Source organism: Cavia porcellus, unplaced genomic scaffold (assembly GCF_034190915.1).
Source record: "Cavia porcellus strain 051 isolate PalLab524CR breed Dunkin Hartley unplaced genomic scaffold, mCavPor4.1 scaffold_21, whole genome shotgun sequence".
Classification (NCBI taxonomy): domain Eukaryota; kingdom Metazoa; phylum Chordata; class Mammalia; order Rodentia; family Caviidae; genus Cavia; species Cavia porcellus.
In genome coordinates, this window is record NW_026947504.1 from 47,324,762 (window position 1) to 47,468,066 (window position 143,305).

Here is a 143,305-nt window from a genome sequence, read left to right on the forward strand (position 1 = left end):
GTGTATGAAAACTGCAAAAATGATATGAAGGGAGAAATTTTTGATATTTCAGTGCCTCTGGACAGTGAGTTATGGGTGATTTTTATTTTCTTCTACTTCAGAGGCCTCTAGTGAAACACAGTGATAAAAAGCTATTAAAGTCATTTTTTGAGTTAAGAGCTCGGAATGGGTTGTACCTCGGGGAACTGTGGGAGTTAGAGCTGCCGGGCGTACTGCAGTGAACTGGCCCATTCTCACCACTCGTGTTTCCTTAGCGCTAGTGCTGGTCAATCATGCTAAGTGAAGCAGCTCTCAACCTGCTTGGAATCGTGGTCCTGAAACTTCCCGTTTCTGTTAGAAGAGTGGCAGATGCTGGGTTCTGCACACACCAGCTGCTGGTCTGTTCGGTGCAAGGAGTCCCGCTGTGGGTGCTTTTGAACTAAGAATTTCTTTCTTACACGCAGAGCTGTCTGCTCAGGATGCTGTAGCTGCAGCAGACAGGAGGCTGTGGGATGCCAGAGCGCCTCGAACTCTGCTGCAAGTGATGGCAGCCGCTGATGTCACCTCCACCTGCCCCACTGGCCCTGACGGTGAGCCCCTGACCAGTCAGGGCAGGCTGGCAATAAGGGAAGGCTGGGGCCCCAAAACAGCTGTGTTGCTAGGGATCCTCCTGTCATGATTTTCACCCCTACTTAGTACGACCCCTGCAGATTTTGTACCAAGCGAAGTTAAAGACATCATTTTGGTTTTCCCTTCACCTCCAGAGACTTGGTAAGCATCCTAGACAGTTGGCTACTGTGTCATGAGGAGCAACCCAGGCTGCCACTTTATTTGAAATGAGGGAGAAGGTACAAGGAAGGGTCTGGGGACTTGATGTGCCCTCTAGGGCCAGCTCAGTAACGTCTTTGCAGCTCTGAAGAAGGCCATTTTTCTCACCACTAAAATGGAATTAAAATAACAGCTAACCCTACAAGACTTGCAGATTCAACAGTACAGAGATACATGGAAAATTGCTTTGTAAGCCAAGGTGCTAGTAAAATGTTTGGAGTATTTAGGGCATAATGGTATTTCCAACCTGAATTTCTGCGTTACATTTGAAGCTCTGACATGATGTTGCCTTAGGCAGTCAGGGCAACTGTTAGTTACTTTTTTTGCTGAGACAAAATACCTCACCCTCAAAGTTGAAGGGAGAAAGGTTTATTTAGCTCACAGTTTGTAGAGGTTTCACTCCATACTCAGCTGGCTCCAAGGCAGGGTGGCACATGGCTGAGGGGCAGCCATTCATGGCATCAGAAGACAGCAAAAGCAACAAGAGGCTTAGTATCTTTCTGCCTCCTTTGTACTCTGTCTAGGCTATGGAATTAGGACGATGACAAGCCAATCAATGGACTGATTTAGTAAGCATACACCCGTAACCCCAGGACCGTACCATTAATCCGTTACACACTCTAGATCCAGCCGCCTCTGAGAAACCCCACCTGTGACCACATGAGGCTCTGGGGGATATTAAACACAAGCCACAACAGCAACTTCTGGGCATTATCTTTACAGACTGTGGAGATTTTTATTACGTATTTTGTATGTTCCTCTTGAATACATGGCAAAGGGAAGGGAAAGAGCCCAATTTTATATCTGTGATATAAGTTGAAATACGTTAGTCAGCCCTTCATTTCCTCAGGTTCAACCAACCATGGGTGGAGAATATTTGAAAGAAACCTACATCTGTGCAGCATGTGTGCAGACTTTGCTTCACTATTTACATAGCATGTATGTTGTATGAGGTATCAGAAGCCATCTTGAGATGATTTAAAGTACATGAGAGATGTGCCAGAGTATATGAAAATTCTGTCATTGTATATAAGGATTGAGCCTCCACAGATGTTAAATATCTGGAGTGTCCTGGGAACGAGCTTCCTTGAATACTAAGGGATGAGTATACAGTGATATCTTGGTTATTGAATAGCTCTTAAGTTTGAAATTTCCACAGCTTGAACTTTCCATTGCTTGAAAACCAAAATTTATAAAATATGTTCTTTGTGTTTGTAACTTTGCTTGACAGTCAGACTGAAAATCCAATTTGAAAAAACCTGCATGGGGTGAGAGAGAGACTCACACATCTTGTCTCGCTGTGAACACAAAGGGGTGACCCTTCCATCTAACCTCTGTTCTTACCTAGGTAACACACCGTGCTTGTGTTAGTGAGCTAAAACATTTGTCACTGAGCTTTTTTTTCTCACATTTGCATAAAATATTTTAGCCTTGGTTCCAAAGAAAGTGATACTAGCAGTAAAGCCAAGAGGAAAACTGAACCATGACAGAACTAAAGAAAGAAATCACTGCAAAATTTGTCTAAGTCCAAAATTCAAAAACGAATTTACAAGTCTGATTTTGGGGCCTCAGAACTAATTATTTGGTTTTCCATTATTTCTTATGGGAAAAATATGTTCAGTCCTTGAACTTTTTGGTGTTCAAACATAAATTTGAAACAATTTGAGTTCGACAACCAAGATATTACTGAAATTTGAGATTACAAAGTGTGCAAATTGACTTCCATTCAATAAGGTAAGTACACTGTGTTAGTCATTTTCTTGTCACTGTGACAAAATACTCAACATTCTCAACCTAAAGGAGAAGAGGTTGCTTTGGCTCATGGTTCAGGAGATTCGGACCCTGGTTTGTTGGTCCGAGGCAGACACGGTGTGATGGAATCAGTACCCTGTGGTGCCGTGGGGGATCTCTGCCTGGGATCTCAGCCCCATGCTGCTTGTTTTTTTTTTACAAATCCCTCTCAAGGGGCTGGGGGTTTAGCTCAGCGGCATAAGCACCTGCCTTGCAAGCAGGCGGTCGTGAGTTCGATCCCCGGTACCGATAAAAATGAAAAAGACAAAAAAAAAAAGAAAAAAAAAAAAAAAAAAAAAAACAAATCCCTCTCAAACAAACTATTCTGGTGACAAAAATGATAGAGCTTTATAAAGTTTTAAAAAATTATAAGTCATATCAAGTAGTTTACATTTCTTGGCAAAATAGGAACTATGGCAGCAGGATCAAGTTAGCAAAATCCTTAAACAGGCAATAATTATGTCTGCTGTTTTGGCTTTCTGTAGGAAGAGAAGTGGCTGTAGTGTTTACATTTGAATATATATTTTTTTTGTACCAGGACTCAAACTCAGGACCTTGCATTTGCAAGCAGGCACTGTACTACTGAGCTATATCCTTGGCCCTTGGCTTCTTATATTGCATTATTCAATAAATTTAAAAAGAAAGAAAGAAATGGTGTGGTGGAAAGGCAGAAGGAAGCTGCTCACCCCTGGCAGCTGGGAAGCAGGGAGAGAGAGCTGGGGTGAGAATACCCCTTCCAGAGCATGCTGTGTCCACTGAGGAGTCCAGTGCCCCCCCTGACCAGCGTCTCCCACAAGCCCCACCTTGAATACATGAGACTTCCATGGAACATTTTAGATCTAATCCTTAACAAATGAAGGGAAGCCCAAGTTAAGCAAATAGAATAGAAATTTCATCACCAAATAAAAGTCAGTATAAGGACAAAACACGACTCTTCTCATCTGCTGTGTGAGAGTAAGTAAACTAAACCTTTGTACTTTAGTTTCTCCATTAGTAACATTAGACGTGGAATGATCTCCAACAGATTAACACTCTGGATTTTATGAAAACTCAAACGCAGAAGCATTCTTCTTTGGTGACACAGTTTCCTCTGCAGGCCAAGTTATTGTGATGGAAGATGTTCAAGAAAGTAGGAAGCAGTGTCAGCACGAGGCGCCAGGAAATTGAGTGTTTTGATGGCAGCACATCTAACAAGTAGCTCTTTCTCTGCCAGTGAAGAAGATCTTGGTATGTAGTGGGTTTTTGTTGTTGTCGTTTTTGAGACAGGGTCTCACTATGTAGTCCAGGCTGGCCTTGACCTCATGGTGATCTTCCTGCCTCAGCCTCCTGAGCGCTGAGATTACAGGATGTGCCACCATACCTGGGTATAGTTCTGTAGTTTTATTTTTAACACACCCATAATCCTCAGTCTTCTGAGGAATTGTGTTAAAGATTTGTGATGCAGAAAAGGGGTAGCAACACCTTCAGCCTGGAGAGAGACCTGGGAAGTGTCTAAGCTTCTCAGAATCTGGTTTGCTTTGTCTCTACCTGTTCCAAATGCCACTAACAAATGACAGGAACTTCCGAAGTCAGTGGCATCATTTTCTATGATTTAATCAATTGAAAACTGCTGAGAAGCACTAATGACTTGTAGGTCATGATCTAGCCACTGAGCTACTTAGCTCTCCCTGAGAGAGTCAGACGGTCCGTTTATTTCTGAAAACGACTCAGTGGAATACACAGTATATAGTAAAATCTTGGTTTACAGCGTAATTTATTCTGGAAACATGCTTGTAACCCAAATTACTTGTGTATCCAAGCAAACTTCCCCATAATACAGAATGGAAAATCAGACAATTTGTTCTACAACAAAAATATTTGTGTAAAAACGATTACGATACTGTGATATAATACAAAGTAGTAACAAAATAAAAAATATAAAGAAAAAAATTAACCTTCACTTCCTTTGAAGACCATTATTACTGGAGTGAGGAAGACCAGAGAGAGGCGGATTCACTGTCACTAACAGAATCGCTGCTCTTGGCTCAGTGAAATCGTTTTCTTTTTGTGCAGCTTTAACAAGGAACCTATTCAGTGACACTTTTGCTGTTGCCTCCTTTTGAGGATTTGTGGAAACGTGACATTGCATTGTCACTCAGCAGATTCATCCCTCACCCTGCTACAGCCTTATTTAGATGGTGCTTTTCTTTCTTTCTTTCTTTTTTTCTACAAAATCTTGCACCATTCCCATATTTTCTCTCATTTAAAATAAGGGCCCACTCCGCCTTTTCCTCCTCCTCTGCAGTGGAGATCACCTCCATACCTCTTGCTGTTGGGAGATGATCGCCCTCAATCCCGCAGTGAGAGGACCATTGGCTCAGTTGTGATCATGTGACATTTGGCATCACAAAACACACTGCATGACATCACTGGTTTATCAAGTTAAAATTGATTGGAAGCGTTTGTCTTGTAGGACCCTCAGTAAACAGGTGACTCTTAATCCCTGGTTTTACTGTACTAAGAAAACAGGCCAGATTTCCCTTTCTGAAGTTACAGTTCCTCAAGTGACATAAGTCTCAAATAATCAGTATACCAACACACCATATTTTGGCATGGTAAAATTAGGTAAGGCTTGGACACACTAGATATAAATCCCTTATCATCCAGGAAAAGCCTTCAGGTCTTCATTCATGATTTGTATGGTTTGGGACGAAATTTTCAATAAGAACTTGAGGAGCGGCCAGGTCATCCACTCAGTGACATCACAAGTTCACGATCTCCTGTGCAGAATGTAACACCTCCCCCACCCCCACCCCGCCACCCCGCCACCCCACCAAAGAAGTGACCTGCGTGGGAGCAGGCAGACTTGAGCTTGTAGCCCCTGGCCTCCTGTCCCACTGAGCACCCAGTAAAGCCTTTTCCAGAAACCTGATGCCATAGTAGTGGTTTCTGTGTGCTTGGGGCAGTGAGTCCTGCTAGATATCAATGACACGTCCTTAATCCCTCTTAGGAGGTGCTGCGTTGCTCTAAAGAAATGAAATCTTTATTATCGTTACTCAAATCCATTTCCTAAGAGAAATATACACTTGTGTATGTGTGGTGCTAGGGATTGCACACTGAGCTCAGCCTTTCAGCTCCAGAAAAAAATACATTTTAAAGAACAAGAAAAAAAAAATATGTGTGTGTGCCTATGCAGTAGCTTTGGGTTTGCTCTGTAGACATTAATGATTGAGCCTAACTATAAACTGGACATTCAGTTTATAGACTCGGGAGAACAAGGGTGGTCTACTTTGGCAGTTCATAAGTTCTCACACATACACTTTTCTTAAATTTTCTATCCAATTAAAGCATGTACCCCACAAGTGGGGGCACAGCCTATTGCATTCAGCATGGCCCTGAATACTTGGGGGTCTCCTGTTGTCCCTGTCTTATCTGTGTCAGTGCAGATGGTTAGGCTTTTCCATCATGGTTGGCACTGACTACAGGATTCTTGGTACTTACTGGCATCAAGGGTTAGGCGGGGCTGCTTCACTCTCGCTGTCGTTTCTGTAACACTAGGAACAGCAAAGCAGTGGCTTCTTCAGGGAGAAGTGGGGAAGGTGGAAATGGCTTCTTGCATTGAAGATCAAGGAACTGCTGGAGCCAGCGTCTGACGATGACACGTGAGTAGGTCATGTGCGTGTGCTTCCATTCAACATAGGTAAAAACAGAGAAAATGCTCTGGATGAAACAGAAGATAGCCAACAGGGAGGACACCAAAGTTTGGAGACCAAAGTTTCTTTTCTCCTTTTTAAGGGACAGAGTCTCACCATGTTGCCAGGCTGGCCCGGAACTCCTGACTCAGGTGATCCTCCTGCCTCAGCCACCTGAGTAGTTGGGACCCTAATTGTGTGCCATTATACCCAGCTTAGGAGGTCAAGTTTTACTGTATGCATGGGTTTGTTTAAGGCTATTTTCTCTGGAGCCATTATTTTTTACATTTGCTTTGATAATCCTTCTTTCCTTCCTTTCCCCTTTTTCCTTCCTTTTATCTTTATCTTTTTCTTTTTTTTAAAATTTTATTTTGAAAGTATACAACAGAACAAGACAGAATCAAGCCAACTATGATCGTACAGTGAAATTGGTACAGAACTTCACAGCAGGTTACCGGGATAACAGTAATAGGTATCACAGTATATTTTGTTATTTTTATAATAGTTGTTCTTTCAATCATATATGTCCAAATGAGATGAAATATAGAACACTATAGAATTTATCAAAACAGAATATTGAATAGAGCAGTACCATTAATCGGAAAAGAGCAAAACAGTAATAAAAATATTTGCCTTCAAAGAAATGGTAGAAGGAAGTCCCCCTTATTTGCTATGGTCAACCTCCCAGGAGACGCTCAGATTTCTGGTTCCCATTTGCTAATGGGGGGACAGAAGAGGGAGGGTAGGGGTAATGGGATGTTTGACTCTAGGCTGTGCATCAGTAGGTTCACTATTGCTTAGCAGGGAGACAGGCTGATTGTTTGGTTTCACGGCGTCCTAAGTTCCAACATGGCGCAGATCTCAGGAGCATGGCGCAGATCTCAGGAGCTGCTGCTGGTTCTCCCTGTGGAAGGTTCTTTTTCTTTTTTTGGACAAGGTCTTGCTATGTAGTCCAGGGTGCCTTGAGCTCATGATTCTTCTGCCTGAGCCCCCAGGGTGCTGGGATTGCAGGTGTGCACCGTAACACCACCCAATGTTGCCTTAATACCTGTCAGCACTATCACGTCACTTGATGTCTGGACCCTACAGCTTCTAGTAATCCTACCATTTCTTTCAAATGATCTTAGCTGTTACTGTGTTTTACTCAGCATAGTACATACTTGCTTTCAAAGTGTGAGAAACTTTGTTGGGATTTTGATGGCAATGATATTACACTTGTTGTTAAGCAATGGAAACTGACATCTTTATGAATCCTTTTGTGTTTCTGCTGGGAATCGAACCCAGAGCCTTCCCACTGAGCTAAGCCAAATCCTCAGCCTTTTAAAAATTTTTTATTTTGAGACGTGATCTTGCCACATTGCACGATCTGGGCTTGAACTTGCAATCTTTCTGCCTCAGCCTCCCAGGATGCTGGGCTTACAGGTGTGTACCTCACACCTGCTGTGCTGATGATTCTTTAAAATATTTATTTTTAGTTGACAAAATTTGTGGATATTCATGGTGTACAACATGCTTAGAAATTCATATCCACTGTGTAATGACTAAATCAAGCTGATTAATTTATGTATAACCTCATACTTTATTTATGGCGAGAACATGAAAACTCTGATCTTTTAGCAAGTTTCAAGTACACTACATAATCTATTGCCATTAACTATAGCGACCATGTTGCCCTGACCCAGGGATCTCTGATCACCCCTGGAGCCTGTTCCTCTGTCTAACTGCAGTCTCAGGCCGGCTGCGGTGTCTCCCAGGTTCCGGGCTTGCGCCCTCAGCCCGGGGAGCCACCATGTTTGTATAGCGCTAGAGTCCACATGTAAGGAGCAGCATCTCTCAGTGCCCAGCTCTGAGCTGCGGTGTCCTCTAGACCCAGCCAGGTCACCACAGATGTTTCAAGGCTCAGCAGTACTCTCTGGAATGTACAGACCTCGTTTTCTTCATCCATTCAGTCACTGATGGTGGTCAGGAATCACAAACACGGCTCTCCATCTGTTCAGGTTTTGTTTTATCTTGAGGCAGGGTCTTGTTATGTTGCCTGGACTGGAACTGACCTGCTGGGCTCAAGTGATTTTCCTGCCTCAGCCTCTCTGGTAGCTGGGATTGAAGTCCTGTAAATATATCGCCAGACATTTTTCTTTTGAATTATTGTTGGTAATTTCTTCCCCTCCGCTTTTCTCTCCCTCTCCCCTTCCCTCTGTTCTTTTCCTCCTGCATCGAACCTGGGGTCTTGTGCATGCTACAGGTGAATTCTTGCACACTGTTTCTAACCCTATCTGGATATTATCCACTGAGTTTTAAATGTAAATGACTGCATATTTTATGTCCAAGATAATTGTTTTCCTTATATTCATACATTCTTTTTATCTTGTAGTTTTACTAATGTGTAATTGTTTCATATTAACAAAAATACTTTTGGCAGTACTGAGAATAAAACTTGTTCATACTAGGCAACTGTTACACCACTGAGCCACACTCCAGCCCCCTCAATATTTTTTAAATGGATGCTATGCATTGATTTATCCTCTTGAGCATATTAACTTTAAGAGAATTCATTAAAATCCTCAATTCATTGTCGTTTTAGTTTTGAATTTTTGAGACCGAGTTTCACTGTGCAGTTCAGGCTGGTCTTGAACTCAGTATGTAGCCCAGTATGTGGCGATCCTCCTGCCTCAGTCTCCCAAGTGCTGGTATTACTAGGTGTGCATCACCACACCCAGATTCATTGAATTTTTTAGAAAAGTTGGGAGGTGGGAATATAGCTCAGTGTTAAAGCTTGCCAAGCATGTACAAGAGCCTGGGCTCAATCCCCCACCTTAAAAATGAAATAAAATTGTGTCTATCCCTCTTACCGTAGGATTATTCATGAGTTTGCTTTGTCCTGGAGTTTCCTTGCTTTCCTTCCTTCTCTCCCTTTCCCTGTGCACTTCCCACACACCTGGAGGATCCCTGTCTTCGCCACTGGCCCCTTCATTTTTGCTAGCTGGATGCAGGGTGATCTAGGAAAACCTCAGTAATGAAGCTTGTCTGTTTTGAGGCAGGAAAAAGGGGAGGAAAAGTTCTCAATGAAGGTTTGTAGCCATGGACTGTACTTCAGTTGCATTTGGAACTGGAATTACAATACTCATATGGTCTGAAAACATCTGTACCAATAAATTAGTATTAAAATTAACATTAAGTGATAGTAACACTACTAGGAGCTCTAGAAGAAGTAAATATAAAACATTCTGGGGCTATAAACCTTGTTATTTTTCAGCTAAACATGAGCTTACAATTGAAAATTTAAAAACATAATTCAACTGGCCATGCTGGCACACACCTGTAACCTCGGCACTGTGGGAGGCCGAGGCAGGAGGATCTCAAGTTCAAACCCAGCCTGGGTGATTAGCAATTATCAACAAACACACAAACAAATATAGTCAGACAAGCCTCTTTCTCAGAAATAAAAAACACAGCTGGGCATGATGATACATCCCTGTAATTCCAAGTATGTACTCAGGGACATTTAGGTGGGAGAATGTCAGGTTTAAGGCCAATCTGAGCAAAATATCAAGACTGTTGTCTCAAAAACAAACCAACAAACCAATCAGCCTCCCAAAGCACAGAATCTATTGTGGGAGACAGTAACACAACACAGCTGAATTAGACGAGGAAGAACTTTAGACAGTATATTACCTTTGGAAGATTATAATATCATACAGTTAAAATTATTTAATTAAAATAATGAAGGGCCTAGGATTTAGCTCAGCACCTGCTTAGCATACTTGAACACCTGGGACTCCAATCTCCTGCACCCCTCCACCCAAGAAAAAGAAAAGCAGTGCCTCAGCAGAGTAGAAAAGTGATCTTGTGTGTCTGGGCTGCTGTAACAGCCTCCACAGACCAGGTAACTTATAAGCAGAAGTCTACATATAGCTGTGTGGGCAGTAACATCAAGTTCATGGTGTCAGCCGTGTAGGTGTTGGGCATGTCTGGCGGTGGGGAGTTTTAGGGTTCGCAGGCTGCACCTTCTAGTTGTGCCTCACATGGTAGAAGGGTAAACAGGCTGTTTTTCTAACGGTGATCAGGGCTCACCGTCAAGGCTTTTCCTTCTTGACCTAGTTACTCTGAAGCTCCAACTCTGAATACATTTGCCATTAATATCAGGGTTTTGATTTGCAGGTAACACAAACATTCAGACCTCAGCAAAGATTTTTACAATTAACTAAAACTTTCAGAAGCTGGAAAAATCTGCTGATAGAATGCGGCCTGTAATCCTAGTATTTAGGAGGCTGAGGCAGGAGGATTGCAAGTTCAAGCCTGGTTTAGGCAACTTAGTGACCGAGTGAGATCCTGTCTCCAAACAACAAAGGGGCTGGGAGGAGCTCAGTGTGAAGGCCCTGAGTTCCAGCTCCAGTAACAACAACAGGAAAAAGCAAAATCCAAAACAACAACAACAAATCACAAAACTAAAAACAAACCAGAATAGTTAGGAAACTAGTAACTAGAAGATTTGAGAAAAAAGTACTGGAAAATGTGAAAGAGGAGGAAGAGGTCCAATGTATGCATAAAAACAAAAAAATAAGGGAAATGCAAATTGCAAAGGAACTAAAAAACTGTGAACGTTACAATTTCCATTTTATTTTTGAAGTGTTGGAAATTGACCCAGGGTCATGTACATGCCAGGCCAGGGCTGCCCTCCAGCCTAACTCTGTACAGTTATTAAATATCATGAGTCATCTGTACGGGAAATAAAATATTAAGTAGCAACACTGAAAACGAATTCCTCCCTGTTCACCCAGATCAAGGCAAGATCTTGTGCGACACATTTCCCTCAGGACAACTGCAGAAATGCGAGCTGAACTCAGACTTGTCCACCCCAAATTCATGGCCTCTGGTTTCTGGGGTCCTGTGCTGCCTTGCGATGCTGTGTCAGCCGTTTTCCCTGAGTGCACACTTGCACGCCCTCCTCCTTGCACGTCTACTCTTGTCCACCTGATTTCACCACCTGCCTGTGCTTCTGCTCCACAGAGACTGCGTGTGGCTCACTATGGAGTCGCTCAGTTCCAGCTCCCCTGCATAACCTCTCCATGTTCACGCGAGCCCCGCGCCGTCCTTTCTTCTCGTCTTCCCCTTCTGAAGTCTCTCCACTGGGCAGAAGCCCATCTTTCCATGGGTCCCTTGCATCTCCCACGCTTCCTTCCATTGCCTTGTTCCTGTGAGTTGTTCCACCTCTCTCCTGTATCTGAGTGTCTCTCTTCCCGTGACAGCCTTATCTGGATGCTTGGGACCCGAAGGAGCTCAGATTTCCGTCAGGGATGCTCCACATGTCCCTCATTTTCCTCTCATCTTAAAAAACCAAAAGCCGTCGCGCAGGTGTTGCCTGGATAACACAGTCACTGTCAGAGCCTGGCTCCCTGAAGAGGAGCCCAGCTCAGAGGCCGAGCTCTCTTACCTTCTCATGGCACCGTAGGCGGGCACCCGCCAATTCTCGCAAAGCTCTTTGTCACTTAAAGTGCCACGGCAGGTCATCACTCCCAGTGTCCTCTCATCCAGCCCCTCCCTTGGCCTCTGTGTCTGCACATTCTCTGTCATGATCTCCTTCACGCGCTGCTTAAATTTTGGAGGTCTTTGAGCTTATTTTTGTGTCTCCTGAGCTTTCTCGTTTTAAAATATCAACTTTGCACTCTTAGACACAGTTTCATATCCTGGTTCTTCTAGTTATGTATAGTCATGTGTCCCTCAGTGTGGGACAAACTGAGAAATGCACTGTTAGGTGACCTCATCATGGAGTCCGAGTGACAGTTCACAGGCCTCAATAGTGTGGGCCAGTCACTTCATGTGGCCTCTTACAGCAGTCAAGAGGTGCAGGAAATACAACATGTATGTGGCCCCTGCTGGTGTAGTGACATGATATACTGCTTTCCAGTAAATTTTGTGATGCTACTGGGATTGTACCCAGGGCCTTTGCACTGACCTACATCCCCAGTCCTTTAAAGTCTTTTTATTTCTTTTTTTTTGGTGTCTGGTCTCGAACTCAGGACCTCATGCTTTTCAGGTAGGCACTGTGCCATTGAGCTATATCCCCAGCCCTGAATTTTTTTTTTAAACTTTGAGATAAGTTCTAAGTTTCCTAGGATGTGTTTGAACATACAGTCCTCCTGCTTTAGCCTCCCAAAGTGCTACGGTGCACCACCACACCCAGCTTACAGTAAACTTTGTTAGAAGTAGCAACACATGCAAAAATAATGGCAAAGTGTAGTACAGTAAATGTACAAACCAGAAGCACAGACTGTTACTGTCCAGTTGGGTACCGTACATAACTGTATATGCTGTCCTGTTCTATGACTGGCAGAGCCTCGGATTTCTCTGTACCAGAATCAGCACAAAAACCTGAGTCAGTGCACTGTACTCCCACCTTGTGTGACCGCTCCACCCCCCTCAAAAGTGGGCGTGGAGAATAAAAAGGAAAAGTGGTCTTCATTTGGTGCGCTCATAACTCTGATCTGTACTACTTATAATCTAAGAAATTTTGAAGAATCTGAAGATGAGTTGAGAAGTGAAATAGTAGATTCTCTTGAAAAACTCACTACTTCCAAAGGAGGAAAAATGGAAGAAATTTCTAGTATCTGTAAGGATGAGGACAAAGATTAAGCAAAACAAAATCTGATGAATTAAGTGAAGGTCTAGATGCTGATTCTAGTCCATCCGGTGACCAAATCTGTGTTACTGATGAGGACCAAAGAACATCAGCAACCTAGTCTGCCGTAAAGAAAGAGAAGGCTGAGTCATCTGTAGAAAAAGGGATGCACGTGGGATCATAATGCTCAGTGACATAAATCAGACACACAAGCCTAAATGCTGCATGCTTCCGCTTATAGGAGAAACCCAAGTTATAAATAAAGAGCAAAATAAAAAATACTAAGAAGCATGGAGACCAACCTTTCTCAAACGAGAAGAGATGGGATGGGGTGGGGGAGGGGAGAGGGCTGAAGGAGGGAGCCAGGGTGTGTTCTGGACACATTCCAGCTCCACCAACGCATGGAAACACTGTGTGCTGCAGACAGGCACTAATAAAATATACAACTGTGGTTAGTGTGTCTTTTTGTGGTGCTAGAGGTAAATGTACTATTTCTTAACAAGTCAGCATACTGTATATTGACTTACAGCATCTGGCTACACAACAAAAGCAATGTACAAGGGGAGATTGAAAAATAGAAATGTTTAAACTTTTAAAGATTACAGTAAAAGACACATTGCCATTGATCCTGCACTTTGTCTCCCCCTCTCCCCCCTACATCCCGTCATTCCTGACTTTCTGAAGCAGTTCTGAAAGTACTTTTTCATAAAGGTCTTTTATAACATGTGATTACAAACACATGGTGGCTGCCGCCGCCAACTGCCATCCACCGGAGCACATCAGACACATCCTATGGAGTGTGCCCATATCCACTTCCTCACCAGAGCCATACCATGCAACTGGATGCTCTTTGCCAAGGTCGAAGTAACCACGTAAGGGGAATGTTTAAAATTTTTTTTTTATTATTTTGAAGGTAGTAAAATACAACAGAACAAGACAGAACAAAGCTATTTAGACAGTGTAGTGAAATTGGTATAGAACTTCACAGCAGGTTACTGGGATAACAGTAATAGGTACCACCGTATGTCTCATTATCTTCACAATAGTTGCTCTTTTAATCAGGTAGAGCAAAATAACATGAAATACAGAACATTATAGAACTTGTCAAAACAGAGTATTTAAATAGAGCAATACTATTAATCAGAATAAAGCAAAGTAGTGTTAAAAATATTTGCCTTCAAAGGGATGGTAGAAGGAAATCCTCATTTGGTATATTGCATATGGTCAGCCTCCCTAGAGATGCTCAGATCTCTGGCTCCCATTTGCTAACGGGGGCGGGGGGAGGTGGGATGCTTGATTCTCAGCCTGTGCGCCAGCAGGCTCCCTACCACTCAGCAGGGAGGCGGGCTGGTTGCTTGGTTTCCCAGCGCCCTAAGTCCCAACATGGCCTGGATCTCCGGAGCTGCTGGTGGTTCTCCCCATGGGGTGGCTGCAGCCATAAGGGGAATGTTTTGAATTTGTTCAGGACACCAAGGCAGCCATGTCAATGCAACTGAAGACATTCGTGGATGCGGACAGCTTCAGAAAGGCTGGGATAGGTGTGTTTGAAAAGAGTTGAAGGCATCATAATACAGTGATACAGATGCATACCTGTGTTTACAGCAGCACATCTTAGAATAGGGAAATCCTGCAAGCAGCCTTTATGTACATCAGCAGATGAATGGATAAGGACAGTGTGGTATTCATACACAGTGGAGTATTATACTGCCATAAAGGGCAGATTTGAGTCCTTTGTAGGAAAATGGATGTTAATCAAAGTAAGTCAGACACACAAGCTTAAATATTGCAGTTTCTGTTACATGAGGAATCCAGACTATGCATATTTCAATGAACTAAACAAAAGATGACAGGAAACAAGGAGGCAGAGCCTTGCAGATGGGAAGGGGATCTAGAGATGGAGGGAGACAGAATGGGGAGAAAATGGATGAATATTCAGTATGTACACGTACTGACTGCTCATGGTGTATGTATGCATTATGTATTTCAAACATGTACCAATTTATTCTATTATTTATTTAATCTATTTTTTGGTACCATGGACAGATCCCTGGCCAGGGATCAATCCCTGGCTCACGTTACAAATTTAAAAACCAGAGATAAAAAACTGTTTGAAGTGAGAAAATATTTACTGTAGTAAATTTTTTTAAACAAACATACACTGTATCTTTTCAAGCACACCTCTTATTTATAAGGGTTTTCCTGTAATTCTAAGGATTTACTGAGTCTTCTTTCAATTTAGCTAAGAGAGTATGCTTTTGAATGTATATTTTTACTTTGAAATTTCTAGTAAGTTCCTCCCATAATATATGTGGAAGGCAGAACAATGCAGCTGAATATCCTTTGAACATGTCATGTCCTGATCCCTAGAATTTGTGAATATATCGTCACCTGGCCATCGGAAGTTTAAGTTGCATACGGAATTAAGTTTGTGCACTGACTGACCTTAAAATATGGAGGTCGGGTTCGGTGACCCACGTAGATTAGTAAGTCACACAGCAGAAGAGGGTGGCAAAGGAGAAAACCAAAGGGAAGGCAGCCTGCAAAGGACTCCGCCTCATGTTGCTGTCTTTGAAGGTGGACAGAGGGGCCACAAGCCAAGGAATCCAAGCAGAGGCCAGAGTCTGGGGAAAGCAAGAAAATGGACTGTCCTCTAGATCCTCCAGGAGCACAGCCCTGCCTATGCCTTGATTTTAGCCTAATAATGATGGCAAACCTTTGAGAGAAGAATGCCCAAGCTATAACTCAGAACCCACTCATTTATCACACAGCGCTAACACTGCAATTAAGCCAGAATTCTGCGGTTTTAGTTTAGAAAAAACAACTCATCCATTAACATCTTTTGTCTTAAAAATCTATTTCAGACTTCTGTTAACTAGAAGTATCCACTGTGATAAATGCATTTATCTGTAAGGTTTTCCAACACATTTTAGGCCCTAATCCACCTCAACTAATTTATACATGTTACTTAAATCATGCTGAGGGGCAGGTGATGACCTTGGTTAGGTTTAGGCTTGGCTCAAATTGAAGCTGCCTGATGAGACCTGCATGCCTGTGCTTTCAGGTTTTTCTCCTTTTCTTTTTTCTTTCCTCCTTCCCTCCCTCCCTTCTCTTTCTCTCTCTCTTTCTTCAGATAACGTAGTGCTAGAATTATAGCCATGTGCCACCAAGCCTAACTTTAGGATGTTTTACTAGAAAAATTAGCATTTTGCTGCCTACATACGACAACTATCAGACCGCTCATCCCTTACATGGTACCAGTGAGTGCACCAACCCTTCAACTTCCCTTCTCAGTGTTCTGTAACATTTACATGTAGCCCAAGTGAGCACACAGTACCAGAATATCAGCACTGATCTTTCTTCAAAGCCAAGGTGACCTCAGATTTAAGGTGGGGAGAGAGCCGAGGAGTGGCTGGTGAGACAGGGTACCTTACAGGCACCAACTGCGTAATTTCCTGTGTAATAATCTGACCCAAGTGACTCTTCTGTCCTAACCACTGACAAACAGTTTTAGCAGACAATCTCACTTATTTATACCAGTCTTGGTGCCTAGGGAGCATTTATATAATAGACACAAGCATTCTGAAACTCATTACACTATCTTTAGCCTACACTTTTGCCTATTTACAATTAAAAGTTGAAATGATTAAAATAAGGTATCTGGGGCTGGGGTATAACTCACTAGCAGAGCACATACTAATGCACGATGTCTTGGGTTCAATCCCCAGCATCAAACAAAAGCAAGCATGTGCATATCTGTAATTTACCATATGGCTAAAATATTTATTAATATAAACCTAACAACCAATTCTTAGGTAACACAGGCAAGAGAGTTTTATTTTTCTTTATTTCTTTTTAAAAAAATTTCTTGGTATGTGGAACAATACTAATACACTGGGAGACTACATGAAGGGTACAAAACACACATGGGGAAACACATCCAAGATGACGGAAAATCACTTAAATCATATTTAGATACCAACAGATTAGATGCCTATTAGATCTAAATTACATTAATATACAAATAGATTATTATACAAAGACTATGTAACATATACTTTATAGTGCAAAACCGGAAATAAGAATGGGAACCCAGTTGGGCATGATGGTGCATGACTATGATCTCAGCTCTCGGGAGGCTGAGGCAGGAGGATCACTGTGAGTTTGAGGCCAGCCTGGGTTACACAGTGAGTTCAAGGCCAGCCTGAACTGCACAGCGAGACCCTGTCTCAAAAATTCAAAATATATTAAAAAGAATGTGAACCCCCACTTCTGTGGGTTCAAAGCACAGTATTCTTGACTCAAAACCAGTCTTGGAGGAATTCAACAACTCCTCAGAGGTTCTTCAGACACACAGTGGCTGACGTACTGCTCTGACACTTTCACAGTATCAGTCATTTAGAGAAGAAATAAATAAGCCAATAGCACATTAGCGACACTGCAGATGGGCATATAAGCAAATCACATTTCATAATGTGTGTGTGACACATGAAATTCATTTGAAGAAATAGCTAAGAATGTGTTAAGGAATTCCAGAATTCTCCCTTCCTTCTTTACATCTTCTACTTTTGTTCTTTTAATGTCCTTATCTCTAGTCCCATAATTTTCTTTGTGTAGACAGGTACACTGAGCAGGCAATACCATCAATCTCACCTCAAAGACTAGCTATAGAATGAGAAAAAGCACTTGGCTAGGAGTAAAAAAAGCCTCTAATCCTGACTCTGTCATTACAGATACCAAAGCAGTTTAAAAAGTTCTTTAGATTTAAATTGTTCTTGTCTGTAAAACAGAAAATAAGATAAAATTAGGCTAGAGAATTTGTAGGGTTTCTTCTGGTTTGCATTTTCAGTCTTTCTTTGTAAACGGAATGATCTCTGACACAAAGCCACACTGCTAGGTCACATCTGTCTGTTTCACTGTTTTGGATCTGATGACAGAATATGGGCCTTGACAAATCAACAACGTAAGGTAGAAAATAAGGCCGGCTGGATCAATAAATAGTTGAGAAGGCGGCAAAGGAGTAATACATACACCTCCCTCATACACTCCTCCTCCAAAGGTGAAGCAGACTGTAAATTGGGGTGGGGACAACCACTAAGCTAGGAGTTATGCAGGCAACAACTGCTAACAGCCTGAGGTCTTACAGGCAAATGTACACACACAGGTATTTACTTTTCCATGCTGGTTATTCAGGATAGAAGTTAAATTTGCACTGATGCCTGGCTACTGACTTGGAACCAAGAATCCAGAGCTGTAATGCACTGGTACAGGCAGGATTACAGAAAGGTTTACTATAGGTTGTCACCTTCCATGGAAGTAACTTCTGTGATTTCTGACACTTCCCATTTCAGTATCACAATGGTATTAACATCTCTAGATTACAAATGAAAATCTAGGACTCAAAAAGATTAAGGAGTAGCTTTAGTGTCCAAAGATCAGCTGTCAATAAATGATGAAGCAGAGATCTCCAGGGATGCTAATCATCACTCTAGTGCTCTTTTCAAATTGCTACCATGCCATCTTACGATGCATGATGCTAATCAGAGGCACTCCGTGAACTGATCTGCACACATGGCACCACCACTGCTCCATATCTCGCTGTTCTTCTGAATGAATTGAGGCTGGTTTCTAGCCTTTGAGACATGGAGCTCTTAGGGGCTGATGCAAGACCTATTCAAATGTGCTGGAATGACTACACAGTGAGACCTCTCAAAAACAAATGAGCAAACAAACAACAGAATGCACTAAACAAAAAGCTATTTTCACAATGACCTACTTATGGAAAAGACTGCTAGCCATTCCCTGGGCTTACCATGTGTATATAACCCAGAAGCAGTCAGTCAGTCCCGGCGCTTGACTAGACTCTCTGGAAACATGATTAGATAAGCCTGCTTAAAGTTTCCTTTTTTCTTTTAAGGAAAACGTGAGGCACATTTAAAAGACTAATTCACCATTCGGTGTGGAATTTAAATGTATCAGAAAACTTTGGGGGCTGGGGATGCAGCTCAGTGGTGTAACACTTGCCTAGCATGCACAAAGCCCTGTGTTTGATCCCAGCACCAAAAATCAACAATAAAAAGCCCCCAGAATTTTGTTTTTTAAAATGTTAGAATTCTAAAGTGCCACTTAATTATCTGCCATCCATTTTTCTGCCAGTATTTATTTTTTAAGAGGAAGTTTTTAGCTGGGGTTGTAGCTCAGTGGTATTTAGCCAACATATATGAAGTCCTGCGTTCAACTGCCCTGTACTGAAAAACAAACCAAACCTCCAAAAACATAAACAAATAAAAAACCTTAAACTTTTATTTCCTAAAGTGATTTGAAAAATAGTATTAAAGTTCAAGATTATAGGCCCGGTGTGGTGGCACATGCCTGTAATCCCAGCACCTTGGAGGCTGAGGCAGGAGGACTGCCATGAGTTCAAGGCTACCCTGGGCCACACAGAGTTCACGGCTAGCCTGGACTACACAGTGGAACACTGTCTCAAAAAAATAAAAAACAAACAAAAAGATCATATATTTTTTCTTTCATTGTATATTTTTTAGCATTCCTGGCAGAAGTGAGGTTCTGAGTTTGATTCCCGGTACCCCCCTCAATTTTTTTTTAATATAAGCTATGGAAGATTACCTTTTTTATCTAGGTAATTTTGACTTTTTCCACTTTTGAAATGAATACCTTGTCTACGTAGGTTTGCTGAGAACACTGCTCACACTTTTTGTTGCAGTAAGGAATGGGTTTAGAAAAATATTTACATATGCAAGTGTTTAGTCATTTTATTATTTTTTGGTGCTAGGAGTGAACACTGGGCCCTGCACATGCCAACTGTGTGTCGTATCACCGAGTGACACTCTTAGCTCCACTCATTTTGTATAAAATCATTTACCGAGACACAGCATTACTCAAATAACTTCTCCACGGATAACAGGAATGCCACTTCAAACTCCTGATCAGAGAACCTGCTTACAGATGCACGGGCGTGTCTTCTGATGTGCAGTCTCTCCTCGGCCGACAGGGACAGAATCTGGGCCATGGCCTCAGCGTAGTCTTCTTCACTCTCAGCCAGAAATCCAGTCACCTCTCCTTCATGAGGGACGACGATGTCAAGCTTTGGGCCCCCCGAATTATGAGCGAGGATAACTGTGCCAGCTGCCATGCACTCCACCACTCCTGAGAAAGGGACGAAAAGACTCATGCAGTTCTTTATGCTTTTGAGTGTGTTCCTGAGAATGAGGATGAAACCTTTGCAATTTTTTGAGACTCATGAGGAATTTAAAGATATGTAAGCCTATAAGTAGCTCAATTAGCTTCTGGATGCAAATAGAATGATTTTAAGTCTTCAGTTTCCAAAGCTTCAAAATAAGACTACTAGATTCTTATTTAAAACTGACAAGGAGAGGAAGTCACAAAATTTTAAGGGTTCAAATTACATACATTAGCAGAAACAAGGAAGAATGTGTATCCTCTTAGCAAAGCTGGTGCTGGTACTTGTTTCCGCCTGCCTTTCTGCTCTGCCCAACAGCAGGGATGAGTGACACGACTGCAGGAGAGGACAGAAGTCCTCTTGCTGGCCTTTCCTACCTGTATTCTTGGGAGAATCAAGCCCTCCAGAAGATGACTTACTAAGTCATCCATTCTCTGAAGGACGGTGCAGAGGTGACGTCATCCTAGGTATACAGGAGAGAAGTTAAATCATGCCTTTTCTTTTTTTTCTTATTTTTTTTATTTTTATTTGTTTTACTACTATGGGATTCATTGGGAAAATCCTGCCTTTTCTTGAGCAGTGGTAAAACCCCACAGAGAGGCATTCAGTGCCTCGGACTCTGTAAGCCAGGCGCGTACTCCTCCATACTTTCTTGGAGGCCTCTGGTGAATCAGTTGCTCCTCTTTCCTCCGTGAGCCGCTGTCTCTCCCTTGCTATCAGCGTTTAAGTCAGGCCAGGCTCCAGTGGTAAGAAGGGCGCGCGTACCTGGCCTCCCCGAGTTACAGGTCTGCCCCGCCGCGCTCTCCTCCTTCACTCCCTGTCACAGATTCCCGGTGTGGCTGGTACCCAGGCCACTTGCCCGCTTAACGCACTGTTCAGCTCAGCTCAACTGACTTTTGCTATCTCTCTTTGCCCTTGAAACTTGCTTGAACCAGGTCACCAATGACCTCCGTATGTTCCCTACAATCTGGGCAGTTGGGAATTGCTTTTTTCCTTTTCCAAAACACTGTCTTCGAGGGTCTCCAAAGTACTGCAGGCTGGACATTTCCCTAGCCCTCCATTCTCTTCTTTCACCCACATCAGCAGGCTCCGCTTCCTGGGCAAGCACTGCTCTTTATCCCTGTTTCCAGATGAGGTCCTTCTCATCAACGGTGCCACACAGTGACAATGACCTACTAGGTACACAAGTGCGCATGTGTCCCACTGTCAACTCAAAGCCTACGCACTGAGACTTCACCTCTGACTGCCCCTGCTTTTGGGTTTCTTGTCTTGGTGAAAGCCAACCTTCTGCCTGGTTGTTCAAACCAAAGCCCCAGTGGACCTTGTGCCTCCACTCCCTTCCTCACCGGACACATGCAGCCGTCGCCCAGTCCTGCACTACCTTGGGCCATGTCTGAAGCATGCTTAGCTACCAAGTTCAGAGCACCAGCATCCCACTGACCACGGCGGCAGACTGACTCAGCTTCTGGCCTTCCACGTCTGCCCACCTGCTCTTCTCTCTACTTCCCATGCTGCAGCCAGGGTGGACCTTAGGAAACAGAACGCTCTCAAACACAACACTGAAACTTCTTCTGTCTTTCTCTCGGCTTGACCTGGTCCAGATCTCCCCTCCACTGATCCTTCAACCTCTGGGCCCCAGCCACTCAAACCAGTTTCTGCTGATGTCCCTGCTGTCACTCGTCACAGTGCTGTCCCCTCTGCTGGGTACGCACCCCGCATGGCTGCCAACTTTTAATTACTGTTCAGGCCTCGGCTCACGTGTCATGCAGCACATCAAAACATCAGCTCCCTGCTCCCGTAACTGTGCAGTGTTTCTCCACTGTTTCGTGTCTCTCTGAAGTTTCCTCACTAAGCACCAGGCACACAGCACAGCAAATGCCGATGGAGTCACTGACTGCTGACCCTCAAAGGCCTAGAAGCTTCTGAAGGGAAGAGCATCTCCGTCATCGTCCCAGCACCCACGGAGTGTCTGGCACAGGGGGAAGTATCAGTGGAAGGAAGCACAGGAGTTCAAACCCCCGGCAGAAGGTGGGTCAACAAATGCCTGCTGAATTTTAGCACTGTTCTGTTTTCTCCTAAAAACTGTAGAGGAGGCATAAAATAGGCCTTTGATAAATACTGCTAAACCAAACTAGGCAAAAAGTAGTACTTGATTTTATATTAAACTGTGTGTTAAGTATAAGGTCAGACTAGGGAGAGCAATTTGGCTTTTTTCCCCCTTTTTTGAGACAGTGTCTCACTGTGCAGTTCAGGCTGGCCTTGAGCTTACTTTGTAGCCCAGGCTGGTCTCAAACTTGCAATAATCCTCCCGCCTCAGCCTCCTGAATGCTGGGATTACAGGCGTGAGTCACCATACCCGGTTGAGATAGTAATCTGTGTTACAATGAATAGAAGAAACATTAAAGGGCAAGATTTAAGTTGAGCATCTATAATAAGGTTTGCAATAAAGATGAGAGGAGGCCAATACTGAGTGCACAACCAACAAAAGACTAAAAGAGTAAGCATGAGAAGCCCATCTGGAGATGAAGGCCTCTTTTGATGCACAACAGAATGCTCTGTCCAACCTCATCTAGAGATTCCAAGTGGATGCTCAGTACAATGAGGGCAGGGCCCAGCGGCAAAAATGGCAGGTAGGAGCAGTGGCGATCTGGGTCAGAGAATCCAGGTCCTTCCACTTGCTGTGCAACTGACTGAAGCTGAGTAGTTTCTAAACCTCTCTGTACCTCAGTTTCTGTATCTAAAAGGAACAAAGAATACCTTTGGAGGGTTAAATTAGATAATCCTTATAAAACGACAAAAAACTCAACATGATGACCTGCTCATAGTAAGTGGTCAAGAAAAAAATTTTTCTTTTCTTTTTTGTGAGCAGCTGGGGATTGAACACACGACCTCACAGATGCCAGGAAAGTACTCTACCACTGAGATTCATCCTTAGGTGTAATGATTAACTAAGACCCTGTGTCTCAAGTGAGCAAAGGATACTTGGTGGACTACAGAAAGAGAATTAGGACTTGATGCAGGCTTCTAGACTATTATTGTTTTATAAAAACAAAACAAAACAAAAGCAGTATGTCTTGCAGCACCACAAATTATTTCGAAGAAAAACTTACCAATTCCAAAGTGCTCATTCCACATGGTATGCAAACCAATCGTTGCTTCAGACAAGTACTTCTTTAGTTCATCAAATGGAATGTTTATCTTAAATTCCACATCATCTTGAACTTTTAGGTCCTCACACAGTTTTCTCAGCTGGTTTACTCTAAGGTCATCATCTTTGTTACGACAACCTCCAATGAGGACAAGTTTAAGTGAAGGTGACTCAGGCACCTTCCTGCTCAACAATTTAGCAAAGGCTCTGATCTGCAAAGGATGATTCTTTTCAGGTCTGAACTGGCCAACAGAAACCAATAAATGTCCTGGGACCGTCTTTTTCTCATGTAAAGGAATGTCCAGAAATGTCTGTACATCACAAGGTGGATAAACAATGTTCGTGCGATTCCCAACCTTCCACAGGGAGAGAATATGGTTTAAGGTCCAAGAAGAATTGACCATGACAACATCACTGCATGAACCAACAAGTCCATAAATAGAAGCAAATAAATAGTAGTAGATGAGCTTCACTTTGCTGAGAAAAGGATTCCTGGTAATGAAGCTTGCGTTATTAAAAGCAGCAGTTTGATTCTTCACTACAGACAGCATGTCAGTGCTGATAGTGGGATAATGAACATAGCTTCCAACTCGGCAGCCCCCTAGGTACTTAAACAGAGGCAGTGTGAAAGCATATCCCATCGAGTCAATGTAAACATCAGGAACACACTGCATCAGTGCTTCCCAGCCAAGGAAAATGGATCCTAGGCTTTGGCCCAGCAGTGTGAAGCGAGGATAGTACGAATCTTCCACAAGGTAGCGCTTCCTTAGGAAAACGAACTGCACCGGGTGGATCAATCTGATGTTAAATCTTCTGAAAGCACCTTCTAGTATCTGTGGACCATTAACATTAATGTCACCAGTGTAAATAACATAAACTGCTTCAGGATACCTACAACAGAATATAATTACAGATATCTTAGGTCAAAATTAAGCAAAAGTTGTAGATAATTTTTTCACAATCATAAAGATACTAATTTTTACACTAGGAAAATTTAGTTTTGATTTTTGAGACAGGGTCTTGCTGTACAGTGCAGGCTGGCCTTGAACCTACTATATAGCCCAGGCTGGACTTGAACTCACTATAATCCTCCTGCCTCAGTCTCCCAAGTGCTGGATTACAAGTGCACACCATTATGTCCATCTAGAAAAATAATTTTTTCTATTGCTTTTTCATCATTGCATTTACTGACCTCCTGTTTCCTGAGTTTTCCTCTGTTCAAAGTTTAAAATGTTATCCTACAAACAAAGCCATGTACCCTTAGAACCCTAGTGCCGTCATAAAAAGAAGCCCATTGGAAACTATCTGCCCCTTCCGTCTCACGAGGATACAGCAAGGAGCAACCTATGAAGCAGTGTGAGTCCTTACCAGACACCAAATTTGCAGGGGTTTTGATTCTATGTTGAGTTTTCACCCTCCAGAATTATGAGGAATAAACTTCTGTTGTTTATAAATTATCCAGTCTAAGGTATTTTGTTATAGCAGTTGGATCAGACTAAGATTCTGTGTCTTCTGGTTTTTTGTTATTTCTTCCATTGTGGATTTAAGATACAAGAAGATAGCAACAAAAATGCTAATTTATCAATGAGAAGTTTTTATTTTTAGGAAATACTCAAACATTTTATTTTAAGAGCAGGATAAGTCAGTGGTAGAGTACCTGCCTAACATGCATGAGGCCCTGAATTCAATCCCTAGCACTGCAAAAATAAAAAATACTATTTTAACATTTTTAGTATAAAAGTGGTCATGAAATATTAATAAAGTACTCATAAGAACCAAAATTCACTAAAGGTGTCCTTATACAGAATCATAATTCTAAAGCAGTGCTCAGATTTTATCTGAGAAATGCAAACACTTTAAAAACTAGACCTTTCTTTGAAAAAAGGTCTCATTATGCTGCCCAACCTGGTCTTGACCTGCTAGGCTCAAATGATCCTCTCATGTCAGCTTCTGGAAGACCTGAAATACACCATATCAGGTCTAAAATTCAGTAAGATCTTATAAGGCAAGTGGGCATATGAGAGAAATATTTTCTTATTAAAGAACAGTCTGGCTATGAATAATGTAAAAGAAAAAATGAATTTCTCGGTAATGATTTTTTTCTGTTATGGCAACAAGGTACCGAATTCACTAGGAGGGATTCATACATACTTGTTCTGCAGGGTCCTCAAGGCACACCATAGAACCCTTTCTCCTCCTCCACCAGCATTGCAGTATGGATGAAAGAACGCTATCACCGTTTGACTTTTCCCATTTTTGCTAGCTGACATTGACCTTTTCTTTTTCCGTAGCAGCAGCCTGATTCCCCAAAGGGCAATGGCCAAATATACACATAAAATTCCACACACAATTAGCCCAGGGAAGAATAATGAGTAAAAGAACCTGAAATAATAGAGAAACGGTGAAAAATTAATCTGATGCTCATTTAAAAAAAACTCCAAAGGCAGCTTTAAAATATTCACTTTACATATTAGTAGAAATGAGAATTTTTGTAGTTTGTAAGCTTGCCAAGAAAATAATTATATTTTTTTCTCTAAGTTACCCAGGCTGGTATTCAGTCTTTGATCCTTCTTTTTTTTTTGTCTTTTTGAGACAGGGTCTTGCTGTGCAGTTCAGGCTGGTCTTAAGCTCACTTTGTAGCCTAGGCTGGTCTTGAACTCACAACGATCCTCCTGCCTCAGCCTCCCGAGTGCTGGGATTACACATGTGAGCCACCATGCCCGGCTTAGTCCTTGATCTTTCTGTTTCAGCCTCCCAAGTAAATAGCATTGCAGCTATACACCACCCTACTTAGCAAATTTTTTAATTTTCAAAATTCTAACCAGGAGAGATGGCGTGCCCCTGGAGTTCAACTACTCAGGAGGCTGAGGTAGGTAAAAGACCCATTTGAGCCAGGATTCAGTAGATCTTTAACCTCTTCATTTTATAATATAATACCCTGACAGTTCAAGTTTGTCAGTTGTTCTTTCAAGTAAAAATGATGTCTAATTCAGTCTGCACCTGAGACAATCATATGAGGCTTTCCTTCAGACAGCCATATGGAGGGTTAGCCACACCCTCTTCCATTCTGTTATACAGAGTATACAGAGGTATGTATTCACCTTGTAACTGGAATGAGTCCACTTTAAATCCTTTAACCAATGGGAAGCAGTTAGAACAATACAGGACTCTTCCCAGGCCCTGTAATTGGAATGAGTCCACTTTAAATCCTTTTGTTAACAAGAAATACGTACTCAAGAATTGAAATTTAACAAAAGCAATAATTTGTATCTTTTATCACACATTTACTTTTATTTATTTACTTATTTTTGTTTTGTTTTGGGACAGGGCCTTGCTGTGTGGTCCAGGTTGGACTTCAACTTATGGCGATCCTTCTGCCTCAGCCTGACACATCACAGACACTCTTGGTTAAAACTGGCTTTAGTAAGTGAAGGGTGGCAAAAAACACAATGACAGCTTGGCATCATTACCTTCATCTGTGCTAAGGAACTATTATCCACGCAACTTTCCTACCATCGGTGTAAATGTCAACTTAATGAAAAAGGCAAATGCTAAGATAAGAGTTTTGATCTTGAAGATTCACTGAAAGAATCCTGAACTTGCATGAATCCCTGGACCACACTTTGAAAACCACCATCTTAAAAAGTGAACAGAATTTGATGGAAGCGGTAAAGACTTATTTAAAATTTGGAAGATATGAATGAATAAAGGAAAACACTATACACCAGTAGGGCAGTTTGCTTTTCTAGGGCAAGCTTTCAAATGCCTGTTTTATTTAAAAAGCAACTGACTCATATTTAAAGATTTTTGTGTCAAGTCCTTCAAATGATTTAGTGGGTAAATGATCAAATATGTGATTGCTAGGTCTTCATTTCATCCACATAGTGATCAAATGAGTAAATTCAGTGTGTATTTAACATAAATCAGAAACATTGCCACATTAATGATTACAGTTAAATTAGTCCCGTTAGTCTAGTTTTAAAGACACACAGGTCCTATAAATTTATTAAATACTCTACAGTACTTGCACGTCGAAATTATCTGACAATTTAAAAACATAAGTAAAATACGTAACATTGTTTATCCGTGTTTAAATAGAAGGCTTTAGAAAGGTAACTATTCAACAGTGGGTTGAAACATTTAGGAATAATGTATGAAGCATGAGTTAGGGATATTCCTTAAGAGAGGGAAGACCATGGGGCTCTGAAAACAGACTTTCTCATTCAGAATATTTGAAACAATGTTTAAATAGGCAAATACTAACTTTGGTGAGGTCATGTTTATATTGCTTTTCAGAAAGCTATGGTATGAATTATAAATTTCATAGGAAATGTATGGGTGTTAAATGAACACAGCAGGTACACTGTGCCATTATTGATGGCAAACCTTTCAGAGATTGAGGGTCCAGACTGCAACCCCAAACCTACTTACTTATCGTAAAGTGCCAACACTGCAATTAGATTTGCATCTTGACGTTTTAGCACATAAAAACCAACTCATAGGACTCGTGACGTCATCACAGAGAGGGCTGCAGCGCGTGTGCCAAAGTTAGTTATCACTCGCTAGGTCTTCGTTTCATCAGCGTAGGGCGACGCATTTTAAACAAAGCAATATCACAACAACAAAGGTGGAGAAAGGACAGGTTTTACACCAAATGTTAACAGTGGTTATCAGCAGATGGTATGTTTCCTGGTGAGTTTTATTTACGTAGTTCCTAACTTTTCGACAAGAAATAATGTCTTGCGCACGTAATAAAAATAAAAGCAATATCTTATGTAACTATGTTTACATCAAAAAATAAATCAACGAAAAATTAAGAGAAACGGGGAAGGAAACGCCAGCAGTGAGGCAGGTGAAAAACCATGAGGTAATCTGGGTCTCAAAGACCTAGTCTGTCCCAACCTACCTAGGAAACCCGAAAAGGAGAGAAAGATCGCTCATTTACCTGAGAAAACAACCTAGATTCATGCCAATGCAGGCCATTCCCGGTAGATTTTAGCTCTACTTGCTGAGCAACTATCACTACCGCACAGATAACGCTTGCGAGCCCAATCAACCGGCTCCTCACCTCAGCAGCTCACACACACACCAACTCCCCTTGGCGGCCTCCATCTTCCGCCGACACCCGAAATCAGGAAGCTCTTTACCATCCCTATTCGCTATTGGCTTTTTAGGAAGCTTGCGGTGCTCTTCCCGCCCTCACGAGCCGGTTGAGTGTTTCAATTGGTTACTTATGGCCGCTTCCCACGGCCTTTCAACCAATAGAATCTGACTGGGCGTAGACCAGATAACCTCTCCGTGCTCACGGCCCCGCCTAGGTGGGCGGTACCGTAGTGGGCTCAGTGGGAAGGGGTGGGGTCTATAATGGACAGTTGCGGCTCCCGCCCTCGGCCCCTCCCCCACTGGAAGACATGCCCGGGCGCCCCCGCCCCTACCCCCGAGCCCGCCGCCCTGTGGAAATCAAATGGGAGGCCCCTGCGGGGTGCTGATCGATCTTCTGGGGTCAGAGTCCATTCCCGCAGCGGTCACATCCCGCTGCGTCCCGGATCCCGGCGCGGAGTCCCAAAGCGGGCTGCGCGGATCAGACTGGACGCCGCGCCACGCCGACTCGTCCGCCCGCCGGTGGGGGAGCCCCGGGATCCGCGTCCGCCGCTGCCCCGTCCTCCCTCCCCGGCAAGTGACGGAGATCCCAGCGCCGCGTCCCGAGCGCTTCGGCCCGAGGTAGCGGAGACCGCGAGGGCGGTGTGGGCTGGCCTGACTGGGGGTCCGGGCCCGCGCGCCCCTCGCGCCCGCATGGCCCCCGGGACTGGGGTGCGGCGCCGCACAACCTTGAACCCACAGGGCTTGCCTGGTCCTGAACCAAAAGATCTGTTCCAGACCGCCCTCGGGCAGGAGTCCGATGCCTACACCACCGTACACCTTCCAGGATTTTAACATCGCGCTTTTCTGCTCCACGCCTCGCACCAGGTGACCTTTGGGCTCCGAGCCGGTCGGAGAGAGAAACAGCAGATTGGCGTCCCCGAGGGATGATGCCTGAGCAGAAGCAGGTTACAGCCAGGAAGGAGGCCGGTCGCAAAGTGAGTTTTCTTCCCGCGCGGAGGGCGCACAGGCTTTGGGTCTTCCTCCCTGACTCGGTCCGGGGCTGAGCAAAGCGCGGCCCCAGGGGTGGGGTGGTGGTTCCGGGCGATGCTTTGTAGGAAGGGCGTGCTGGTCACAGGTGTGCAAGAACAGCTGGGGACTCAGCCTTGCTGTTCATCTTCAGGCGCCTGAAGGACTAAGTGATCGTGGAGTCCTGTGTAAGAGCCTTAATTCTTCAAAACTAATTCCCCGAGGAAGTTTCAGGCTGGTGCCTGCTCTTTATGGTCTGAATCCAAGTCCTGCAGTTTTAAAAATAACTATTGACTGCACTTTTATTATATGTAATATATTAATGTGGTCACTTAATGCAAAATGTACAAAAATTTTTAGCACGGAAAGCAGAATTTCCAGTCCCCTTCTTAGTGTATGTGTGTCTTTGTTTGGCAAGTACTTATTGAAAACTTATGTTTTAGACAAGGTATTAAAGAGTTGATAAAGTGCTTAACATGGTATGTTTACATAGAGAGAAATCTTTAGGGTTTTTTTTTTTTTTTTTTTTTTTTTTTGGTACCATGGATCGAACTTTTGACCTCGCGCTTCAGGCAGGTGATTATGCCACTGAGCTAAATCCCTGGCCCATGTGTGTCCTTTTAAAATGTTTTGTTTTACATAAAAATCGTGCAGTTTTGAAAAAACTGAAAGTTAATATATTTGTGAGATTGTTTCACTACCTGCTTACTCTGTTTAATCTCTGCTGAGGATTTATGTCCCAGAGTGTGTCCCTGTACTGTGGACATTCTGATTGGTGCTGCTGCTGTTTTTTTTTTTCTCTTTCTCAGAAATGGGCATCACCTTCTCTCTCTCTCTCTCTTGTTTTTTTGAGATAGGTTCTCGATCGGTAGTCCAGGCTGGCCTTGAACTCAGTCAGGCTATCCTCAAACTGGAGGCAGTCCCCCTCCCTCAGCTTCCCACGTGCTGAGATTACAGGCATGTACCACCATGCCTAGCTGGACATGATCTTTTCCCTTGATTTTTAGTGTCAACACTAGAGTATTTCTTTAGGATAGGCACCTAAGCCTGGATAACTGAAGAGTTGCTGACTCTTTTCCATACATCTCTGAAATTAATTAAGTCAATGATAGAAGTACTGTTAAGTGCCCTTTGGTAGCAGTGTCTGGTTTCTAGTGGTGTGGGAATGACAGATAAAAAGATTAATGGATAGGCAGAGAGGCTGTTTGGTAGGTGATTCTTAATGGTGTAAGGGCTGCATTTGATCTGGGGTGTGGGGAAGAGTGGCTGGTGCAGAGGAGGGAACACTTCTAACCCCGATAAAAGCCCAGCTGGAGAGAAAAATTCTTATCCTTCCAGATCAGGCCCACAATCTGACACCTCTCAGAAACCTTCTGTAACTGCCCTGGCTCACACTGACCTCATCCTCTTCTGAATTCACTGATAACAGCCATAGCCATTGTTGTAGAGCTTTCTATGTGCCAGGCTCTGTATTCAGAACTTTGTATCCCTCTGTGGGCACTCTTTGCCCCAGCTCTTTGGACTGAACCTGGGGTCTGTAGCTCAGGTGCTGTACCACTGAGCTTCTGAAGCCCCTTGATGTGGGGTGTTTTTGTTTGTTTGGTTGTTTGTGCTAGTGAATGAACCCTGGACTTGAACATACTAAGAACATACTCTGTCACTGGGCTTCACCCCCAGCCCTGATGTAGTATTATTATTCTGTGTCACCATTTGTACAACAAGTATTTTCTGAATACTTTGACAGGAATCTTAGACACTAGGGATCCAGCTAAGTCTGTGACTGCCCTCATGGAGTAGGAAATACAGCGGGGAAAAGGGTAAACAAATTAGTGGTTTTTCAGGTACTGGTAAGTACTGTGAAGAAAATAAGCAGGTTGGGGGCAGGAGGGGAAAAAAGGTGGTATTTTAAGTGCATGGTCATAGAATGCTTCTAGGGGAGGTGGGATTAGAGAGAGTAAAGACCTGACTGATTCAGCTTCCTGGGAAGTTTTCTGGGTTGGGATACCACTAAGTATCTAAGTCCTAAGGTAGAAGTGTGATAATCTGAAGTATACATTTGATCTTTGTCCTATGCTTCTGATGCACAGGACAAAGCCTTGGAATTTTGTGAGTCATGGAGTATTATTTTGTGGTTCTTAATGCGCTCTGTTTAACACACCTGAGTTCTTGTAGTGAGGTGGCCCTTGATGGACCTCTAGATAGCTGTAGAATGGGGATGTTGCTCAGTCAGAGGCCCTGGGCATTCATTCCTCAGTGCTGCAAAAACCAAACCACTCTGCCCATTCTGGTAATAGTATGTAAAGTGCTTTCTTTAGTTCTGTTTGCCACGCTAGCAAAGTATTCACAGTAAAGTTGTGGACAGGCCCTGGGCATTAAGTTATTCAGATGTTTACGTGCCCCAGATTTGGTGCCAGAAAGAGGGGGAGTCCTGTGGGACTGAGCCCTCACCCAGTGGCTTACCTACTCTCTGGTAACTCCAGGTGGTGTTGGAACTGAATTGGATTACAGAGTTGCCAGTCATTGTCTGGGAGGTTGGAGAATTGTTAATGTGAAGAAACGCCCCAACTATTTGGTGATGGAATGTCTGATTAGGAATAACATTAGTGTTTGAGGAACTATAAGAAAGTCAAAGTAGCTGGTGCAGAGACAGAGAGAAGCGGGAAATGGTAGACAAGAGGTCAGAATTCATCATCCTTTTACAGATAGGGAAAGTGAGGCAGAAGTCAATTAACTTAGAGACAGATCTGTGGCTGAGTCCTGGCCAGGCTGCTCTGTCTTCCTTAGGAAGATATTACCTTCCAAACTTCCTTGGCACTTGATCATGCCACCTGGTATTATTATTATGTAAAATAGGAAATACAGCGTATCTTATTAAAAGTAGGGACCAAGTTTATACTATTTAAAAAGTACTTTCTGTAGTATGAAAAGGAGCCCCACAGTAGTTGTTGAATGAATGGATGAATTATGTGTGATCTCCACAGTGTTTTCTCTTGGAGGCTTCTCTTTGGGGCATTTGCGACCAGGTAACCTGGTCCTTCAATATTCAGTCCACAACGTGGGACACCTTTTGCTTGTCTGGTACTGCTGGGTTGGGGGAATGCAAAGATGAAGAGAGGTTGGCTCCTGTGTGTCATAGGTGCTGAGGCAGGCATCTGCATAGTTCATAACCCACAGAGGAGCATGATCTGTTTCTGGGAGCGAGCGCACACGGGAACTGAAAGAGGAAGCAGAAGAGCATTATAGCACAGAGCGCAGGGTACTGTGGGCAGCGTGTGGGCAGCGTGTGTGACAGTCCAGAGGACTGGGAATGGGAAGAAGCTCTTTGGGGCTTGGCAGGCCTGGAGAGTGATTGTGGAAGGTCCAGTTCATCAGGTCAGCAGTTTGAACTTTACCCCCACAGACTGGGGGAAGAGTCTGAGGCCCCCTGGGGGGAGGCTGAACCCAGAAAGGGGAGAGTGGGAATTGAAAGGGAAACTTTACACAGAAGCGAGGAAAATCAGGGAGTAAATAGCTGGAGGTCCCTTCTGACTTACTCTGATGGACTGTGGCGTTGCCTTAGGGAGAAGAGGGCTGAGTGACCCTAACTCAGGGTGCAGTGCTAAGTAGCCTGGGAAGCTAAGAGAGTGGGAAAGCTGAATTTTAAATGTGTTTTGCATTTTTCTCTAAATCAAAGGATGGCCATAGGCCAGTGACTTGATCCCTGGCCACTGATACCGCAGCAAGTATCAAGGAAGTATCTAGTTCAGGTGACTTTAGTATCATTTTTATCTATAGGAGAAAACTGCAGTGAGGGCCAAGTGAAATTCCCTTTTTTCTCTTCTAGTTAAATTCTGAAATGTGTGTTGCTTTTTGTTTGTCATTTGTCATGCTTGGCTCAAACACAGAGCCTAGCACATGCTAGGCAAATGCTCTAGCACTGAAGTATGCTTTCTGGTATCAAGTGTGTTTTGGTTTGTTTTATTTATTTATTTTTAGGCTAAGTTAAAGGTGAAAATATGAGCAGGGCAAAGATTGGGGAGATAGAGAGCCAGCAGAGAGTGACCTTTTGTGGGGTGAGTAGGGTTGAGGATGAAATCTAGGACCTTGAGCATGCTAGCTGAATGCTGTACGACTGAGGTAGTTTCCAGGCTTGCAATTATGATTTAACTGTACCTTTCCTTCTCCTCTTCTTATTTTTGTTTTTCTTTTGTTTTTTGTGCCATGGATGTAACCCTTTGCTTTTCCACTCAGCTATACCTCTGGCCAAATACAACCAGGAATTGCAAAATGTGTCCTTCGAGAACATAGCAGGCTCGCCATGCCGGGAATCCAGACAGTCACGTAGTTGGGGCTGCTAGCGGCTTCCTGTCTTAGTTGTGCCTGCCAGTACCTTTTACTTGTCCTTTGTCAACTTGGGTGACTCTCAAGTGACCACCCTTGCGGGAGGCCAGGGCTTGGGCTCTGCCTCCCTGATTCTTTGACCCCTCGGGTTATGCTTTTCCTTATCTTTCTGCCTGACTTCACCACCCGGTCACCACCTGGTCTCCACCCCGCTCTCCACATTTTATTTAGACCTGCAAGCTGCTGTTATCTCCCCTCTGGAATCAGATGGTAGGCCTGCTGTTTCTTCATGGTCTTGCCCTCTACCAGTACTCTTGTGTCCTTTCTGCTGTCTAAGCTTTCATTGGCTATTTCCTTTCTTCCCCTTCATTTCCCTCCACCTTTTTTAAATCTGTGAAACCCTTCACTTTACTTTTGTTCTAAAATTCTCTCATTTGCTATTGTACATTTTTCCTTCCTCCTTTTTCCTTAGACTTGAGAGCTCCTCAACCTTTTAGTCACCATGGACTAGTTTCTAGGAAGATAATTTTCCCTGGACTTGTGTGAGGGGCTTAGTTGAAATACACAAAATTATACTTCTCAAAACTAGCATCACTGCATCAGCTCAACCTCAGATCATCAGACATCACATTCTCATAAGGAACACGCAACCTAGATCCCTGTGCAGTTCCCAGTGGGGTTTACACTCTTGTGAGAAGCTGAGGACCCTGTTGGTCTGACAGGAGGCGGAGATCAGATATTAATGAGAGGGATGGAGGAATGTCTGTGAGGACAGATGGAGATTTTCTGGTCACCACTGCTCACCTCCTGCTGTGGGGTCCAGTTCCTAGCAGGCCACAGACTTGTACTAGTTCGTGGAGGCAAGGGTAGTGTTGTGGATGGAACCCAATCCCAGGACGGTTGGGAATCCCTGTTCTAGAAAGAGTAGTCTGCACTTCCTTGTTTCCCCTGCATTCATTATAAGACATTTCCTTCATTGTTTTATCAGTGTATTGGATATAAAAGAAACACACATGTTTGTAGGCATCCATATATAATTACAGAATATGATGGTACAGGAAATGCTTCTGTACCCCACCTGATGGAGAAACAAGAGTGTTGTCAATGCTGTGACATCCGCCCCATACTTTTTAAAATAAGAATTTTGGAATATATGTCTTTGGCATTCACAGAAACTAAAAAAGTTTTAGGATGTCAGTGAAGGCAAAGCCAAAAAATACAAAAGACATACTTTTTCCTCATCTTTTTGTATTTCCCAATTTGTATTTCCTGCACTAGAAGTACCTATTGTAGAGGTAACTAACATTTCCACTTTGGTGTTCGTTGTAACCTGTTTTTGTGTCTGTACACATGTGCTGGAGGTTGAGCTCAGGGTCTTATGCGTGCTAAGCACACACATTATCACTGAGCTATACCCCCAGGCTTTGTGATCCAGCTCTTAAACTTCTTATAGTTTTGTGACATATATAAATGCCTGAATGATATATTTAATTTTGCTTGAGTCTTAGCTTTTTAAAACTATATGTGTGTTAAGGGGTTTTTGTTGTTGTTGTTCTTTGTTTTTGTGTGTGTGTGTGTGTGTGTGTTTGTGTGTGTGTGTGTATGTGTGTTGTACAGTAAGTTCCCAACTTGCAAACAAGTTCTAGGGGAATTTTCATAAATCAGATTTGTTCCTAAGTCTGACAAATTAAGTCTTACACACCTTTGACACAAATATGCAATGGGAAGCATAAAGAAAACCCAAATGTGAACTTTGTTCATTGAAGGTTTGCAACTTGAATGTTTGTGAGTCGAGGACTTACTGCACTAGGAATTGAACCTACAGCCTGCCCACTGAGTTGTAGCCCCTGACCTTTTTGAATTTTTATTTTTGGGTCTTCTTAAATCACCCAACCTGGGCTTGAACTTGTGATCCTCCTGCCTCAATCTCTTAGAGTACTAGGAGTACAGGGGTGTTCCACTGTGCCCCGCTTATTGTGTGTTTAGCCTTAACGGTCATATTTTTTCACTAGATGTTACATTTCTAAGACTTGCTGTGAGGTCGTTATGAGTACATAGCACAGTTTATCCTGATCCTTCGAAGATCCTGAGTGGTTTGTGAGTTTTCACAATTACAAGCAGGTCTGCTGTGGGCATTCTGATGTCTCCTTCTGCACCCAGGCAGTGGGTGTGTCTTCACTGACATCCTAAAACTTTTTTAGTTTCTGTGAATGCCAAAGACATATATTCCAAAATTCTTATTTTAATGTCCTTTGTTTGAATGTTTTTGTCCCCTCAAATTAATGTTGGAATTTTTTTCCCAATACAACAGTTAAAAGGTACGGATGGCCTTTTGAAGGTGATTGACATATGAAAGTCGAACCTGTAGGAAGGGACGTGGTGCCCCTGCACAAGGGCTCGATAGAGAGATTTGCCCCTTGTTGCCCTGGCGGTGCCTTCTGCTAGTGAGGATGCTGTCAGCGAGGACAAAGCAGCAAGAACATTATTCTGGGTAGTTCTTTTAGAGATGGTTCACCAATTAAATGTATTCTAAGTCCTTACCACCTTGAACAAGGAATCGAATGAGACAAGCCGAAAATGTTTATCTGAAAAGTGAGGAATGAAGGGGTAGGGAGCCACTAGCTCTGCAGTGCAAACTTGGGCTAAACAAGAGAGGAAGAGCAAAAAAGGACAAAAATAAAAGCACATCCTGGGTCCACAAGCTTCAGAGTGAGTTTCTGTGAAAGGGTCATGATAGTGGGCTCCTCATGGCACTTGTGTCCTTAGATGGAGTCCTCATCTCATGAAACTCGCGAGAAGTTCCACTAACAGAGTCCTGGGAATTATTTGATGCTGTCTGGGGAATTATTTGATGCTGTCTGGGGATCTTTGGGCTGTAATTGACAGGCCCTGCTTGTTTTGTCAGCCAGCTTTGCCACCAGCTACTTCCTGTCTGATTTCTCCCAGAGAGACATAAATCCCCATAACTCTTTGCAGGGTGCAGAAGGAGTAGAGGGCTCTGTCTTCTACCCTTCTTAAAGCTGGATGGAGTTCTAGACCCTGCCTGCTGGAGATTATGTGTTCTCCAGCTACCTTGAGATGCTTTGGCTCACTTACTGGGTTGAAGAAAGAAAAATCTGTCAGAAAACAGCGAAAAAAGTAACTATTGAGCTCCATGTGTGACAGGAGCAAGAAACTTTACCACTAGCCCAAATGTGGGGAGCAGGTCAGATTTCCATGCTTCTTGTAGAGAGGAATGGATTTTGAGAGATGTGTCTGATGAATTAGCAAGATCTTATTTACTTATCTCTAGCAGCACTAGAGCCTTGTTTTTCAAAGAGAAATTGCAAGTCTTTCAGAGGCTCTCACAAGAGTAGCCTTCTCCTTTTGGGTGATCTTGTTCTTCAGGCAGTTCAGGTGAGTCAAATTATGTCTGCCATCTTTACTACAATGGGTGTGTCAAAGATCACTGAAAAAGGGGTTGGGGATTTAGCTCAGCGGCATAAGCACCTGCCTTGCAAGCAGGCGGTCATGAGTTTGATCCCCAGTACTAATAAAAAAAAAAAAGAAAGATCACTAAAAAAGACCCCTTCCAGTTTGGCTTTAACTGGTCAGCAGGTGTTCCATTTCTCCAAGCTTTTACAAACACTTGTTCCATGGGGCGGACACTGGGGGTGGTCCCCTGGGTTGGGAGCACATAGAACTCTGTTTCCATATTTTGGGATAATCTGTTGTATTTGACCCAAATTGAAGAGATATCCCAAGAGTCTCTTAGTCTCTGGGTCTGCTGTCCTATCAGAGGATAGAAATGGCCTGTGTAACATTTCAACCCTCCTATGTACCATTGGTTGCAGTCAGAGCCAGCACTCATATCTCTTGACAAAGTTTTGCCAGAGCTCACTTTGGGGTCTGGTTGGCCCTTTCTACCCTTCTAGAAGATTGAGGCCACCAAATGGAATGGAGGCGGTATTTCCTAAAGCTTTTACCACTCCCTGAGTTGTTTGGGGGGAGGCGATGGTATGAAAGAAGGTCTATTGTCACTCTGGGAAGTGACACTCTGTCACTCTGGAGAGTCCAGTGTCACTCTGGGGAGATTCCAAAGCTGGGGATGATTTCTTTAAGAAGCACCTTGATTCCCTTGGTAGCCTTTTCTGAATGGGTAGGAAAGACATTCATCCATTCTGTAAAGATGTCAATTAGGACTAGCATCTGTTGGTCCACCACCAATACGTCGTGGCACATGGATGAAGTCTAAGTGTCAGTCTTCTCCAGGGTACGGCTCACTCCTCTGTATAGGTTTTAATAAAGGATTGTAGTCTGTGCCAAATATCTGGGGCTGATTGACAGATCAAACAATGTCCCACTACTGTTTTTTCCCCCCTGAAAAATGGATCTATATTAGTATATTTGAGAAAGGCATCTTTCAGTTGGTTATAAAAGACAACTGAATTTTCCTCTGCACCCTGGGTGACCTCTTTGCTTTATTATGATTAAGACTTTTTAATGTACCTTTTTGTCCCCGTAGTAAGAGCAGTTAGCAGAGGGGATGGACAAGATTTGTTGGGCTGGGGGTTGTAAGGAGGAGGTGGAAGAGACCTTTTGGTGTTATCAGGCAGGTCAAAGAGACCCATGTCCTGGTGAAGGACAGATGGGGTCTCAGAACCAGTGTCATCTAGGATATCTTTCCTTTGTTTTGGGTCTACGCTAAGTACCAGAGTTCTTGAGCATTCCCTTTGATAAAGAGCCACAGAAGCCTGGATGTCAGGCACTTCATTCCATGTTTTATATTCCAAGAAATGCTGTAACTGGAAAATAGGTTATAGCTTAAAGTTCCATTCCTTACCCATCCTTTGCCATCTCTCAGTTTATACTGAACCGAGACTGGATCACACTAATAGATATGCTGTTTCTATTTTAAATTGTCAGGATCATGGGCCGGAGGTTTAGCTCAGTGGCATAAGCACCTGCCTTGCAAGCAGTTTGATCCTGGTACGGAAAAAAAAAAAAAATTGTCAGGATCAAACCTGTCGCACTCATCAAGGATACAGCCTCATGGTGAGGTCAGTGAAATCTGTGGTGACAAAACCCAGGAGATTCCCTGTCGGCTTGTCTTGGGACCTACAGAAAGAAGGAGACAGCTAGGCCTGGACTCCTTAAGTGATGTCCCATGTCCACATGGGAGGAGACCCAAAGTCCACAAGTTGCCTCTTGTGAGACTTTTACACAAGGGTGGACAGATGTCTCTTGTCTACACCTGGAAGTGATACCAGTGTAAGACCACAGAAGCACAGAAGAAAGCTCCCTGAGGGCTTTGTCTTCTTACTGAGACCTTCAGGGACAAGGGGGCTGAGCCACTTATTGGCCCTACTCCTTTAAGTCCCATGAGATAATGGCCCAGCTCTCCTCAGCAAAGCTCTTTTAGCCATCTAGTTGAGTGACTCTTAGGCCACACAGAAGAAACATCTCTTACATTTATTTCAATGGAAAAAGGACCAAGAAAGGGATGGCTGTTTTTATATACTCTTAGTCACTTTAATTAGCTTTTAAATGTTGCTAAAGGCTGTTCTGCTAAGGCCTCAGGCATAGTTCTTAACTTATCTGCATTTAAACAGTAAGCACAAAAGCCAGAGGCAGTGGCCTTAGGCAGGCTCCCAGACCTGAGAACAGCTTGCTAAGCGTACCAGTGGGTAGTGACTATGGCTAAGGCACCAGCACACACCTCCTGGGTATCTGAGCTTTACTCTAAACCTGGCTGTTGGTCAAAAATGTTATCAGGTGTTTTCTTTTAGAAATGGCTTGCCAATTAAATGTATTCCAGGTCCATCTTTCCTGGAACAGAGAATCAAATGAGACAAGTCAAAAATGGTGCCAAAAATTTATTTGAAAGGTGAGGAGTGAAGGGGTAAGGAGCAACTGGCTCTGTAGAGCAAACATGGGCCGAACAAGAGAGGAAAAGAAAAAGAGCAAAAATAAAAGTCACCTTGCTTTGGGAGACAGGCTGGGCTATGGTGAAGACTCAGGACAATGGTTTCTTCGTGATGTCCTGTCCCTTTTGTGCCGTCTGGACTTTATAGGAATCTTCAAGAAATTCTACCACAGGTTCCTGAGAGGCGGCGATCCTGGGATCCACTGTGCCTCTCTTTGCTGGCCAGCCTGAGCAATGCCCATCTCCTATCTCACCATCTTTAAGCGAAGAGCAGCCCTTGCTGGTGTTTGACCAGCCCTTGCTGGTGCCTTGATCTTGGACTCCCACCTTTCTGAATTTCGAGAAATAAAATTCTGTTTATAAATTACCTAGTTTGTTATTTTCTTTTCTTTTCTTTTTTTTTTTTTTTTTGTCTTTTTCCTTTTTATCGGTACCGGGGATCGAACTTATGACTGCCTGCTTGCAAGGCAGGCGCTTATGCCGCTGAGCTAAATCCCCAGCCACCCTAGTTTGTTATTTTCTAATAGCAGCACAAATGGATATGGGTACTGAAAAGTGGGGTGTTACTATAACATGGAACTGAAATTGTAACCTGGGGCGAGGCTAGGAGAGTTGGAGGTGGATGGAAAAACCCTTTGCTTTGAATAAACTGTTCAAGTTGAGTTGGGTGATAGTTCAGAAGAAGAGAGCTATAGACAGTCTGAATCTTCTTAGAGGTTTCTTAAGTAGTCATGATCAGAACTTCGGTGGAATTATAAACAATAAAGGCCATTGTGGTGAGGTCTTAGACAGCAGTGAGCAGTATCATATTGAAACTGGAGGAAAGACCATTCTAGCAAAGTATCAGAGAACTTGGGCTAATTGTGTCCTGATGCCACGTGGAAGACATGCAAAAGTCTAAAATACTCAATGGAGCAAATCCTTAAGCGAAGTATACAGGTTGCTGGGTGGCTTCTTTTGATTGCTCCCAGTAAAATGCAGAAGAGAATGAATAAGGACAAATTATAATCAAAAGGGAGTAAGAGCTTAAAGACAGGGACAGGGTCGTCCCACACTCTAGCCAGGCATAGCTGGTCTATGGGATGTGCCCAGTAAATTCACGGGGACCCATCGCCAGCCAGTGTGCCCAGGAGTGCCTTCGCCCTCCGCCCTTACCATCACAGCGCTGGCTCTCAGCTGCCGAGGCTAACCCCCGGCAGCTATCCAGAGCTGTTTAACAGCTCCCCTGGTCTCTGCCTGTCTGGATCTGTGGTGGCTTCAGATTAGCAACAGCCCACAGTGTTCTCTCGCTCCTTCTCCTCCTCCCTCTCTCTCTGTCTCCATTTGTTCTGCCCACACTACCTGGGATTCCTGAGTAGATTTACAGGATCTTCTGGGCCCGTGCTACCCTGATCAAGACAACTAAAGGGAACCTCAGTTTGAACAAAGCCTGTGCTGCAGCATAGCAGTGTCAGTACTCCAGAGCAAATACTCCTGGACTAAACCAAAAAGTATGAGGGATGCTGCATATATAGGATAGCAGTAGGCCTGTGATTGGTCCAGGTTTGTGTCTGTTGATTCAAGCCTACTGATTGATTCAAATTCAGTTTTGCCACTTTGTTCAACTTCAGGTCAGCAGTAGTCAGGGTAGGCATCTCCTGGAGCAAGTATGGGCATCCAGGCCAGCTGCTGTCCATCAGAGCACTCACCTTTGTGGCTCTCAGTGGAAACAGAAGGGTCTGGCTGTTTCTAATCTCTCACTCCGACATTACGAGCCAGGGCAAAGGCAGTGAGGCCTTCATATTCTCAATTACTGTGCTCAAGCTCAGACCTTTGTCCTTCTAGAAGGGGCTGGGTGGAAGAAGGGAAAGGGAGCCCCCACTTCTCAGCTTCATTTGACCCGAACTTATGTATCAGCATCAGAAGCAACAAGATGAAGAATGCTGTTGAGCTTCCCTTCCCTGGAGGAAAGCCCCTCACATGGGTCCTGAGGGTGGACCTGACAAGCCCTGTGCTGTAGCTACATCAGAGTGGGGTGAGTGGTTCCCCCTCCGTGAGCTGGGAGTGGGAAGCAGCAGGGTTTTGGTTCAAATACTACAGATACACTGTTCTGGCCTTTTGTAGAAATCTGACCTTTTTGTATGTTTTTAAATTTTCGCCAGTCCACAGAACTCCTCATGCTGCATCCCCCTGCATTTTTGATATTTGTATCAGTTAGAATTGTACTGTTTGATGGTAGTATAACAATCGCAAAACAGCAATGGCTCTTAGTAAAGTTTTGTGTCCCAATTTGTGTGTCAGGTTCATAGTCATGGGTGATCAGGAGCCCAGACTTTTTCTCTCTCCTCTAGTAAGCATGAAAGATAAATATAGGCACACAAACACATTGAAGAGTTTTAATAGTCAGCAATTCATAAATCCAGCAGGTCAGGGCTTCACTGAGGGACAGGAAGGAAGGGAGAGGACAACTTTTATAAAGCATTCAAGGAAACAAAACAAAAAAATATTTGATTGATCAAAGTGGAAAGTCCTCTATTTAAAAATTACTTGGTGTTACTGACTGATAAAGTTCATAGTTAGAATTAATTTGGTGGTTTCTGGTTACATTTTATTCTATTTTCTGCACAGTACTGGGGATTGAGCCCAGAGCCTTTGTTTATATAGAGCTACATTCCCAGCCAACTTTAATTTTTAATTTTGAGACAGGGTCTTACTAGATCTTAAGTTCCCCAGGCTGGGCTTGAACATGTAATTTCCTGTCTCAGCCTCCCAGAAGGGTGTTGGTTTTACAGGCATGTGCTACCAAGTTGGTGGTGTCTGATGGACTATGCTTACACTTTGTTTTGTTGTTTACGTTGAATTTGCTTATATAATAACCAAAGGTGCTGGAGCTGTCTCATCCTAGGACCCTCCCAATTATTATTATTATTTTTTTTAACAAGCTAGGTAAGATGTGGCTTCACCCTCTGAAACCTCGTGGTTTGGGCTCCACCTATCTAATTCATACTGCATGCAGCCTAAACAAGGAGGGATTCTTTTAGAGCATTTGCTCAGGAGCTCTGTCTTCTCCTAGTATTTCATTGACTAGAACTTTGAGCTAGTTTTCAACATTTTAAAATCGGAGGATTTTTATTGTATTTTTAAAAATTTTTATTGATTTATTTACTGTGTGTCGTCCTCTCTTGGTCTCTGGTGACACTTCATCTTCTGACAAGCTGACTAAAGTCAGGAATCACAGCCTTTCTTAGGTGTGGCATTTAAATTCAGCTTGTGCTTGAGCAACTGGCTGAGGCCTTTTCTCAAAATAAAAAATGTGCTGGGTGAGGACCCGGTGAGAAGACCCTGGGTTCAGTCCCCAGGAGCACACACAAACACAAAGTGTCAAGTTCATAGGAAAGTGCATGTAATGAGCTGAAATTGAAACATGTCTCTTTTTTGGTGCCTTCTGGTTGTTTTCTAATTTATGGTACGTGTGCCTCTGCGTGTGTGTGTGTGTGTGTGTGTGTGTGTGTGTGTGTTTTCATATGCACGAGTATTTACTTTTTGTTTTGTTTTTGCTGTGTTGGGAATTGAACTCAGAGCCTCATGGGTGCTAGGCCAGGTGGTCTATAGAGTGCCCAGCCCTACGGTAATGTTTTTTCACTGTAGGCTGTTCAGACGAATGCAGTTTTATTTGAAAGCACTCCCTCCAATGAGCTTGTCAAGGTGGTGTATTTTTATACCTACCGCACAGGCTGTTTCAGTCTTGAAAATCCCCGGGCTCCTTCCACAGTGGGATGAGGACCGAGGGGCGCTTCAGCCTGAAGCTGAGGCTCACCCTGGAGTTTCATCATATTTCCAGTACTTTAATGCTGCCCTCTACTGTTCTTCTCTCCTAATGGCAGAATGAGTCTGGTGCTCCTCTCATGGTGATCTCTTGTTCAAATGCGTAAATATTTGATTCAGGGTCAGAGTGATCTGGTATGAAGGCGGGCTGGTGGCCCCTTACTGTCAGCGGATGTGCTGTCTGTACCGCTCATGTCCTCTGCGTGGGCCCCTTCCAAGCCCTGCTTCCAGCATGCAGGCCAGAGTCAGGCTCCAGCATCCTGTCTGGTCCCAGTGTCCTGGACTTCTCTTCTTGCTTTGGGAGGGCCACTCTGGCCCGCTGGAGGGCTTTTCTGAGAAGCCCTGCCTGCTGTGAGCCTCTAGCTGGGCTGGGCAGGTAATCTTTCTGAGTGCTGAAATGTTTTAACCAGGTGTCCCTCCCCCAAACAGGGCCCTTTGTCCTGGAGGTTTGCGGAAACTTGAGCTGCCCATCTGCCTTTGGGCCCAGGCTTCTCAGGTTGCAAAAGATGGTTTAGGACACCAAAAGGATTTTTATTTTTGTGTAGAAAAGACTCACAAAGACCTGGGAAGTACATAATAGGTAAATAAGATGAATTTTGTTTTAGAAAATGCTGGCAAAGTTTTCCCATATGAGAAGCAAAAAAATTTAGTGCAACAGAGACACCTGAAGACCTGTTGTAACAGGAATGTGTAAGAGAACAATGGAGTTTCCATTTTATTGTCATAAAGCAAACAATTTGATTTGTATATATGGTTCAATTCATGTTTAAATATGTAAATACAGTTAAACATTCTTTAAATATGCTTAGCATCCAACATTTGCCACTGTGGTGTTAGATCTGTAGGCAGCTAAGAAACAAGATTCTTATGTTCCAGAATCTTACACTGTTTCTTGGAGTTGAACACCCCTAAGCAGCAGTAATAAAAATGATCTGAATGAAGTCAGAGTCAGAGTGGACAGAGAACACTTGTCCTCCAGTAGTGATAGACCAGAGTGCCTGCAGCACAGATAGTGTTAATACACTGCTGTTGGAATTCAGATGAGGGAGAGAGCCCTGACCTTCTGGTAGTTGGAGATAAGTCCACAGAGAGGCGAGGCTTAAAGGATAAAGAGGATTAGGTGGCTGTTGGGTGGGGGAACAGTGGGGTTAGATACAAGGGGAAGGTGCCAGAAAGGAGTTTGGACTGCATCCTTTAGCCTGGGAAAGCAGGCCATGCAGTTGCTGTTTTGCAGATCCTTTCGATTCCTGGGAACAGGAACACCTACTATTCTCACCTCCTGATCTGCCTTCTTCCCCCCATTCCTCCTCATCTTGGTTCATAGCCACTGTGGGCACCGAGCAGGTTATCATCCTGAGATCCTGTTTGTGTTGCCTGTCAAGATCACTGGGCCTGGAGATCCTCCCCATTTGTTTAATCTCTCCGTTTATTTTCCCTGCCTCTTGTAAGCTCTGTAAACACCACCATCCTCTGAGTCTTTATTTTTTGTTCCTGCCAGAACTGTGTTTCCAAATCACATATACTATAATCCTGCAATCCTCAGTTTAAAAACTGCTGATGGAGGTGGGGGTAAGTCTCAGAGTGCTTCCCGAGCACGCACAGGCTCTGAGTTCAATCACTGGTGCCCCGTGAAAAAAGAAACTCCTGGTGATTCTCCACCATCCTGTCCTTCCTAAGCTGGACCTAACTCATTTTTTCTGGCTGTGTTCTGGATCTAGAAGACATTTGGACAGTAAAGTATTTACATTTTCAGTAGTTTGTGGAATGACTATGATAGCCTATTCAAAAGCATTTAGACATGTGATCTCAACATACTTTCTTTATTGGCCACTGTTCCCGAAAAATCTGGTCCCAGTGTATGAGAATCAACCTCCAGACCAAAGGGAAACAGACAGTGCACTTTATTGGAAGCTTGTAGAAGGGTGGTCCTGAGTGGAAGAAAAACCAGTGGATCCTGGTGATTTGGGTCAGAAGGAGTGGGCTTAAAAACTAGAATAAAAGTGCCTTCATCCAGGTCACAATGTACCTTTGTCAGGCACATTACTGGTGCTAAGGTTTGGGTCGTAAAGCTCTATATACCACTCTAATAGCTTTGTTTGTTTATAGTTTGCTGGGAAACTGCAGGTAAAACTGACTAGTTTCTTGGAGGCAATCACAGCAGTTATAGCTGAAGCACAAGATAAAAATCAAATCCAGGCGTGTATTGGAGCAGTTGGCTGCCCTGCACTTGTTTGAGAAATGACGGTGAACAAACCGTCAGACTCTCATGGGATGAACTCACAGGGCAAAAAGAACAATGAAATTTCACAGGCATTTGGTAAATGATTGAGTGGGGGGCCACCTGCCCTCAAAGAGAATTTATTTATTTATTTGGATTGGATTTATTTTATTGCATGTTTGCAGTCCATGATGGTGGTATTCATCTTAGGGAGTAGGTACATGTACTTCATATGTTGGAATGTAATCACATGTTGCAGACATGAACTAACAGAATAATGATGAAAATGGGGCAAAGAGATCTGGAAAAGAACAGATTTCATTTTGTTTTGTTTTTCGTTGCCTGGTGCATGCTATGCATGCATTCTACCACTGAGTTTCACTTCAGCCCAAGAACAGATCTGAGTCTGGAGATGTTGGGGACAGTGATAGGAAGAGGAGGATCTCAGTGGGTAATCTAAAAGGAGGAAAAATCCTTCGTGACCTTGAGCATTGAACAGAAGGGTTTTGTGTGCTAAATGCCCACATTTGGTGCCTGTCCAGAAAGCCGCAGGCGTCACACATTCAGCTCTGGGGAGTAATGCAGGGGTGTTGTGATTATGTTACCCCCGGCTCAGTTGGGTCTGCAGCGTGGACATTCCACACACACTTGCTGCAGTGGGGGTTGCCAGGATTAGTTACTGGCCGAGCCGTTCCTCTGTTACTGAAGGATGAGGGTCCCTCTTTCAGAGGGTGGGGTGGGAAACAAGGTAGCACTGCCCGACAGTACAGGTGACTGCCCGGATTACCACTCTCTCTTGTGTCTCCTGCTAATCCTCATGTGGAGCAGCAGGTAGCCCGAGAAGCCTGAATTGTGGATTAGTTCCAGTGCCAAATATAAAAGACCAGTGAGCCTTGCTAGCCAGGAAGTATATGCAGTCGGTTCTTACTTGTTCGGTCCAAGGGAAAACAAAGCGGCAGGAAATATGGGATTTTTAGATACCTTTTGGGAAATGCAGCCCTTGTTGCCCAGGAAATCCTTCTCTTCCAAAACATTCCGCACCCTGCTAGTGCTGGAGCTATGGAACAGGCTGCTGAAGTTATTCCAAGAAAACACTTGCAGTTTGGAAAAGAAAGGAAGTGACTCTTTTTTGCCTGTATGCCAGGTTTCCTGATGCACAGGTAGCCAGAAGGAAGCCTCCCATATCTTTGGGTGATGATTAGGTGCTGTGTTTACAGACACACCCGGCCAGGTGTGCAGGCAGTGCTGGGTGCAGGCGAGTAGTGGCCGTGCGCAGAGATATCCGCAGTGTCGCACAACAGCACAGTGAGTAAGAGGCTGACGGTTGGTGGGATGGGTATAGATAGGCAAAGGCTAACAGGCACGCAGTAGTCTCCAGCCTCCCAGGTTCCTGAAGCTGGCTGCCAGACTGAAGACAGAGTCTCCTCTTGGCTCAGTTGCAGCTAATTAGGGGATACTTTGAAAGCATTTCCTTCTAGTATGACCAGCAAGTCCAGTGAAGTTGAACTGCTTTAGTGGGAAGCGAAGGTGACCATGGCAGTGGCATTGGAGAAAGCCAAGGATGAAGTGCCCCAGGACCCTGAGCAGTCCTTCCTGGCAACTCTGAGTGACCCACAGGTGACCCTGCTGTCCGTCCACAAGCAGTGGTCCTTCAGGAGGAGCCCTGGAGCCAGGGCCCTGTCCAGCCCAGTGTCTTCAGAGGAACGCTCCTGCTTGCCTCCCTCAGGGGGAGAATTTCCACTAACAGCTTTGAATGGAGCCTTGGAAACAAGTTCCCATCAGGTCAGTGCAACTATGGACTGGATGGGACCCAGCGCCCACCCTGAGGTTTCTGTGCCTGTCCTGTGTGAGGGGTTGGGCAGAGGTCTGGGGAGGGAGGGAGAGCGGGAGAGAAGCCCAGGCAGGACTCAGGGGCATTCACTCTATGGTGGGTGAATTTTGAGTCTTGTTGCTCATATTTTCAGGTGGTTTTGTAAGTGTATGTACAGCACAAGTTTTCCAAAATGAAAGTCAGATAAAAGTGGGTTGTAACTCCCTTTTTAAAAACTTTATCTTAACTTTTGCAGTGCTAGAACCAAACCCTGGAGCGTGCTAGGCAAGCACTCTATCAAGGACCTATACTCCCAGCCCCTTCTCTTTTATTTTTAAAAGTGTGTACATTTAGGGAGTGGCTGAAACTGGAAACTGATCACACTCGAGGGGCAAACAAGCTGTACCAGCCCAGAGAACACCAAGCCTCAAGGCAATCCAAGCAATGGATTGCCAGGTAAAGAGGTGTCACGAGAATTTATCTTGCTGAATGTATAAATAAAAGTCCTGACAGTGGTCAAGCAGTGCCTTTCCTCTCATCAGGAAGAGAGTTCTGTCTGACCTTAGCTTTTGTTTCTTTTCTTTATTTTTCTATCCTCTAGCCGTCCCTCTCCACCAACATCTAGAGCTATAGTTGGATGCTGCATGTACCTTATTTTGTTAATCTTTATAATTCACTTAAATAAATATTTTGAAAAGTTTGCTGCAAAGTGAGATAACTTTTCTTAAGCAAATACATTAAGTTTTGCTAACCCACAGATCACTTGTGTTCAGAAGCAGGGCAGTGAAACATTTTGTAAAAATGGTTCCTTTTAATAACAATAATTTTTGCTATTAAAAATAGGATTGATTGTGTGGGGTCTTTGAGTAGTCGATTAAAAAAAATTTTGAAAGCATTCTATCAGTTGGATGCAAAAATAAGTTTTTGTAAGTACTTTATCTCCTTTAAGACTTTTTCTAGGCTTTAAAGTTCCCCAAACCAGAGGAAATTCTGTGGAAAAAAAACTGTGAAATATGTTATACAAGAGATTTCCATGTTGAAGGTGCTTGGTACGTAGATGTGAACCCAGAAACTTTGTATTTAAAGGTTCTTTATTTTGCTGTTAGATCTTTACCCAGGATACCATTACGCCCTAATGTGTTTAACACAGTGAAATGATTTTGTGGCTCAGTGGTAGAGAGCCTTAGCATGAAGGAGGTCTTGGGTTCCATCAGTACCTTCCCCCTGTTCTGCTATGGTGATTTTGTGGAAAATTCCAAGAGTCTCCTTCAAAGTTTCCTCCCAGGCAAATACAACAGCAGCAGGAAGTGTGCCATCACCCAGTCGCTGCCAGGTTGGGTAACTTTTATGCAGTCTGGATAAGTGGATTTGCGGGGATGTGAGGTTGATAGAGACAATACCACAAACTCTGCTTAGTGAATTTTATGCTTTGCTTTCCAAGCAGTTGTGTGATTTTCATTTTCATTCAAGTTGTATTTAATCATATAGCTAGACTAACATTTTAAATTGTTTAGAATCTTACTTGACAAAACATTTTATTTAGCTTTGCATATGTTGTTCACTTACATGATCTAGGGCCAATATTTATATTTTTAGCCAAAGTATTTAAGGTAGTAAAAAAGCAAGCATTTTCTGGGAAAAAAATGCCTGAGAATGTTTCTTCAAAATGTCCATGCGGATGAGAGAGCCGGCCCGCAGGACTGGGACCGCTCTCTCTGTGTGCTGCAGACCCGAAATGGAACTTCTGCCAAAGCCAAGCACTCAGTGGAATTCCCAGCTCCCAGGGCATTGGGTGTTGTCTGAAGGCCTGAGTAGGACTGGGTTAGTCTGGTAATCTGCAATGAACACAGTTGCAACTTTGTTTTTTCTTTTTTGTGCTGGGGCCCTGATTATAAAAGTAATACTTAGTCATTATAAAAAATGGATTTGTAATAGCACATGGAATATGCATAAAAGTAAAAAAGAACAAATGAGAGCAATCAGTTCCTTCTTATGTGAGTAGGTATATGTGTTTGTGTGTGTGTGTGTGTGTGTGTGTGTGTGTGTGTGTGTATTATATATATGTTTCTTTTTACAGATATGGGATCAGATTACACAGGCTACGATGTACACTTTGCCTCTTGTTTTTCTTCTTTTTCTTTCAAGTGTTAGGAATTGAATTGTTTTTGGACAGGAAGGGAAGTTCTCTGTACTCTTGGGACAAGTCTGTGATAGCTGCCAACCACTCTCTGCACCCCACTCCCCAGTGAAAATGAAAGCGGAATAAAGGAAGGGCAAGAGAACCAAACCAGCAAGTAACTAATCCCTGCTCTTCACCTTTTCTCAACTAGCTAGCTTAGGAAAGCCCCCAGCCTCAGCCAGCTCAGAGCTGTGTGCCTGTTTCTAAGACAGGGTCTTGCTAAGTCACTAAGTCACCCAGGCTGGATTCAGCCTTGTGATCCTTTTACCTCAACATTCCTGAGTACTGGGACACAAGACTTGCTTATAATTTGCATTTTTAAAATAATGCTTTGTGGACAGTATTCTATGTGTGTTATAGACACATTTACGTTATCATTTTAAATTGTCAAATTTTAAAATTTAGAATTACTTTTAGAATTTAAATGACCCTCAGATAGGGGAAATTTGTAATAGCTGGTTGATTATAAAAGCCAAAGTAAAAGTCAATTACAGTCAAGTGCTTGTTTACTGTTAATAAGGGTATTGACCCAAAGACTTAAAAATCAAAGCTAGGACTCGGAGAACTCATTTAGCACTTGATATGTGATAGGAACCTTGTTTGTGGCCCTTGTCACTTAATTTAATCATTTTAATAGCATAGGGGGTGTCCCTAATCCCCCTGTAGCAGATGAGAAAGCTGATAAAGAACCTGAAAGGTTTGACCCCAGGCCTGACTGATAACAATTCCTCTTCCACTGGGACACCGAAGTATGGTTTTATATCCTGGGGGAGACAGAGGTTTAGGAATACCTGAGTATTTGAGAGCTACTAAGTTATGGTGAGTGAAAAGTAAGCTTTCAGGAGATTTTTTGTTTGCAGGAATAGCTTCTATGAATAACACATTTAAAATTGCTATTTATGATTAATGGAGTTGTGTGTTTAAATTTTACATTTCTTATCCAACACTGTATAGAGTATATTCTGTATAGTTAGGGGGTAAAATCATGACTTTAAACAAGCTTAAGAGTCTTTAGTTTTTCTGTGTTTTGATAGGCAAAGGGGGAAAAATGCCTTTTCAAAAAGATTGGAACAGGGCAAGGCAAATTATCTGCAGAATATTAGAAGGTCTCTGCTGCTCTGAGCAGGGCCAAGCCTGGTGACTTTCACCAGAGAGGAGTTTCCTGTCTACTGTCTGGCCTTTCTTAGCCCTCTTCCACCGTTGGGAGGAGGGTGTGGAGGATACTACAGACTTGTTTGTAGGATGCAGAGATTCCTTTTTCTGCACAAAAGCAATAAATTGTCTCAGCCTCCTGGCTCGTCACTCTGTGGACCTCTTTGGATAAGCTTGGCTCCTGGGTTTTCGGTTCTAGTTTTAATTTGTTTTGGAGTATTAGGAACTGAACTCGTGGTGCTCTGACACTGAGCTACAACCTGTCTAGGCTGCTGAGTTTATTTGTTGTCTCTGTATCTTGTGTCTGGCAGAGTTAGGATCAAGCTATGAGTGAGTAAATACACTGCAGCCAGGTTTATATTGCAGCAGGGAGCTTTGAACTGATTATGACTGTAGGTTGTTAAGTTGTAGACTTAACATTTTAATGAGTTAATTTTTTGTGGTGCTAGGGATCAATTCCACAGCCATTTTAATGAGTTAACATAATATTTTTTGTGGTGCTAGGGATCAATCCTGCAGGCTTGGGTATGCTAGGCATACCATGCATTCCACCGCTGAGCTATATCCCCAGCTATTAGCATGTTTAGAAAGCAGGATACAGAATTCTGTCTTGGTGGTTGGGTGGGGTTTCATATATAACTATATATATATATATATATATATATATATATATATATTAACCTAGATGAAATTAAGATGACCCAAGTGGCACACGTGTATGCCTTTAAAATAAAGGAGTGTGGAGGGGGACATAATACTTTCCCTTGCTGTGGTTTTGAGAAGGAAGCAATCAAGAGAATTGTCATTTGTTACAGAATTACCCACCAAGTGCACTGTTTGCCCCCTGGAGACTGGGTAAGGCATACAGCAGGCCTTGTAATTTTTTTTGAATGAAAACCTGAGTTTCTGAAATAGAAAGAATGTAAATAGTAAGAGTGGAAGCTCTTTTTGACCTTTGTGGAGTATGTGATAGGGCAGGGATCTGTGATTGGAGAAAACAGTAGGGGTCTGGGAGGCTCCATGGAGTTCTGAATACCAGGTGCAGGTGAGGCAATGTTTGTCCTCCTAGTCACTCATTACCAAACCACACGTTAATTCTGTACTGTTAACTGCTCAAGTCCTCCAAGCTCAGGCATACCTGCAGGGTGGGCATTATTATTATTCTCATCTTATACCTCAGGAAGCTAAGGCTTGGATTTGCTCATACGGCTAGAATTCATACACAGGATATCAGACATGTCCTTGGGAAATTCATAATGGACAGGAAGGACAGACACTATATAGCTATGTGTGGAAAATGTTCTTTAGAATACAAAGTAGCGGGCAAATTGGTCAATTCATCATCTTTATCATAATTAAATTGTTGCTGAGATTAGTATGGCTGTATAAAAACATTCCCTTCCTTGCCTTAGACAAGCTGAAAACCCACACTTAGTTTCTGCTTATAAAAGTTACACTTGAGTGCTCACTTTGGTAGCACATTTACTGAAAGTAACGTTGGGTGAGGCGTGGTGGCACACACCTCTAATCCCAGCGTTCAGGAGCTAAGACAGGTAGGTCACCCCGAGTTCAAGGCCGGCCTAAACTCCATAGCAAGGCCTTGTCTCAAAAAAAGAAAAAAGAAAAAAGTAACAGTTGTTATTTTAATTTTTCAAAATTAGAACATATAACAGATATTTTAAAAATCAGTATTTTATAAGTCTTGTAAAGAGAACCTCAATTTTATGTGTTAATACATAAGTGTATATACACCTGTATCTTCGTATGCATGGATTCTTCTTCAGTGGAGAATTTAGAGACTGACACCCATCCCATCACTGGGGTGGCTTGTATAAGAACCAGTCTATCTTCCTTCCTTCCTTCCTTCGTTTCACATGCATGTGTTTTGGTTACTTTACTTTTATGGATGGGACAAAATATGACACCCAAAATTAAGGAAGGAAGAGTTTATTTAGCTCACAGTTTGTGGAGGTTTCAGTCCATAACCAGCTGGCTCCAGGGCAGGATGGCAACACTTCAAGGCTGCAGAAGACAGCAAAAGCAGCAAGAGCAAAAGTGGGAGAACAAGCCTTTCTCTTCCCTTCTACTGTAAGCAGGCTGCACCCCACCTGGAGTGGAGGTAGCACTCATCACCTCTGTGACCTCCTTTTGCACAGGCTGAGGATGTTTATAAAGTAAGGACCCCGGCTCCCTGCTGAGTCTTTCAGTTAAACTTCTAGACTCAAGTTGACACAATGTATCCATCATTACAGTATAATTTATGTTGAGCCATTCACTCCCAGTTCTCGGTGGGATTCTGTCTTCAGTCAAGTGGTTTTCTTTGCCCTCTCTCCTCCCAAATCTGGGACGTGTAGAGAATTCTTAGATAAGGCTGAGCAAGAGTGTGCCTCACACACAAGGTATCCAGAATGTCCTGTGTAGTCCAGGAACCGTTGGTCCTGCTTCCTGTGCCCTGCCTTCTTGGGTAAGTGTGGTTTTCTCAAGCATAGTTGTAGTTTGTGTATTAAGGAAAGCAGAACAAGTGCTGATCTCCTGCTGTCATTTTGCTGAGGTGACAGATGTAAGGGGTGAAGTCAGGGAGCAGGTTTAGACAGCTCCACTTGCCAGCCTGGTAGCCCTGTTTACAGCTGGCAGGAAGGATATGCCTGTTTCTTCCATGTTAAGTTTTCTGCATTGCAGTCTTTTCCTATAGTTAGCATGAATAAAAAGTTTTTTTGTTTTTTTAATACAGAACCTGCTAGACTTTTGAGCTGGATTAAAATCCCAGTTGTGTAATTTAAGTTGGTCTGTAGCCTTGAATAAACATTGGGAACTATTTCAGTGGTTTTTCCTCTGCTCTCCTGCTACAGCAGTCAGCGCAAAAGACCTCTGTGACCTGAGAAGGTATGGAGACTTCCAGAAAACTAGGGTTGCTCCCTCATGCACTCTGGCATGATACACTGTCTCCTCCGTGCCCGCAGCTGGTGGTCTGCTCCACCATAGGTGGAAAGCCCTGGCATTCAGCGAATTCCATGTGACTTTGTATCAAGAAAGGTGGTTAAAAAAAAATCATCATATTTGGCCCCTCTGTGGCCTCTTGTGTTTCCAGTCTGTTCTAATCCTGATGTCTGTCTTATTAATAGTTTATTAAAAATTCAAAGTCTAGCAAAAGTTCTTCTCCAGCCTCATGTTAGGCCTGCAGAAAGAGTCCCAAATATTCTCAGGGAGCATAGAATCTAGTGAAATGTGGCATGGGATGGACCTCTGCCAGGCTTTCCCTGGGCACACTGTCCAATCCGATGGTTGTCTGATAAGTCCTTCATTCAGATGTGTTTGTTTTATGTAAAACTCAGGAGGTTTTTATTCCTCTCCAAAAATCGTCTTAATTGAAGAATTGAATTAAAAGCATAGATACAACATGTGTTTACACTTAAAAACTATTCAGACACTAAACAAGGTATTGTTCCTTACCAACAGACACTCAGCTGTTTCATAAAGAAGTATGACTTGCAAAGCTTTGTCTTCCTTAACTCCCTGTCATTAGAAACCTTCTCATCTAAAAAGAGGGGCCTCTTCAATATTGTTTGTTGTAGATAAATAACTTCTACATATCCTTTTGGTAAGAACATAGAATCAACATTCCAAAGATTGAAAATTAACATCGTGTTTTGGTTTTTGGTAAGTTATGGCTAGAGCAGGACATGCTAAATTCAGCAGACTAAATGGTTGAGGGTTATGTGTTAGTGTAAGAAGACAGTTTCTACTTACTAAGATAGTATGTGAAAGTGAATGTGATGTGCTTATATATATTCTTAGTTGTTCTTTCATCCTTCGTTCCTTTTTGGTTAAATCAGTATTTTGTTAACATCAACTATAGTTGAGTTGCTGTTCTGGATCTCCTTTGGGCTGTTGGAAACATGTATTTTGATTTTAAAGTTATTTTTTAGAATGATATAAAGCAGGTGCATTGTACACCAAGTTGTACCATACAAATGATTTTGTTTATCCTTGTGTGTCAGCCACCTGACCCCTTCAGTTTCCCATTGCTACCCAAATGTACTACTGGCTTCTTAACACATTGTCTGAGAGGTGATGTGTTTGTAGTTTAGTATCTCATTTCATACAGACACTTGCCCCAATGGACTCCTTTTGATGACCTCCCCAACAAGCTGCACCTTGTTATGTTCGTGCCCTATGTGTCTTCCACATGACTCTTTGGCCACGTGACTGGATCTGGGACTTTGGTTAAGTGCCAGCAAGCTGAGCCCTGTTCTTTGGAAATGCTTGTTACTGTGGCAGAGCCTGGGGGTCACCAGCCATGAGATCTCTAGTCTCATGATGAAGTTACATGGAAGAAAAAGAGGAGCTACCTACAGCCCCCAGTAAGCCTCCCACTGCAGCCAGCATCATTTGACAGCCACGTGATAAAGGACCACACTGTGGGCTGTGGAACCTCCTGCCCTTCCAGGCTGCCCCAGATGATGCTGTGTGAAGCAAGGACAGGCGTTCCTCACTAAGCCTTGTCCAAATTGAAAATCTATGAGCAGCTGTAAAAGCCACTCCATGTGATTTGTCATGTAGCAACAGATAACTAAATCATATGCTATATATACTGTGTATTCTGTGCTTTGTTTTTTTCACTGAACAGTGCATTAGGTAGCGATCTCTCAGAATATACAGAGCTGCCTCATTCATTTTAAGAGCTGGGCAGTATTCCACTGTACAAGTAAGGTAATTAACCAGACTTACTGATAAAAACTTGTGTTTCTAATCTTTTGTTGGATGTTTCCTTTTGGACACATACATATTGGCAAAATTCTTAGAAGTAGAAGCTGGGTTAAGTGGTATGTGAATTGTTATGTAAGAGACTGTCTAACACTGCTCTCCAGGAAGGCCCCTCTGCCCCCAGACGTTCCTTCTTCCTTTTCCTGTTGTCCTTTTTCTTCTTTATGTAACTTCTCCGTATAGCTAGGTAGAGATCTCATAGCTAGTGGCTGCGGGAAAATGCCATAATAAAAATGTATATTCATATATGCTATCTGAAGCAAGTCTTTTTTTCCCCTCTCCTTGTTTATCTTTATCAGTTTTATATCAGCCTTCTATTTTATAACTGCTGGGTTTCTTATTTTTGTTTATCATATTAGGACGTTTCCTGCTCTGAGATTATTATAAATATTGTCCTGTGTTTTCTTCTAGTATTTTTATTATTTCATTTTTCATATTTTGACATTTGATCTGTTTGAAATGTCTTTCGATGTATAGGTTTCAAATTTTTATTTTTCCAAATATGTTTCTGCCAAGGATTTAGCTCTGTAGCATAAGCACCTGCCTGACAAGTGCGAGGTCTCAAGTTCGATCCCTGGTACCAAAAAAAAAAAAAAAAAAAAAAAAAAACAACAAATAAATGTTTCTGAAGTTTCCAGTAATTTGTTTGTATTAATCATTTCACATTGATGTTATTATTCCAGGTCTTCTTTATCATAAGCTGTATTCCATATTTATATTTCAGATAATCTCATTATATTTGTTGAATTCAAGAAACTTAGTTGAAATTCTTTATAATTATCAATCCCAACATAGCTTATGGTTTTCTTTGTGGAGCTACAAATGAATATTTATAGTTTCATTTAATTTAATTCATTTACTTATTTATTTATTTATTTTATTTTATTTTTTCTTTTTTCTTTTTCGTTTTCGTTTTTATCAGTACCAGGGATCGAACTCACGACTGCCTGCTTGCAAGGCAGGCACTTATGCCGCTGAGCTAAATCCCCAGCCCCTTTACTTATTTATTTTGTCTTTTTGAGACAGGGTTTCATTATGCAGTTCAGGCTGGCCTAGAACTTGCAGCAATCCTCCTGTCTCGGCCTCCTGAATTATAGGTGTGCGTCACCATGTCCAGCTTTAGCTTCCATTTTAAAAGATAAAGTTTTATCTTGAAAGATGCTTAAAAGCCAAAGTTGGAAAGATCCTCATTTGTATGTGCAGGAATGTGGACAAGCTCAATTCACATAATTAAGAGTCATCTGATGATAAAGTGCATTGTCCATGAGTAGAGAGAAACATTTTTTTTAAAATCATGTGTTATATATAAAGGCCTGTTCCCATGTTTCTGAAGCACATACTATTACTGATGAGGGATTCTGGGTACTAGCTAGAGATGAGTGTCTGGTGCACTGTGTTTTCTGTCCTAGGCTGGCCATGTTATATTGTGTATTAAACCACTGTCCTTTTCTCCTTCAGAAATCTCTGTTATCTACTGGGAAAGAGACATTTCCCTAAAGTAGGCAGACAGTTGACTTCTAGGTACAGAATCACTGCATGTCAGAGCCAAAGAGAACCTCTGTAGCCTGTGCATTTTTTAAATGAGGTCTTTTAATTTTTTTCCTTTATGGCATTTAACATTTTTTAAATTTTAAAACAAAAAAAAGAATAAAAACAATATGGAATTTCTAAACAAACTAGTAGGAGGTTAACACTGGTTAATGTAGTGCATATTTTATCTTCAAAGTAGTTGTTCAGGTTATAAAATATAGGCATAAAAATGATCAAACAATCGAACAATGAAAGCACAAATTTTTTTGACAAACTAATAGAGATTAAAAAATATATATATATGTCTATAAATGTTCTTGTACTCTTGGTTTATTTTGATACCAGTGATGTTGTTTTCCATTTTCTTAGTGCAGGGAAATAAGGATATTGTAGAAACTACTTAAGTTTAAGGATAAAAAAGTATTATTTCTTTTTCTTTTAGAGTTTACCTAAACTTCCTTTTCCTGCTCGCTCTTGGAAACAAGCAATGAAGCAGAGTTTTGCCTTTGACAATATCGGCTACGAAGGGGGTGTGGACAGCCTGTGCCCTTCGCCGACTGTCACCAGCACCATTGGCATTTTGGGCATGACTTGCCAATCCTGCGTCAGGTCCATCGAAGGCAAGATTTCTGGTTTGAAGGGCATCGTGAACTTTAAGGTTTCCTTGGAACAAAGCAACGCAACTGTGAAATATGTGCCATCAGTCATCAGCCTCCAACAGGTTTGCCACCAAATTGGGGACATGGGCTTTGAAGCCAGCATTGCAGAAGGAAAGGCTGCCTCCTGGCCTCTGAGGACTTTGTTAGCCCAAGAGTCAGTCGTCAAACTGCGGGTGGAGGGCATGACCTGCCAGTCTTGTATCAACTCCATTGAAGGCAAGCTGCGGAAACTGCACGGCGTAGTAAGAGTCAAAGTTTCACTCAGCAACCAAGAGGCAGTTATCACTTACCAGCCTTATCTTATTCAACCCGAAGACCTCAGGGACCATGTCAGTGACATGGGATTTGAAGCCTCCATCAAGAACAAAGTGGCTCCCTTAAGTCTGGGACCAATTGACATCGGCCGGTTGCAAAGTGCTAACCCAAAGAGAACATCGGCTTTTGCTAACCAGAATTTCAATAACTCTGAGACCCAAGGAAGCCACACAGCTACCCTGCAACTAGGAATAGATGGAATGCACTGCCAGTCTTGTGTCTTGAATATTGAAGGAAATATAGGCCAACTGCCAGGGGTTCAGCATATTCAAGTATCCTTGGAGAGCAGAACTGCCGAAGTACTGTATGACCCTTCTTGTGTCACACCTGAGTCCCTAAAGAGGGCCATTGAGGCGCTTCCACCTGGGAACTTTAAAGTTTCTCTTCCCGACGGAGCAGGAGGGAGTGGAGCAGGTGACGAGCCTTCCAGTTGTCATTCCCCTGGCTCTCCCGAGCGAAGCCAGGTGCAGGGCCGGGGTAGCTCTACAGTGCTTAGCGTCACCGGCATGACCTGTGCGTCCTGTGTACAGTCCATCGAAGGTGTGCTCTCCCAGCGGGAAGGGGTACAGCGAGTCTCGGTCTCTTTGGCTGAAGGAACTGCAACAGTCCTCCACGATCCCTCTATAATTAGCCCTGCGGAACTCCGAGCTGCTGTAGAAGATATGGGATTTGAGGCTTCGGTGGTTCCTGGTATGTAGTTGGTACACGTTTGAAGCATGTTCCAGGTTGTATCTTGGTGTCTTATAACAGAGTTCCTGAGTGGAACTATTCCTTGCTTCATGTGTTGACAGTTAACAAGATTCTGTAACCCTTCCTTACTTATAAAAATGATAAGGATGGAGGAATGGAATTGTCTCCCATGTTGCTGGCACTTAAGTGCTGAACTCTTTGGACTGGGCCCTCTTTTCTGGAGAGAATTCTGATTCTCTGTGAAAGATCACTGTGACAGTTCAGGCCTTTCTCTGACCAAAGGAACTGTTCTTATTTTCTCCGAAGGTTTCTCTGCTAAGCAAAATGAAATATCAAAACTGACAGAATCTTAGTGTCAAGACCCAGAGACCATTTTGGTTAAGTTGGAAGGAAGGAAAGGCCTTAACAATGATTTCCCTTTCTCCATTTGATGGCTGGGAGGGTAGAGGGCTGGGAGAGTGCGGACAACAGTCTTCACAAAGCAAGTAGTGGCCGTCCCTCTTCCTTCTCCTGCTCATTCTCTGGCCTGTTTTGTTTCCTTTCTTTTAGTCTCCAATGCAGCATCATTTCCCATATGCCAGGTTCTGTGCTAATTGAGGGGCTACTGCATAGGGAAGATAGTCTCTGTCTTTTGAATTTATGTTATAGAGCAAAAGGGAGAGTAAACCATCATTGTTCAGCAGGATGAGGCCTGTGCGGGGCCGGGCCTTGGCTTTTTCAGGAGGCTACATGAGAGTGAGGTGTGGAAGCAGACCAGAGAAGGGAGGACCAGCAATGTTAGGAGCAGAGGAAATGGCCTGCATCCCAAAGAGGCAGTGCGTTGGGGAAGTGGTGGAGGAACTCAGAGGGACCAGGGCAGGACGGAGGCTGGTTCTGGGCTCAGGAGGTCAGAGGGTGGAGGTCCGAGCTGGTAAGTGCAGGTTCAGAGGCTGAACCCCGGCAGAGAGGCCGAGCCTGATTAACCCTTCCCAGAAGCTGGAGGACATTGTGAGCTGGAGATGCAGATATGAGTGTAGGAGCCCAAGTAAGGCAGAGATAGCAGAGTGACAGGAGAAGAGGAGGAAGCTGGGGTGGGGGGAGGCACACAGGAGCAGAACCTCCCAGAGGAGGCTAGAGGAGAGAGAGGGTGGCCTCCTGAAAGTACCTCGGTGCACAGATGCAGGCGTCAAGAGTCTGTTAGGGGCAGCTGGGGTAAGCCGTGGGAGGCTGCAGCAGCTGCTTCAGTACATGGGGAGGTGGGGGCTTAGTTTGCAGCATGGTGCGGGCAAGGAAACTACCAGTAGCTTAGGTCAGGGAAGGGTAGAGAGGCGCTTAGAAAAGAAAAGTAGGGGTATTCCAGAGAGGCTGGAGAAAAGCAGGGGAGGGGTGTTTTGAGGTGAGGTCTTGTTGTAGTGCCCAGACTGATCTGAAACTCTTAGGTTCACATTGATGTAGGACCTCCAAATGATAAAGAGGAAATCAGCATCACTCCCAACCTGCTGAACATCTGATATGCCCAGTCGCATTCCCCAAAGTTGAAGAATGAATGCTAAGCAACAACACAGGTTAAAAGAGGAAAATTTATTGGGGAAAAGGAGTAGGGAATAGGAACAGCTCCTGAGAGACAAAAAGCGTTCTGAATGGGTTGCCAATGAGCCCATTCCTCAAAGGAAATTTTATAGAACAAAATCAAGAGGTGGGTACAACCTGGGTCAAAACTATAATCAATCAATAAGGTTACAAGTATAGTCATTTAGGTAGTATTGATCTACTAGTAGTATGAACTTAGGGATGACATTATTAACCTTGATCAATAATATATAGTCTTAGTCTCTTATTTAGTTTTAAGGTTAGGAATCTTAGTCGTTTTAGTCTTGTAGTGGGAAGGAGAGGATGGCCCATCCCTAATGAGATAATAGTTTATTTATATAAGAAATCTCAAAAGGGTGTTACCAAGAGTCTCTAGCTTCCTTTTATCCCTCAGGGAAGTATGTAGAGCTGGCCGTTGTGATTTTAATATTCAGAGGCACTGCAGCCACAGATTGGCTGTGTTCTCCTATTCAGCACTGGCTCCCTTGAGCATCTAGCCCTGTCTAACTGCATGTAATATTTCTAACTTAGCAGTCTGTAACACATCCTCCTCCTGCTTCTGCCTCCCAAGTGGCTGGGGGTACTGAGATGCGAGTACTTACAGGCGTGTTTGCTGACGGGAAGCTCTGTGGTGTGAGTGTTTTACCATTTAACACCCTGCTCTAGCCTTGTGTGTCTTGTGAATCTGAAGAATACTAGAAGGTGGTGGCCACAGAGCTCTGAGGCTGGAGTCCCTGCTGCAGGGTCAGTGTCTAGCTCAGGAAGAGTGGCTTGTGATCCCAGAGGCCAAGGCCCAGGCAGCACCCAGGGCTGATGGGGTTGGTTTCCCACACCATTTCTTCTGCTCACCATGATAAGACTTTGTGTCCTAGAAAAGTCTGCTGCAGTGGGTTACCTGGCTGAGTCCTTCTGTCCACAGCACACCCACCACCGAAGGGACTGGATGAGTCTCAAGGGACTTGGCCACATTCTTTTTCCTTGGCACCAAGTTTCAGGAAGGAGGTGTCCTCACTTTACCACCCCTAGGAAGAAATAAAAGCCAAAAGCAGTAAGGAAAACACAATAGAACAGTAAACCCTGTACTCAAAAGGTGAGCAATACAGTATGGGATCAGCAGCTGCTGTGTTTGTGGGCGGGTTAAAGTCTTTCAACAATAGTTAGATTATGGGTAGTAAAAAAGAAATGAGCATTTAACTACATGTTATAAGAGATTTGGAGTTGACTGAGTAAACCTAAAAGTAATTTTTATTGGGCAGAATTATATTTAGTGCAACAGAATATCAGATTTAGCAAATAAAAGATATTAGGATACCTAGTTGAATTTGAGTTTCATATAAACTGATTTTTTTAAGTATATGAGCATTGAATGAATATATATATATTTACATTAAAAATGATTTGTGTTCATCTGAAATTAAAATTTAATTGGACATTCTATATTTTAGCTGGCAGATTTAATCTAGGACAAACCATTAGTGTGTTGGTGAGCAGCATTTGTAACCTCTTAAGTGATAGGAGGTTTTATTGGTATTTGATCTGTCTCTCTGGGTGATTAGGAGCTCACGGGGGATGATTCAGATCTGTGTGGTTCGAGTCTCCTTGGACTCACTGGCACCCAGCATAGTGTAGGCATTTAGGGAGGAGGAAAGAGGAAGGAGCTCTGATGAGTGCCCAGTAGCTCTATTTTACTGCAGGGAATAATCACAGAAGTACTAACAGAGCAGAAAAGCCAACTGAGCCATGGGGAGGAAACCCTGGAGATGGGCCTTAAAGAAAGGGGCTTCCTGGAAGGGCTGCGACTGTCAATCAGCCACACTCCTCAGGGGGGTGTGTGCAGGGGATTCATTCCAAAGAAAAGTTAAAGCAGTCGGAGGCTGTTATTGTATGGGTCACTGCTAGTCTTTCTGTCTCCTGTAGCTTCAGTTTTAGAACAATGACAGTCCATCATTAAATGGATAGTTATCTTTTCCACGTGCTTTGAGAGGTACGTATTTTGTTATCAAAATAGTGTGAGTTTCCGGAGCAGTGAAAATGTCATATATTGGCCTCAATGGTGGTGCGTGTTTATGTGGCAGGCAGAATGGAGGCCCCCAGTCATCTACACCCTAATCCCTGGAGCCTGTGAATAAGTCACCTTACAAGGCTGAGGGACCTTTGTACAAGGACTGATCAAAACATAAGTGTAACTTTAAATTTTAAAAAGTATTGTAATAAAAGACACATTGCTATTAGTCCCTCTCAAAATACTCTCCCTCATCTTGACTACACGTATTCATTGTTCTTGCCAACTCCTACAGCAGTTCTAGAAGGTTTCCTTTGTGTCTTTATGAATGCCGCTGCCAAATGCCATTCAAAGAATACAGTGGCGTGTCCTTATCCATGGTTCTGACCCTGTGTGAGACCTTTGGTTCTTTCTGAAGGTTAAAATCACCATGAAAGGTAAATATTTTGAATTGTTGCAAGATATCAAGGAGACTGTGACTAAAGACACTCATGAAGGAGGACTTTAGAACTGCTTAAAAAATGTCACAAAACATGGGTTAAGTGTGTCCTGAGCAAGAGAGGCAGGGTTCTGCTGGGGATTAATAGCGATGTGTCTTTTACTGTAATAAACTTTCAAAATTTAGAGATTCAACCATGTTTTTGGATCATACCCTATAGATAGGATGAAAGGAGTGAATCTTGAGGTGGAGAGATGCTGAATTAGCCAAATGGACTGAGTTGAATCCCATCAGTCATTAAAAGTGGAAAACCCTTCCTGGCTGAATTAGAGAAGTGATCCGGATAGCTGAAGAGAGACTGAGCATTGCTAACTTAGCAACGGGGGAATGAAATCATGAACCTGGAATGCAGGTGACCTTTAGGTGCTAGAAAAAACAAGGAAACGTATTTTCCCCATTACCTCCTAAAGGTCATGGCGCTCTGACACCTTGATTTCAGCCTGGGAAGTCATGTGACATTTATAACTGGGACTATAAGATAATAAATACGTGGTGGTCTTTAAGCAACTAACCATGTAGTGACCTGTTACAGTAGCACTGGGAAACCGATTGAACACATAACAAGAGGGAGATTTCATGGGATTGTATATCTTATTCTAAGTAAATTATTACCCCCTCCTCCCCCCAAAAAAGACTAGATAGACTAACAAAACAAAACAAAACAAAACAAAAACTAGTGGACACAATGGAAGCCCAGAATTAGGTCCATGCCTGTGCAGTCTCCTAATAAATGGAAAGATGCCTTTGGAACTCAGTGAAGAAAGGATGGTCTTTTGCAGTTTGTGGAACAGGATCATAATTGGAAAGAAATTAACCTTGATTTTTAATTTGTGCTGTAAACACAATGTAATTGAAATGGATGTGGAAGTTATTTAGAAGAGTACAGCTTCTTGAAGAAAATGCCATAAATATTTTTGCAATATTGAAGTAGACATCTATGAAGAAAGCACAACATAAACAAAAAAATTTTTTTAAAGGCTGGAGATGTAGTTTAGTGTGAAGGCCCTAGGTTTAATTCCTAATGCCACAAAAAAAGAAAAAAGAAAGAAATAAAGAAAAAGAAACCACACAAAAAGTACTGCCCATTAAAAAAAAAAAGGATCGAAATATTGTATTTCATTAGCATAAAGGACTTTGTTTACTGAAGGAAACAATTAGAAGGGGGAAACAAACCACAAGCTAGAAGAGTTATTTGCAGTGCATACAATTGACAAAGTATTTGTATCCGCAGCATATAGAGAACTTACACAAATAGTGAGAAAAAGGCAAACAACTCAATAAAAGTATGATTCTCATGAAAAGACAGCGGCCAGAGCAGCTGCTAACAACAATGCAGTGTGGTCAAAGAAACAGAGCTTGGAGATAAACCTATTTAAATCTTGCTTCAGGACGTATTAATTTCTTGTAATTCATTTCCTCATAACATTTACCATATAGGGTTATTTTAAGGACTAAAGGAATCATACAAGGAAAGGCTTAGTAGAAAGTCTTGTGAGTTATTGATATCATCGTCCTGCTCTTTGCCCACCTAGAACACTCATCCCTAAAGCAGACATGTTTTTGTGTTTCTCTAATTGTGCACCTCTCTGTGTTTCTGATTGTGGGGAAGCAGAGACAGACAGAAATACCAATCCCCACCTTGCCTCTGTAGGAACTTTTAATATGAATACTGTTGGGCTTAAACTTGTTGCTCCGAAAAACAAATTACTATTTGGTCTTCTAACCTGAATTATTTCTGCTATTTTATTCTAGAAAACTATTCTACCAACCATGTTGTAGACCACAGCGCTAGGAACCCGGGAAAGCAGGTGCAGCAAGCCCTGGATGACCCACCTGTGTCCGTGCAGGAAGTGGCACCCCAAGCCAGGGGACCCCTTAGAAACCACAGCCCCGGCTCCTCATCAGATATCCCACAACCCACTGGGACAGCAGCAGCACAGAAGTGCTTTTTACAGATCAAAGGCATGACCTGTGCGTCCTGTGTGTCTCACATCGAAAGGAATCTCCAGAAGGAAGCTGGTAAGAGGTGGACAGACACCCGGGTGGATTGAGAATGCTGCATGGAGACTGGTGTTTTCCTTTCAGGGTCACTCTTGGCTGCATTCAGCAGCAGCCGTGGCAAATCTGGTAGCAAATTCATGAAATGGTAGTATAAATGTATCTCTTAATAAGTTAGCCATGGAAAATCCAATTTAAAGGTCATGTGACAGTCTATGGATTGACTTACTCATTAGCTTTTCTAGAATTATTCGGTCTCATCAACTCTTTTCTACAAAATGAATAAATAGAATGTGTTTTTTATAGAGTTTGTATTTCAAGTATTTTGTCTCGCTGTTTCTGTAACCAGAATTTTGTGGAAATAACAATGCTTTGTCCTTCAAACTACATTTCTGATTCTTTCTGTGTCTCGCTGCCTCTCTCTCTCTTTTTTCTTTTGTTGTGGTACTGGGGATCGAGTCCAGGCCAACACATGTTAGACAAGTGCTCTACCACTGAGCCACCAGTCCTGCGCCCTTTTCTTAGTACTGGGGATTGAACCCAGGGCCTCAAACATGCTGGGCGAGCTCTCCCATTGAGCAATATCTTCACTCTTTTTTAAAATTTTATTTTGAGCCAAGGTCTTGCTAAGTTCCCCAGGGCAGACCTTGAACCTGTGATCCTCCTGCCTCACCTGACCAGGTAGCTGGGATTACAAGTGTGCCTGGCCTGCCCCCTTTTTTGGTTTGGAAGTAGTTTAACCATGACTTTATCTCTGTACCAGAAATCATTTCCTTTCAGCATCGCGCAGTCTCCAGGGTCTTTGTGCTCTGAATCCCTAACCCTTAGCCTCAGCTCTCAATTAGGAAGACATGTTTCTCCAGCCTCTCTCACTGTGCCTTAAAACCACCTGGAGTTATAGAATGACTATTCTTAAATTGAGGTGCTACAGGAGTTCTTTCGTTATCTACAGACCTGCTGTTCATAAGAATAATTTGTAATTTTATTATGCTTGTCTCTACCTGTCTGATCCCTTCTTTTCATCTCTATACTCTCTAAAGCACATCATTGTTTTCATTTACCTGATTGTAGCACCTCCCTCCCCCAACTAACACAACAGTATTAGCAGGATAATCTGTGGAATTTCTTTTTCATTGGTGAAAGTCATTAGAAATTGAGAAATAATAAAACCATTTTTGAAAGTTATTTTTTCCTTATATGACTGTCTGGAGAAAGAAAGCAGATCTTTCCTGTAACAGTGGTTGGGAGCTCATGCTACCGTCCTTGCTTTGATGTTCATGAAGCCACGCAGTGTTTGAAAGCCTAACTCAGTGTGGTCTTTGGGCCACCTATGTATGCATCACTGGTAGCTGAGTAGATATCTAAAATCTCAGACTCACTGAGTTGAAACCTCTATTTCAACAAAGTTCTCAGATGACTTATGTCCCCATTATTGTTTGAGAAGCATTGTTTTCTTTTGTCTTTTTGAGAAAGGGTTTCTCCATGAAGTTCAGGTTGGCCTTGAACTCACCTTATAGCCCAGACTGGCCTCAAGCTCACAGCAATCCTCCTGCCTCTGCCTCCCAAGTACTAGGCATGCACTACCATGCACTGGGCATGCATTACCATGTCCAGCCAAGGTTTTTTTTGCTTTTTAGAATGGTACTCAAACTTGACTGTACATCAGAATCATCTAGAGAACATTTGTAAAAAAGCAACACCTACCCACCTTGAGAGATTCTGACTGCTTGCTCTGGGTTAGGAGCAGGCACTGAATTGCCAGAGCTCCTCAGCTAATCATCCTGTACTGCTGAGTTGGAGAAACTCTGCTCTAGAGGCTTCTGGGGATAACATTTTTCTGTGTTAGACTACGTTGACTGTGTCATCTCTGAAACCTTGCCCAGAGTATCTGAACTGTGATCTGATGTTTCCAGGTATTCTGTCCGTCTTGGTTGCCTTGATGTCAGGAAAGGCAGAGGTCAAGTATAATCCAGAGGTCATCCAGCCGCCCAAGATCACCCAGCTCATCCAGGCCCTGGGCTTTGAGGCAGCGGTCATGGAGGACAATGCAGGGTCAGATGGCGATGTTGAGCTGGTTGTAAGTACAGTGGCTGCCTCATGGGGTGCAGGTTTCATATGGTTTATGGGAGAGCTTCTGACAGCAGTCATTCTTACGATCAGTAAGTGTCTTCCATCTTGGACTTACCCTATCGGTTGTCAGGTTTTTTTTCTTTTCTTCCCCTTGGAAGCTAGTGGCAATGACTTGTCTATTTCGTAAAGGAAAATCAGTTGTATCACAAAGTCAGAGGAGGCAGTCTCAGTAAGGCTGCTCAGGGTATGAGGAGGAAGAGGTGGCGGGGTGCAGGAGTCGGGGGGAAAAGTGGCACAGATAATGGGCTGTCCCTAGTGTGGCTGGTTGGGGGAGGCTGAATGCGCACACAGTCTTTCAAGTTTACAGGGAAGCTCATCTGTGTGCACTTATCTCTAGGCACAGGACATAGGTCTCTGGGGGGGGGTGAGTGCCATTCAAAGATGGAGGGTAGAGAACTTGCCCAGCTCGTGCCCTTCAGCCCTGCGAAAACAACTCAGTGTGCACAGGACTTCGCCTAGGCATGTGATAATTAAGGATCTAGTATCCCAGAACACTTCATCTGAGGGAAATGTCGTGGGTGGTGAGAGTAGGGAGGCCTCGTGTCTGTCCTGGAGCATGGCTGCTCCAGGACAAATCATGGAAAACAGCAGGTGATTCTGTTATTGACAGAATGCACACTTTGAAAGTACTTTATCAAAAGCTCTTTTTATGAAAATGGAGACAAGAGAAACCACAACAGAACTGAGTAATGCTATTTTACCTGCTTAAATGTTTATTCATCGCCATTGGTGCTAAGTAAATGTTTGAAGAATGCGTCAAGGCCATGAGCTATACAATGAGCTCCTGCAAAGGGTGGTCTCTTGTGTAACAAACCTCGGCTCTACAGAGCCCTGCGTGTCGAGGGGCAGATTAATCCTCACTGGGCTACAACTTGAATTAGGCCTGTGAGAAGCCTCCAGGTCCACACACGGGCATCTTGTCCCACTCAGGCCTCTGGGTGGAAAATCTAAGTCAAGACTGTTACTGGGAAAAGGAAAAGCTTTCTTTGAACCAATATTTTTTATTATAGTGTTTGTTTTAAAACTCTGAGGTATCAGTAGTTAAAATGTAAGCACAGACGTTTTATGTGAGCTTCTGTTTTAATTAGTATTCTAGGAAGTGCTGACCACAAAAGTGAGTTGTCTGATTTGTCTAGTCCGTATCCCAAGAATGGCGCATTGCACTCCAGAGGTCTTTTTGTCTCATGTGAGGGTGTAGCACACGGTGGAGCAGGAGCGCCTCAGGCTTTGGCTGGTTGTGAGTTCTAACCCTGTTGCTGCAGGGACATGTGTCAGCCTAGGCTAGTCAGTGAAGACCTCTTCGCAACACGCAGCAGTGGCCCAGGGCACACTTTGGAGCCCAGCTCTCTGGTACAGGCTCCTGCTCTGCCCCTCGCTGGCTGTGTGACTTGGGACATAGTACTACACCTGTCATCCTTATGGTTTTGAGATCTGCCTCGCAGAGTACGGAGAGCAGTGCAGCACTAGGACAGGACCTGGCACATTGCAAGTGTTTCACAGGTGCTAATTCTTATTATCACCTCAAAAACAGGCGAGCCGAGGCGCACCACTGAAACATGGTAAGATGCTGTGATTGCAGGCACCAGCCAGTCGGTTAGCTCCTAATTGTGTGATAGTCCTCTTTTTTTTCCTACTGCTCTTGGTCTCCTGCTAAGGATAATGTGTTCCAATTAATGAGCCCACTGCTCCTTCCCTAACTCCAGATGGTCAGTTCGTGTTACTGCTCAGTGGCTTTGCATTAGGTGTTGGCTTAGTGTCACTTTTGGCTGTGCTCAGGAGTCTCCAGCCAGCACTGCAGGTTCCCTCCTCTTCCACAGGCCCTGTGCTGGTCCTGCTGGCTGCAGGCCACCTGACCTTCTACCTCACACCATCATTCCTTGTGTCTTTCTGTTTAATGTTACTCTGCCCCTCACCTGTCAGCACCCCCTCCATACTTTGAGACGCCCCCAGATTCCTTTTCATCCATTGGTCACTCCGAAACCTGCTCTCCAGTTGCTAATGAGGCATTGCTGTCATCCTCTTGGGAGCCAGCAGAGCCCTGGAAAGGAGGGTTTTAGCAGATTCTATAAATCAGGCACTGGCAAGACTAAATTATAGAGCCTTTCAGGAGTTCAGAGGGTTTTGCACTGGCACACATCCTTATTCTTAGAAGGCAGTTATTACCCCGTGTTGCTGACATGATAACTGAAACAGAGCTTCTAAAAGTCCATTCTTCTCAGAGCCCAAAGTCAAGCCTGGGTTTGTTGCCATCTGCCAAAAAAGTTGTTGCTTCCTGTACCTGAAATGGGAGAGCACCACTGTTTATCTCCCTAAAGCGCATGTGAGGGGTGAGCATCTTGCTTACGGGCTTATGGGTGGGAGTCAGTCTTAGAAGGGTTCTGCCGAGGGAGAGGCTGGTGGTTGCCCGTCATCGAATCCCCATCCTCTAGAGTCTCACAGTCTCACATGTAGTTCAAGCTGTCCATGAACTCACAGCAGTCCTCTTGCCTCAGCCTCTCGAGTGCTGGGATGACAGGCCTGCGCCCCTCCACCTGGCTCCCCCCTGGTCTCAGTCCTGGTCCCGTGGCATTTTGTTTTCCTGTCTTTCAGATCACAGGAATGACCTGCGCTTCCTGTGTTCACAACATAGAGTCCAAGCTCACCAGAACCAATGGCATCACCTACGCCTCTGTGGCCCTCGCCACCAGCAAAGCCCATGTGAAATTTGATCCGGAAATTATTGGCCCACGGGATATTGTCAAAATTATTGAGGTAATTCATTCATGAAAAATTATACCCAGTTTTTATAAAACAGTAATAAATAATCACTGAAGAAAATGATAACATATAATTAGGCAGAAGGGAAAAGTAAAACTCATCTAAAACCCATTAGCTTTTACCATGGAATAATGTTTTTGAATTATGCATGAAGGTAAATGAATATCAGATTATCTGAGGAAGCATATTAATGACCAGGTAAGAGATGAGGGGAAAAAGACATTATTGTTATTATTTTAGTTTCGGATACTCCCTGAGAAGCATCAGTATTGCTGAGACATCTGGTACATAGCATTAAATTGCTTAATTATAATTCTAAAACATGTCTACTGATGGCAGGTATCAATAGACTAAGGGAGTGTTGGCATCGGACAGAATGATACGACTTTTTGCCCCCGGCCAGGCCTGTCTGCCAGACAATTTGATCTTTTATGCTCTGGAAAGCGAGTTAGAATGTCCTGCCTGTGCTACTGGCTGTTCCCTCGCCCAGGTTGTCCAGAGACCTAGCATTTGTTCTTTTAAGATCTGTTACACCAGACTGCAGGAGAGTAAACATCGCAGATGACCGGAGTGGGTTAAGGCAGTCAACACCAAACAACATTACCTTGTGGTGGTTCATGGTAAGGGTAAATTAGTGAGAACGACTGCTTATGAAGTTGCTTACAAAGTGGAACATCATAATTGCTTAATGCTGTGTTATCTTTAATTTTCTTTTCACTGGGCATGTGTGTTTGCACAGAGGTGTTGTCTGTATGGCCCAGCAGAGCTTTTTGACATGGAAATGATGTCCACCCCAAAGGCAGAAGACAAAGGTCCTTCATCAAATGAGGAAAAAGACCCTCAGAGAGGTTAAAGGCTTTGCTCCCTGGGGCCCAGCTCCCAGGTGTGAAACGGCACTCAAACCCAGCTCTCACAGCTGAAAGGCCAGCTGTCTTTCTGTTCATGTTTTGTTTTGTTTTTTTGAGGCAGGGTCTCACTGTGTAGTTCAGGATAGGCTCAAACTGACTATGTAGCCTAGCCTTGCCTCAAACTCAGGGTGATCCTCCTGCCTCAGCCTCCCAAGTGTTGGGATCACAGACGTGCACCAGCATACCTGACCTGTCTTTCTATTTCTACTCTACCACTGTGTTGTTCTTGAAGAACAGCAATGACATGGTAGTGTAAGGCTAAGGAGTCATGTTGGTGCAGTGAGTGGGAAGGAAAGTCTTAGGTAGGAGCTTCAAATACAGCCTGCTTCCACTCAGCAGCATCCTCTCCTCATTTGAGGAATATTGGAATATTGCTTGGCCTCCATGTCTGCATCTCTGGGGTATCTTTTCCTCAGTTAGGTTAGTGTTAGTTGTAAAGCATTTGTCTTACATAGTCTTAGAGGTTCTTTTCTCTACCCTGCCTTTCAGTTTTGTATATGAATCTCAGCTGCAGAGTTCTGAGGCCCCTTTCTTTATCAAGGTGTCTGACAAGACATTTCCTGACGTACGTTTATAGTCAAAGCCCAGCGCTCAGACCAAGGTGCCTGCAGAATTACATGGGGCTGTTCATGAGAAAGGCCCACAGTTAGGCCCAGGCCCTGTGGGCCACAGGGGAAACCTGACTTCCAGTCCTGCGGGGACTGAGAGCAGCTCCAGTGGGAGGCAGCCACGACTGGACCTAGAAGCCTGAGTTCTGGCTCTGGGCCTTCAGAATAACGCTGTGGCTTTGGGCAAAGTATTTAACCTCTCTGACTTTCCTCTTTCTGAATGGAAGGAAACTGCCAGACCATGGAAGACATTTGAGATTCCTGAACTCAAAACTTCTGAGTTTATCAGGCAGTACTGGTCAGCTTTGAGGCCTGGTGAAGTTAGCTTCCCAGAACCCACTGCCTTTGCCAACAGAAGGGTCAGGAGTCACCACTGACACTGTCTCCTCACAACAGATGGTGCAGTCTCTCAACATAGACAGCACTGAACCTCCAGACAGAGTGTGTCAGCGTGAGAGGAGAACCCAGTAGCTCCAGAGGCATTTTGAGATTCACTGTCTCATTTCCAGAACTGTAAAGTGCTCTCCGCCAGTGCATGTTTTAACAAGTACCTTGCCTCTTGTTCCCCACCCCTCTCTTTTTGATAACAAGGAGATTGGCTTCCGTGCTTCCCTGGCCCAGAGCAGGCCCACCGCTCACCACTTGGACCACAAGGTGGAAATAAAGCAGTAGGTAGAATACCAAGACACACTGCAGCCCCGTGTCACGGTCTGTCTTCCTGTCCCCAGCGACTCGATGGCTCATGTTGTATGAATGTCTTTGTGTTGTCTGTGTGCTTGCTGTGCTTTGTCCTTGCTATCCCAGGGTCCCACCTGCATTGGTTGCCTTTTTTGGAATATTAATCCTCACGAAGCAGCACTGTCTGAAGAGGTTTGGCGGTGATGACGGTATTACAGCTCTGCAGTGCACTTCTGTGTTTGAACACTTGAAATGCAGCTAGTGTAACTGTGGGGCTGGTTTTTTGTTTGAGACGGGTCTTGCTATGTAGCCTAGTCTGGTCTTGCAGTGATCCTCCAGCCTCACGCTCCCAAGTGCTGGGATTACAGGCATCACCACAGCCAGCCTTGAATTTTTTAAGTTTGACTTTTCACTATTTTAAACAGACAGCTGTAATTGGGTAATGCTCAAATTGGGGAGAAAAAGGGAGAATTTTTTTTAAATAATATTTTTAGTCTTTTTTGCATAGGTTCTGGAGCTAGAAAGGGAGGGCAGACTGCATCACCGAGTGGAAGCAGGAAAATGGGGTTCATTGTCTTAGGCAGTGTCCTATGCCTTCAACTAATGTGGAGACTACCATTGTGTGCAGAGCATTGTGACACTGCTGGGGATGAACAGACACCATCATCCCTGCCCTGGAGTAGGTGTAGTCGGGCAGGGAAAGAGTGAGGAACTGTGACAGCAGTGGTGTAGCGCGTTCTGGAAGGCTGAGGAAGCCTCCGAGCAGAGGACTCAGGATTTGAGCCTTAGGCTAAATGCAGTGGTGTGAGGAGGGCATCTTCTGGGGCCAGGCCATAGGTGGGACTGGCAGGCCGGGTCCTGGAAAGCCACGGAGGCTGATCCTTGGGCATCAGGCTGAGTACACAGTAAAGGCAGAGCCGGTGTGCAGTCACCAAGATAAAAGCGAAGGGATGGAAAGCTGGAGCATTGGGGCATTCCACCATTAACAGTCAGAGAAGAGGAGGAATGGCAAAGGAGACAGAAAAGGAGAGGAACAAGGGAGGAGGCCCCACAACCGTGTGGTTAGAGATTCGCGTGTGCTGCATTGATAGGAATCCCACAGTGGTCCCCTGCGACCACTAATCGCAGACATTGTGCTCGTCAGGACAGCCTCATTCTTTTCACTGATTCTATCTTAAGCAATTGTTTAAAAGTTGAACGTGTGGTGGCTGAGCACAACTGTGCATGTCTGCAGTCCCAGCACTCTGCGAAATGAAAGAAGGACCACAAATTCAAGCCCAGCCTCAGTGATTTTACAAGTCTCTGTCTCAATAAAAAGTAAAACAGGGCTGGGGGAGTAGCTCAGTGCAAAGGACCTGGGTTCAGTCCTCAGTAAACCCTGCCGCTGATGAACCTGAATGTGTAAGTAAGCTTATACCAATAAAATACTGCTGTTGGCTGTTGTTTTTCTTTGAGGGTTGTGTAAGAACGCATTTTGAAGAAAGAGCCATAAGCAGCTGTAAACTGAGAATGTCAACCTCTTTGGGGTAGATTCTTAGCTACTGAGCTTCAGTTGCAAAACCTACAGATGGAAGGCCATATATCAGCCAAGTGAAGAAGAAGGCTATGTAGCCACAATGTTTAGATCTTTAGATTGTCCCCGGAATGGCAGTGTTAGGGAGAGAGGCTTCCTTTGTTTTAACCGGTTGTGGTCTGTTCTAGCCACGGGAGAAAGTCAGGTTTTAAACTGAGTCTTCGGGAGGGGACTGTCCTGTGATTGAAGTGGCGGTGTCTGACAGTTCTGTGTGCTGTTCTTGCTTCCAGGTGGAGGAAGTCTTTCCTGTGCAGCCTGGTGTTTGGCATCCCCGTCATGGGCTTAATGATCTATATGCTAATACCCAGCCACGAGCCCCATGAGGCGATGGTCCTGGACCACAGTATCATCCCAGGACTGTCCATTCTGAACCTTATCTTCTTCATCTTGTGTACGTTCGTCCAGGTACGTATTAGGAAGCTGGGCAGGCCCCTGCTCTCAGTGCTTATGGTGTGGCCCACAGACACTCTCCCTCTTAGACTGAACACAGCTCTTTAGCACGGTTTCAGTGGTATCTCCTGAGCCAGTGTCTTATGATCAAGAGGACAGGGCCAGACCCTCTGCCGTGGGGGCTAAGGAGGGTCTAGTTTCACTGTCAGTTTCACAGTAGGCTACAGGTGATTGATAGTCCCTAGAGTGGCAGCTTCCTCCCTGCAAGGCTGGTGAACCGTGTGCCCCCGATTTGCTTACTTTCAAGTTAATTTACCTGTTGTTAGAAGCAGCAGCTGGCTTCCCCAGAGCCCGTGCTTCTCCTGAATGATCTGTCTTGAAAAGGCGAAGATGTGGTCCTTATGAATGAGCGCATTGTAATTCAGCAGCAGGCCTTGTGGAACGTGTGCTGTGATGGCGGTGTTAAGGGACCAGCCGTGTTTCTGGTGGGAAGTGTGTGTCTGTGTATCTACTTATTTTTGGTACCAGAGATGGAACTCATGACCTTGCACTTGCCAGGCAGGTGTTTATCTGTCTGTACACTTATTTTGGAACATAAAACTAAACTCTTGAGTCACTATTAGAACGTGCATTAGTCAGCTTTGCCATTGCTGGGACAAAATACCTAATACCTACAATTTGAAGGAATTGAGGTTTATTTGACCTCAGTCTGCTGGCTCTGAAACGTCATGGCAGAGGGGCGTGGAAGAGGGAAGCCACTCACTTCATGATGGCCAAGGGGAAAACAGAAACAGCTACAGAGGCGGGGACCAGATATAGTCCCCAGTGTCACACACCCATGACCTACTACTTGCAAGCAGGGCCCACTTCCTATAAACCCATTCAGCTATGAATTCATCAGTTGGTTAACTCACTGATGAGGTTAATGTCCTCACAGTCCAATCAACTCTCCAGAATCTCTGAATCTAGTCAGATTGATTCAAGATTAAGTGGCATGTAAAGTTTGACTTTTCAGGAGCAAAGATTTATAACAGAATTTTCCCCTATATTTTATTTTTATTTGCAAACTGCTGTATGCTTATAAAGAACTCGAAGCAAAGGAGAAGATACTCTTTCACTAAGTACCTGCCTCTGGCTGAACCGTACTCCCAGGGACAGCTACAGTGTCATTAGGAGTCAGGCATGCATCTTTCCAGATCTCGTCTATGTGGAGAAAACACATTTGCATGTGTACATATGTGATGTGCATGCTCACATAATATATGTAGACTTTATTAGTGCAAGTGTGAGTATGTGGAGTACACTAGCATTTTTAATTAACTTCACAGACTTGCTTTTTGCCAGTGGTTTATGGATACAGCATCTTCTGTTTGGAGATTAGCGCTGTCCACAGGATAAATGAACCGTGATTTTTTTGTTTTTCCCATTCTCTTATTGTTAGACACTCACATTGTGTGCTCTGGGTTTTAAAGGTTACACATCCTGCTAATTATCCAATTCTGCAGGCCACTAGTTCCCTCTGAATTAGAAAGTACGTTTGATAATATCAGTCACTGAAGAAAAGGTAATGTCACACATGTGCACGGGCCTAGAGTAAGTGCCGTCCTGGGGCCTCCGGCTCATCGCGGCCTCTGCCCTGCTGGTTGGTAGCCTTTGCTCTCCTTGTCTTTCAGTTCCTCGGCGGGTGGTACTTCTACGTCCAGGCCTACAAGTCCCTGCGGCACAAGTCTGCCAACATGGACGTGCTCATCGTTCTGGCCACAAGCATTGCCTATGCCTACTCCCTGATCATCCTGGTGGTTGCGATTGCTGAGAAGGCCGAGCGGAGTCCTGTGACATTCTTTGACACACCTCCTATGCTCTTTGTGTTCATTGCCCTGGGACGGTGGCTAGAACATGTGGCAAAGGTAGCTGTGGCTTCCTGTTAAGAAAAGAATTGTTCCTCTAGGAAAGCAAATCTTAGTCCCTCTGAACACTGTGTTGGGAATTACTAATTACACACAGTATGGGGACTTAGGAAATCTGAAACCGCCATATAATTAGGTGCCACAGTCACTAATCTCCAAATTGGTTGCTATTTCTGAAATCCCTGCTAATCTGGTTAATTACTAAAACCCTCTTAGTCTTTTGGTGCCTACCTGAGGATAGAGCGTGTTAATATAAGGTATTACTTCCCCCTGGGGTCATACTGTTTTTAACCTCCTGCATTAAACCCCTCCCTTGCATTTGGTCCTGTGAAAGAGTGGGTGGGACACAGGCCATAACAGACTGTAGATGTCACTTGGTGGGGTGTTTTCAGTCTGAAATGCAATTCCTAGAACTACATTAATGGCCCGGTCCTCACAGAGGCTTTGTCACATGGTAGGGCAGCCTCCATAGTCTGGTCGGGACAGTTAGGTTGACGTAGCTCTCATTTTGCACTCTGGTTATTTCTTAGAGCAAAACTTCAGAAGCGCTTGCTAAGCTCATGTCTCTACAAGCCACAGAAGCCACAGTTGTGACCCTCGGTGAGGATAACTTAATCCTCAGGTAGGCTGTGTTCATCAGTAGAGCTCAAGATCAATTCATGTCCCCTGGGCAGATACTCATCCTGTAGTTACGTCGCAGTAGACCTGGAAAGTAGGCAAGGACACTTTCGAGCCATTGCACAGGCAAAGCTTTTAAGTTAAAGAGCAAGCAGTGGTGTGTGTGTACCTGATGGGGGCTGAGAGGAGTAAACAAGTCGGAGTCCAGGAATTGGAAGACGAAGGCTAATGGCAGTCAAGGATGACTTCACAGCGAACACGGACTGTGACTGAGTGTTGCATGGAATATGCAAGATCTGAGGATTCAAATAGGCAAGAGAGATTCGGGCATAACCTAGCAAAGAGTGGGATGGGAGTAGTAGTATCTTCCTCATAAGGCTGATATTAAAATTATTATTATTATTATTGCTTGGATATATGGTCAAACACTATTCCAGCCTCTCTGTATTTAACCTGTGCATTAATCTCGTAATTCCCTTCACACAGGGAAAAACCCTTTATCACGAAGGCACTGTTACTACTGTTACTTTACAGAGAACACAGGTTCAGCTAGGCTGAGCAGCTGACCCAGGTCACATAGGAATTAAGTGGAGGAATGAGGATGTTACTTGGGCTGTCGGCTCAGCCTGCGTTCTTAAACCTTTCACATACTCTTGTTTGTTGTGAGACAGGATCTCACTCTGTAGTGCAGGCTGGGCTTGAACTCATTTATGTAGACTAGGCTGGCCTCAAACTCATGTGATCCTTCTGCTCAGCCTCCCAAGTGCTAGAATTACGGTGCATGCCACGATGCCTGGCCACATACTGACTTTTTTGGAGAGGGTACTGGAAATCGAACTCAGGACCTTGCACTTGCCAAGCAGGCTCTGTGCCACTGAAAGGAGAAGTTCATTTTGGCTCATAATTGGTGGAAGTTTTAGGCCTGCCTGGTTGGGAAGCTCCAGGCAGAGAGGCCCGGTGGAGGAAAGCTGCCAGCCACTGCATGGCATCAGGAAGCACTGAGAGAAAGGAGGAGCTGAGGAGGGCCAAGCCCTAGTGACCAGCCTCCCAGACACGCCACCCCGTAATCCAGTCATCTTCCAAGCACATGAGGTTTTGGGGACCATTTTAGATATAAACTGTAACATGGGCGGTGGTCATTTCCGGCTGCTTGCACATTCCTGAAGTTTCTCCCACACCCATGCACTCTTAGCCTGTGGTTTCACTTCCAACTGCTGAGAAGAGGAGGTGTTGCATGGGGTGCCCTTAGCTACCTCCCTTCTTCCTGTGCAGTGGGGCTCCTGGGGCACCCCACTGCCGGGGACAGGGATGGAAAGGAGTCTCCCTCTGCCGGTTTCTCCCTGGTCTCAGCGTCTCCATCTTTGTTGACTACCACATAGACTGCAAACTCTCCCCTGGTGAAAACAGACACAGCTCATACCCCTTACCCCCCGTGGCCAGTGCCCGTGTCCATAACTGTAGTGGCCCTCGCCTTGGAGTCTCTGATTGAGGCACCAGTGGACTGCAGCCCAGGAGTGTGGCTTTTTCTCTGGACCCTGCTTTTTAAGTAATCATTGTAACTGTAGTCATGCTAGCTTGGACTTGGTTCCTAACTGTGCACCAGGTGCTGTACACAAATTACCTAATGCAACTGTGATGACCTCCTGTGAGGGTCACTGTCACTGTCCCCACTGTCATTAGCAAAAATCTAGAGCTCAGTGAGGCCAAAGTCCATGCAAGGTGGCAGAGTTGAGATCAGGCTGTGGGAGGCCAGGGACAGTCTGTTGGCCATCATGGCACACTGTCTCCAGTCAGGCATCCTGTGTGATGCACACACACACACACATACACACACACACACACACACACACACACAGAGCAGCTTCAGTGGCTCTGCAGGCTCATGTACCATAACTCCATGTTTTTTTTTCTCTCTCTTATAAATTAATGACATTAAAATTCTGAAGAGTGAAAGCGTTTGAAGGGGCACAGAGCCACTGTACCTGCATTTGTTCAGATACCCCTTACCTCCATCTGCACTGCTGCCTCTGCCAACAACAGTTTAAAGAGCTTCTGCTGCTTAGTGACCTGAACATGAGCAGATTGGTATCCTGCCAGGTGGCACCAGTCAGCTGAGATGCCAGGAGAAGTGGGCTACACCTGCCATAACTCAGTTCTTTTCTGAAGAAGGTGATTCATTTTTTTTTTTGCCTGTGAACGCACTATGGACCTGACCACTCCTGTCACAACAGGACGGTACCATGTTTTAATCAGGAGCCAGAGTTCATCCTGACTTTGCCTAAGACGGGCTGCGTGCTCAGATCGGGTCTACTTACACTGCGCTGTGTGCTTAGGGGTCCTTCCTGCACACCATCCTGAGCAGGATGCTTCAGGCTCCTGGTCACTCTACTGTCCCAGGGCCATGGCCACTTCCTCTGCCACTTGTATTGCAACAGTCCCCTGGAGGGGCTGACCATGCAATAATACAGGGTGTACCAGGTACCAGGGCCTGCGGTCCCCTCTGCCTCCTGCAGGGCCCAACTGCCTCTGGCCTCTTCTTTGTGTGGACAGATCCTTGGGGATCTGCTGGGGACACCTGTCCTTTTTCTTTATCCCAAGTTTGGGTGGTGAGACATTCTACATGCATGACCTTTTCACATATGATAATATCTTCACTCTCCTGCTGCTTAGTCTCCTTTGTTCTCCTTAGTGCATTAACTGTGTTAAGACTGTCACTAGGACATGTGGGACACACTCCATGTGGAACTCAGGGTCAGGCCTGTCTCTAGACATGCCCAGGGGAGATTTCTCTCAGTAGCTTATTCCCCTGCCCCCGCCATCACCACGTTCCTGCTCCCCCTCAGATGCATGATGGTCTCTTCCGTGGCACACTCCTGAGGCTGAGCCGGGCTGCTTCTGACTCCTTTCCTTTCCCTTGCACGTCGGCCCCTGACCCCTCAGTTCTCGCTCTGTCATCTTCTGCTCCTTCCTGTGCCTCACGTGTGGTCAGGGCTGCTGGCTTGTTCGGGCCAGGTGTGGTTGATGCAGTCCCCTTATTGGCCTCCAGCTTCCAGCCTGGGCTCCTTCAAAATATTTTTCCATATTAAAGCCAGTGGTGTTTCTGAAGCGCAAATCTGATTGTGTTAGTCCAGTGGAAGGTCTTTCCCTGTTGAGTTAGGGTAAAATCCATGCTCTCCAGCAGGCTCTGCCCCAGTGCCTGTCACATACAGCCCCCATCTGCCCTGTCATCTAGTACAGCTGTCCCCCAGTGGCCATGGAGCCCCACAGACAACCAGAATCTCCTAGTACTTAAATCCCTCATATGAAATAGCATAGTGTTTGTATATAACCTACTTCCTCCTGTATACTTTAAATCATTTCCGCATGACTTACAAAACCTACCACAATGTGAATGCTATGTGAAGAGTTTTGTACTCTGTTGCTTAGATAATAATGACAAGAAAAAAAGTGTGGACATGTTGAGTATAGATGAAAATTTATTTTCCCTGTGTGCTTTGAATATGTTTGGTTAAACCTGTGGATTCTGAGCTCACGGGGAATAGGTGAGCTGTATGTGTGACTCATCTGACAGTTGATGTAGAACCTGACCTAGCACTAGATGGGGTGGGATGCTGCTGCAAGGGCTTGGGTGTGACCCGAGGGGTGTCTGTTGCAGAGAGGAACAAGTGCCCATGGAGCTGGTGCAGCGGGGTGATGTCATCAAGGTCGTCCCTGGGGGGAAGTTCCCAGTGGACGGGAAAGTCCTGGAAGGCAACACCATGGCGGACGAGTCTCTCATCACAGGTCAGGTGGCTCATTGCATATTCCCAGGTACTATGTGATGTGGAATGGGGCTGAGCAAGTGACAGTTGTCTCTTCTTCACCTCTAGGGGAAGCCATGCCTGTTACTAAGAAACCTGGTAGCACAGTGATCGCTGGGTCTATAAACGCTCATGGCTCTGTGCTCATTAAAGCCACGCACGTGGGCAACGACACCACTTTGGCTCAGATTGTGAAACTGGTGGAGGAGGCTCAGATGTCAAAGGTAAAGAAGAGACTCAAAGCCTGTGCGACATCAGCTCCCTCATATGCCTAGGGAGACAGTTAATTAGTAAAGATCAGTTAGTAAAGGTAGTTCACGTGGAGGACACGGTCCCAGGCCTTCCGCGTGGTGTTTCTGGCTCCCTCGTTTGTAATTCCCACACTCTTGCTGCTTTTTTTTCATAGGCACCCATTCAGCAGCTGGCCGACCGGTTCAGTGGCTATTTTGTCCCATTTATCATCATCATTTCAACCTTGACGTTGGTGGTCTGGATTGTAATCGGTTTTATCGATTTTGGTGTTGTTCAGAAATACTTTCCTGTAAGTTAAATGCTTTGAGTGGTATGTTTGTTGTGTTTTAAATAATGTATTGCCATGAATCCATTTCTCTCTTATCTTAGATTTACTGGGCTTTGATTATCCATTATTCTTTATTTCCTTCATTTATTGACAGCAAAGTCTAAATTAGATTAGGACAATCAATTCTACCTGTTTCTACAGGTATAAGTAAAGTTGCCTCTTGCACCTACTTAGATAAATTTCCATGGACATCAGTTTATTGTCATAATGCTTAAAGCATTTACAGTGTGTAGTATCAACTGTTTCTGAGGTTAAGAGGTGTATGTTATAGAAGATACACCACTTCATAATTTTGATGGCATAATAACATTATTCAGGACATTTTAAGAAAAAAAGTGTTTTTGCTATCTGTATCTACTGATAAGATCTTCAGGCTCCTACTTTCTCAAGCCAGTGTTTTTGAAAGATGAAAGATACCAGTATAGCCAGAGCTTTTTAGTAATTAAATACCTAACCTTATAGGTACATGAAGAACTCTATCTTGGGAAATACCATTTTATAAAACATAGAAAACAACATGGAAAATGCAGTCCCTCAGAAAACTTATGTGCATCAGTGATTGGCAGGGACAATATCTGAACACATTTTTGATTTTCATAAGTGGGACAGATGTGACATACACCCAGAATGGAGAAGCCAGGATGCTGCTGAAGATTCTGTGAGGCCCAGGACAGGTCTCCAAGATAATGATGACATTAGTGCTGGGGCTGAAAAACCTTGATGTACCTAAAAACCTCGTGGCCCGCAGGAAGCTATATTGGAACAGTGTTTTACCTTGTCTCATACCTAACCCACCATAGTGCATATCTTAGAGCCTTAGAATAAGAAACTACAAATACAGGACGGATTTTTTTCTTTTTGTTAAATGTCTACATATATAAGTAAAGGTACACCCAGATATTCTTAGGATGTATTCATTTACTAAGATGTCACTTTCTCCCTTGATTTTTCGATCTTAAATGGAAAACAGGCAAGTTAAACACTTTCTGACATCTAAGGAGACTCATTGTTTTTCAGAGTAAGCTATGAATGTATCCTAGAATTTGCCAGTGACTATTCATGGTACCTGACTACCTAAAATTACTGTTTTGGGGGGAGAAGAGCGCATTGGTGTGGGGCTGTGGGAAGACTCCGTTCTAAACAAGTTGGAATATGTGACTTCCTGCCATTCTATGCTTTCCATCTTACTTTGGCTTCTTTTGTTTTTATCTGCAAAATCAGGGAGGATGCTGGCAAATGAGGTACTGCATGTTCCTTTAAAATACTGTCATCACTTTGCTGCACAAACTCATGCAGGAAAGGTTCACACTAACTTCCAGAAACTGCCCAGTGTCACTGGAATGCCAGGTGGTATTAACAAGAATTACTCAGTTTAAAAAAAAAAAATTGCAGCATTTTTTTTCTCAAAAAATTATCTTATTTACCTAAATACAGCTAATTTTATGAAAATTAGAATATACCTTATTTTTTAAAAATTATCTTATTTTAGAATCCTGCTTTTTAAAATCAAGGAATAAGTTGTAGATGGAAGGTAAAAAGATTGCAGTCTGTGACCTCACTTTAGACCATGTGCTATTTATTATAATTACCTGAATGTAGTGTTTCTTGTTAGACTCCTAGCCACTAGCTATTTTGAAAAATAAATAAAAATAATTCAAGATCTCAGAGTATAAACAGTGATACCAACTTGTGCTACCACCTCTACAAAATAGCCCCATATTTTGGGTCTATTGGATTTTACAAAGAAAACACTCATGAAAAACATAGAAAATAAAATAAAGACAGCACCAACACTTCTCCCTAGAAATAATCGTTTTTGGGCTGGAGATACAGCTCAGTGGCGTAAGTGCCTGCCTGGCAAGTACAAGGTCCTGAGTTCGATTCCTAGCAACAAAACAAAACAAAGCAAAGTCATAGTTTTTGTTTCTCGGTAATCACTTTCCAGCATTCTACTCCAGGTAGAGGCAGGAGATTTTACTTGAGTAAAACCACAGCACTTGTCTTTTCATACTTGTGTTTTAAATTCTCCATCCCTTTCCATATCAACAAATGTAGATACACATCATTCCAGTGGCTGCCTACTGTTCCATTATGCTTAATTAGTTAATCCCCTGTTATTTCTAGAGTGTTACCATTACAGAAACAACATATGGTGGTAAATATTCCTGTGTGTTTCCCAATTGTGTGATTATCATCTTAGGACAGATTTTTTTTTGGAGATAACATGAGTTTTTGAAAAATTTATATAATAATGATGATAATCATAATGTGATAGTTGTCATTTCTTTCCCCTATACCCAGTGTTGTACTGTGTGTATGCTTGTGTTTGTATGTATTTTGCCTCATACAACCTGTAAAACAGCATATGAGCTAGCTGAGTGTTATCACCTCCATTTTGTATATGGGGAAACTGAGGCACCGAGAGGTGAGATTAGCGTCAGAGCCAGATACACAGTATGTGGTCTGACTCCCAAGTCTGTGCCTCAGTCCCATGAGAGATTTGTATGACTCTGTTCCTGTCCTGCTTGTCAGAGGGAACCCTATAGGATAAGGTTGGGACATTGCCACGTGGGGCCATGAAGTGAACCCTGTGATACCGAGGCGGCCAGAACACAGCTGTGATTCTTAAACCCAGCTCACTGTGCTGCCTCAGGCCCCCCGCCCCCACTGAGGTGGCCTTCCATGGTGAGGATTCTGCCAGACTCTCACTGCCAGACTCTCTCTCAACCTATGTGTCTTCCCCCTTCAGAGCCCCAGCAAGCACATCTCACAGACAGAGGTGGTCATCCGGTTCGCCTTCCAGACGTCCATCACTGTGTTGTGCATCGCCTGCCCCTGCTCCCTGGGGCTGGCCACGCCCACGGCGGTCATGGTGGGTACCGGAGTGGCTGCCCAGCATGGTATCCTCATCAAAGGAGGCAAGCCTCTGGAGATGGCACACAAGGTAAGGTCTCTTCAGGCTCTCCCTGCCCTCTTTCACGCCTTGGTTGACATTTTCTTGAAGAATCTTCGCAGTAAATGTAAATGAAAATGTCTCTATTAACTTTTTCTAATTAAGAGAAAAGCCCGAAAGCAACCCTCGAGGGCAGTGATGTTACATGGACTAGAAAGCTAAGGCTGACTGGGAAACAAGAGTGGCAAAAGTATCAGCGGTTACCAGATGACTGAAAGCTTTGTGAATATTTACTGGTTCCATCTCAGTAGTGACTGTTTGCCCTGTTTGCTTATTAGTCCCAATTTACTGGGAGGAACCTGTAGCAGAGCAGTTTTGGGAGGCCATTCCAAAGTCTGCACCTTCACAAAGCAGACTCGGGGGCCCTCCCACCCCCAGAAGTCAGGCTCACGTCTGTGGGCTTAGTTGCAGGGTCCTGTGCCCTTGTGGCTCGATGGTGAGCAGCAGTGTGCCTAAGCATCTTCCTTTTGTCTGACACACCCCCATTTCTCCGTTCATTGTTAAGTGCTTAGTGTGAGGGGAGTGGGCCATGTGCTCAGTTCTGGTACTGGTCACGGTACCAAGCTCCCAAGGAGCTGACAGTGTAGAGGGACAGACGGGTGTTGAGCAGTCAGGAGGGTGAGATGCTGTGAGGGCGCAGCGGTAGGAGGGTCTGTCTTACTTGGAGTGAGGGCGGGTGCGGGTGGCTGGGGGAGCGAATCTGAGACCTGCCAGTTCAACTAAAGTAAGTACATTGCAGAGGGTGGGGAGACCGCTCCAGCGGTGGGCACAGCAGGTAGGAAGCACCTGGGGAGCCAAGCTGCTGTGTCATAAGCTCTGTAAGATCATGCACTGAGCTTCCCTCAGCAGTGTGTCCTCAGCATTAATCCCGGACCTGGCTCATTGAAATTGCTTGGAGGTTATTTGCTGAATAAATCAATAATGAGAAACTGTTTTAAAACATCAGAGAGTGAACGAGAGTATGAATTGCGTGTATGTGGATGAGACTGCTGAAGGAGGGGCCGGGCTAAAGAGGCGCAGGAGATTTGGAAAGGAGCAGGCTGCCCTAAGGACGAAGGCAGTGTGGGGGAGAGGGTGTGCGAGGTGACTGGTCACGTGCTGGGAAGGGTGATCTGGCCGCCAAGTGAAGGACGGATGGAAGGAGGCAGGACTCTGGAGGAGATCAGTTGGGGGTGTTAAAGGAAGGCTGCCGTGCGTCTTAGGACTGCAGAACAGCAAGAGTTGCTTCCAAATCAGGGAGAATGACCGAGGATGGAACATGGTCTGAACAGAGCAGCCAGCTGCCCTTAGATGAAGTTTGGAGAGGTGAGCAGTGCAGGTGCTGGGCTCACGGAAATAGGTGAGCCTCAGAGTGATCGCTGGAGAAAGTCAGGAGGGACCCTGAAGGACTAGGCCAAAGCTGCCGTTGACCGGGTGGGGCGGGTTACAGCCAGCCCTGGTTGCTTGTTATTGTGCATCCCTTCCTTTCTAGAACAAGATTGTGAAGACTTTACTGCAAGCAGGCTTTGCGCTTAGGCAAGCCGAGTCAGGGCTTCAGGACAGGGACACCAGGGGGAAAGGGACAGGCGACCAGAGGACCCTTGGGCCTGACTCCTGACCGAGAAAAAGTCTGTGGACAGTGTCATGTCCTGGGAACAACCACGGAGGCTGCTGACTAGGCCTGGTGGGGTAAGGCACAGTGCAGATGTTTTGATGGGTACCTGGGGACTGATTTCTTTGTAGTAGCAGATAAACCCCCAGGAAGCCTGTGGAGCATCAGGTTAGGAAATTATGTTGGGGAGGTTTTACCTGCTTAAGGCAAGTAGGTAAAGCTCTGCCGTAAGACGGTGTGGACTCTGGAAAGCCCTGCTGTCCGGGTTGTATCACTGAGACGTGGTTTTTTCGGCAGATAAAGACTGTGATGTTCGACAAGACTGGCACCATTACACACGGGGTCCCCAGGGTCATGCGAGTCCTGCTGCTTGTCGACATGGCTACACTGCCCCTCAGGAAAGTTCTGGCTGTGGTGGGTACTGCGGAGGCCAGCAGTGAACATCCCCTGGGCTTGGCAGTCACCAAATACTGTAAAGAGGTACGTAGACCTCAGTGCCACTCCACAACCACCCCTCACCCCGGCCCGGTCCTCCCTCCTCACTGCATGCCCTCCTGAGATACCAGTATCATGGCCACTTGCTGAGCATGTGTTTGGTGCTGGATTCAGGACAAAACCAGAGAGATGTGACCTGTGCCTTTGAGGAGCTTTGTCCTGAAGCCGGGGGATGAAAGGTAATCCAGAAATGCAGACCTTTGTGAGGCTTAGAGTCAGGGGACACAGATGTGAAATGGGAGTGGGGGACCTGGGGCTGAGCCCACAGAGTGAACCAAGGGCCCTGGGAAGCATTAGCCTCCTCCTGTAGGAGAGGGCCTTTTTCCTTCTCCGTTTGGCAGACTACGCCAGGATGCAGGGCTGACAGATTGCAAACTGTCTGCCCAAGTCCTGTGACAGTAAGTAGGTGGGTGACATGGCACCTCTGCCTGGATGGGAAGTTTGCAGAAGCCTCATTTCTTGATTTGTCCTTTCTGTGGGCCCAGCACTCTGCCATCTGCTAGCTTCCTGGCAGGTTAGGAGGAGGGCGTGTGCTCCTGAGTGGCCCTCGATGCTGCTCGGCATGCATCCTCCCCTCCCTCCTCACGGTCCCCGCTCCAGGATCTGACATACACAGAGTATCTCGGTCACTTCAAATAGCTTTGTTACTCTGTCACTTTTATGAAATTACTTGCAGCGTAGAAATTGCTTTCTTTGAACGTGTGGTATGAAAGCAGCTGCCCACGGACAGGTTAGGCTGCCTGGTACCACTCAGTTTAGTGCTTGCTGCTGAGTTAGCAGCCGATTTCCCTAGCTTTCCCCTCAGTGCCACCTCCCTCTTTTCTCTCACTGCCAGCCTGACCTTGGTCCTGCCCTTCTCTGGGTTCTCACCCCTCTCCCTCTTCCCTGCCTCCCAAGGAACTTGGAACAGAGACCTTGGGATACTGCACGGACTTCCAGGCGGTGCCAGGTTGTGGAATCAGCTGCAAAGTCAGCAATGTGGAAGCCATCCTGTCCCAGAGTGAGCGCCCACTGAGTGGGCAGGCTGGTCACCTGAAGGGAATTGGCCCCCCTCCAGGTAAAGTGTCCCTGATCTTTGTCCCTGTGTCTCAGTTGGGAGTGGTGGGCCAACCATGGGGAGCTCCATGGGTGGCTTGTGGCTGGGCGTTCCACACTTGCCACTCTCAGGAAAGCCCACAGTTTCTCTCTGGCATGCTCTGATGTATCTAAAATCTGATGTTTCTGGCGGGCCAAAATAGTGTTGACATATCCAGGGAGGTCACTTCATTGACCTGTAATTTTGAGTTTCCTCTTTTATAGCCCAAGTTGATCATACTTCTCAAAAGCTTCTAGGTGAACAGGTGAGACCGACCTTTGTTCTCCCTGTGTCCTTCCCATATGGGTGAGCTTTCACAGGGTGTGCAGTATTTACAGAGCTGACCTGGAAGCAGATGGAGTGGAGTGGTCTGCTCAAGCGAAGAAGGGTTGCTGTGCAGGGTGGCGGCTGTCTGCTTTAGTCCATGAACAGCTTGCCAGCTGTAACCTTAAGTGGAAGGAAAACATCGAGTACCTCAAGAACTTGGGTGTAGTGTTTTTTCTTAAGTATGCGAGTAGCTAAGTTTTGATTTAAGTGTTATTGTTAGAAGCCACCTCTACTTTCTAGTGATTTAAAAGCTCAGCATAACCATTAGAAGATTCAGAGACTGGTGGATACAGTGGCACTTCAGGAACACTCACCATCAGGAGGCGACAGGAAAGACCCACCTGGCCTTTTTGGAGGCATAGAATAAAATATGTCTTAGACATAGACTGACCTGGTTATTCGTTGACTGACTTTGGGTTTTTAGTGAGTCCAGTCACACGTGCCCGCGCTGGGCAGAAAGCTAACTGCTTCAGAGCCCAAAGAAGAATCAACAGATTTCTTAAAGACACTAATAATAAGGGTTCTACATGGCAATTAGTATGTCTATGGCATTTTTACACATGTGACATGTACTACTAATGTCCCATTTAATTTATATCCACCTGTTCTACACATTAGTTATACTTTTTCCCTGGCCCGCTAAGGATGTTGTTACAAAAGTCACCTCCAGGTTGTAGTCTTTCATAAGGGTTAAATGGCCATTAGTTATGCTGTCAAAAGGATTCCCAGGTTTCAGTCCATTGCAAAGCTGGGCTGTTAGCAGTAACTCCTTTCTTTGAATAGATGCAGAACCCCAGACCTTCTCTGTGCTGATTGGAAACCGTGAGTGGATGCGGCGCAATGGCTTAACCATCTCCAGCGACGTCAGTGATGCCATGACCGATCACGAGATGAAAGGACAGACGGCCATCCTGGTGGCGATTGACGGTATCTCCCTGCCCCAGCCCGCCTTCTGCTCTGGTTGAATACAGTTTCCCGGGCATGTCAGGCAAAAGAGGCTCTTCCCTCCCTTCCTGCCTCATCTCCGCTCCCTGAGGTGTTTTCCGTCTCACCCTCCCTGCCTTGCCTGGAGCCAGCTGGGCTCTCTATCAGCCCACTTGTCCTTGGGATGCTAACTGTATTCAGTGTCATCTCTGCTCCCACCCAGATTGGCACTTTAAAGATTGGCACTTTAAAGCGACCCTTCCCACTCAGCAGTACAGACACCCAGGCATCCTCTTCCAAAAGGTCTGACTGTAGGAGGCCTTTACACAGGAGGTCCCTGCAGCTCACCGCACCTGACTGGCAGCAGATTGTTGCGCACAGAGCTCCCGTGACTCTGTGCATCTTCACACCCTGCTTGTCCCCTGGGCTGTCTGCCCCAGAGCACTTTCCTCATGCCACTTTCTGCTAATAGAAGTCAAACTCTGTGCACAGAACTAACAACATGGCCCTGCGCTCTGAGTACTCCAGCCGATGTCTTCCTCCCTCATTCTCTCTCTCTCTCTCTCTCTCTCTCTCTCTCTCTCTCTCTCTCCTCTGAAGTCCTCATAAACACACCTTCGGTCTCCTCAGTTCAGGCCAGACTGGGCAGAAGTAGGGAAGCAGGCCATGCCATGCACCCTATTCTCTGCTCCCAATCTTCCTCTGTCTATAAAAATTCACTCTGCTGGATGCTGAGGCAGGAGGATCACAAGTTTGAGCTCTACATGGGTAACTTAGTGATTTAATCTTGTCTCAAAATTTATGCAGAACTTTTTTTAGGAAAGTAAAAAAGGAGTTAAAGTTTTTAGTTTGAATGTCCATCCCTTTAACATTTGCTGTATTTCTCATATTTTAATGGCAACATGTAAAACATGTATTGAATTCTTATGATGCAATAGGCTCTTTGTAAAGTAACATATGGAACAGTGGGAAAATTTGGAAAATCCGGAGGTTGTAAAGAATACAGTGAAATCATTGAGAGTTGTACCCCTCACGTGGCCATGGTGAATTTTCGGTCTCCTTTCAGGCTCCTGTATGTCTCCAGAACGTGTTATGGTTATAACACGTTCCATGCTTTGGTGTTTTGTTTTCGTGTAACCTTACATGATGGGAACTGTTGCAAATCCTCACGTCTTGTGTGTAGCCCTGCACCTTTGCTGACTGCGTGTGGTTTGCTCCAGGTGTGCTTTGCGGGATGATCGCCATCGCAGATGCTGTCAAGCCAGAGGCGGCCCTGGCAGTGCACACACTGAAAAGCATGGGTGTGGACGTGGTCCTGATCACAGGGGACAACCGGAAGACGGCCAGAGCCATTGCCACCCAGGTAAGGCTGGGGAGCAGTGATATCTCTTTCCTTTAACAGTAAAAATTGTATCAAGCTCACAGAAACAAGAGATAAATGAAGCACCAGGGCATCAACACTGAGCCTTGCTTCTGCCCTGTTCCCCTGCTGTGCAGCCATGGAAAAGCAGTTCCAGTGTTCTTTGAACATTTCCCAAAAAGACTATAGGTGATCTAACCTTTTAGTTCAGAGCACATTTTCCCATTTGTATACCCAGATAAATGCCTGGATCCTGGGCATTTCTTCAGTGGTCAGCACAGTGCTGACCCAACACAGAAATAGCTCTGGTGTGAATTCTGGAAATTGTACTCCTGCCCATCCCTACTCACCCAGATGTCTGCAAACTTGTGTGCCTGTGAAAGGTAATTGCTGCTTATGGAGAAGCAGCCATACCCCTGTTTTGTGCATGGCCTTCATTCCTGGACTGGCTGAGCATCGGCCTCCTGTTCCCAGTTAAAACCTGTTCATCCCTTTAGCAAGTACCTGGCACTGTGATGACGACAGCCAGGCAGAATGCCAGGTTACAGGACTACAGAGAGGAATGATGAGGGGCCCTGCCTTTGAAGGGTGTGTGACCCAGGAGGAAGGATGGACCTTGCCCCAGTATAGCCTTGAATGCTCAGGACTCCAGCGGAAGTATACAGGGACCCTAGGGCTGCCAAGGAGCAGCCTTCTCTTAGCCTGGCAGGGGCAGGGGACAGCTTCCCAGCAGAGAGGCTGCTTGAGTCAGGAGTTGTCAGATGAAGAAATGGGAGGAAGCATGAAGGATCTGAACCTTTTCCAAGGAGAGTAGCCAGCCTGAGCACCCCTCGGGGTGCAGAGTGGTGCAGGGACTCGTAGATGCCATTCTGCTCAATGGAACAGTCTTGAATGTGGCATCAGCTGCTGGCCAGGAGGTAGGGGCAAGACCTAGGTGGTACATGGAGGGCAGAACCCTGAGAATTTAAATACTATCCTCAGGATCCACTGGAGGACTGAAGCACAACAGTAACACAACCAGATGGTTGCTCTTCTGAACAAGCGGCTGAGATAACATGCAGAAGAGTTGGGTGGCCAAGCTGGAAAAGGCAGACTAATGGGGCCTAAGCCAAGGGAGAGCACAGGGAAGCAGCATGCAGTCTACTTGCCCTGTGACCTCGAGTCTGCAAGGCATGTTTAACTGAGGTGATTGACTGTATGTGGGAGGCAGAGAGGAGAAGGACGGGTGACTCCTGCTGTTTGGTGTCTTTTGCCAACACTGGGTGTGATTTCCTCTCCTTTTAGGTTGGGATCAAAAAAGTCTTTGCAGAAGTGTTGCCTTCTCACAAGGTGGCCAAGGTTCAGGAGCTCCAGAATGAAGGGAAGAAAGTCGCCATGGTGGGAGATGGGGTAAATGACTCCCCAGCCTTGGCTCAAGCCGATGTGGGCATTGCCATCGGGAGTGGCACAGATGTTGCCATTGAGGCAGCTGATGTGGTTCTCATCAGAGTGAGTTGGGCTACATCCAGGTGGTGGTGAGGGCTGAGGGCAGGGGACCAGGCCCCTTACACAGCATGCTCCTGTCCTGTAGAACGACTTACTGGATGTGGTGGCCAGCATTCACCTCTCCAAAAGAACTGTCCGCAGGATCCGTGTCAACCTGGTGCTGGCACTGATTTACAACATGGTGGGGATACCCATTGCTGCAGGTAGGCTGGGGGGCTCTCAGCTGCTGTGTCACCTTTGGTCTCTGGCCACCAAATAGGTCTTTCTCTGCCAGGACCCTGCTGAGCTTGGTTGGCTGCACACCTCCCCGGCTAGCTGGCTAGGCACAATGAGTGTGGAAACGTGGGGGTTTTTGTTCCTTCTTTATATGTCACTAAAGGCAAATGAGAAACTGCCGAGCGAACCCCAGTGCTTCATTCATTCTGGTCCTTTCTCAAAAGCTGGTCAAGGTGCATGGCTCCTTATTTACTGTGGCCCTCTTTTCTGAACCACTTACTAAGACATATGGTCTGAAGAATGCCCGTTAAGGAGAGTTATATGCAGTGTGCCATGTGCTGGACACAATAATGGTGTCTCAGAACCTTGTCTTGAAAATGACTAATGTCCAGGTTTTACTCCAACTCACACGAATGACCATGGAGAGAATTGGTTTTTCTGCTTTGTAATTCCTCCCTCTCCTGCCTTTGAATCCTGTGAACCACGCAAGGATAAGTTCCGGGTGCTTGTGCAAGGCAGCACTTCTGCGTGGGCCGAGGGGACCTGGAGTTCTTAAATCTGACCTTCCTGTCTCTGACCTTATTATGTCCAAGTGGTTAGTGGTGACTCCCGTAACAGGGATTGTCAGGTCTGCCTTAGCCTGCAGGCCTGGGAGTCAGGCCACTGCTCTTCCTGCCCCAGAGGCAACTCAGGAGCTTAATTCTCTCTGGCTGCACTCCTGCCACAGACAGTAACTATCCCTTGAGAGGCCGTGTCTGCGACTGCCTGGGGCCTGGCTCTCATTTCTCTCTTCCCTGGTATAGGAAGCTCTGGAGGGTGGATGATCTGTGTACACGAGGCCTGTGGCCATGGCAGCATTTATCCACATGGGACTGAGTCTCGGGGCACTGGTTCCTGGCCCTCTGTAGCTCTGCCTTCTCCCTCTGTGCCTGCCCCACCCTGTCACTCCTGCTCCCCGAGCCTGGCAGTGCCATCTGTGCATGGTTGGGCCAGGCAGGTGGAAGACATTCAGTTCCTCCCGACAGTACCCACTGCCAGCCTTCTCGATGGCTCTACCTCAGAGCCGGGGACAGGGTCCTCTGGGTGGCTGAAGAGGGCTCCCCTCACAGTGGCTGCAGGTGGGGTCCCTGCTGTCCCCAGGCAGCAGGTGAGCGCCTGCCTCCCCCTCGGCAGGTGTCTTCATGCCCATTGGCATCGTGCTGCAGCCGTGGATGGGCTCGGCGGCCATGGCGGCCTCCTCCGTGTCTGTGGTGCTGTCGTCTCTGCAGCTCAAGTGGTGAGTCCAGGGCAGGAGCGCTTGCCTGAGAGTCTCCCAAGGCCCCTTCCTCCCCTGCGCTCGCTTCCTGGGTGAGAACGGGCCCCTTGTCCCCAGTCACCAGAGGCCACGCCACAGGGAAGCCCGAGTGGTGTGTACAGTGACCTAGCAGGATATAATCCACTCCTACCAGCCGCCGTGTGCTAGCTCTCCTCACTCCTGTGTTTAGTGGCTCCTCATGCAGCTGTCGTGTACACATGGGGTCCCTGTGTGTTGTTATTTTGCCTTTTTAAAAAAGGTGTTCATTTATTTATTTATTGATGCATTTGCTTAGCAAAAGGATTTTTTGGTTTTCCAAGACACAGTCTCACTGTGTAGCCCAGGCCGGCCTCGAACTCACATCAGTTCTTCTATCTCAGCTTCCAAAGTGCTGGGGTTACAGGTGTTTGCCACTAATGCCCAGGACTTAGCAAAAGTTAATGGCAACCTGTGTTCAACGTGTTTGCCCAGGAAATTTCTAAACCATGTGGACTTTGCTTGAACATGGGAGTTCGGTGTCCTTCTCTTCTAAACCTATCAGGTTTTGATAATGTCTGTGATGGAAAGACCCGCTTGGGTTGGGAAGTCTTCATCAGGCTTTAAAATGAAGAGGGGAGCTGTGTGTCCCGGCTGGCTCACATGCTGTTTTTGCTTTCCAGCTACAAGAAACCCGACATGGAGAGGTACGAGATGCAGGCCCATGGTCGCATGAAGCCTCTGAGCGCATCCCAGGTCAGCGTGCATGTGGGCATGGATGACCGACGGCGAGATTCCCCCAGGCCCACGCCGTGGGACCAGGTCAGCTACGTCAGCCAGGTGTCTCTGTCCTCCCTGACGTCAGACAGGCTTTCTCGGCACAGTGCCACCATGGACGATGGTGGGGACAAGTGGTCTCTGCTTCTGAACGACAGGGATGAGGAGCAGTACATGTAAAAGCTCTGAGCGCAGAGCCAGGGGCTGCCGTGGGAACTCACATCTGCTGGCTGTGGTTGAGCCAGGCGTGGTACAAACAGCGTATGGGCATGAAGCTTGCCCACGTCTTGGGACCTCCCATTCCTGGGGTGTTTCTGTTGTCCCTAACTGCAGCTCTGGGCTTTGCTGAGGTGCCATCAGAAGGGGCTGGGTAGGACATCCCTTTATGGGTCCTGCTGGTGCAGGGCAAAGGATCCTGGCCTCCCCATGCTGTTGGCATGGAACTTGCTCAGACTGCTGAAGGGAAGAGGAAATCAGTGCTCCTCATAGACCTCTGCCTATAATACCTGGGAGGACTACCTGAGAAATGAACAGGATTTTTGGGCTCAAACCCCTGGCTAGGCCTCTTACCAGAACTTGCAGCAAGGCTGACTTTGACATCACGTGCCTGCATCACCATTTACCTCAAGTGCAGCTGTTGCTGTCTGCTGGCACAGTCTCTTCCTTTCCCCCCCTCTGGGTGCTTGCTGACCTTCACACTGAGCGGGACTGCTGCCCTCCAGCGTCTACCCTGCTCTGACCTACTCACTTAGCCTGATCCTGCCCCCCTCCTGGTTGCACCCCTGCTTGCGAACTCACCGTACCCCCCTTTACACCAAGGAGCCCACTTTGTTGCCGAGTGGCTCCTGCAGGGTCCTTCCACTGTCCCCTAGAGGCAGGCCTCTGAGCCTGACAGGAGTCCAAATCCAGCTTCCTCCGAGGTCCTGGGGCTCGTGAGCCTGCGCATGTGTGTTCCTGTGCAGTCTGTGGCATAGGGCACAGGCACCCTGTGGGTGCCTGGGGGCCTCCCTGTTACCTCACAGGGCCCAGCCAGGCACTGGAGCCTGAGTCCCAGGAGCCCCTAGTGTGTGTGGGAATGTCCTGGGAGAGGACAGCGGTTCTCCATGTGAGCCAAGTGGACACCTGAGGGGGACATAGCATACATCTGCTTTTTTTTTTTTTAAAATAGCCCTGCAAATACCACCAACTTAATCTTTATTTCACAAAGATACACAGATACAATTAATAGAAAAATCCACATTTCTGTGCTTTCTCAACATTTACCCCACTAACAGATTTTGTGAGAGGTTGTTTCTTTCTTGGTGCAGAGAAAGGCTAGATGTCTGAGGTTTGTGAGAGCCCAGCGTTTCTTCCTTTCTACATTCCAAGTTGTCTTTTCAAAAGTCTTGCCTGATGTTTTCTTAGTTTGCCTCTCGATGTTGCTGCTTAATTGATAGAATTCATTTTCTAGTTGTAAAATAGTCTGTTAAGTCTTATAATTCTTACTGACCAAGGGCCACCTAATTTGACTGTTTCTCTCAGTTTAGATCCAGCTGTGAGTTGCATGTTCTTTTGCTGCTGGTTGAAGTCTTGAATATGTTTCCTTAGCTTCCAAAGCTCTTTCTGTGCGTATTCAATCATTTGAACTAGATTTTCATTACTTCCCAGGCATTTCACCACACTGTGACATTAGTTCCAGACTCTCAGTTTGAGCTGCGTGATGCTCTAATTGGGCCATAGAATTGTTTACACATTCCTGACATGAGTAATAGCAGATTTCTAAGCTGAGGAAGGGGCTAGAAGCTCGTATCCTTTCATACTGAGCAACACCATTGGTTGTCAGTTTCGAAAGCAGAATCATCTGGGGCTGTTAAGCAGCCTGAGTGGTTCTTAGTAGGTTGTTATCCGAGTTCTCGCCTTTACCAACACCACAGCTGTTCCCCTCACACCTGTTGCTGTGGCCTTGATCAAAACACAGCAGCCTGTCCGTCTCTACCTCTTGGGCCACCAAGCCCAGCGCCAGGCCTGCCTTTCAGGGACTGTAGTCTCACCCGTGTTTTCTGAGTCAGAAATAATCTGATTTTACCCTTTGGTGGCTCTTGTGATGGTGTGGCATCAGAGGGGCAGGGGCGGGCCAACCTTGGGAGCAGGGTGACAGAATCAAATTAAAGTAAAACCCGAGTTTACACTCAAACTATTTTATTTATTGAGTGTCACTTACTTTCCAGGGGCGATGCTAGTATTTTTGGTAGATTACCTCTTATCCCCTTGGCAAAGTAACAGCATAGATGTTACTGTCCACATTTTACAAGCAAGAAAGCCGGGAGGGAGGCTTAGGGGTCTTGCCTGAGCACACACAGCCAGTGTACGCACAGCTCTGTTGGCTCTGAAGGCTTTCCCCTAATTCACTCAGTTTGCTCGATAAGAATAGACTAGAAAAAGTCTTTGCTCTTGGAAGATCACATCTTCCGGGTGATGTATTAGTTGTATCAACTTAGAAAGCAGTGGGTCGTGAGATCATTTCACCCTCACTTGGATGGTCAGTTTGGATTCTTTTGTGTAATATAGTTTTCGCCAGGTTTTATGTTCTCAAATCCACGTTCAGGGTTTTGTTGCATGTACTGTCTGCGGTCTCTTCTGTTTTCTGCCGGTCCCTCCCTAGTACCCATCTCCATCTGTCTTCTCTATTCTTGCTCGGGAAATGTTTCTTGTTTTGGAATTAAGCTAATGATTTTCTAAAGAATCTAATTGTGTTGATTTTTAAAACTTTTAAGACCATTAGCATCACCTTCATATGAATTGAAGATATTTATATAATTGTACAGAAAGTAACCTTTTAAGATGTTCAGAGTGTCGGGAGTTTTGGGGTCAGATAACAGTTCCTGTTTCAAAAAATGTTCCACACAATATGAGAATAAAGTTTCATTTTATTCATCTAAAATCCTGCCTGTGGCTGCCTCTGTCTGTAGGCTGCGTGGCCGAACCAGCACTGCCTGTCTTTAGGGAGCACTTCTGTTGGGCTCAGGCTTGGCCCAGTGTCTCTGGAGGCCCTGAGATGGGATTTTAACAGTGGGAGACGTGAGGTGACCAAACCTGTCAGTGTACCCTGTTCTGCACTGGCCTGAGCCTCTCTCCTAAAGGCTGGAGGTGGCCGGCATCTGGTGTGGAGGGACCGCTCTGAGAGGTGGCCCACGGGCCGACACCGGCGGGCTTTGATTACTCCTCATGTGCGTTCTCCAGGGCATAGAAGTCAGAAGGGAGGTTACTTGGCTCTGGAGGAGGAATGTGGAGAGAGCAGTGGAGAAACAAGGACTGAGGGGCTCTGCCAGGAAAGCTCGGGGGACCCCGCATTGCACCTGATGGGAGGCAGTGGAGTAATTTGTCATCCAGACCAACATGCATTTCAGAGTGGAAGAATGTTCTATTAACTATTGATTATTATGCCAAGACAGCTAAACAGGGACTGCGGAGACGAAGTGGAACATGTCACCTTCCTTTGGAAGGAAAGGGAAGTCCAGGGTCAGTGGCACGTCCTGTAATCCTGGCACGTGGGAGGCTGAGGCAGCTGGACTGAGTCGGAGGCCATCATGGGTGACATAGTAAGTTTGAAGCCAGCCTGAGCTGACAGCAAGACCCTGTCCAAAAAAGGGTGTGTGTGTGGGAGGCAGATGACATTGTGAAGTCACCATCAGCACAAACTTTTTTTTAAAGGTGTTTAAAATTTATTTGTATTTCAAAGACAAAATTTGTGAAGTTTTTTTTTTTTATTAGATAAGTGCTCCAAGACTAAAAGGTACCAAAAAAATGTATTCAGTGAAATGATAGAAAATTTCCTATCTTCAGAAAGATATAAACACCCAAGTACAAGAGGCATTTAGGGTCCCAAACTGGCATGATGAGAAAAGAACCTCCCCCCTCATCGTTTATTTAAAACTTCAAAAGCACAGAGTCCTGGACTGAAGCTGCGGAAGGTGCAGGGTGGTGGCAGTGGCTGGAGGGCTTGGGGTGGCATGTGCTACTGTCCCTGGGTAGCGAGTGAATCCACCATCTGCTCCTGGCTGTGAGAGGAGGCAGAGCCCTGAAGCAGGAAATCCGGACAAAGAAAAAGCATTCACGGCATGCTAGCCACCTGAAACCAACTGTCGTGCTCTCTACGGTCGTCAAGTGGTGAGAGTGCTGAGCTTGCCCCTGTGGCTGTCTGTTATGGTTTGTGTTTGGATGTCTCCCCTAAACACTCATGCAGACTGGGGGGGGGGCACTTTTTAGAGGCAGCTGAATCTAGTGTTTGTGACTGGCTCCTGGTCCAGTGCTGGGATTAAGAATGTGATGCTACGGCCGGGCGTGGTGGCCCACGCCTGTAATCCCAGCACTCGGGAGACTGAGGCAGGAGGATTGTTGCGAGTTGGAGACCAGCCTGGGCTACAAAGTGAGCTCAAGGCCAGCCTGAACTGCATAGTGAGACCCTGTCTCAAAAAGACAAAAAAAAAAGAATGTGATGCCACGCCCACCCGAGGGCCCGTAGCCTGCATACAGTGTAAGGGGCAGGAAGAGGCTTGTTTGCTCTCTCTGACTCTCTCTGTCCGTGTGTTCCCTCCTCCCTCGTGCCATTGCTTTGGTGTCTTTCACCAACGCGAATGGCTGCCCCTCTGCCATGTGCCACCGTGCCTTGGAGCCAGTGGTTATGGACCGAAACCTCTACAGACTGAGCTAACTAAACCTTTCCCCCTTTGACTTGGGGTATCGGTTATTTGGTCTCAGAAATGAGAAAAGTAACCAAGACATCATCTAACAAGACTGACCAGAGAAGTCTGTGTTTTCATTATGGAGATATTTGTATCCAGATCTGCTCCATACCTGAAGGCAGTGTGAAACACCAGGCTGTGGCAATCTAAGGCCACGTGTCCATCACTGCCCTTAGGGCCTGTCCAGACTCGTCCCTGGAGTCACCCCGAGCACAGCATGGCTGATCCTGCCCGGAGCCCACAGGACCTGGCAGGAGCTCCTCTCAATTCTGTCTTCAAGCGGTTGTGAAAAAGTCTTCCATATGTTTTGACTTTGATCTATTACTTGTTATACAGCATATAGCAGGTAATGAATAATAAAATATTAACTGCTAAAATAAGTTTATTTTGTTATTTGTAATCTACTTGAACATGTGCATTCTAAATACTTATTTGCTGTTAAACTTTGTTTTAGTTTCCTTGTAATTCATGTGGTTAGCTTGTGGGATCCTTTTTGGGCTTTTTCTTTTTTTCTTTATTTTTATTGGTACATATTTGCCATACATAATGATCACACCCATCATGGGGAGCTTGTGCTTACTCTTTGTTCCCCATCCCCTCCCCTTCCTTCAGTCCCTCTTCCCCAGCCCATTTTTTCTTTCCATTCTCTTTAATCCCTTTCCCTTCCCCTTCTCCTGGCCCCCTTCCCATTTGAACACGTTCTTCCTGCTTCCCAATATCTATCCTCCATTTTGCTCCTTTTTTGCTCTTTGAGTTTCTGATACAAGAGAAACAAGACAGCATTTGAACTTGTGTGTCCGATTTATTTCACTTACAGTTATGATCTCGAAGGACATCCTGTTGCCTATAAATGACTCAGGTTTATTCTTTTTATGGCAGAGTAGTACTCCATTGTATATAAATACCACACTTAAAAATTCATTCATCTGTTGATGGGCATATGAGATACTTCCAAGAGTTAGCTATTATGAATTGTGTCTCTAAACATGAGTATGTGTGTATCACTGAAGAGTGATGCTTTCAACTCTTTCAGAAAGGTAGCTAGGAGGGCAACAACCAGGTCCACTGGAATCTCTAGTTTTCGTTTTTTAAGGACCCTCCACTGATTCTCATAGTGGTTGTACTGTTTACATTCCCACCAGCTGTAATAGAGAAGGCTTCCCTTTTCTCCACAGCCTCGCAAGCTTTTGTTATTGATTTCTTGGTGATAGCCATTCTTTCTGGAGTGAGATGGAATGTCAGTGTTCTAATTTGCATTTGTTGAATAACAAGTGATGTTTAACACTTTTCCATATATTAATTTGCTGTTTGTACTTCTTCATCTGATAAGTATTCATTTCAGATGCCATTTTTTGATTAGGTCTTTAAATTTAAGGAATCTGATTTTTTAAGTTCTTCATATATTCTCAATGTTAGTTCTTTACTTGAGGAATGACTGGTAAACATTTCTTCCAACTCTGTGGGTTGTCTCTGCACCCTGTTAGTTGGTTTTTTGCTATGTGAAAGCTTTATGATTTGATGTAATCCCAGTTGTTGATTTATTTGTAGTATTTCCTGTGTGATCAAGTTTTGTTCATAAAATCTTTCACTGCACCTCTGTCTTTGAGAGTTTTACCTGTTCTGCCTTCCAGGATATGAAGTGTTTCTGTTTTAATATTCATATCTTTGATCTATTTTGATTTTGATTTAGTGCACAGTGAGACATTTGGATCTAGATTCAATCTTCAGCGTTTGGAAAGCCAGTTTTTTCAGCATCATTTATTAAAGAGGCTGTCTGTCTTCCAGTAAGGTATTTGGTCCCTTTGTCAAAGATAAATGCATGTCTGTTATGTTCCATTGATCCTCAAGTTTGTTTCTTTGCCAGTACCATGCTGTTTTTATCATGGTAGCTTTGTAGTATAACTTCAAGTCCTAGATCATGATGCCCCCTGCTTACTCTTATTGCCAAGATTGCTATTCTAGGTCTCTCTGGGTCCCTATGCATTTTAGGATTATTTTCTCTAGTTTTGTGCTGTTGATATTTTGATTTGGATTGCATTAAATCTGTGTAACAGTTTTGGAAGTATGGACATTTTTACTCTATTGATTCTGCCAATCCAAGAGCAGAGTGTATCTTTCCATTTTCTGATATTATCTTCAATCTCCTTTTACAGAGTATTGTAATTTATCAATGTAAAATGCTTTTACTTCCTTTGTTAGGTTGATTCCTAAGTATTTCATTTTTCTGGATGCTATTGTGGATGCTATTGTTTTCATAATTTATCAGTTTATTATTTGTATGCAGGAATGCAATTGGTTTTTGAGAGTTGACTTTGTATCCTACTAGTACCAAATTTGGTTGTTAATGCTAGGATCTTTTGGTACAGTTGGAGGGATCTTCTTTGTAGAGTGTCATGTCATCAGCAAATAATGAAAATTTAACCTCTCCCTACTCATATTCCTAATTGTTCTAATGTTTCCAGAACTGTATGAAGAGAAGTGATGATAGTGGGCATCCTTGCAATATTTCTGATTTTAGAGTGAAAGCTTTCAGGTTTTGACCATTTAGTATGATATTAGCTGTTAGCTTGTCACAGATGGCTTTTATCAGATTGAAATAATGACATTTATTCCCATTTTCTTTAGTTTTTTTTTAACCATGAATGAACATTAGACTTTGTCAAATGCCTTTTTTTGGTCTGGGTTTTGTGTATGTTGAACCATCTTTTTATGCCTCTGATGAATCCTGCTTGGTCTTGTGTATTATGTTCTCTATAATTTGCTGCATTCTTTTTGTCTGTATCTCACTGAGGAGTTTTGCATCTATGTTCATTAAGGAGATTGGCCTGTAGTTCTCTTTTGTGGTTGGATCCTTCCCTGATTTTTTTTTTTTTTTTTTGTACCAGGAATTGAACTCATGACCTTGCACTTGCCAGGCAGGCGCTTATGTCACTGAGCTAAATCCCTGGCCCCTCTTCCCTGACTTTGGTAATAGCTGCTCACAGGGAATTACTTTGGGAGTATTGATTCTACTTCAGTTTCATTAAAGAGGTTGAGATGGGATTAGAGGTTGAGTGGGATTAGATCTTCTTTGAAGTTCCAGTAGAATTCAGCAGTGAACCAATCAGGACCTGGGCTTCTCTTTGTTGGTAGGTGTTTTTTATTTTTATTTTTCTTCAACTTCATTGGCTATTATTGAATTAGTTAGAATTTTTATATCTTCTTGATTCAGCTTTGGTAATTCATATGTATTTTGGAATCTGTCGATTTCTTCTGAGTTTTCCATTTTACTGGAGTACAAGTTCTCAAAGCAGGTGTGGATAATCTTCTGGGTTTCTGCAGAAGCCATTGTGATTTTGCCCTGTTTATTCCTAATTGTGTGTATTTGGGTCTTTTATTTTATTATTGTTGTTGTTGTTGTTAATAAGGTTGACCAAGGGTTTGTCGGTTGTATTTAATCTTTCAAAGAACCAGCTCTTTGATTGGTTGATTCTGAACAGATTTTTATGCTCTTCGTGCTGTCGCCTCCTTTTTCACTGATGACAGTTAATCTTACATTAGTTTTGTTCGTGTCATCCAGCAGGTGTATGTTCCCTGGTCTCAGCAACCGCAACCCTCTCTTCTAGAACTGATATTCTGTATTCACATTGGTTGACTCTCTGTATATACTTTCAAATAGAATTTTTAGTCTCTTGGATTTCAATTTGAGTCTGTTTTATGGAATCCAGTTCTTTTTTATGTTGGACATTAATGATTTCCATGTCTTTACTAAGTGCCTCTGCTTTTTTTTTTATCTGTATCTACTCTAGATCATCATCGCTTTAATTATCTGTGTTATTTCTGTTTTGGTTTTGTCAAGAGACTTATTCATCTGTTTTGTTATTTTCTGTTTCTTTTTTTGTTTGTGTATTTGTTTCTACATTGAGGCTTGTACATTTTACTTATGGTGAGTAGCTTAGTAGTAGTATTGAGACCTCTTTAAGAAATGACTGCTTTTCAGAGATGTCTTCTAGGCAAAGCTGACTTAGGGCCTTTGAGTCTCTCCCAGGGTCCTGCCTCTTCTGTTTATTAGAAATGAAAGGTTGCAGTCTGTTTGACCCGGGTCCCAGATCTTTGGTACTGGCCTGTAGTACTGTTTATGACCCCAGACAAGTAGGTTTTGGCATAGAAGGAAGATCAGTTGATTACATCAACTATGTCACCTTGGTTAAAGTAGCACAATTTGTAATAACATCATCATTAAACACAGACCAAAAATGACAAGCTGATAATTTGCTAAGTATGATATTTTATAGTTATATAACAAGATCTAAGGCAAATAAAAAATTATGTATAGTAAGTATCCACTCAATAGAGCAATTTTATCCTAGGGGGAAAAATTTAAAACATAAAGAGGAAAAAATAGAGAAATCAAAGAAGAAAGATTAGAAGCAAGGCTGAAAGTCAAATAAAGATTATCCAAGCCTCAGGAGGAAGCTTGAAGGGAAGAAGACAGGAAAAAAAGAAAAAGAAGAACAAAACAAGACCCAAATAATTATTAAAACACAACCACAAAGCAATTGGGAAGAAGGTAATGAATGACAAAAAAAAAAAAAAGAGAAATTTCTCTGACTTCAAGCCTGGTGTTATCTCCTGGGGTCTCCAGTTTTGTGGCAGTGTCCAATTTAAGGTGTGACTGCTCTCACTGGCAGACACAGGAGACGGTCAGAGCCACAAGCTGACATAGGGTTACGATGAGATGCCAGTTTTAGGACTTTCAGATCCACAGAAGTTCAGATCGAACCTCCCCTCTCTGGTTATGAGAGTCCTGCCCTCTGGTCCGAACGGGGTCTGTGTCATTTAGCTTATAATATTCTAGGTATCTCCTTCCATCCTGACCTTGGACATCTCCTATGATTGTACCTTATCCAGTCACTGTTGACAGTTTTAACACTGGGAGCCCTGAGATAAAGCCAACCCGCAGCTTCTGAGTCTGAGGTTCAGTTGGACCCTCCCTAAAAGGACCTCCAGCCTCTCCGGTGGATATGGCAGATGCGTGGACAGGAGTTATTCATGACATCCTCTGCTGTGTTTCCCTACATTTCTGCCTGACAGTATCCAACATTGCCCTCTTCCACTGGCTCTCTGGATGTGATATTCTCTCGTCAGTGAGCCAGAGATTGTCCCTTCCCTTTTCTGTTTTGCTTTGTCTCTTTCTCTGTAGTCTCCAGTTTTTCCTTCAGATCCTTCCTGGGTCGCAGGGATCCGCCTCCTTCCTTCTTTTCTCCCCAAGTTGTTATTTTCCAGTGTCTGGATTCCAGATCTTGGAAAGGCTGATTGGCTGCTTCTTACTACTGTGCCATACTCCTGGAAGTCTTAAGCTTTACATTTATTAAGGTAGGAAAAGAAGTATGCTCTGTGGACTGACAGTGATATACCGAGAGAAGTTCCTAGTGGCCGTGAGATTAATCAGTACAAACTGTTTTAGAACTTTGCCCTAATTATAGGTTCTAGAGACACTGATGACATAATCCTTTACCAGATTTCCACAGTTCTCCCAGTATTCATGTCCTGACACTAGTGTTTCTCTGTTGAGTCGTTGAGATGATTCTTTTGTGGCTCACTATGACTAAGAGTTAGATGATCAGGGCCAGGTGGGCTGAGTGCTGGTACATTATGTGCTGCCTAGCTTCCACTGGACACTGCCTTTCAAGTATGAGGTATCCACAGTTGTTTGCAGTGGTGGTAACACCTAACTAAGGCCTCACATTTGCTTGTTAATTCATTTGTTTTATTTTGTTTTGTTTCTTGATACAAGTTCTTGCCATGTTGTTCAGGCTGGTCTTCAATTCCCTATGTACCCCAAGCTGGCTTCCAACTCACGGTGATCCTCCTGCCTCAGCCTCCCAAAGTGCTGGGGTCATAGATGTGTGTCACCCTTTAAAGAATAAAAATACCATTTAAAAACTTGAGCAGATTTCCCTGATAGAATTCCCCACACACCAAGATAAATCACAGCATCTGTCTATTTCTGATAAATTTTGTCTTTAAGACATTACTAAAGAGTTATAGTAAGATCACCGCTGTAAAAAACAAACAATTGTAGTTGGGATTTTTTAATGTCATATGGAAATTGACATGTCAAAAAAGATCCCCAAATGATTGCTACTTTTTAAAGAAATAGGGTTAACAAAAGTGACTTTCAATCTAAGAAAATTGAATGCAGATAAAAATCAGTCAATGATGTAATTTGATTAGAAGATTATTTGAATTACAGTGTGTTTTTTTTCTTTAAAAATTTCATGTCATCCTGGTACCAAAAAAAAAAAAATTTCGTGTCAGGCTAAGGGTACACTCAGTGGTACAATACTTGTTGTTAGGGGTTAAGAACTGGTGGCCAACTTAACGCCAGCTGAATTACATCAGCATGGCACTGAGCAAAGATGCTCCACCTGAGGAAAGTTGCCAGCATAAATAGGTGGAGAAGGAGATGGAGGGCATTGAGGCATTAATGTATTGTTGTGTTGAGGCATTAAGATATTGTGGGTTCTCCTATGAGTTGCTGTTTGAGCCGTTGGTCCTCCTGGGGAAGCTCTTGTCTTCACATTGAGCATTGCTTCCTGGCTCCAGAGGGGAAGATATGTGCTGCTTGGTCTCCAGGATAAACCTGTTATGCTGGCTTCCTGGCATGTACTCAACTGTGCTTGTCATCGGAGGAGCTCGGGGCCTCCATGTCGCTGAGGATGGCTGTGGTGCCTTTCAGGACAGCCCTGGTCTTTGTTGTGAGTGTGACTTCTGGGCTCCAGCATAGAACCCTCATCGCACCAGCACAGCTCCTTCATCCTGCTGGCATGAACTTTCTGGCTTCCACCGCTGACCTTTGGGCCTTCTCAGCACGGATCTGTAAAAGAAACTGGCATGAGTCCTTCTTGTGGGCTTTGGACCTCCAGTTGGACTCATGGGAAGCATTGTCATGAGCTTTGGATTTTCATCTGGACCCATGTGGAACATTGTTGTGGGATTTAGGCCTTCACTAAATATTCTATGTTTTTGATGTTGTGGACAGATTTCCTGCGGGTTCTTGTGTTAACTCCTGGTGACCATTATAAAATCCATGTCCTGATTCTAATTGTTCTCTGCACAACCCTTAACTACAACACTTGTCTAGCATGTAAAAGGTCTTGGGTTTAAGCTCCAGTGCCAGGAAGAGAAAGTGTTTCATTAGACAAATTCACTAATGTGCATAAAATATTTTATTTGCATACAATCTCCAGATTGCACATTTCTTTGAAACACATATAAAGAAATGTGGTAAGCAACTCCCCTGCTGGCTCTGTTTCCAATTCACCTGGGTGTGTGGGAAAGCTGCTTTGGTACTGGGAAGGGGAGAAACCCGCTCTGCTTTCTTAATTTTCACACTCATGTTAAGTGGGAGGTAAGTGCCATTGTTTGGGCTCATTCCAGGGGAAGATGGCTTCTTGTCTGCCTTCTTTTTGTGAAGACAATGATATAGCTGAAATTACAGAGCAGAATGTGAGACTGTTAGGTAATGCTCTGAAATCCCAGAGTCTCCTTTATCCTGTTCAGAAAGATGAATAAGCAGTAGAAAAGTAAAATCATCCAAGGGCTAAAATGCAAACAAAAATTGATGGGGGTTTAATGTTTTTTCTCTGAAATTAAAATGGTTATTAAATGTTCTTAATATAAACAAAATGAGCTAGTGATACAGCTGAGTAGTTGCCTAGCATATGTGAGTTCCTGAGTTTCATCCCCAGCAACACACACACACACACAAGAAAAATAGCACATTTAGGCAAAAAAGGTCTCCAGGAGAGTTAATAAACATGATATTGTGGAGCGATGTCCTTTGTGCTTTGTGGGTAGACTGGATTATGACACAGGAAGTGTACCTTATCACTTCCAACTTCTTGACCAAATTGTGCCCATGAGGACACAGACATGGCAGCGGGCTCCAGACTGGACCCTGTGTGAGCTGGTCAGGGACCCTGGAAGGTGACAGATACCTTTGGGCTACAGGGTGCTCAGCAAGCCACGGTTTCTGTCGTATTTTGTGCCTTCGGTCCTCATCATGGCCTTAAATGCTGTGTGCTTCGTTTCTCGTTTCCACTGGCAGAGGACCAAGCCTCCTGCTCAGGGGACAGCTGGGGCACGCAGACCTACTTGGCTGTGGCCCAGATCCTGTAATCTATTGTTCTCCCTTGGGAAGCTCTGACCTCCTCTGGAAGAATTCTCGGTCCTTTCTCAGAACAATGTGGTTTATCTCAAGAGCCACCAGGTGTCTCTCTGACCAAAACAACCTTTCAGTCTGCAGTCTGAGTCAAAATTCCTTACCATTTTTTAATACGTGTGAAAATTCAAATAGCATCATGAAAACACAGTGACAAAGAAGAGTGTGAGGCTAGAGCTCACCCACGGCCCCTGGGTGCCGCTAAGCACCAGGGCTTGCAGCCAGGGTTCAGAGGCTCCTGCCTATGTTTACAGAGCACAGGCTGGGGTGACTCAGCAGAGGAGCTGCGCGCTCCACTGTCCGCGTCTACACCTGAGATGCGTATTAGATATTCTTGCAAATTTGGATACTGCTTTTAGAATTGAACATTTTGTTTTAAATGCATTTTTAAAATATTTTGAAACTTTTTTGTGGCTCCTGACTCCAAATTCCAAAGCTCCTGTGTTTTGCTTGGGTCCATAAGACTGCGCCATCCCTCTGGGCAAAATCAGTGTCCGTTGCAGAGCTGGTACCTTGGTGGCCTGTAGAGAAATTCCTCACCCAGGCCCTCAGGGCTGCGTATCATGACCTCTCTTTTTCCTGTCTGTTCATTGAGGGGATAGTGCCTATGAAACCTCTGCCAAGTACAAAATAGCCAGTGGTGCCCAATAATGTCAACAGACCTCAGGTGTGTCACTTTGTCCCCCTTCAGCTCATTCTTCCTCACTGCTATTGAAAAAGTATGATCTGGTCTATAGAGAGCTCCGCTGCTCTATAGAAATGGAAACCGTGATAACTCTTCTCACAGAGACACTGTGTGGATGATGAGGTCATTTGGTCAAAGTACTTGAAACAGTGTCTGCCACTTCCTGAGTGCTGAGCAGATGTCAGCTGCTGTGTCATAAGCACTGAGGTCTGTTTTCTAGAGATGAAAACTAGCTTTCTATGCTGAGCAGGTAAAGCCGTCTTTGTATGTTCCATGGTTGAACTGGAGAAAGCACCTATTACAAGTTATACCCCCACCATTCAGCCCAGGGCCTTACACACACTAGACTCTGGCCACTTAGCTATACCCCAGCCCCATTTCTAAGACAGCGGGTTGTTAATGAATGTTTGCTTTAAAAGGATCAGCCTCAGACAGACAAATGCTAGAGACAAAGATGGTTTCTTCAACAAACGGCACTGGGAAAGCAGATTATCCATGAATGAATATAGATGTGTATCTCTCACCCTGTATTAAAATTAAATCAAAATAGGTCAAAGGCCTATATGCGAAAACAAACATAGAATCTTCTGGAAGATAAAGTAGGTAAAATTCTTGAAGACATACTTACAGGCAAGGACTTTCTGTATAGAATTCCAGAAAGAATTACATCAAAAAGGTTCTGAACTACAGAGAAAACAATCAACAGTGTGAAGAGACCAGCTATAGAGTGGGGAGATGGGGGAGGGGAACTGCAGCTACTCCTCAGATGGAGGACTAATATCTAGAATATACAAAGAACTCAAAAATTAGACATCCAAAAAACAAAAGAATCAAATGATTAAACATTTCTCAAAAGAAAAAGTACAAATGGCCAATAAGTACTGGAAAAATACTCAGCATCTTTGGCCTTTAGAGAAATGCAAATCGAAACAACACTTAAGATTTCCATCTTCCTTTAGGAAGGATGACTGTCATCAAGGACTCAGATACTCAGCTGCAAGGAGCAAGGAACCCTTCCATACTGTCGATGGGATTATAAGCTAGTACCACAACTGTAAATCAGTATAGAGATCCCACAAAATTCTAAAAATGGAGTCCCATTTGATCCAGGTGTGCCTCTCTGGTATCATCCCAAAATACTTCAAGTCATCATGTTACAGTGAGACGTGCACACCTATGACTAGCAGCACAGTTCACAATAGCTTTATCATGGAAGTGGCCTGTATACCCATCAACACATGAATGAAGAATGTGTAGTGTATATATACACAGAGGAGTGCCACTCAGCCAGAAAGGATAAATTTGAGTTGTTTGTAGGAAAATGAATGGATTTTGAGAACATAGTGCTAAGTAAAATAAATCAGACACAACAGGCTAATTGTCATTTGGTTTCTCTTATATGAAAACTTCAAAAAATAGCAAAATAAAAGAAGGTGGGTGTCATGGTTTATGTCTGTGTCCCCCAGGCCTCATGAGTTTGCATTGTACATTTGTGATTGGTTCATTGTCTAGAGCTTGGATTGATGGTGTCAGTGCTCCGCCCATATAGGGGTGGAGCCAGGATGTGATGTAATGGCAGGAAGAAGGTGTGTCTCGCTCTTTTGCCGGTTTCTGCCTTGCTGTTTGCAGCCGCCATGAACTGCGGCCCCGCCATGCCACCCTGCCTTGGAGCCAACTGAGTATGAACTGAAATCTTCCAAAAGTGGGAGAAATAAACCTTCCTTTCCCAACTTGGTGCATCAGGTATTTTGTCTCAGCAACAAGTAAAAAGTAACTAAGACAGTGGGAAAAACGAGGTAGACCATTTGGACATGGAAAGGAGATCTGGGAAGGAACAGAGGGGAGGGGAGGAGGTAAAAAGGATCAAGATGCAATATATGTATGTGCCAATGCTCCAAAATGAATATGATGTATCATAAACATGTTAATAAAGACAATTTTTTAAAAAAGGACCAAGTAGGCTGGGTAGGTTCCTCAGTGTGTGGCCTTCGGCATAGTGACCACCTGTTCAAGGAAAGCTCCTTGAGACCACATGGGGCATTAAAAGCACCAGCCTTGGAGTGAGGCAGAACTGAGTTCAAAAACTGCCTGATCCCCTTCAGGAAATCACTGTGCCTTTCTGTGGTTTGAAATCAGTGTAAAATGGAATAATTACTTCACTGACTTTTGAGAGTCAAATGGAATTATGTTTGTAAAATGCCTACCTCTATGCCTGGGACATGGTAGATGCTCCTAAAATTCGGTTATTGTTAGAATGACAAGGACATCATGTCTGTGAGTAGAGCTGCAAGGTGAATGCTTAGGAGAACCTGGAATGTCGGGGTGTAAGGTAGGCTCTGCGGAAATACTTACTGATTCAGTATTGGTGCTGCTGCACAGTGGGGATTAAGAACAGGGATATAAAAGATGAGAGTGGTCACAAGATACCACAAGGCGAAAGTGACATCTTTGTAACATGATACCGAGTCTGGGTTTTGGAGGTGGGATCTTGTCTCATTCAACCTATGTTATATTTAGGAATCTGATTATTCTACTAAGCTTTTTGATGTCTTTCCATTTCTCCAGGATAGAATCATATATATCCTTTGGGTATGGTTTCCTAAAGAATGTACTAATTTTTTGTTAAAATAGAACAATCTTGTTCTGCTATTTTTGATGACCCAGCTTTGGCATCTAAATATAATCTCTAGCACAGTGATGTGGTATTTCCATCACAGAAGCAAGTGGGCCATGACATCATGGGAATTTAAATCACAAAATAACCTGTCTTTAGTAATGCACAAGGGTGAGGGACAATGAATCTTCCATTTTGTGTGTGTAGAGGGATGATATATATGTTTTACAAACTTTTGTTTTCTGTTTCCAGCTTCACGCTCAGAATTCAGACCAAAATCCATGTGAGTTTAGAATTGAGCTAAATTTTGGTATTTACTACTCAGGGAATCTGAAAGAAGCTTATACTGTCAGCCTTTGACTTTGGACTCACCTGGTATCTATTTATGTTTCCTGTCAAATATGAGTATCCTAGGTACCTCAGGTTGGAGCTCTGTTTTCCACTTAAAGCTTCATTCATTATGAGGTGATGTTTTAATGTTACCCACTCTCGTCCTCTTCATCCTCCCAGGAGGACCGTGTGCCTCCTGCTCCCAGTGTGCCCCTTCCTCACCTTGCTACACAGAAAGAAGACACAGGAAAGGCACTGATTGGGTGTGGCCCCTCTCAGGCTCTTCCCTTTCTCCCACGGGGCAGTGAGGTCAGTGCCTTCCAACTTGTTTCCCTTTGTTATGTCTTTGTAGTGACAATATGGAAGCTCTGGTTCAGTGTATACATTGCCCTATGGACTGAATTTCCCTAAGGGATTCCAATAACCTTGGCTTACCCTGTTGACTGGAAAGTGACCAGAGCATGGAATATGGTTTTGATAGTGGCTGGATTTTGTCTCAGCTGAGTGAAGATAGCAACTGCATTATTTATCTTGAACAGTGGAGAAAAACAAAGCACAACTAGGAAATTATGACCAGAAAGACATGTATCAGTTAACTCCGCTGCTGCTGCTGCAAAATAATACCCAATACCCACAATTTAAAAGAGGAAAGTTCACGGTTTCATGGAACTCAGGCCATGATCAGCAGGCCTCAAAGGAGAAACAACATGGCAGAAGGCCATGGCTAACCAAAGCTATTTAGTTCATAGTAGCTGAAACAGAGGAACAGTACCAGAGAGGACTGGGCACTGGACGAGATATGGTACCCAAGACTACACCTCCATGACCTACCCAGACACAGCCAGGAGTATGCTTTACTAACCTGCTAGACCAAACTTCCTTTCTTCCTTTTTTTTGAGACAGGGTCATGCTAGGTAGTTCAATCTGGCCTTGAACTTGCAACAATCCTCCTGTCTCAGCTCTCAAGTGCTGGGTTTACAGCTGTGTGCCACTATGCCTGTTGGAGTGTTTTTTCCCCCAATTTTGGGTGTTATTGGTCCAATGAGGTTGACATATCAGGACTCTCAATCACAGGCCATATACTAGAAGCTCTTTTTTTCCAAGTGATGCTTGCAATTTGAAGGTCTCAAAAGAATTAACTTATATGCTCCCTCCTCTCCCTTCCTACTTACCTCCCCTCTGTGGAACCAGCCTGGAGAGAGAAGAAGGGAGTCATGCATCTGTGTTTCAATAAGCAGCCCAGGGGTACAAGTCAGAGTGAAAGGGTCACTGTCAGGCTGAACTGACAGCGCCATCCCCAGCGCGAGCGCGCAGACACACACACACACACACACACACACACACACACACACACACACACACGGAGCAATACTGGTGAGCATTAAAAAAGAAAGTTTGCATGGGGTTGAATTCCTGAGAAAATGCTTTGAACACCACTCCAGCTGAGTGAGAGAGTGGGAAGAGGAGGGGCACATTTGTGGGAGAAAAATGTGTGAGCTCCCTAAATTTTGCTGGCTTGAAAGTAGAGCAAACCATTGTCCTGCATGCTGTGTGTGCCCTAGAAGACTGAGCAGCTCAGAACCTCCTGTGACCCAGTGAACAGAAGACGGATGTTGCCTGGAATTGTGCACAGGTGGGTCTGGTGGCCAGTGGTACCATGGACCTTGGAAAGGTGAAACCCCTGGGTTTCTTGCCTGGAAGAAGACTCCAGGGGCTGAGCTGACATGAATATTGAGGGCAAACCTGCCAGGCCTCTGAAGAGGGCCTCTAAGACCCTTGTGTCGTTTGGGAACCAGAAGACCACGGGAGCCACCTGCAGCCCAGTCATGGTTGGCATGTAATTTCTGGCCCAGTGGATATAGGGGTTAGAATAGCAACAGAGGCCTGAGTTTATGAATGAGAGGCAAACCTGCGGAGGCAGCTGGATGCTTCTCTGTAGCAGGTAATGGAAGGGAACCCCAGACTTGACCCTGACCATTGGCAGGTGCTTGGTTGCCCACCATCACTGAGATCTGCACCCACTTCTCAGCATGAGATCGGATACGAGTTTTGGCCAGAATATGCCACATCATATATGGTGTTCTGTTGTCATTGTTTTTGTTGTTTTTTCTTTTTGTCTTTTTGAGGCAGGGTTTTACTGTGCAGCACACCCTTGAACTCACCCTGAAGCCAAGGCTGGCTACATAGTGATCCTCCTGCCTTAAACTCACAGTGGTCCTCCTGTCTCAGCCTCCCAAGTGCTGGGATTACAGATATGTGCCATCATGCCTGGCAATATATGCTTTCATTCCCCCATTCTTTCTTTTAATTTTATTTGCTGAAGCAATGTAAAATGAATCCTGAACTTCTTATCTTTTGTTCCTACATCCTGCAGGGTGCATTTCTAAAATGTCCAGATGTTGAAGCCAGATGTGATAGTGCACACCTGTAATCCCAGCATTCGGAAAGCTAAGGCAGAAGGATCACCATGAGTTCGAGGTCAGCCTGGGCTACATAGTGAGACCCTGTCTCAAAAACAAAAACAACAATAACAGCAAAGTCCCAAAATATTCAGACATTAAGGATGATTTTAAAAATAAATTTTATACCAAAGAATATCTTTACTTTTTGTTTTTCCTAAAAGTCTTGTGTTGCTCAGGCTGATCTTTAATTCTAGGGCTCAAAAGATCTTCCTGCCTCAGCGCACAAATTATTGGCACTATCGGTGCCTACCACTGCGCTTGGCTCTAAGAACAAGTCATAAGGAGGAAAATGTGGTTTTATATGTTGAAAATGACTTGGAAAAACTGAAGACCAAGGTACTGTCATGAACATTTCCTGGGAACAGAATTCATCAGAAACTGCTGAGGTGGCCGGAACCATTGCTGGGAGTGTCAGCAGGAGGACATGGAGGAGCCAGAGAGAACCAGATCTAAGCAATGCAGCTAAGTCTAGTGGTAAAAGGAAGCAGGGTTGGCTGTAGCTATTGGGTGCTTACCTAGCATGTGCAAGCCCCTGGATCCAATCTCCAGCACCACGAAAGAAAAAAAAAAGATGGAAGAGGAGGGAGAGAGTGGATTCAGAGAAGAGGATGGCATTTGTAACCAAAATGGGAGAAATACTTTTGGAATGGAGAGAGATCAGTCTTCAAAGGCTCAAATAATAAACGTATGAAAAAGGAAGCAATATTGACAACAGATCTTTGAAAGGGGAAGGAGTGAAAAAATGTATCCTGAAGCTAATTGTTCAATAAGCAGAAATGAAGTTACCCAAACATCTGGAGGGGAGGGGAGGAGCAGGTTGGCTTTCTTGGAGAGGTCTGAGTTTCCAGTTTGGACATACAAGGCACAGGAATTAGGGTCTCTGTGTGCACAAAGACCCAGATGTGATCATCTTACTATTTATTGAGCACCTGCTATAGGTCAGGTGCTTATCTTCCTTATCTCACTGAGACCTCATCAATGCACTTGGCAGACCAGGAAAGTGAACTCAGAGATCTTAAGTCACTTGCCTAACATGTGCTTAATAAGTAACAGAATTTCTCCTACCCAAAGGTCCTTCCACACAGCCATGAGTGTCTGCTATCCTTAAATTGCAGGACTTATTGGTGGTAGCAAGTCTCAGGAGAATATGGGATTTCTATAATATTTCCCCCCAAACAGATGGCTGAATTGGCTCAGGTATGTAAGGTACCCAGATAGGGCAAATTCCTTTCTGTTGGCAAATGACCCCAACCTCTCCCTTGAGCTTAGGAAACCTTGCCTCTTGCCAGAAGAGCCACATCTCCACCAGCTGCTGTCATGGGTGTAGAAAGAGGAGCACTGAGGATGTTGCTGACCCACTGAAACACTGTCAGAACAGGGAGAATGATTGCCTCGCTGAATTCCAGGGTAATAATTTTTTTTCCAACCACCAACTTTCCATTCCATTATCTCCAAACACTGAGATAAACAATTTAAAGAAGGAAGCCTTATTCTGGCTCATGGTTTCTGAGGTTTTTGTACTTGGCTGGCTCCATGGCAGAGACATCATGGTGGGAGGGCTTGGCAGAGGAAAACCACTCATGGCAGCCAGGAATAGTGGGAGAGTGTGTAAAGAGGCAGAAAGGACAGATCTGGGGACAAGTGGAGTTCCTCGAGGTCACACTCTCACAAGCTGCTCTCTTCAACTAGACCCCACCTCCTAAGTTTTCATCATCTCCCAATACCACCAAATTATAAATCTACCAATTAATCCACTCATGAAGTTAGAGACCTCGTAGGCATCATTTGCAAAAGCCCCACCTCCAAACACATGAGACTTTTGAGGGATATTTTAGATCTAAACTGTAATAATTCCTTTAGGGAAATGAGTTACAAAACACAGAAGTACGAGAGGGTGGGCGGCCTGGGATACCTAAATCTCATTCATGCTCTTTAAGGAATGTCTTTGCCTGGCCAGTATATGGGCAAGCAGGACTTAATCCCTTGATAAGTGCGAAGGGGCCTTATTGTCCTGCTCAGTGTAAGATGTGAGTAAATGCTGGCTTTGGAGTGATACAGACCTAAGCTGGGGCACCAGGACTCGGTCTCTCAGTGTCTCAAAACCTGGGCATAAAACAGGAGCAATGCAGAAGAATGGTGTCTATGAAGTGCTTCATAGAGGGTAGAGGAAGGAAGAGGAGGAAGGGAGCACGTGATCAGTTAACCCTTCTGATTTTAACTGGTATAGGAAGTACTGTGTCTGCTGTGATCCCAGGAGGAAATCACCAAGGTGAAAGGAATTAAGGTACATGTCTTAGTCACTTTCCTGTCATTGAGACATGATACCTGACACCTACAATTTAAAGGAAAGAGTTCGATTTTGGCTCACGGTTTTTAGGTGTCAGTCCGCTCTCGGCTGTCTCCAAGGCAGGATGGCAGGGCAGAGGTGTACAGTAGAGAAAAGACTGCTCACAGCATGACAGCCACAAAGCGCAGAATGAAATGAGAAGCTGAGGAGGGAGCTATGACCCTCCAGGTGACACGCCCAGTGACTCCCTCTTCTGACCAGTCCTTACCTCCCATCACCAAGCCAACTGCACTGGCTCTCAATCCAGTCACTTTCCACAAGCCCTACCTCGGAAGAGGTATTCGAATATAAATCAGAACAGTACATGACTTACAGATTAAATTTCCCCGTGTATTAGTCACTTTTACATCACTGGGACAAAAATACCTGATACCATTTAAAGGAGGAAAATTTTATTCTGGCTTAGAGTTTCATGACTGGCTGCGTCCAGGGCAGAAATGGCACGGCAGAGGAAACCTGGCCACTGCATAGTGGTTAGGAAGCAGAGAGAAAAGGGAAAAGTCACTAGGAGTATACCCTTTCTTCAAAATTATACCCCTTTGGGGGAGTTAGCTCAGGGGAGTAAGTGCCTCCCTGGCAAGTGCGAGGTTTTGATTTTGATCCCCAGTACTAAAATTATATTCCTAGTGACCAGGCTCCACCTTGGAATGTGAGACTTTTGGGGTACATTTTAGAGCTAACCATAACATCCCAATCCCACAAATAATTCATATCCATCTTCTTATGAAAAATGCATTTAATCCATCTCTAAGAGTTGCCATTAAGTTTCAGCACTAAATAGTCCAAGTCCATAGTCACCTGAGACTTAAGTGAAAAACTCTTTAACTGTGAGCCCTTGTAAAAACTGAAAAGAAAAAACACTTCCAACACATAATGAACAGGGTAAACACTTCCATTTTAAGTGAAGATTATGGGAACAGAGAGCACTCAGACCAAAGTGAGACTGAAACCCAGCAGAGTGAATATTAAACCCTCTAGCTGCACTTCCAGCACTTAAGGCAGGTGTGGTGAGCCGGGAGCTCTCAAGGGAGCCCCTTGCCCTGTGGCCTTGCTGGCTTCAGAACAGATGGCCTCTCTGTTAGGCCAGCTCCTCACATGTTTTGTGACCTTGCTTCACAGACGTTCCACTTTCCTGACATCTCCAACTTTCTGGAGTCTCCACTGTGCCTTCAGCTTCTTTCTCACAATTTCACATACTATTCTGTCTTGGAATCTTGGTAGGGACTATGACCATGGCACACATTTTTGTCTGACTTCCCATGCCTTCCTGTGAAATCTAGATGGAATCCTCCAAGAACCCATAGCTTTTGCATTCCCCATGCCAGTAAACCAGCACCACGTGGATAACACCAATGTCTGCTGTCAGTGGAAACAGTTGCCAGGCTCACTCAAATCATGGCTACAGTGGCTTCAGAGTACTTGAATGGATGAACTGGTACCTGAGACAAAATACCCAATACCTGCAGCTTAAACAATGAGAGCTCTATTTGGGTTCACAGTTTCAGTGGATCCAGTCCAAGATGGCAGGGATAAAGGCAGAAACAGCCTGGCAGAATGGCACAGGTGAAGAAAGGTGTAAAGCTTTCTGTATAGCTAAAAGGAAGCAGACGCCAGTGATGAGAATACACTCTTCCAAATTGCAGGGAGACGCCAGTGATGAGAATACACTCTTCCAAATTGCATCTCTACTGACCTGTGTCTTTCAAACAAATCCCATCTCTGAATGTGAAGCTTTTGGGTGACATTGTAGGTCTAAATTGTAACAGTTGAGTACCTGTCTTAAAATCACCCTCAGAGATTGTAATGGTTGACTGTGTCAACTTGGGAAGTTTAGAAGTTTAACTAAATCAGCTCAGCAATTCTATACCCTAGGATGTACAGGCCTAGGGCAGCTCTTCTATACTATAGGGCAGTGTCTCACTCAGACAGTATGAAGGGGAAATGAGATAGGACAAACTGTTTCTGTTCTTCAGAGGTGCTCCAGTCTTTGCCTTTAGCTTGGACATTGTCTCCTAGCTTCCAGCACAGACTGTTCAGCTTCCATTGTTGTAGACTCTTCAGCCCTCTAGTACAGACTCCTCAGTTTCCTGGTGAGACCCATTGGCCTCCTGATATGGACCTTCACAGACACTTCAGTGAAGTCCTGACCTTACACTGAAACTCCCTCATCCAACTCTGTGAGTGACCATCGTGAGCCCATCTTGTAATTTGTTATACATTTGTATATCTTGTGTTATATCTTCTCACTAGTAAAATACTGACTGGTACAGAATTTGGTACCAGAGAAGTGGGGTTGTTGCTGTGACTATACCTGACCATGTAGTTCAGGAACCTCTTGGAATGGCTTGTGGGAAGAGTTTGGAGTGATTCAGACATGCCAGCTGAAAAGTAGAGCTTTAGGCTGTACTGTGTGGGAGGTTCTGGTCGGAGCACAGAAGACTAATGGGCTGATAGAAATCCTGCCAGTAAGAACCAGGCTCCAGAGGAAAGAAAGGCTCTACTGGAAAGAAAAGCTGCATTAGCTGTTGGACTCCAGAGGATTCTTGAGAATGTACATTATGGCTTGGCAGAAAGTTTATCTGAATTTTTCTTATTTCCAGAGACTTTGCCTGAAAGTAAGATTGAGGATGGTGAACTAATTAATCTGGTAGAAGAAACTACAAGGAAGTCCAATGTTGAAGCAGTGGCATGGTTACTGTTGGGGGCTTTTAGCCAGATTATGTTGAGAATCAAGAGCAAAGAGTCCAGTAGAAAGATTTAAAATATTATGAATTTGTCCATAAAGGAAGCTTCAGTAAAGTGATGTACTGTAAAGAGAGAGCAGAGAGGATCTTGATTTCTTATAAGGAACAGGAGGATAGAAAACTGGCCTGAGATCATAAGGACTAGCAGGACTCCACCCTCTGAAGCTTCAAAATTGCAAAAGTGAAAGACTGCTTTTAGAAGAAAGCCCAGGAGCACCATGTTCCAGAATAGTGGTGGCTGCACCATGCTCCAGAATAGACAGCCTAGAAAATTTCTTCCTCATAATTGGACTCAGAGTGTTCATCAATCCAGGCATTTGATCCCTACAAGCCAAGAGAGAGAGAAGCCTAGTTATTGCTTTTGTTGGCAGCATACCCTGGCATCATTCACTGGTCCTGGTTTTAGGTGCATGCAGAGTGCAAGAGTTGTGGGATCAGGAAAACTTCCGCCCAGATTTCAGAAGAAGGCCTGGGAGGCCAAGTGGTGAGCCTCTGAGAGGGCAATGTGTGAAATGGTGAGAGTGAAGTCAAAGGTACAGTGAAGACCCCTGAAGTTTGGACAAGCTAAGAACATGGATCATCAGGGAAAACTGCAAAAAGAGAGCAGAATGAGCCCAAGAGAGAAGCCACTGAGCTGCAACCACTGGAAGTGTGATAGGTAGAGTCACCTAAACCCTTTGAGGTTCACATCTTGCCACATATTGCCTCAGATGCTGCACATGAAACCATAGGACTTAATGTTTGCCCTCTGGATTTTGGACTTGCTTTGGTTCCATTCCTTTGTACTTCCCTTTTTGTAACTTTTGGAATGGAAATTTCTATTTGGGGGGGTACTGGGGATTGAACTCATGACCTCACGTTTGCCAGGCAGGCACTTATGCCACTAAGCTAAACTGCCAGCCCACAAATGTCTATCTTGTGCCATGGTATGTTGGAAATGTTTAACTTTTTTCATTTGTATAGGGCCTCATAGCTAAGAATTTTCCTTAAATTTCAGAGGAGACTTAGGACTTGGACACTTTTCAGCAATGCTGAAACTGTTGGGACTTTGGCAACTCTTAGACGTGGACTAAATGCCTTTTTCCTAAAGGAATGTACATGAATCGTTGAGGATTAAAGAGTAGAATGTTATGACATGTGCCTAAATAGATGTCCCGCCAAAGACTCATGCAGTCCTAGGCTTTTTTTTGAGGCAGCTGAATCTAGAGCATATGATGATAGGATCAAGGGTATATGATTACTATGTTAGCCTGCTGATTGGTTTGGCATCACCCTAACCTCATGTGTCACCTTGCTTTGGAGCCAGTAGATTATGGACTAAAATATCTACACACTGTGAGATAAATAAATCTTTCCTCCTTTAATTTTGGGTGTTGAGTATTTTGTCTCAGCATTGAAAAAGGAAGACAGGAACTCTTGACCACTAAGATGTGAGCAACTTTCCTCTGCTAGTTCCTTCCACCGTACAGGTTCTGTGTAAGAGCTGACTATGGACTGAAACTTGTAAAACTACAAGCCAAAATAAACAAACCTCTCCTTTATTGTAGCTGTCAACTGTGTCTCAGTGATAAGGAATGTGACTAAGATATTACCTTAATTATATGTCAGGCACTGTCATATATATCCTCTTCACATGCCAATCTTCTTTAATTCTCAGAGAAGGACCTGAGAGAGATCAGAGCAGTTCCCTGGGAAGCTAAGTATCTTTGCCCTGAACACCTCACTTTGGCCTGGAGTCCCAGAAATATGTTTTCATGGTCATGTGTTTCGTATGTTTTATAAAGTAAGTTACTGTTTCTGCAATTAGGTAGGATTGGTTTTTCTTTCCACTTTGATGTTCCTGCCAACACGTGTCAAGTGACATCAGATGTCACAGTGAATGTCTGGAGTAAGGAGATGTCCAGCTGAGGATACATGCAGTTTGGATCCAGTGAAATCTGTTTATGTGATTTTCATCACTTCTGTGTTTGGTTCCAGCTAGCTTTGCATCAGACAGGTTTCCAGGGCTACATCCATTGGTACTTTTCTGACATGCCTAGTGTTGTGGCTACATCTTCGTTAACTACATGGATATTGAAGGAGACAGTTTTGAAGCATGTGGATCTTGGAGCTACTCTGTGGGGGAATTCTCCTGAGTCCTGACAGGTAAAATTATTAGCAGGCTTGATTCTTATTGATGGAAAGTTTCACTTGTCAGGAGCATAGTTAATAAATGTAGCCTATATAATTATGTGTGTTGCACATTGTTTTATCTTTCCATGGCAATTGTAATAAATGCAATTTATTGCAATTACTATATCCTTAGGGCCCCAAGTGGTAATAGTGTTAAATAATATGGTGACCATGTCTATGTGTGAAGTTGCATGTTCTATGCATTCCAACAGTTATTAATGAAAATACTACAACAACCACACTAGAGGAAAAATTGAATTGTCTTTTATTACATTGTCATGTGATGAGGAAATCAGATCCTCAAAATGTAAATGAAAGTATTATAGAAGTGTATCACTTTTTTTAAAAAATGAGGTTTTTCTAGGCTGCTTGCTGTTTGTAGTATTGTTAACTTCTCATGCTAACATTTATAACTATTGTCAAGTCTTTTGTACTGTAAACCTGTGATGACAAAACTTTCAGATCTTTCAGTGATGACAAACAACCCACTGCCGTAGGTTCGTCATCACTGCTCTAAATCATCCCTTTTGTATCGAATTTTGTAGTTGTGATTTTATAATTTTTTCTGTAAGAAAAAACTCCAAATTTTATAAACTTTAAAACTCACAAAATATGGTTCTATTCATAACAAAAAAAAAAGTAATAAGGTGAAATCACAGCCACTAAGTACCCAGTGAAGAATCAGAGCCAGAAACCAAGGTCTGGCCTCACATAGCATCTCAGATGCTAACGTGCACCACTTCATGGGCCCTTGTAACAGGGAGGACTCTGGCTCAGTCGATGTGGCTGGGCCCACTTGGTGTGCGTCTGCTCCTGTGAGGACCCTACTCCAAGGTGTCTGGGCCTCTAAGTTAATGTATTCTGTAGCTATCTCTTGTGCAGGGTTAACTGGACCATTATAATTGCTTCCTTATGAATGGGGTCTACCCCACTAATGGTTCCCCTTCCCATCACTCTGACCTTGGAGACTTGCATGCATTGAAAAATGTTTTGAAACACTTTTCACTACACAGCTTTCCTCCTGCAGTTTCTGGAGCTCCTCCCAGAGCTCTTACCACCAGCTGTGCCTTTCCAAAAACCATTACTAAGCTCCAACTTCTCCACTACATGTTCCCATTTTACACCCAAGCATTTTGCCATTTAGGGTTGTCTTGCGACATTTCCAGGGTGGTGGGGTCAATTGCTGAACTCACAGCTCCGGCTGCCCTCTTACATGGTGCCAGGTGGGTTAAGTGGAGAAACTAGTCAACCCAGGTACTCATCCACAGAGAATGTCCTTTCCATCCCCCTGCACCTCAGGTGACAGCACCACTTCTCTCCTTCCTGCAGTCCTCTCCACCCCAAGACTGATCTTCGATGGCAGCAGGAGGACACATATTTGGCTGATTCTACCTTGTAGTTTTCTTCACTTTAGGGGTAGAGCTTCTTAGCCTCACTGAGCATCAGCTTTCATGTGCGTGAAAGGGCTTAACATCATCCACCTCATAGATTGATTCAGGGATTAAGCAAGGCATTATAAAACAAGTTACACGACACTACTCTGTGTGTGCTGGCCCATAGCCCCCATGGAACTGTTGTCATTGTTGTTCTAAGGCTTAGCTGACCTTGATAATCAAGCGACTACTCCTTACAGGATGCTCTCAGCGCTGCCTTTTTCTCAGTGCTTGTGAAGAGGCTGCTAACACAGGGACACCGTGGAACATCTCAAACCCTGCAGAGGACTGAGTGAAGGCTGAAGGTTATGGCAGCTAATTGCTCTCTGGCAGATGTCAACTTTGCTGTCTGTCTCTCAGCATGTTTGCAGCTGCATACCAGGCAAACAGCCTCTGGCATCCTCTTCCTGCCTTGATCCTCCCAAAGGAATCCAAAAATCCTAGCCACACTGCTTGATTACTACAGGTCACCCTAATGACAACGTGCTGCCATGATTTGGTTGTCTTTAAAGCATAGGTAGCAGTATTTCTTCTGACAATCTTCAGGTAATTGTCCTGCAGACACATGTTCCAGGAAGAAATGCTAATGGGAAAGGGCAGGCTGGGTTTCCTAGCTGTTCAGTTCTCTGGAGTGTCCTGTCATTAGCACACCCAGAAGTACATGCAGCATAATGGCGGCAAACCCAGCTCTGAGGGGTCCCAGGTTGGTGGCTAGTCTGGGTTTGGATTATTCTAAACTTCCCCTGCAGCTTCAAATCCAGACCTGCTCAGCAGGAACAGCTCACTAAACACAGTTATTCTAGGAGATTCATTCTGCTGAACTGTACCCTTTAGAAGCTCCTTTCTCATTTCTTTGGTGCCAATACATTTTTTTAACCTACTGGTAAATTTCAAAATGCCACCAATAAAAGCAACGCTGCCCTTAGCTCCTTGATAATGTGTTTAGAATTTTTAATGCTTCTCATTAAAATTATTTTTGCAATGGAGTTAGGCTCCTGTCCCTGGCCTTGGGGAAATGGGGAGTCCAAAAGTGGAGAAAGGAGCTTTCATTCTTAACCCGATGCCCTCAGATGTGTTCTATGTGTAACCCGAGTTCCCAGAAAGGAAGAATGCACACCCAGAGAGCCCTGGGAACGCAAAAGCCCACTTATCTATTTCTTAATTTAGTGGCTGAATCAACAGGCTCTGCCCAGAAAGCAGAAGAGAGGAAGTTATAAAATGCCTTTCTTGCGAAAGCTTGGTTTAGTGGAAATCTATGAATACTCACTGTTCCCTGGGACTCTGGGATTGGGAGAGTGGTACCTATAGTTCTGAATTCCTTCTAATCCTTGTTATCATCACTCTCACTTTATAGCACCCAAAGTATTTCTTTTGCTTCATTTGTTCATGCATTCATTCATTCTTTCAATATCAAGCAGTTATTGATCTGAGCTATGTACCAGAGCTGCGCTGGACACTGGAGTGTGTCTTTGTCTCTGAGTTGCTTACAGGTCAGTGGAGGGCAGCAAGGCAGGCAGCTGTGGGAAAACCCAGGCTCATGGGGGCAGCTTCCACAGGGTCTAGGGGGTAGAGAAAATCTTAGAAGGATCCTAAAGAAGTAAGTGAGAGATCCTAAGAGGATAACTTTGGAGAAAGAAAGATGTTTAAAGGAGATTTGTGAAAAATGTAGTTGCCACATGGCATCCGACATATACCCTCTTTCTCGCCTTTACTAAGTCTTTTTTTTTCTCCTGAGCGTAGCATGGCTGGCAGCTCTGCCAGGGTAGCACTAGCTGACCATGATGTGGGCCCCGTGGGTGCTTCCAGGGCAATGCAAAGAGCAAACGTGGATGGCAAAACTCTAGCCCCTCCCTCACCTATCGATCCATTCTCACATCTGCAGTAGCTGACACCTGTGTGTTCCCTGGACTAGGGGCTGGAAATAGTTGCCAGTTTCTCTCTCTCATGGAGTTTTGGATCTCCATGTAATGAGAACCAGAGGCTTTGAGCAGGTAAGGTTCTGGGTTCCATTGCCCAGAGGGCTTGGTGGGGTTAGGATTAGGTAGTTGAGTGGGGGCTCTGGATTGGTTGGTTTGTGTATGAAAGATACGCTGTGAGGAAGCTGTTTACTGTCTCGGAGAATTGGCTCCCTCTCCACGAATTCACCCACACCATGGTCAGCAAACACGGCTCATGCTCCCTCTCCACGAATTCACCCACACCATGGCCAGCAAACACGGCTCATGCTCCCCTAGCAGAGCTTTGAGCTGTGATAGACTCAGGAGAAAAAACTGTGTCAGTAAAGATGGGAAAGAGAGTTTGTGTGGGATGCCAGTGACTAGCATTGTAAATGAAAGTGAAAATCAGACTGTTAGTATGAGTTTACAGGTAAAAGCTCTAACTGCAAGGGAAGGAAAGATGGGAAAGGATTCTAACTTGAGGGGGCCACTTTGATGAAGAATATCAGACTCGCCCACCTGCAAAAGCAGGTTTTTAAGAGTTAGCAGAAGTGGGCCAAAATCTCGTCAGCTATAGTCTCAGTGCTGGTTTTGTAGTCAAGTTAAGTTGGATCCTCTCAACTTAACTTGCTTCCCATGGGAGGAATTCTATGACTTGAGGGACAGTTTCTTTCCCAAAGGAAGACTCTCGTGGCTTTAATCTCAGTCATGTGAGGCTCTACTGGGGTCCAAAGTGACAGCTCAGTGTCTCTCATTGGTGTCCTCAATCTTGAAGCGTAATGAGATACACTAATAACCCTTGTTTTCCAGCTTTTAGACACACACTCCCTAAAGCTGAGGATTTGACTCAGGGTTTTACAAAATGAAGGTCAAACTTTGTTCTACTTTTAGTTACCTATTAGGTGTATGTAGGCCCAAGGGAAGAGTCACGATTTTTAGCAAAAACCATTAAGTCTCTGGCTGCCTCAGAAGAAAATACAAGTTATGCTTTTGATGAGTAAAGAGGCAGACATTGCCCTTTGTCCCTGTTGTGATCACTGACTATGTCAGACCGTCCCGAGTCATCGGGGTCCCAAGAGATCATGCTTTCTTTTTCGTGTCTACCTTCTCTTTTTCAAACAAGGTCTTGCTGTGTTGCACAAGCTGAACTTCTGTGCTCAAGCTACCCTTCTGCCTCAGCCTCCTAAATAGCTGGCCCACAGGAGCATGCCATTACACTACCCTACACCTGGTTCAGATTTGCAGGAAAGGAGCGGAACATTTGACAGTGCAGGATGGGAGGGTACTTGTGACCTCTGTGCAAAGGCTCTGTCCTAGAATGTTGCCAAGGCCTCTCTGACCTGGTCAGATCAATGGGAAGAGCAGAAAGCAGCTGAGTTCCAGCTCCTTTGTCTTTGCTATCATGTGGATGAGGCATAATCGCCCTCCCACAGTTGGTCCACAGCATCAAAAGTTAGCTGGGGCTTTGCCCCAGGGCCACAGGGACTTTTTGTATTTTGAGCGAAGGGCTGGCAGGGCTTTCCATTGCTCTAGGGCCTGGCATTCCAGAGAGTGCCTGCCTGTCCTGGCCAGGAACCCAGGCCTGTCTCATGCTGTTTAAATGCTCAGGATGAGGCTTTCTCAACGATGTATTGTTTTCTTCTTAGGGGTTAAAGTAACCCCATAACTTCTGTCATAGAAACACAGAAGCTTTATGGCCCTTGTAAAGGAACTGAGTCATAATAATCAACATTTAAGTCACACTAAGGTCAGTGAAGCACTTTCTTGTCTCCCATTATCCTTATAGTCCCCTACAGGGTTGAACTTATTATCCTAGTTTCCATGCAAGGACACTGCAGCTATGGGGTTTCAGGGTCTCACTGGGGTTCTTAACTTGGGGGGCAGGTAGGAGCTGCCCTGGGCCCACAGGCCAAGCTACAGATGCCCCATAAATCCTCCATCACTTCACACTGGTGTTTTGTGAACCACTTCTGTCCCTCATTCTTGCTTATTCCATTATTTGGAATTGGATATTTCCGAGAGTCTGTTTTGTGTACCAAGGAGTTATGCTTTGCTAAAGAATTTAGATATGACCCAGCCCTGTCCACTGCTCCACCCAGCTCCTGCTCCAAGGACCCCATGCTGGCCCTGAATTTTCTGGGAGATTTCAGTGCCTCCAGAACACCCAGGCTGTGAAGAGCTGAAGTGGCTCTCAAGCTGCCCCCCATTACTGGTGGGTGCAGTGCTTCTCCCTCTGTAGGAGGAACTGATAGGAACTCATCTTGGTGAGTCATTTGTTCTGAGCATCTGAGCTAGACACCTACCTGTCTGCTTCAGAATCTCAACAAGCAGTGCTATCATTATCAATCCGATTGGGGACAAGAGCCTCTGAGTCATTGCTTGAGTCACTCTCAATGTGCTATCACAGAGCATTGTCCTCAGACAGTTCTCAGGACTAACCAGGACAATTTCTTGGGGTAACATCCTGTTTCTTTGGAAACCAGAGTGCAGTCTTTTAAATACTGCATGGTCCCCATCATATTCTGCAATCACAGAATTTGGAGCTTCCTAAAGTCTCTATGAGACCTGGAAGGAGGCGATTCAGGTTGTAGCTACCCCATAGAATGTTCAGAAACAGCTTCTGCTACCTTTCTGTGTCTAGGTGTTTCTTTTGTGACAAGAGATAATTAGTCTTCCGTAAAAAGTCTCAGATACCTGCTAAGGAGAGAGTCAGACATCCCCTAGGATGCCTTGAAGAAGGTGTTGTTTAAATGAAAGAATTTGTGTCAGTCAGCTTTTATTTGCTATGACAAAAATACCCAACATAAATGATTTAAAGGGGGAAAAGATTTATTCTTGCTCACAGTTTCAGAGGTTTCAGTACATGCCTGGCTGGCTCAAACATAAAAACATCTCAATAGAGGAAAACTACTCACCCCTTGGGATCTGAGGCAGACAGAGGGAAAGAACCAGAGAGGAAGAGCCAGAGGGAGAGGAGGTAAGATAGAGTACTCAGGTCATGTCCCATGACCCACTCCTTTTGACTAGGTCTTCACCACTTCCCAAGAATGCCATAAAACTATAAACCCAGCAATGGATTAATCCACCGATGAGGTTAGAACCCTTACAATCCAAACATTTTCAAAAATCCCTACCTCTGAACGCATAACTTTGGTGGATGTCTTAGATCCAAACCATAGCATTCCACTCATCTCACTATGAAAAACACATTTAGTTCATTTCCAAGAGTCCTCAAAGCTACAGTAATTCTATCACTGCTCAAAAGTCCAAGTCTAAAGTCTCCTCTGAGACTCAAGGCAACTCTTAGCTGTGAGCCCCTGTAAAAATAAAAAAGCAAGTTACCAACTTCCCACATGTAACAGCACAGGATAAACATTCCCATTCCAAAAAAGAGGAATAAGAGAATAATACGAAACTGGACCAATTTAAGACCACAATCCAGCAAGCCAAATGTTAAATCCTGTTGTGCTGTATCTGGCATCTGAGCCTGTGATGGAAGAATATGAGCTTCAAGAGGCTTGGGCAGCCCCACTCCTGTGGCCTTGCTGGTTGCAGCCCACACGGCTTCTCTTTGGGGCTGACTCTGCCCACTAGCTGAAGCTTTCCACAGCAGATGTTACACAGTTAGTATCTCTAACTCCCTGAGGTCTCCATTGCAGCTTTGGCTTTACTATCACAGCTTTATGTATCAGATTCACAGGAACTGCCTGCAGAGATTTTGACCTTTTTACACACTGCTGAGTCTCCCAGCTAATCCTTTGAAATCTGTGGGGAAGCTTTTATGATCCTGTAACTCTTGCATTCATTCTGTATACCTGCAAAATCAGCATTGTGTGAACAAAGCAAAGATCTGCCACTAGAGGGAGTAGTAACGTGACTGCAGCAGCCTCTGAGTGCCTGGAGGGCTAAACATGATACAATTACAATAAATCCTGGAGAAACAACTGCCTGATGTGGTTCTCAAAAAAAATCTTGCAAAAGAGTTTACCCTTTTATACCCTTGTGCCTGTCAGAGTGGGGTCTAGCTAAATCCTGAGATGCCTTCAATGCTTCTTTTCTATTGATTCTGTGCAATATATTTAATGATCTATTAAGCTTCTCCTCCTGCTGCTGCTTCATTTTCTTCTTGATACTAGAAATTGAGCCCAGGGAATACTGAGCACTGGGCTACAACCTAGCTTTATTTTATTTTGAAATAAAGCTTTTCCAAATTTCTCAGGTTGACCTTGAAATTTTGGTCCATCTGATTCAGCCTCCTGAGTAGTTGGAATAACAGGTGTATCCCAGCATGCCCAACTTTGGCCTTTTAAGAATGGTACTGATCTCTTCAGTAACTACATCCTTTTTGTTCCCAACTTAACACAGGCTTTGTTTTTCTTTTGGCCAAACGGCAAGTTTTTCAAATCTTTTCACTTTACTTTTTGCTTCCAATTCTTACTGTAAATGTGGCTAAAAATAGTCAGCAATACCCATGTCATATCCTGAATACCCTGCTGCCTTGAAATTTCCTCTGCCAGATTAATTAGTCTGTCACTTGTAAATTCAGCCTTACAAAAAGGCTCAGGAAATGGACAAAGTGTAGACAGATTCTTTGCTAGAATATAAAACAAATGGCCTTTAGCCCAGTTCCCACTGGAGTCCTCATTTCTAGCTGAAACTTCATCAATACAGTCCTATTGTCTGCATTCCTATCAGCATCTGGTCTTCCAAGCTCCCATCAGAATTGTCCATCTAAGTCCACTCACAGCATGCTAATTTCTAGCCTGTATCTCCAAGCATTTCCAAACTCCTTCCCTAAATCGGTTCCAAAGGCTTCTGAACTCCATGGTCACATATCGCATCAATGACTGCACTTCTGATACCAATTTTCTATTAGCCAGCTTTCCATCACTGACATAATTTAAGGAAGGAAAGGTTTATTTTTCATTGAAGTTTCAAAGGTTCCAGTTGCCTGGTTCAAGGACAAAAACATCTTGATGGAATGGTGTTGACAGAGGAAAGTTGCTCACCTCACGGCAACTACTAAATGAAAGGTAGAAAAGAACCAGAGTGAAGGAGACCCCAAGGTTGTGTCCTCAAAAGCCACTCCTTGCAGTTGGGCTCCACCTTCTGATTTTTCATCACTGCCCAATAATGCACCAAGTTATAAACCCATCAATGGATTCCTTGATGAAGTTAGAGCCTCATGATTCAATCACTTCACAAAATCTCTATCTCCGAACACATGGTCTTTTGTGAGGGACATCTTAGATCCAAGCTATCATGGGACCCCAAGAGGGCAGAGACATTTCCCTGATTTGGGAGAGAGTCTGGGACAAGTGCAACCATTACAGTCTGAGGGGCTTGCTGCTCCTAAGGTACTGAGTTTGTTCTGGAGTCATAAGCACTGCCTTGGTTCTGAAGCCTGGTGTCTGTGTCCTGCTCCTGTGTCCTCACTCACTTTTCTCTGTGATAGGGTGACCTTTCCCCTTGAATGATTACTTGCAGCCTGGCTTTCCTTCTTCCATTGCAGACCTCTGCTGACTGCTCTGTGATCCTCCTGACTCAGCTTTTCTGAGTTCCAGGATTAGAGGTGTATAGCACTGCATGCAGCTCTCCTGGAGTGTTCCAACCAGGTGGTGGACAGTGTCTCAGAAATGCTGCTGCTGTCATATTCCTCTCAAATTTAAAATCTCTGAATGATTAAAACATTGCAACAATTTTAACATCAATATTGTATCTGTGCTCTCTTCTCCACCCAGTGCTGTAAAGCTTGTTAAAGGGCTATGAAAATCCTATTAATCAAACTCTCTTCAAGGCAGAGAAGCCAGCCTGAAGCTCTTTTATATGCTGAGTTAAGCTTTCCCACGGACTGGCTTTTCTGGGGTCAGGGATGCTGAATGGTGGGCTTTCCAATGCCAGCGCTGGGTGTGAGGTCCCAGTGTCTGCTGAATGCTAATAGAACTGTAGCATACCCTCGTTCTCCCTGCAGAAAAGCGCTGTTACACAGAAGGCACTGTTCACAGGGGGGAAAATGGTCCTTGGGGGCAGAGAGAGAAGGATCAGGCAAACACAGGGAGAAACTTGGGGCAGGAGCATCCTGAGTCTCAGGGCTCCTTTATTCTAATCTTCTGAAAAGAGGTGAAAATTTTTACCATCACAGAGGCACTGTCAGATAATGCATGTTAAGCAGTTAGCACACCTGAATATTCCACCCTGGTAGTCATGAATACGGTTAACTACCTGCTCAGCTGCTTTCGCTTGTGGTGCCTACCATGAGCTTTCTCTTCATCCCCTTCCGCCAGAATTCTTTTCAGGGCCGTCAAAGGTCAGCGGAGTCCATTTCTCTCAAAACAGAAACTGACATGAGACCATGCTCTGGTGACTGGATTTCCCTACAACTAGAACCAAGTCTGAGCCCTGTCTGAGTGTGACCACTCCTGCAGCTGCAAGAGTGAGAAAATCACTCGCAGACTCAGTTTCCCACCCTTAAGTGGGGAGCTGAAGCGGACAGTGCTACCAGAGTCCTTGCTGACTATGACTTTTGCTTCCTTCCACAGTCACCCCCAGCACCCCGGTTCCTTTCCCTTAGATGATTGCAGAGTCCATCCACACCTTTCCAACAGAATTGCACTAGGAGCACTAGGTTCATGCCTTCCAGCTAAGTGGGACCAGGCATAGTTAGGAGTTAACAGAGCCTGGTTCATTGGCCAAATACATGGGCACATGACTCCATCTTGACCAATCACAGGGTCTAATTCTCAGAGCAGGGATTGATTCAAAGGATGAACTAGATACCAATCTGATCAAGTCTTCCTTCTGAATTTACACTGGCGGGTCATTTCTTGCATCTCGGATCAGCTGTCTTCTGTGCTGGTGCCTTAGGCTGATACACAGAAAACACGTCTGCAGTAGGAGAGACCAAAGCCAGACAATATGCAATCAACTGTAGAGCACTAATGGCATTGCTTTAGTTTCTGATTCCAAGCATGCTGAGGTCACTTCTGTTAGTCACTTCATAGTTATCTAAACCTACAAACTTCACTATCTATTTGATGATTTGAATTTTTTTCTTTTTATTTTGCCTTTGGTGACAAAGTTTCATAAGCAGGTCAAGCTGATCTTAAAGTTACTATATAACCCAGGTTAACCCAAACTCATAGCAATCCTTGTGCCTCGGTCTCCCAAAGGCTGGGATTACAGGTGTGTACTACCATGCCCGGCCTATACCACCACAACTGGCTGAATTTTTTCACTTGCTTTGCTTCTTTTCTTTCTTTCTTTCTTTCTTTTTTTTTTTTTTTTTTTTTTGAGACAAGGTCTTGCTGTGCTGTTCCAGGCTGACCTTGAATTTACTTTGTAGTCCAAGCTGGCCTCGAACTCACAGCAATCCTCCTGCCTCAGCCTTCTGAGCGCTAGGATTACAGGCATGCACTACCATGCCCACCTTGAATTTTTTCACTTCTATCCTCTAAAGTTGTGTTGAATTGCTCTTCTCCGTGCAGTTCTTCAGTGCAGGTGATGGCATATCTCTAGCCATTTAATGTCCTTCTGAAAATCAGTAGGTGTTACTGGCCTGGCCCCAAAGATCTTAAGGCTCTTGTAAAGTTTGGCATGGAAGATTTCATGTGTTTGTTTTCTCCACAACAATGGCAAACTTTTGGGATACCTTTTACATTTTAAAAAACATCCCTTTCAAGGTTGACATATCCAATAAATAATAATGTAAATTACATAAGGAACATTTTTACTAAACACAGAACCAGCTGCATGGCTGCCTCTAACCCCTGCCATGCTCCTGGAGACCACCCCTCAGTTGTATGCTCACATTCTCTGGGTGAAACCACCAAACAAAAGCACACGTGGAGAGAGCCAGGGGAGAGAGGCTTGCACAGCTTCCCGGAAATAAGAAGGATTCTTGGAGAGTCCCAAGAATATTCCTTGTTGTTACTGTTTTCTTTTTTTTCTTCAATTTTTATTTTTTATTAGCACACATTTGTGGTACATAATAATCACACTCCTTGTGGGGCATTGGAACATGTGCACAGCAAATGTCCATTCTTTTTATCCTCTTCCCTTCCCCCTTCCCTCCATCTCTTGGTCCCCCCTTTACACAACATCTATCACCCTATTTCCTGTTATCTATCTTTTATTTTACTCTTTATTTATATTTTGGGTTTCTCGTATAAGAGAAACCATGTGATACTTAAGCTCACGTGTCTAGTTTGTTTTACTTCGCATGATCTCAAAGTACACCTGTTTTCCTACAAATGCCTTAAGTTTATCCTTCTTTATGCTAGACAGTACTCCACTGTGTGTAAATACCATTTTTTATCCACTCATTTGTTGATGGACATATAGGCCATGTCAAGATTTAACTATTGTAATTAAGCTGCTATAAACCTGAGTGTGCATGTATCACTACAATAGAACATTTTTAACTATTTCAGGAAGATATCTAGAGGTGGAATAACCAGCTTATATAGAACTACTATTTTAAGTTTTTTTAAAAAATCTCCATAGTGATTTCTTTACTGGTGGTCCTAGTTTACATTCCCACCAACAATGTAGAAGGATCATGTTTCCCACAGCTTTGCCAAAATTTTTTATTATTTAATTCCTGGGTGTCAACCGTTCTTCATGGAGTAAGTAAAATGGAATCTTAGTGTTGTTGTCTTAGTGTTGCATTTCTCTAGTGACCAGAGATGCTGAACATTTTCCTGTGTATTTATTGGCCATTTGTACTTCTTGTGGAATATTTGTACTCATTTCTGTTACCCCTATTTTGATTGGGTCTTATAATTTGTGGACTTTAAGTTTTTAAATTCTTTATGCATTATACATATTACTTTTCTGTCTGAAGAACAGCCAGTAGCAATTTTTCCCATTCTATAGATTCTCTTTAATTGGTTTCTTTTTAATTTGATATCATCCATTTTTTTGATTCTTGATGTCACTGTGTTCAAGTAGGATTTTGTTCAGAAAGTCCTTGCCTGTGCCTACGTCTTCAAGAGTTGAACCAATTTAATCTTCCAGCAGATTGTTTCTGCTTTCACATTTAATCTTTGGCCCTTTTGATTTTAGTTTACTGCATGGTAAGATTTATGGATCTAGATTCAGTCTTCTTGTAGATAGCCAGCTTTCCCAGAACCACTGATTAAAGAGGCCAACTTTCCTCCAGTGTATGCTTTTTGGACTTTTTGTCAAAGATCAGACAGCTGACTGTGCCTGGGGTAGACTCTTCACCTTCTGTTCCATTCCTTTGATTTCCATGTCTCTTTGTGTGCCACCACCATCCTGTTCATTTCATTACCAACGCTTTGTAATATAACTTGAAATCTGGGATTGTGAATCCACCTGCTTTGCTCTGGTTGCCTGAGGATTGTTTTTTCTATTCTGAGTCTCTTCTGGTTCAGTATGAATTTTAGGATTGTTTTCTATGGTTCTGTGAACAATGCTGTTAGTATTTTGATCTGGGATTGTATTAAATCTGTGCATCAGGTTTGGAAGTAGGACCATTTTGACTATATTGGTTCTTCCCACCCAGGAGCAGCATAGTTTTCATTGAAGATTTCTTTCACTTCCTTGTTTAGGTTAATTCCTAAGTGCTGTATTTAACTACTCTTAGTACTATTGGGAATGGTATTGCTTCCCTAAATTCCTTCTCATTGAGTCCATTATTGGTTTACAGAAATGCTATTTATTTTTGTGTGGTGATTTTGAACCCTGATACATTCCTGTATTTGGTTACTAAATTCCAGGAGTCGTTTGGTGGAAGTTTTGGCTCTTCTATGTAGCAGATCAGGTCACCTTCAGACAGTGATCATTTGAGCTCTTCTTTTCCTACACATATCCATTTTTTCCAGATTGTCCTGGGTAATGTTTGAGTACTATATTGAGCAGAAATGATGACAGTGAACATCCTTGTCTTGCATCTGATTTTGCAGGGACAGCTTTCTGTTTCCCCCCACTTAATATGATGTTGGCAGTAGGTCTGTCATAAATAGTTTTTATCAGATTGAGATAGGGTCCTTCTATATCCATTTTCTTCAGAGATTTTTAAAATCGTGAATGAATGTTGGATATTTGTCTAAGGCTTTTTCTGATCTATTGAGATGTTCCTATGATTTTTATCCTTTTAGTCTCTGTTTATGTGATGTATCACATTTATTCATTTGCTTGTGTTCAGCCATCTTTGCAACCCTGACATGAAATCTACTTGGTCATGATATATGATCACTTTAAAGAAGGAAATTAAAAAGGCCAGAAAAGAAATTAATTATATATGATCTTTTTAATGATTTGTTGTATTCTGCTTGCCAATATCCTGTGGGAAATTTTCATTTCTATATTCATTAAGAAGATTGGTCTATGTTTCTCTCTCTCTCTCTCTCTCTCTCTTTCATTAATTTCTGCTCTGACCTTTTTTATTTCCTTCCTCGTACTAGCTCTGGATTTGGGTTGTTTTTGTTTTTCTAGGACCTTGAAGTGCATTATTAGGCTACTTATTTGGACTCGTTCTGCTTTTCTGATGTGAGCATTCATAACCATGAACTTTCCTCTTAGGGCTGTTTTTATTGTGTCCCATAAGTTCTGATACATTGTACTGGCATTGTCATTTGATTCTAGGAATGTCTAATTTCTTCCTTGATTTCTCCTGTGACCTGTTGATTATTTAAGAAAGTATTGTTCAATTTCCATGTGTTTGCATAATTTCTGTGGCTTCTTATGCTATTTATTGACTTTTGGTTTTACTCTACTATACCCTGATAATATGCATGGGATAATTTCAATTCTTTTACAAGTACTTTATTGGCTAGTATATGATCTATTTTGGAGGAAGTTTCTTGTGCTTCTGAGAAGAATATATATACTTTTGTTGGGTGGAACACTTTGTAGGTATATATTAAGGTTATTTGTTTGAAGGTTTGGTTCAACTGTGGTATTTCTCTGTTGATTTGTCTAGTTGATCTATTTGTAACAGTGAATATGGAGATTCAACACTACAATTGTATTGACGTCTACCTGATCTTTTATGTGTAGTAATGTTTATTTTATGAAGTTAGGTGTATCCGTATTTGGCACAGATGTATTTATAATTGTTACTTATTCTTTTTCTCTTATTCTTCTTGTGTTTATAATCGTTAACTCTTCATGGTTTGTTCACATGACCAATTGTATTGAACTTCTTTGCCTCTTCTGATCAGTCTTGGTTTGAAGTCGTCTTTGTCATAGCATAGAATGCTACTCCAACATTTTTTTGGATTCCCATTGCATGGAATATTGTTTTCCACTCTTTGATTTTTAGTCTATGAATTTCTTTTTGGATTAAATGTTTCTTATAGATAGCATACCATCGGATTTTATTTCTTGATCCATTCTGTCAATCTGTGTCTTTTGATTGGGGAACCAAAACCATTTACATTGAGTTATGACTGAAAGGTATTGACTTATTCTTGTCACTACAGTATTTTCCTGTTGATGGTCCCTTCCCCCTTCTGTTTCTTGAGTGCTCACCCTTCCTGGTGTACTCATTGTATTAGACATTTTGACACCGTTAGCTTCCTTGTCTCTTTCTAGGATATCCTTGAGAATTTTTTGGACTGCTGGTCTGATGGTTGTGAATTTTCTTTCTGTTACTGGGAATTGAACTCAGGACTCTGTGCTTGCCAGGCAGGTGCTGTGCCACTGAGCTACATCCCTGGCCTGGCTTGTGAATTTCATAAGGTACTCATTGTCATGGAAAGAACATGTCAATTTTGAAAAATAGTTTGTAGGATAGTCTAGTTGGAAGTTCTTTTCTTTTAGACCTTGAAACTTTACTTCAAGATTTTCTGGCTTTTAAGGTTTGTGTTTAGAAGTCTTCTGTAATTCTAATGGGTTTTCCTTTATAAATGATTTGTTGTTTTTTTCTTAATAGCTTTAGGATTCTGTCCTTGTGTTGGACTTCTGAAATTTTGATTTTGATGTGTCACAGACAGGTTCTTTTTCGATCATAGCTATTTGGGATTCTATATGCTTCATTTATCTATGTTGATTTCTTTCCGTATTTTAGAGGAGTTCTATTATTATTTCTGTAAACAGAATTTTATGCCATTTATGTTATCGTCTGATTTTTCACCCATTCCAACTAATCTTAGTCTTCTTTGCATCAGGACCCATTTTTCATATTCTCTTGTAGTTTTTAAGGTATCTGAATAAGAGGTCTTTGACAGTAGCCCTATCTTCTAGTTCTGACACTATTCTCACATTGGTTGTGTTACTTTCGATAACATTTTTAATCTTCTAGATTTCTGTTTGGTGCCTTTTCATGGACTCTTATTCTTTACTAAACCGGCAATTCATGTTTTGTATTTCGTTTAGCTCAGTTAGGTTCTTTCTTAGTGTCTTCTGTAAACTCAATGATTATCTTGTTTATGTCCATTATCTGTTTAGATGTATCTTCTTTGAGCCCAGTAAGCACCTTATTTATCTGTTTTTATCTCCTCTGTTATTTTTTTCTAATAATTCAGTAGTGCAGCTTTTTATATTCTTCCCGCAAGGCTCTATCGATCAGCTTTGGGGGAGTTGGGAGTTTGGGGAAGCATTTTGCTGCCTTGCCTTATGTTTTTATTGTTTTTGTCTATTTATTTAGTTGTTTGCTCTGAGGTTTTCAGGTTGATTATAGATTTTGTGGCTAGTATGGAGATCTCTTTAATTAGTGTCTACTCTTAGTGATGTACTGTGGGCATGGCTCACTATAGGGCCTTTCTTTTGTCCCAAGGTCAAATGACCTACATTTATTTGAGAGAAGAGGCTGTAGTGTAGGTATTGTTAATGACACAAAGCCAATCTAGATTTGGCATTCAGAGAAAATCAATTAATATCAGCAATTATTATGCCTTGGCCATAGCAATATAATCAATAAAGTAATAACATCAAAGACAAACTGGATATTAATATACTCCAAGAACCAATAATGTAACATCCTTAACCATAGAAAATAGATCTATAATTATAGTATAAACACTATGAAAATCAAATATTGGCATATAGTTAAATAACTATTAAATTCAGCAAATGTAAGTACACCAACAATAGCACAGTATTCAACAGTGATGGCCCAGAGCTAAGTGTCTAAAGATTCATAAAGCTGGATGGTATGCTAGTAAAGATAAGGAATGGGGAAGCAGAGAATAATAAAGTAGAATTTGAGACATTAATCAAAGAGAGAGAGGAAAGTGAGATGAAAAAATCCTGTTGTGAAGTAAAAGAAAATTAATAGAGAAAAGTAGCAAAAAAGAACAAACAAGAAAAAGAAAAAACACAGAAAAATAAGAAATAAAAGTAAACATGAGTAGGAAGATGAATTACCTGTAGCACATAAAATAAAACAAGAAAGAAAGACCTCCCTCTCAAATAAAAAAAACTATTAAGAAAAAAGTCAAAAATTTTCTCTCTCTTTTGAATGAGCAGCCGGGTTTCTCTCCAAGATCTATAGTCTTGAAGCCAGCAAGTCACAGTTTTCCTTGTCTAGCTTAATGGCTTATAGGTTCTCCACTGTCTGCTCCAGAGCCACTCTGTCTGTACACCCCAGACTGGCAACCATCCAAGCCAAGGCACGTTCTCGCTTACTTTGGTGGATGAAGCAGTGAGACCAATAATCTCTGCTGGATGTAGGCAGAGCGCGGTGGTTTCAGGCAGACTGCTAGACAGTGTGAGATCTAGATGTCTCCAAAAGTCACACTCACTGTGCCCACAGAGGCTGGGCACGGTGTCTTTCCCAACCTGTGTTTAAACTTCTCAGTTCTTAGATTTCTATGTCTATCTCTCACCCACTGTGTGACTGTCTCCTATGTCTGTCTCTCACCTAATCACTGTGGGAAGGCGACGCTGGAAACCCTGAAGTGGACTTGTTTTGTGGCTCAGTCTCAAACTGGCATCTTAAACACTCTGGCAATATGGTAGGTACTTCACTGGGTTTCTTCTCTCGCTCTAGCATGCCATGAAGGAGTCACTTTTGAAGTTAAAAACCCCACACTGTTTTTATAGTTTACAGTAACTGCAGACTTTCCTTAGGGCTAGCACTGCTGTCAAGGCCCATTATTTCTCCCCATAACTGCTGACTCTCTAGGGCTTACCTTCTCTTCTGGAGCACCGGCCTCATCTACAATCAAGTAATTTAGTTGCTTAGTGCCTCTGTTACCCCGTGATGAGGGAAACAAAACACAGAGGCTTGGAGTTGGTGGGTGACCACAGCCATGGTACCAAATCCATGAGTGAGGGCTTGGCTAGGTGTAAACACTACATGAGGAAAGGTTCCATCTGTGCTGCTGTGGTTTTTCTGACTGGCTACAGGACCAAAGTGATCCTGAAGCAGCACAACCTTGAGCTGGGAGAAAGGAGACCTCATCCTCCAGGGAAGGATCTGCAGCACAGAAGTAAGACCCAAACTTTCTGATTTGGTTTGCTTCTCCTATTTCCTTCTGGAAGGACACAGGGGACCTCACATATGCTGGGCAAACGCTCTACCTCTGAGCTGCATCCCCTTTCCAAATTATTTTTAAGTGGCTAAAATAATAGATACAGTTTAAACTCTTTCTTAATCTCGTAAGCAGATATTTTAGAAATGCAATGAAAGAAAGGTAAGCTGACTGAAGAGCAGGGAAGGTGGATTTACAATACCAGAGAATGGAAAGAACGGTGAAGAAACCAGCTGAGAACTCTTCCCAGATAATTAACCCTTGGGCCTTAGTTTTGGGCCAAGAAAGTAGATCCTAGGAGTGGATGTCTCACATAACGAGTTTAGTACATCGGGTTAGTTACTAGGGTATTATAAGAATTGAAATTCAGGACAAGGGAGGCAACCCCTAAGTGCAGGAAGCTGCTATTACTGCAAAGGCTGGAAGAAGAAAAAGATGTGATGTAAAAATTGCACTCTTAGGAAGAACTGAAGCTTTAGAACACAAAAGTCACTCAAGCCTTTTTCCCTTCTGGAAAACTGACTCCCAAAAAATTTAAGTTTCTAAAAGATATAATAAACCTATAAATTGAGATCTAAGTTTTTGACCTATAAAATGTTCTCCTTCCCACAGGGTTCTGAGGTGGCAGTATTAATGGAAAGCATCTCTTAATTGCAAACACGTGCAAGTAGTTTGCATTGTAACATAGCCTGACGGGAATATATGTTCTAGATCACTCTTGGTGTGTCACCTGAAGACACACCAAGACCCCATAAAACCCTCCCACCCCAGACCATAACCCTCCTTTCTCATGAGAGCCCGGTGCCGTCAGTCACCAGTTCAGACACGAGAGGTTCCCTTGTGATTTGGGCAGGGCTAGGAAGAGACACAGAGCCTTGGAAACGTCTGACGTGCCTTCACTCTGCAGCCACAGGCCCTCTGTCTATTTAGCTGCTCAGCCTGTCCAATCTGCCTTGTCTTGTGTACTATCACAGAAGCCCCCAGCTGCCCACTGCGGCCTTATCTGTCCAGGTGCCCGCCACTTCCCTCCCAGCCACTTGTGACAGTCCTCAGCTCCCCAGCCCTCGGGGCACTCTAGATTTATAGTGGTGTACAATAGCGGCTACTTGCCAATACTGACCTTAATTATATAAATTGCTTACACTGAGACCTGGAGTTCTGCTGGGGCTGGAATCCTGCTGACTTAGACTTACTGTCCACTGTTTATCACCCCTGCGTCACCTCCACACACGGCCTGAACTATGGTGCCTCCTCCAGGAGCTTCATTTTCCCCTGTAGCCCACACTCTCTTCTTCCTTAGTGTGTACTTTTCAAGTTCTGCCTGGTAAACCTCATTATGCCTCTCACTGACAGGTCTTGCAGATGCTTTTTCTGTTGATAGAAGTTCAGTGAACCAACAACCCAACCTGTGGGTTGGGTGAACTGAAGTTCCCTTCTCTCTTTTTGAGAACTTTCTCAAATTCCAACCAGTGACAGAACTGTGAGCTGGGATTGTGGACTGTGGTCACCTGAAGGTCCCATGGCGGTGTCCATGGGGGAAAGGCTTTGGTGGGGAGTGGCGCGCTAGACCAGAACGGGGTCTATGTGTGAGACCTGGGCCCAGAGAGTAAATGTGCCCTAGAAAAGGTCGGTGAGGTGAAAAGGCAGGACGGGCTGTGTATTAGGGAGGCTCCTCATTTTCCCGCTATTAGTTCAACCTAAGCTGAAGCAAGGGGGCCCAGCAGCCGGGGAAGTGTAGTCAGGAGGAGCCCTGCCCCTGCCCCTGCCCTCTGCACAGAGCAGGGCAGAGAGGGAGGCAAATGGGCCTCAAAATGAGCAGCAGATAGTTAACTGGCCCATCGCTGCCAGTTATTTCCCTGCTGTGTGAATCTGCGTACTTTGGGACATAGCAGATGTCCCGGATGAGATTTGGAGACAACTGTGAATTATAATTTTTTAAAAAATAATGAGGGGATCTGGGGGCAGAGCTAGGCAGTAGAGAATGTGCCTCGCCTGTGCAAGACCCCGGGTTAGATCACTAGCACCACACGTGCACACACGCATATGCACACGAATACTTCTCAGTATCTATTAAATATATTAAAATGAAAACACTTTCTACCCGGCAATTTAGCTTTTCTTCTTTTTTAAAAATTTTAATGTGATACAAATAGATATTAATAAGGAGAATATTAAAGAGGACTCTGCTTACTTCTGTGAATATAAAACAAAATTTCATAATTAATCTATCTTTTTGGACTTTCAAAGAATTTGTTTTGAAGTTAATTATGTTTTCTGCAAGATTTTCTCTGGTGGTTTATGTAATTCTCTCTGAATAGCCGTTTAACATCTTGTTGGAGGTTCTAATAAAGGCAATATGAAAAATAAATGAAGAAGTAAAATGGGAGAAACTTTCCTTCCCTTCTTCCTCCTTCCTTTTCTTATTTCTTGTCTTTCTCATTTTTCCTTCAAAAAACACAGAATGACAACAGTTAATACACTGTGTATCATAATTTTAAAAGAATGTCAAAATGTTAAGAATACAAGTCATAGACAACAAACACTCCTACAAAGAAAAAAAAATCAGAAGCCCAAATATTCTGTTCAATGAACTAAGAAAAACTACTAATATTAATGAAACAAATTAGCATGTATATTAAAATATTTTTAAACAGCAAAATAATTTGGGGAATTATTTGGACTTCTCTTTATTTCCTGTTTACTGAAAGAGAGAAAAAGAGACTGAGGGAAAGAGTGATTCTCTATTCTGGGTTTTTTTTTTTTTTTTTTTTTTTTTTGTACCGGGGATCAAACTCACAACTGCACATTTGCAAGGTGGATGCTTATGCCGCTGAGCTAAATCCCCAGTCCCTGAAAGATTGGTTCTCATATAAGAGAAATCCTGTAATACTTAAGCTGATATGTCTGATTTATTTCACTTCAAGTTATGTTCTCAAGTTGTATCCATTTGCCTATGAATGCCTCAAGCTTATCTCTCTTTATGGCAAAGTAGTACTCCATTGTGTATAAAAACCACATTTTGACCAGGCGCCTTGATGCACATGTGTAACCTTAGCACTCGGGAGGCTGAGGCAGAAGAATCACTGTGATTTCAAGGCCACCTGGGCTACAAAATGAGCTCAAGTCCAGCCTGAACTGCGTAGCAAAAACTGTCTCAAACAAGACGAACAAACCGCATTTTCTCCATTCATCTGTTGATGGACATATATGCTGTTTCTAAAACCTTGCTATTATAAATTGTGCTGATATTAACATGGATATGCATGTATCCTTCTAATCTAGCAATATATTCTTTTTTTTGAACTGGGGATCCAACTCACAACCTTGTGTTGCCATGTAGGCGCCTGTGCCACTGAGCCAGATCCCTGGCCCATAGCAATATATTCTAAGAAATTATCCTATACCTAAAGAAAATGATAAGAATGGACATGAGACCAGAGGTATTTACCACAGTACTACTACAGTGTCAATAGTCACCGCTGGACAGAGAGTAAATGCCCTTGGGTGTCAAAATGATTTAAAAATATGTTGAAACCCATGTCCCTAAAAATTATACAGCCTTTAAAAAGACTGGGTTGGAGGGGGTTCTATAAAACAGTAGTGTTTTTTTTAAAAAAGCACAATGCAGTAAAGTGTTCATAAGATCATTATAAAGTGGGGCTGGGGGTTTAGCTCAGCGGCATAAGTGCCTGCCTTGCAAGCAGGCAGTTGTGAGTTCGATCCCTGGTACCGATAAAAAGGAAAAAGACAAAAAAAAAAAAAAGATCATTATAAAGAAGGAAAAAATGAATCTTATGTGCACCTATGTTGGTGCACAGTTTTAAGGGTTGTTACTCCAGGGAAGGCAACAGGGACCAGTGCTGACAGACATGGGAGCAGGGCATGGGCTGTGGAGAAGGACTTGAGAGAGAAAATACACTTATAAAAGTTTGCATCTAGTAAACACACAATGTGTGTAGCATGATCACATTCTATCACTTACATAAAAGGTTATAGGTTCATATATGTTTAGAGATATTTTAAAAGAAGAGTGAAAAAAGAAGAAAGAAAGAAAGAAAGAAAGAAAGAAAGGAAATCTGACCTGTCGCAGGAAGCTGCAGGCAGCACGGGGACAGGCAACAGTACACAGGTGGGAAAGCCTGGTCCACCTTCCACTCAGCCACCCCGTTCTTTCTCTGGCCCTGAGTCTTCCAAAACATGAAGAGAAGGCAGCACAGGCCTGAGAATAGTTGATGAAGTCTTCAGGAATTTATTTAGTTTTCCTCATGCTGAGGTCTAAGCCTGGAAACAAATACCTCTAATTCCGTTTAAGTAGGCCAGAAAATGAGCCACAGAAGGTTATACATTACTGGATTATGCTCAAAGCCAAGGACTTCACAATAGAAACATTCATTGTCTGCACGGTCCTGCCCGTCTTGGTCAGGCTATTAGCTGGTGAAGCCAGTTTATAGCATTTTCAAAATGCAAAGATCTTGTTAATATTACCACGTTTTATTCAAAATAAGAAGAAAGAAACAAAAGAAAAAATTCTAAAGGAAACAAAAATAGGCCCAAGACACCATTTCTGGGGTTCCCCTTTGCCAGTTTGGGGGAGCTTCATTCTCTGCAGACAAATCCCACCTCAGAGTGGAAGCAGGGCTGAGACAATGGCACAGTGGTGCTCAAGCGAGTCAGGCAGTGGCACTTAGCAGGGACCAGAAAAGCAGGGCAGCACCTGCAAGCTGGCAGAAGATCCCACTGACAAGCGTCGTCAGTCTCCCAAAGGGCCCCTGGACAAGCGCAGCCGAGATTGTTAGGCTTACTCCTGGGTCTCAGCAGTGTCCCAGAAGAGGAAGATACAGGGCAGATCTACATAGTTCTAGGTCTCAGGCTGGGCTTTTAAAAGACGTGTCTTGCAGATGGGGAGGTGGTTGAGATTGGACAGAATTTCTGACCTACTAGTGTTCAACTGGTAACACAGAAAGGTAAGAATTTTGAAGTGAGTTTTGAGGCATCATTATAATCTTGATAAGCCGATTATTTTAGGTGGGTTGCAGTCCTATATTCTGGAGATAAGCACTTCTTTGTGAAAGTAGCTAAACTGTTCTTGCTTGGTCTCAGCATTATTTATAACACAGAGACATTGTTTATAACAGTTTTCTAATTCTTAACTCTTAATTCTTCACTAGCTTGAAATTTTTTAACCACGAGGAATTTACTACAGATAGAATTTTAAGTAACTTTTAGGTAGAATTTTTAAATAAAAATGATGTAGAGAATTTAGAAAACTTTGGATTCATGGGAAAAAATCTTTATTTAAGATCCCAACAGTAGAAAAGTTAAGAGCATTGTTCTAGAAATAGACTTTCTGACTTATTCTATAGCTTTCTAGCTGTGTGACATTGAATAAGTCACTTAACAGCTCTGGATCTAATTTTTCTCATTGTTAAAATGAGAATAATACAAGTTCTTTCTATATAGGCTATTTGGAATCCTTAATCCTGTATGTTACCCATATACAAGATTCTGGTTATGGGCATTTTCCTTTTTACTATGGAAATTTTAGGGATGTGCAAGGGTAGGTTTTCCGCAAGCAAATCTTAACCTTGGTAGAACATGGCCTGATGCTGATCATTCTCTACATCTTTTTTGGTGTTACCTGAACATGACTCAATACCTGGTTTGACTAAATACTTGGGATTGATTAATTGTGATTCACTACATTATCATTAATTGATAATGACTAATAGTAACTGTAATAGTGATTAAAGACCTGGTTGCTTCAGGTTGCCAATATTTCCTCAAACTCTTTCTAACCCAGAAAAATGATTAGACTTTGATGTCATTTTCCAGTAATTTCAGTTACAAAGTGGAAGAGCAGGATGGATGAGGGCAAGAAGATAAAATGTAAAGGAATGGATACGCCAAAGGTAGCCGAGCTTCATGTGGGCAGAGATCTCTTTAGCAAGTGAACACCTGTAAACACCTGCAGGTGAAGTTGCACTTCAAGCCTTCAAGCGTCACCATGGAATTTGTTACTGACTGCTCATGATTTTCCT

At 43.8% G+C, this 143,305-nt stretch overlaps 2 protein-coding genes, 1 long non-coding RNA gene and 1 pseudogene across 10 annotated transcripts; 2 read left to right on the forward strand and 2 right to left on the reverse strand.

The window, feature by feature from the left end:
- Nucleotides 1–3,597: 3,597 nt before the first annotated feature.
- On the forward strand, nt 3,598–26,953 carry LOC134471982 (uncharacterized). The gene is made up of 3 exons (XR_010041791.1): nt 3,598–3,825; nt 6,136–6,239; nt 26,559–26,953. It is a non-coding gene; the product is annotated as an uncharacterized LOC134471982 (long non-coding RNA).
- On the reverse strand, nt 4,272–28,515 carry Alg11 (ALG11 alpha-1,2-mannosyltransferase). 6 transcript variants are annotated; one of them, XR_010041790.1, is made up of 6 exons: nt 28,300–28,515; nt 25,383–25,613; nt 23,194–24,122; nt 9,119–9,293; nt 8,197–8,377; nt 4,272–6,261 (listed from the first exon to the last, which is right to left on the reverse strand). XR_010041790.1 is itself a non-coding variant. In XM_013141248.3 (5 exons), exons 3-5 carry the CDS (start codon nt 25,499–25,501, stop codon nt 19,778–19,780), a joined length of 1,320 nt encoding a protein of 439 aa, XP_012996702.2. In that variant the 5' UTR covers nt 25,502–25,613; nt 26,333–26,411; nt 28,177–28,362; the 3' UTR covers nt 16,712–19,777. The 6 variants fall into 6 exon arrangements, 4 of the variants coding, with proteins under 4 accessions (XP_012996702.2, XP_063088758.1, XP_003477491.2 ...); XR_010041789.1 differs by having other exon boundaries at nt 4,272–8,377; XM_013141248.3 differs by lacking the exons at nt 4,272–6,261; nt 8,197–8,377; nt 9,119–9,293 and adding exons at nt 16,712–20,049; nt 26,333–26,411 and having other exon boundaries at nt 28,177–28,362.
- A 106-nt stretch (nt 28,516–28,621) lies between these two features.
- Atp7b (ATPase copper transporting beta) lies at nt 28,622–96,095 on the forward strand. 3 transcript variants are annotated; one of them, XM_063232681.1, is made up of 22 exons: nt 28,622–28,952; nt 29,199–29,308; nt 57,464–58,685; nt 64,508–64,774; nt 66,667–66,830; nt 69,473–69,634; nt 71,748–71,824; nt 73,638–73,812; nt 75,471–75,704; nt 76,235–76,326; nt 79,978–80,105; nt 80,192–80,346; nt 80,529–80,663; nt 83,452–83,646; nt 85,544–85,726; nt 86,639–86,798; nt 87,927–88,070; nt 89,288–89,430; nt 90,712–90,915; nt 90,998–91,115; nt 92,302–92,404; nt 93,082–96,095. In XM_063232681.1, the coding sequence occupies exons 2-22, from the start codon at nt 29,258–29,260 to the stop codon at nt 93,353–93,355; spliced, it is 4,386 nt and encodes a 1,461-aa protein (XP_063088751.1). In that variant the 5' UTR covers nt 28,622–28,952; nt 29,199–29,257; the 3' UTR covers nt 93,356–96,095. The 3 variants fall into 3 exon arrangements, with proteins under 3 accessions (XP_063088751.1, XP_063088750.1, XP_012996591.2); XM_063232680.1 differs by lacking the exons at nt 28,622–28,952; nt 29,199–29,308 and adding an exon at nt 46,451–47,368 and having other exon boundaries at nt 90,712–90,816; XM_013141137.3 differs by lacking the exons at nt 28,622–28,952; nt 29,199–29,308 and adding an exon at nt 46,454–47,368.
- Nucleotides 94,552–98,732, reverse strand: LOC111753683 (pre-mRNA-splicing factor SPF27-like; annotated as a pseudogene).
- Nucleotides 98,733–143,305: the final 44,573 nt, after the last annotated feature.

Bases quoted from the DNA above. Each gene is read 5' to 3' on its own strand.
- Alg11 (XM_003477443.5), bottom strand. From the start codon at position 28,343: ATGGAGGCCGCCAAGGGGAGTTGGTGTGTGTGTGAGCTGCTGAG. The intron at 25,614-28,299 runs GTGAGGAGCCGG...CTATTATTTCAG, and splicing joins TGTGTGTGTGAGCTGCTGAG to GTTCTTTTACTCATTATTCT. The intron at 24,123-25,382 runs GTATGTATGAAT...ATTCTGTTGTAG, and splicing joins TTGAGGACCCTGCAGAACAA to GTATCCTGAAGCAGTTTATG.
- Atp7b (XM_013141137.3), top strand. From the start codon at position 47,120: ATGGCAGTGGCATTGGAGAAAGCCAAGGATGAAGTGCCCCAGGACCCT. The intron at 47,369-57,463 runs GTCAGTGCAACT...TTTTTCTTTTAG, and splicing joins TGGAAACAAGTTCCCATCAG to AGTTTACCTAAACTTCCTTT. The intron at 92,405-93,081 runs GTGAGTCCAGGG...TTTGCTTTCCAG, and splicing joins TCGTCTCTGCAGCTCAAGTG to CTACAAGAAACCCGACATGG.